The sequence below is a fragment of the Phoxinus phoxinus genome (assembly GCF_949152265.1).
Source record: "Phoxinus phoxinus genome assembly, chromosome: 1".
Taxonomy (NCBI): domain Eukaryota; kingdom Metazoa; phylum Chordata; class Actinopteri; order Cypriniformes; family Leuciscidae; genus Phoxinus; species Phoxinus phoxinus.
The window spans coordinates 24,218,347-24,356,631 of NC_136876.1; the positions used below are offsets into that span (position 1 = coordinate 24,218,347).

At 38.3% G+C, this 138,285-nt stretch overlaps 4 protein-coding genes and 1 long non-coding RNA gene across 13 annotated transcripts in view; 4 read left to right on the forward strand and 1 right to left on the reverse strand.

Annotated features, from left to right (window-relative positions):
- Positions 1 to 340: 340 nt before the first annotated feature.
- On the forward strand, positions 341 to 16,611 carry rab5c (RAB5C, member RAS oncogene family). The gene is made up of 6 exons (XM_079604772.1): positions 341 to 496; positions 9,308 to 9,733; positions 12,934 to 13,085; positions 14,705 to 14,827; positions 14,906 to 14,999; positions 15,196 to 16,611. The coding sequence occupies exons 2-6, from the start codon at positions 9,565 to 9,567 to the stop codon at positions 15,321 to 15,323; spliced, it is 666 nt and encodes a 221-aa protein (XP_079460898.1). The 5' UTR covers positions 341 to 496; positions 9,308 to 9,564; the 3' UTR covers positions 15,324 to 16,611.
- A 1,424-nt stretch (positions 16,612 to 18,035) lies between these two features.
- kat2a (K(lysine) acetyltransferase 2A) lies at positions 18,036 to 42,856 on the forward strand. Its single transcript, XM_079617878.1, has 18 exons — positions 18,036 to 18,361; positions 18,857 to 18,980; positions 30,547 to 30,692; positions 30,850 to 30,939; positions 31,097 to 31,278; positions 34,044 to 34,235; positions 34,327 to 34,433; positions 35,025 to 35,129; positions 36,120 to 36,256; positions 36,374 to 36,582; positions 36,714 to 36,840; positions 38,746 to 38,856; positions 38,955 to 39,098; positions 39,311 to 39,425; positions 39,525 to 39,561; positions 40,958 to 41,021; positions 41,121 to 41,205; positions 41,375 to 42,856. Exons 1-18 carry the CDS (start codon positions 18,143 to 18,145, stop codon positions 41,563 to 41,565), a joined length of 2,385 nt encoding a protein of 794 aa, XP_079474004.1. The 5' UTR covers positions 18,036 to 18,142; the 3' UTR covers positions 41,566 to 42,856.
- A 1,022-nt stretch (positions 42,857 to 43,878) lies between these two features.
- Positions 43,879 to 53,251, forward strand: dhx58 (DEXH (Asp-Glu-X-His) box polypeptide 58). Of its 2 annotated transcripts, XM_079609359.1 has the most exons (13): positions 43,879 to 43,985; positions 44,575 to 44,748; positions 44,851 to 45,055; positions 45,705 to 45,895; positions 46,620 to 46,733; positions 46,849 to 46,981; positions 47,084 to 47,269; positions 47,990 to 48,237; positions 48,415 to 48,726; positions 48,826 to 49,016; positions 49,511 to 49,604; positions 49,806 to 49,931; positions 53,102 to 53,251. In XM_079609359.1, exons 2-13 carry the CDS (start codon positions 44,575 to 44,577, stop codon positions 53,192 to 53,194), a joined length of 2,067 nt encoding a protein of 688 aa, XP_079465485.1. In that variant the 5' UTR covers positions 43,879 to 43,985; the 3' UTR covers positions 53,195 to 53,251. The 2 variants fall into 2 exon arrangements, with proteins under 2 accessions (XP_079465485.1, XP_079465486.1); XM_079609360.1 differs by lacking the exon at positions 53,102 to 53,251 and having other exon boundaries at positions 49,806 to 50,985.
- A 14,496-nt stretch (positions 53,252 to 67,747) lies between these two features.
- LOC307005049 lies at positions 67,748 to 68,908 on the reverse strand. Its single transcript, XR_013799208.1, has 3 exons — positions 68,770 to 68,908; positions 67,941 to 68,112; positions 67,748 to 67,851 (listed from the first exon to the last, which is right to left on the reverse strand). It is a non-coding gene; the product is annotated as an uncharacterized lncRNA (long non-coding RNA).
- Positions 68,909 to 79,599: 10,691 nt separating this feature from the next.
- znf385c (zinc finger protein 385C) overlaps positions 79,600 to 138,285 on the forward strand; it is a 114,155-nt gene continuing 55,469 nt past the window's right edge. For 3 of the 8 annotated variants that reach the window (XM_079623601.1, XM_079623600.1, XM_079623604.1), the window contains exons 1-2: positions 79,744 to 79,887; positions 107,494 to 107,763. In XM_079623601.1, coding sequence (XP_079479727.1) covers positions 79,839 to 79,887; positions 107,494 to 107,763 — 319 coding nt within the window. In that variant the 5' untranslated portion in view covers positions 79,744 to 79,838. Of the gene's footprint in view, positions 79,888 to 107,493; positions 107,764 to 122,040; positions 122,294 to 138,285 lie in introns of those variants that run through there. The other 5 variants (XM_079623605.1, XM_079623603.1, XM_079623602.1 and 2 more) reach the window with 5 other exon arrangements.

Genomic DNA, 138,285 nt, shown 5'->3' on the forward strand with positions numbered 1-138,285 from the left:
AAAATCCAGTATGAAGGGAAAAAGACTTGCTCTCAAAACATGTAACAAATAATTTCTCTCTAAAAGTTTTAAGGGAAAGCATAATTTGAAATGTAACCTTTCAACAAATAAAATGAGAAAAGTAGAGGCAAATATATATATCGTGGTAACATTTCTCACCAACAACAAGGCTATAATATATTCATATATATATATATATATATATATATATTATAGTTTATAATTATAATTATATTATAGATTTATATATGAATCTATTATAGTCTTGTTGTTGGTGAGAAATGTTACCGCGATTTCATTGGCCACCACCACGTATATCAAAACAAGCCCCTCCTCCGCGGAAGAAGGTGGATTACGGAAGTTCGTCCCTTAAAGCGGAAGTGAAGGCCAAAGCCCGTCAACAGGAGACGCTTGAGGCGGCTGGAGGGGAATTTTCTCTCAGTCTGACAGCCAGGGATTTGACAGAAAGAGGAAAGCGCCGTACTCGTATCTCAAGGTAACCTCTCTCTGGTTTTGTGTTAATATGTTTGTTGGAAGGTTATTGTTAGCTGTTCGTGGTTTACTGATATAGAGGAACTGTCAACTGTTAGCCGATGCTCATGACGCTCCTGAGCCGCTCCTCTGGATCTTTCCCTCAGCGACATAAAAAAGGAATAATAATCTATATATCTATCTGTCATGCTCCGAATATCAATCTTACGGCAAACGTCAGTTTAATAGAGAAGGCTTGTATGGCTGTGTGTGTACACATGTAAATATGCGTGTTTGATCAGATCCCCGATCAGCAGCTCTGAAGTTTCACCATCTAACGTTACAGCAGGGCTTCCTTGTCTTATCATTTGACCGTTGTGTTGCAGCCGAACACGCATCTCTGGGGTGTCGCTAAACGCCGATTGTATTGCGATTAGTAAAGGTGATACTTCTCCAAACGTCTACATGTCTTCCATATTAACGTGTGTTTTTATCTCGTTCAAAAACTTTTCTTTAGCTCTGCCCGTTTTTTCTATTTTTTATTATCAGTGTAGCAGGTTCGCCGCCGTTGAGTTGAATGTTTGTGGTCAGAGCTCGTGGGAGGAGCAGATCAGAAGTGAAAGACACCGGACTTCATGAGGAAGTCAATAATGTGGCCTGAGGAGGCTTGATTGACAGGTCAGCTAGATGAGTCATCAGCACTTAAGATCGCACATGCATTGATATGAGCTTAGAGCTGTTTGATTGCAATGACAATATGCTTTTATGATAGCAGTCCACCTCTTTAGACAGGTGATATTGTGATTTATTGAAATATAAATGTGTTTAAATGAATCATATCACACATGTCCAGACGTGTGTGTATATATATATATTTCACCTTTGATACTGAGAGGATTTCTTGTAAAACACACATTCACTGTCCTGTTGCACATAGTGACCTTTTGTTCAGCAGAAGCACTTGATGCACACATGACTTGTGAAACCTGCTGTCTTTAGTGCTGTTTTACAGTCTCGTCCTGTCATTGTCCTTGAGATATAGAATAGTATAGGGTTGTGTCTTATTTGTGGTTTGATTGCTTCTCGTGTGAGAGAAGGATCTACTTATTGCTTAACATAACGTGATGCAAATTAAAATAAAAAGAGACTTCATCATTACGATGCAGATGTATCTGTTACTGTGTGTCGCTTTCTTGTTTTGGCTGTCACTGAAGGTGAGTAAACAGGAACAGAATATTACTTTCATCTCCTAGTTCTGCTCTGGAGATCATAGTGGCTTTTCCCAGCATGCTTTGTAACTGCTTGGGGCATTTTTTTGTCATCAAGAAGGCTGTTTGTGTTTGTGTTTCTTCCATTAAAACAATCAAGTTAAAATTTCTTTCCTCATTAGATTTAAATGGCCATTATTTTGTTGTTCCTTTAACGGATTACTTTTTATGTTGTTGTTATTGAGGGCTTTGTGAGAAACCAGGGTGTGATCAAGGTTATTTTTTACCGTTGAGTTTATTTTCTCTTTCAATTTATGATTATGACTATGCCTATTATATTGTTTTACACGGGGTTCACTGGAAGCTGACATAGTGTTCAATCACTAAAAAACAAACTAAAACAGGGTTCACGTTTCACAAAATGAATAGGGACTTTTAAAATTGTGATTTACAGGAATAGTCATAGAGATAATGTTGTAATGACTATCATTTTTATTTGTGTTATCTTAAACTAAAGTATTTTATCAAGTGGAAATTGATCTTTGTGTGTGCAATGCAATCTCTAAAGAACAATTGGTTAAAATCCTTATCCCAGTATTCATGATGACCGGAAAAAAGTGTCTAAAGGAATTCGTTCATTCTTTTTTTTGTTAACTGAAATAAAGCTGAAATAGAATAAACTATTAGAAGACTTAGCCTAACTAACTGAAATTACGTTTAAGTTGGAGTACTAAAATGACTAAAACTGAAATAAAATAAATAGGAATACAAAACCCAATAGCATAAAAACGAATTCAGTAGCACTGGTCTGCTTGCCAACAACCTTGTAGGGCCCGTTTACACGACAGTTTTCAACTGAAAACAGAAACGTTTGTATGCATTTTTAGCCGAAGAAGACAGAAGATAGCAGGAAAAATGAGCCGTGGTAGCACATGGGGAGAGGAGGAGACAAGGTTTTTAATTGAAATATGGTCTGAAATATGGTCTGACAATATAATAAGAAGGGAAAAAAAACGCTTTCGGTCTTTTCCTTTCCTGCCGGCGGTGATTAAATCATCGCACAACGAGGACATTCATTTGGAGAATTTTAACTAGGCTAGCCTCGCGTATAGTTGGTAATGCTGTAATAATACAGTATAGTGGCAACAATATGCGTCTGTTCATTCATTCTTTTCGAAGTTACCCGCTGAATTGACAACACGCTGACGTCACGCACACGTCCGTTTTACAAACCAACAATGTCAAGATGCAACCCACATAGATGATGACGACAGGACGCAAGTCTGTCATGTAAAGTTCTTTAGTGCGCTCGCATAATTACAATGTGAAACCAAACCAAAACTTACCGAATGTATGAAATGTATCAAAACATGAACTTTGGTTCGGACCTTGGTGCGGACTTTCAGGTGTGAAAACGGCCTTAAAAAACGGTGACATCATGCACGTGTAGTGTTTATTTACGAAGTGACATCGCCAACTACTGGCCTGGCATGAATAATACAGCGTTTTTAGTCGTTGTCGTCGTCTGTACTCGAAAAACGCAAGCGTTTTTAGTTCATCGTTGTCATGGTGTAAACATAGCCTAGTATTTAGGTCATGGTGAAAACCGGACACATACAGGAATGTTTATCACCACCAGGATGTGTAGAAGCATGTTTATTTAAAGTACAACTCAAATGTGTCTGAATAACCCAGATCTGCTGAACTGAAGATGAAATGTTTGTACTGATCTTGAAGCAACTCCAATGAACAGGAACAATTGGAGCACAAAGTAGATTGCATGCCTGCACAAACAGACAGAGAGATGGAAAAAAGTCATTGTCTGATGGAGCAGGCAAGATGCACATAATAGCATCTGTTAAGTTGTATTATTAATGAATGCATCTGTTGAGTGCGTCAGTTTGCCCTTCCAGGCGTTGAGGAGGGTGTGGATGCGTTGTTGTTATCTGTGTGTTTGCCCTGCAAAATTGCAACAACTTCTTAGATAGATAGAGCGACAGACCGTACTTTCTAACACACCCTCTCAGACATTTGTTTAATGATCAGGCCGGCTTGTGCTCCCATGTTGGTGATGCATGCCATTTCCTTCCAGCTGGTCAGTTTCCTGGAGAGCATTTCCTATTTCCACACTGTTGTTGCGATCCCTCCCTCCCAGTGAACTGTTTGATGGGGGATGGACGGTATTATTGCACTCCTTTAAGGGTCTCACCACAGAACTGTATATTCAGCATGCGATTTTGCATAGAAGGGAAATGAGCCATAGTGATCGGAATGCTGGTGCCAGCGATTCGGGCTGACATGTACGCACAGGTTTCAACACGGTGGCCTTCCCGATAGATGACAGGAAGTGAATCAGGTGTCTTTAGATTACAGCACTTCTCTGTGGAATTTCATCGTTGTCGTTGCCTGGTATTTGGTCACTCGGTTTCAGAACAGAGTGGCATTACGGTAAAAACCATCCTTCCGTGGTGGGTGTCTGATGTCATGAATGACATTATAATCTCTATTATTAAGACTGCTGCAAGTTTTCATTACAATGACTGTCCATCTGCTAATAAGATGCTTCAGTCCGTTGGCAAAAATATGAAAATCACATCAATATTTCATAAACATGCTCTCTATTTCTCCAGTCCCTCTTTGGTGCAATTATTCCCATATTCTGATCCTTCTTCTACAGAGATTTTTCTCTGTAGTGTGATTTACAGAGTGATATATTCCAGGTAATTTTGCTGATGATTATAAAATTAAGGTTTTTATTTTGTTTAGCATTTATTTGGACATTAAGTTTCCTAAAGAAGTCATTACACTGGCATTAAGCAAGCATTTTGATAATATCTTGGATTTAACATAAAAACTGTAAGGAAAACAAACAGTACAATAGTTGGTGTTTTGCCTCTGTCTTCTGTCCAACAAATCAATTTAAAGATTCATTTGTGATTCATCACATAGATATGTTCCTGGATGTCCCTGTGTTTTTTTTTGTTTTTTTTTTCCATATATTAAAATGTTCTTGTATTTATATTGTGTAAATATAATTGGTTATACCGGTGGAATATAAAAGGGTTTACTTTAGTGACAACATGTTACAATTACAATGTTTACATGATAATATTACTTTACTGTTGGCTACTGTTTTTTTTTATTGCTTGTCTGTCACAAATTTCACGATTTCAATTGAATTCTTTTGATTTAATTCTGATCTTGATTCAATGTCGATTTATTTTAGATATAAATTAGTAGGGATGCACCGATACCAGTATTGGGTATCGACTCGATACTGAGCTCATGTACTTGTACTCGTACTCGTAAAAATGCCCCGATACCAACAACCGATACCAGGCAGCGTGTGTACAGTGTTTGTGTCCAGACAAAGAAACACTGACAACAAAAAATTATAATGGGGATAAAAAAAGGCTGTTTATGAAGTAAATATATCTTATTATTGAAATATTAAAAAGAATAGGGCTGTAAACGATTAATCGCGATTAATCGAAATCCAAAATAAAAGTTTGTTTACATTATATATGTGTGTTTATTGTGTATAATTATTTTGTATATATAAATACACACACATGCATGTATACATTTAATAAAAATGTGTTATTTATTTATATAAATAGTTATATTTATATTAGGGCTGTCAAAGTTAACGCGTTAATTAGGCGTTAACGCAACATCATATTAACGGCACTATTTTTTTTAACGCGCGATTAACGCAGCGCATATTTTCAGTTTGACCCGTGGCCCAACCCTAGTTGGAGAAATGGAGATACACAGTGTTGCCAACTTAGCGACATTGCAGACCCCTTTAGCGATTTTTATTTATTTTTTCTCTTCAATAAAGCGCACAAACCTTTAGTTTCTGAGAATCGCCGGTACCAATGTAAACAGTTTTATTGAGAATTTAGCTTCATCAAAATGGGCACAGAGCGAGACAAACTAATGTAATAATAAATGTACATTTAGCATTTTCAGAACAGCTGGCCTGTCATGCAAACATCTAAACATGTTTGTTTTAGTAAATTGCTCAGTGCAAAGAAAGAGAAGTAATGGGAACCTGGTATTTCTTTATTCTTTCTTCATGTGTCTAATAGACATGAACAAGTTCTTTGAAAAACATCTATGACCTTTGAAACATGTCTCGTCTTCATGCTCTGTTGACTATGGTTTCAATAATAAACATACATTTGCATAAAGCATCCATATTTATCCATGCCCATAATGATTAGAGTATTATACAAACTTGAAAAGTATTAATTTAAGGTACATTTAGAACAAATAAAAAATGTGTGATTAATCGCGAGTTAACTCATGGCAAGCATGCGATTAATCGCGATTAAATTTTTTAATCGATTGACAGCCCTAATTTATATATAATATATATCATATAAAAATAAATATGCAGTATATAAATGCAAATATTTCTCAAATATATACATGCATGTGTGTGTATTTATATATACAAAATAATTATACACAATACACACACATATATTATGTAAACACAAACTTTTATTTTGGATTTCGATTAATCGCGATTAATCGTTTACAGCCCTAAAACAGAATATAGTAACGGCTATATAGCTGTGGCGCGCAAGCTGATAAGAGAAAAACGCGCAGTGGATTGAGCGCGCCCCGGCACAGTGCGAGCTGGTCGAGCGCATCAGACGTCAGTGGAAAGTTAGTAGTTCAGTCCGATGTCAATGGCAAAGAAAGTAAAACGAGGCATGTAGCTTATTATTATTAACATTAACTGACCATAGAGAGAGAGAGAGCGCACTTCTGTTGAATGCTCTTGATTGCTGATCGTTCACTCAGCACGTGTTATTTGGATTAAAACTAAATCGTATATTTAAGTAAAACATGAACTGTTACCTTATTTATGTTTAACGAGTGGTTGCCTGCATTATTAGAGGACATTTGCAGGTCAAGAAGTTACATGAACTTCAAACATCCAAAGCGCGCGCCCCAAAACCAGCGTCTCAGCGCGCGAATACTGAATTGAAGTCTTTCAAAAAAAATTAAAATACAGGTATCGGTTACAGTATCGGTATCGGCGACGAGTACCAAAAATGAAAGTATCGGTATCGGACTCGGTCTGGAAAAGTGGAATCGGTGCATCCCTATAAATTCGGTATATGGTAGATGCATGTTAATTTTTCTCAAGAAAAAAATGTAATCTAATTCTAAACATAGCAAGCCTTTTCAGCTGGTATTATTAAAGGATAAAAATAACTCAAATGTTTTTTTTAAATATAATAACAACGTTATAATATTTTAATGATATAAGTACAAATATAATAAATATGTAATATTGTGCACATATTTAGCTAAATACTCCTCTTGTATAGCTAATTTTTCTGGCCATCTAACATTCATGGCTTTCCTGAGGTAGCCTAAATTTAGTTATGTGACATTGTTCTCCAGCTGTTTTATGGACATCTCCACTGTTGAAAAACACTGATTGATCGATATTATGTATGAGATACATTTTGGTAAGTTGTGCTGTATCTTTCAACATTGTTAATTGCCGTTTATTTACTATTAACTAGTAGAGATGATAGGTTTACGTGCCGCTTGAACTGAGGCGCTACAGCGATCTGTCACATTTACAAGTGCCAAAACGGTGTTGTTTGAATTTCGTAATAAATTTGAGTTGACAGAATCTTGTCTGCCGGTGTCAGTGTCCTCTTTGGTCCGCAAATGTTTTTTTTTTTCTGCCTGAGAAAATGGATGTGTGGCGTCGTGAGCGTGTGAAAAGAGTCAATTGCGTGAGAGTTGGCAGCCCTGCAATAACACATAATAGTACACGCACAATATTGGATTTGGATCGGTCTCGTCTGGCCGATACCCGATCCGGCAAAGAATGGCAGTATCGGATCGGTGCATCCCTAGTTTTTAGCTGCATTTAATATGGGATTTGGGTCTGTTAAGTAGTCTATTTCAAATGGATCGCATACAGACTGTCTCCGAAGGTCGACTAGTCGGATAAAAAAAAAATCCATTTAGGACTAATCGTTAATGAAATTATTAGTTACGCACATCCCTAGACTCTATTGTAAGTTGCTGTTTGAACGGGACATTTCGAGACCCACACCAGTAAGTAAATGTGGTTGTCAATCCCAAAAACTGACAATGTGAACGTTGCTAATATGTAAAACAAGACTTAAAAATCTTTACCTAGATTTTTGCTGTATCTTGTACTGAATTAAACGTTAAACATTTTGAATCTAAGTGGCTACAATAGATGTTTGGAAAAAGAAACAAATATTTGAGCGAGATGATGAATCATATTCAGACTATTTCCTATTTCTTCTTTTTTAGCTGTATAGTCAAGCCCACCCTTTGTGCCATACTGTTTCTATTTATGTTCCACTTTCTGTGCAAAGCCTGTTGAATGGCATTAGAAGATGTGGTTTGCAGAAATTTGTGTGTGAGTGATTCTAAACCTCCGTCACATGCTCTGGATTAGACTGAACCTCAAGACCTGACGCTGGCAGTGACATCTCGCTCCCCATAATCACTTTTTTGATTGCCCTCTACTTACCACTTCCATTGGCCTTTTCTTGCAGTTATTAACAGGGGAGACAGGCCTTAAACCTTTAATTTAATGCTGCTTACATGAAAATGTTTTTTTTTTTGTGATAGCCCTGGCCTCAATACCTGAATATTCTCCTACAGAGGATGGAGGTCCGTCCATCCATTTATTGATATCCATCTTCTCTTCTCTCATCTTTTGCTGCCAATTACTGTGTCTGCTGCAGCAGAAAGAATATCTGAATCTATCTTTAACAAGCTGAAATAATGACCTTTAGACTGAGTTGCTGTTATTTCTTTTTTCTGTGTCTCTCTGTCTTGATGTAATAATCACATTCATTTTCTCTCACCTTTTATTTGCTCAGTTGTTTTAGTGATTTAGCTCTGCTGACTGTGTTTGGCTACAGAGAATAAATTGAACTTATTTTAATGAACAGAAGGTAACACTACCCAGTTAGGACAAAAATAAAGGTTTCAGAAGTTCAATATGAGTTTTTCCCCTGTAGCCGTTTTATTTATCAATCTGAAAGTATAAAGAAAATGTTACGCCACAGTCCACAATTCATTTGGCCCCAAGCTGAGCTGAATGTTTGTCTGTGTGGCGCTTCGAATAACAAAATATAGGCTACACAAAAAAAACAGCAGTCCTGACCTGTTTTCAGCACCTTTTTCGTCGAAACGGTGCAGATAATTTCGGATCACTGATAAGTGTAGGTTATTTAAATTGGGGAACTATTTTAGTGTATGTGTGACATGACACTGATTTTTACCTAGCGTGTTTTTGTATGGATGCTTTTAACTGTAATTGCGGCACAGTGTGGGTGGAATCTGTAAAGGGGATTGTTTTGTTGTAGTTAGTTTTATTGGAGCATTATGGGGAGGCTGGTTAATGGTTAGTGCACTGGAATGGTGGGATAGCTGTTAACGACCTGTATGAGTCTGTCCTTTCCTTTCACTCAACTTGGGAGCGTCACAGTCAAGTGTTTTGTAATATGGCCAATTATAATTGTTCATATAATTGTTCATATAATTGTGATAACTGTTCATTATTGTGTTTTGTTAATCAACTTCCTTTCTCCCTTTTCCTCTAGGTTTATTCATCCAATTGGAGCCATCTCCATCTTTCTCACTTTCTTTACCGATTTTCTATCTCTCTTTCTCTCTCTCTCTCTCTCTCTCTCTCTCTCTCTCTCTCTCTCTCTCTCTCTCTCTCTCTCTCTCTCTCTCTCTCTCGACCCTGTCCTCCCCGGAGCTCCGTTGATCCTGGTTTAGGACCCCTGTCATATCCAGTGAGGACCCCTCTTAGATCCAGTCAGCCCTCTCCTCTCCTGTTGTCCGGCCTGTTGGCATGGCGGGGCGAGGTGGACCAGCGCGGACCAACGGTGCCGCCCCCGTCGGGAACAAAATCTGCCAGTTTAAACTGGTCTTGCTGGGAGAGTCTGCCGTGGGCAAGTCCAGCCTGGTGCTCCGTTTCGTCAAAGGCCAGTTCCACGAGTACCAGGAGAGCACTATTGGAGGTGAGCCAGAGCGTGTTTATGTCCAAGCTTATTCTTTCTAAAGATGGAGGATTTTCCTCACATTTTTGAATGTGAACTCTTCATTACAAGAATGCACACAGACCCGAAACTCCTCACTAGTTACTATATTCAGCTATGACATGAACAGAGGTCGCGTTAAACTTCCGCATTGTCCGCCATTTTGACAGACAGGGTCGTAAAAAGGTTTCATCATGAATGTTTGTCCAATAAATCTTTACTTGTGATATGAAACAAAGTCTCAGCTTTAAAATTCTGTCCATTTTATCACAAAACTCAAGAGATCACTGTAGCGCCTCAGTTTAAGTGTAGCGGAGCGTGAGTGAACGCAATCATCCCTTCATCTTTTACTGTTACAGAATGAAATAAACATGAATGAACTTCAGAAAATATGTTGAAAGATACAGTCCAACTTAGGAATCCATATCATGACACAGTATCTCTGTGTAATCGCTCAATCAGTGTTTCAACCGCAGAAAGATGACAATAAAACAACTGTAAACAATGTCACATAACTCAGAAAAGCCATTCATTCGTTGACCATTAACTTTATAGTCAGGAAGAGTGCACTATAAGCGCACAGAAGTCAACAGCATTCATGCACATATTTCAAAATAAAAGTCTTGCTTCAGAAGAAACATTTAGAACTAGGGATGCACCAATACTGAGCTCATGTACTCGTAAAAATGCCCCGATACCAGGCAGTGTGTGTAGTGTACAGTGTTTGTGTCCAGACAAAGAAACACTGACAACAGAAATTATAATGGGGATAAAAAAAAAGGCTGTCTATGAAGTAAATGTATCTTATCAGTGGAATATTAAACAGAATATAGTAAAGCCTATATAGCTGTGGTGCGCGAGCTGATAAGAGAAAAACGCGCAGTGGATTGAGCGTGCAACGGCACAGATGCGCACGAGCTGGTCGAGCGCATCCCTTTTTCACAGACGTCAGTGGAAAGTTTGTAGTTCAGTCGGATGTCAATGGCAAAGAAAGTAAAACGAGGCATGTAGCTTATTATTATTAACGTTAACTGACCAGAGAGAGCGAGAGAGCGCACTTCTGTTGAATGCTCTTGATTGCTGATCGTTCACTCAGCACGTGTTATTTGGATTAAAACTAAATTGTCTATGTAAGTAAAACATGAACTGTTACCTTATTTATGTTTAACGAGTGGTCCCCTACATTATTACAGGTCAAGAAGTTCCATGAGCTTCAAACATCCAAAGCCCTGAAAAGCCCTGAAAACCAGCTTCTCAGACAGCGCGCGAATACTGAATGGTAGTCATTCACGTCTTGCGCTTGTATGGACGAATTCACACAAAACTATGTAAAAACACCTGTCTTGGCGAGTATCCTAGTAAACAAAGTCTGTTATATCTCAAGTGAACGTAGACGGTATAATTCAAATGGTGCGTTCGGTCTTAAACTGGCAGCAGTTTAATAAATCTGCTGCTGTGTTTTAATGTTAATAAAACAAAGGACAAATAAATTGACTAAATAGGCTACCTTTTTCAACTTTACAAAAAGATCCATCTATATTTAATTTATACAGTAATGAATATGCAGTGCATGAAATATATATTTGATAAACAACTAATATGATTTATATTATTTTGGTTTCTCTACTAATATATTTAAAAATGACAAATGCATGAACTAAAAATCAGGTATCAGGTATCTGGATCGGCGAGTACCAAAAATGAAAGTATCGGTATTGGACTCGGTCTGGAAAAAGTGGTATCGGTGCATCCTTATTTAGAATTTTTTGTTGTTGTTGTTGTTTGACTACACACCAGTTGAGAAACACTGGTCTAGATCATTTTAAAGGGAAACTTCTAAAATAAATGTGTGCAAGAAAATTGATTTAACATGAATGACTTCAGGGGGAATATGCTGTCAAACTGTTGAATGTGTCTCCTGTAAAAGATTAGCTACGGGATAATATTTTATAATACAACATACTAGTAGTGAGATTGTGTTTGAACGCTCTGCGTATATGAGGTTGTGTGGCTTGTGGTGAGAGGGCTGGGCTTGGTCTGAAGCAGACAAGCTGGTTCTTACTAGCTAATCACATGACTACCACATGAGTTATACTGGAGTATTAAACAGACACGCAGTTATGCATGTGCACATATCTGATCTCCTAACCAAACACATGTGTATGCTGTATACAGCTTGAAATGGTATTCATTTCAAAGATACATTTATGTTATGAATTACATGGACAGAGAAAAGGAGTTAGAGAAACGACCAGAAGGAAAGGGAAACGGTCAACAATGGGATTTCCTGAGTGTGTGTGCTATTGTGTCCCTCCAAGTTATCAGTGTTTTAAGGGAACTTAAAGCTAAATTTGATCATGGACATTCGTGGATTTGTTCCATTTAAGACTCAGTCTTGTATTTAGCAAGACATTCTAGAATAAATTCAGACACGAGGAAAGAAAAGTGCTGGGAGTGACGTTTGGTACGGGCAGGATACCACAAGCTTGCACAAGGCTGACAATAAGGAAATTCTCAGCACTTTTTTTTGTCCTTCTACATGTTTTCCTTCAGTGCCATCATCCTGTCGTCAATGAGCAGGTCAAAGATCACAGCACTCGCAGTGCTTTGGGAAAATTAATGTGAGCTGCAAACATGTGACCATTGCACCTGAATCAGCACAAAGTTTGAAGTGAAAGGGATTAGAAATATGGATGGTCACTTTTGCACAGTTTCTGTGTATGCGTCATTTTATGTGTATTGTAAAATTAAAAACATTCTGAAAATGTTTTGAATGCTTGCCTGTGCAAATGTCACGTTCTTTTGATTCTTTGAATAGAAAGTTCAAAAGAACAGCATTTATTTGAAATAGAAATCTTTTGTAGATTTCTCGAACTCGAACCTGTACTCGAACTCTGGACATGACTATCGGCTCCAGCAACACCAACGTTTTTGTCCTAAGCATCTATGATGAGAGGCAGAACATTTATTCAAATCCTGCTTCACATAACTCAACATAAAATGTCAAATACCTTTGAATGGCCTGATCAGGATGACGCATGTTTCTCATTCTTCCTCTCTACAAATGTCCAGCCCTTAAATATCTAAGCAGAAAGGAAGTGCTAAAAGTATCATTTTCATTCCACAAACTGATACACATTACCATCATGTCACAAACATTTCTGTTTTTCTTTCCCTTCAAGCTGCTTTCCTCACACAGACAGTCTGCCTGGATGATACAACAGTAAAGTTTGAGATTTGGGACACGGCCGGACAGGAGCGATATCACAGTCTGGCCCCTATGTATTACAGAGGAGCCCAGGCGGCCATCGTCGTCTACGATATTACTAACACAGTGAGTGCCTGCGATTTATGAAAGCAAGACCTTTTAGTCAGAGTTGCATCAGACAGGTGTCTTGTACAGCCAGTCGTTCCCCCTCTGAGGTTGCGTGGCACCTCAGCTGCAATGTGACTTTGTTAGTTGTGCTTTGGCTCTAATAAAGGCTGACATCACAGCGTTGTGCTCAGCAGAAGGGTAAGGTCTGAATAATAAGGTTTCACCTGACTGACTGCCGGGTTTAATTATTATTCTGTAGGATACAGTCAGACCTTTGCTCAAAGTCAAGTAACAATCACAATGGCGATACAATTCCTGTTGGCAACCTTAAAGTCCCCCTGTGTTGAAAATCAAGCTTTTAATGTTGCTTATATCTCTATGTGGTGTTTTTAATATGCTTTAAGACAAACCATGTGTAAATTCATAAGTCATCACCATTGCTGAGGATTTTCTCCTTAAAACTGCTGTGAACCAAATACTGTCTCAAAAATGCAGTTTGAAATCGTTGGCGTTTCTGACATCAAAAATTACCTTGTAACCAATCAGGTCAACGAGTGATCGTCAATGAGTGGATCTCTGAGCTGGAGTGAGTGAGTGGAGGCAGGGCTAATTTACATATTCATAGAACCGTGTATACTAAATGAGGCAAGGGTGTAGTTACATTCAAGCTATTTAAACGGTTTATCCTTGAAAAAATATTCAGGCGTTCACCTGAGACGCATCTCTCTGTAGGCAATGGCGTGATTAGTTGGTACCCTCTTACGTCACAGTAACTTCCAATAGGAAAATTCAACTGCAGTAGCCACCGTTCAACCTGAAGAGGGCAGACGTTTTTACACCATATATTGTAGAATTAAAACACTTTATACTCAAATGTCCAAAAATTTACTTGAATCAATGAACAGCATTAATAAAGCCCCAGTCTTACAGATCATTAACCAAAAAAAGTTGTTTTAGGGTTTAGTTACCCTTTAAGGGATAAAATGATTGGCTACAGGGGGACTTTAAGCTAATGTACGTAGTATATGTATGGCTTTTGTTGTTAATGAAACATAAAATACAGCCTTTTTTATTTATTTGTAATATGTAAAATACTGTATTTTCTTTAAAAAAAACAGGAATATGCATGTTTTAATAAATAGGATATCAGTTCATTATAAATACATGGCAAAGCTGAATTTTCAGCATCATTACTCCAGTCTTCAGTGTCACATGATCATTCTAATATGCTGATTTGCTGCTAAAGAAACAATTCTTATCAATGTTAAAGTCTAAATTGAATCTATTAAAGGTATTCTGCTTAATATTTTTGTCCGTCTTACTTTTTTCAGGATTCTATGATGAATAGAATGTTCAAAAGAACAGAATTTATTTGAAATGGGAAACCTTTGTAACATTATACACTTGCATCCTTGCTGAATAAAAGTATATATAGTATAAGTATATATATATATATATAAGTCACTCATGATTCTGTAAGTGCTCAAATCCAATCGAACAAGTTCAAGAACCATAGCAGTTCATTTTAGTGGCTTCTCAATTTACACTATGACTGGTCCTTAACTTTTTATTAGTTTTTTTTTTTCTTTGGTTAACAGTTGCTCTGTTTTGTTTTTTGTTTTGTTTTTCTGTTTTAGGACACATTCACTAGAGCAAAGAACTGGGTGAAGGAGTTGCAGCGTCAGGCGAGTCCAAATATCGTCATTGCTCTGGCTGGCAACAAGGCAGACCTGGCCAACAAGAGAGCCGTTGACTTTCAGGTAAGTTTACACAAACGGAAAACAACCTCTGTAAATCTGCTTCCAAATGTTTTTAACTCATCTGCATGCTTTCTTTAGGAGGCGCAGGCGTACGCAGACGACAACAGCCTACTCTTCATGGAAACGTCTGCGAAGACCGCTATGAACGTGAACGAGATCTTCATGGCTATTGGTACGATCTCATCTCAGTTGTTGATTCTCTTCAAGTACAGAGCAAAACACAGCAACACGACACCAGTTTCACCTGTCGCAAAGACGCTCCTCTAGACACCACACCTAATCATTCAAATACTGAAGTTGGTTAAATTCAGATCAAAGCAACCTAGTGTGTTTATGAAGAAATGTTTTCCTTCTCAAAAATTCTGTAGCCAAGAAGCTTCCGAAGAACGAACCGCAGGGTGGGGCGGGCAGCGGCGGACGGGCCAGAGGAGGGGTCGACTTACAGGAGACAGCACCTCAGGGCAGAAGCGGCCAGTGCTGTGGAGGTGGCAACTAACCATTGGACCAATCAGCTGGCAGATGCACACAAGGACTGATACAGACACACAACACAGTATGAATCCATAGTGTGAGATCCATTTACTTATGACCCAGCTCTATACTATGGCCAGTTAGAGCTTCAGAACTGGAAACAGGCCATTGATACCTTTGTAAATCAACACATTAATGTTTCGACCATTTATCCCTCCCAAGAACACGATATGCAGACATTCAGATACACACACAGAAGCTATGACATGTCTCTGCCACCTATGAGTTATTTGATTTGTCTTATATAGTTTTGACAAAACAAAAAGAAAAAAGAGACACGTGATCCGATCTAACCAATCGCACTTAAAACAAAAGAAATCCCAGACTGCTGCTGGTGGAAAAACAAGTTGTCTCTCCCTTGTATTTCCTTATGCTCTCATTTGCTCATTTGTATGAAAAATCTAGTGGTGACGTCACTATTTAATTGCGCTCTCCCTTTTGGTGGATGCATACTGCCAGTATTGAGTTACATCTCATCTTTCTCCTGCTCTCCTTGATCACATCCCTCCTTTGTTGGAGAGAGGAAAGATTGGAGAATGAGAAAAGAGGCTATTTTCCATCTATGTCAGGCTGTTCTGTAGATCCTCTATTATTTCTATTGTATTAGTCTCTCAGGCGTCCACTACTCCAGCACAAATGAAACCAGTATATGATTTGATAGGCTAGACTTTTTTCTAATCACTTACATATATCTACTTGTATATCTAAATGCATTAACAGGTGGTATAACTCCAACAATGTGTTTTTCTTTTTTTTCTTTCTTTGCATTAATGAAATGTTTTTGAAATCATTCAGACAAATGAGAAAATACATATGAATTATACAAGGCAAAATCAGCCTCCTCTGACCAAAATCCCAAATATTTACGAGGGGGGGAAAAAAGATAATGTTGCTGTTCCTGTACTTTTTTTTTTTGAAAATGTCCCTAATCATTAGCCATTTCAATTCAGCACCTTTGTGAGAATTTAATTGTTTTTGTACTTAAGGTCTCTTAAGAGTGCACTGGGTATTTCTTTGTCCTCTGACAACGTCATTTTTTGTCAATATTGTTCCCTCCTGTTTTATGTCGAAGGACGTCTATTTCGACCGGCATTTTCAGCATCACTTGTGACATAGCACAACACATGTGAACAGTGACCCAGAAGTCTCAAGCAGGGTCTGAGGAACGTGGGACGCAATGGACAAAGGCAAATAAATGGAAAAACACAAACCTAGTAGAACTTGTAATTTTACCAATAAAGGAGGGGAAGGTATACATTCTGTCTGTTGTGTTGTTATTTCTAAACGTAGGTGATAATTTGAAGGTGTTTTCTTATTCTTTCCCCAAAATAAGGTTGGGAACAGAGAACTGGTCCTTAATTATTCACCATTTCAAAATTAATTTAAAAGGTGCTCTGTTTCGTTAACGATTCTCGAATATGCAATTTGTTTGTATGCTGCTGTGAAGGGAGCATCATGGGTAGAGGTTTACTCCGTGTGTTTGTTTTGCTGGTAGTCTTTTTGAACTTGACACCAAATGCAGAATGTTTGAGCCACCTCTGCTATTGTAGAAAGTCACTATTCACAATCAATCCTGATTAAGTTAAGAGATTAGGCAAATAGTATTTGACTGGTCATGTGATCTTCACACGAGAGGACCCTCTCCATGTACAATAAAACCGCTTTTATAAGGTTGCAGATGTGACTGAAGTCTCATCTGAGTGTTTCGATTTTATATGTCAGTTTCAAAATGACTGCTTTTATTTGGGTGTGCAGCTTTTCAAATCGGAGAAAAGAAATACTGCACATATAAGGCTCATCATGAGACTTAAATCTGACTGGTAGTTAAAAATACACGTTTTCTTTTTATCAATGATATTTGATCTAAAAAAATAATAATGAAAGAACTCAATTTTTGTTTGTAAGGCCTAGAGCAGTAAATTACTGAACCGGAATCATCCCAAATGTACATTTATTAACCTTTTGTTATTTTTCTATAAATAAAAAAAATCAGTAATCTAATGTATTAAGATGACTAGTTTGGAAAAATATTAAAATGCATTTTGCTACAAAAATAGTTTATACAACTATCCCCCAGTTTAACAAACCAGTCTCAAGATAGTCTCAGACTAAAGTGCATGTTAGAGCTGTTTGAACTGAAAGCAACTTGCACTGGTGCATCTTAAAATATTTTGTCTCAAGATGCACACCAATTATGTTTTTTTTGTTGTTGTTGTTGTTTCTAAGCCACGTTTATAAAACCCTAATTAAATGTCCCAATTGAACTAGGGCCTAATCTCAGCTTAATATAAACCCTGTCTGTAAAACCAGACCTGTGGCCGGTTACACAAACTAGTAAGTCTAGTCTTACAATTTAGTCATCTATTTTTTTTCTTTAAGATGGGCCAGTTATATAAAAAGGTCGAATTGTCTATTGAAATTGTCTAATGTAAATCTGAAAATTAAGACTGATTAGCTAATAACTAACTAATTTATAGTTGTTTAGTTCTTAAGGCCAAGTCTTAACTTAATGGCTATGTTTAAAATAAGCTTTTTTTTCCACTTTTAAAGTGATATAGTACAATAATAAGTAGCTCAAATGTTTAATGCCCCCCAGTGGAAAGCATCGTATCGTTTCATTCTGTAGTATTGATTGTAATACTACATCTCCCAGCATTCCCCCATGTTGCGCACGCGCAGTGCAGTGGTCAGACGGTGTATCGAAAACTATCACAAAACTTTATTGAGATTGCACAGGGTGGAAGTGTGCGCGGCGATTCTAGGAGGGGAAGTGAGGCTGCTGATATGGCGGACCCGGCGGCACAGACCTCCGCGCAGCCCCGGCTTCAGCAAGCTCAGTCCAGCGGCACGGCAGGGTCCAACCCAAACCCCGGAGCCGGGAGCAGCGACCCGGCCCGACCAGGCCTGAGTCAGCAGCAATGGTCCAGCCAGAAGAAAGCCCAAGTCCGCTCGTTTCCGCGGGCTAAAAAGCTGGAGAAACTCGGAGTGTTTTCCTCCTGCAAGGTAACCGAGAGCTTGGCTCATAACAATAGAGCGAGTGCCCGGGCCTTTCATGTGTCAATGCTTCTCTAACAGTCGGCAAATTAGTCACACATGTTCCCTGGTAAGAATGCAAAAAATAAAGGACTACAGACGATTTAAGGCTAGAAAATACGAAACACAAGACTTTGAAAACCTCCTTCATGTGAACTAAAGAGTGGAAAATGACTGTCACATTTCTACCTATGCAGAATTAGTGCAGAAATGCTGTCAAAATATGGTGGTTAATTGAATGCATTCATTTATTATGTTTGTTTTCATAACATGCCCCATATACATTAGTGTGCTTTAGTATATCACATTTTGTTATGTGTTACCATGTTATCACTGTTGTTACCACTGCAATTATGAATATTTTGACAATATTCACCTGATCAACATCTAACTGAACCTGATGTTTACTGTCCTTGTTGACAGTTTTTTTTTTTTTTTAATCACAGTTGTGTTCTCTAATCACAGGCGAATGATGCTTGTAAATGTAATGGGTGGAAAAACCCCAATCCACCAACAGCTGCTCGTATGGAGCTCCAGCAGCAGGCAGCCAGTCTGACAGAGGCCTGCCGAAGCTGTGGACACTCTTTGGGTAAGATCAATGCCTCTATGGCGGTTCTATTGCATTGCATTGCAATATCAGACCCATCATCCAAATAGGCTTGTGCATAATAGTGTGCAACATTGCCCGCCCGCTTTTTCAGTGGATCCGTAAGCATTTTTCGAATAGGGATTTCTTAAAAAGTTTTAGTTAAATAGCTTTAAGCCATGAACCGAAACAAACCAACCAGCTGCAAAATTTATCACATAACAAAACTTTGATTTAAAGAAAATCTATATACTATATACACATAGTTTACACACAGCAGTGCTGGGTAGATTACTCACAAATCGTAGTCTGTTACTGATTCTAAATGACATGACAAAAATTGTAGTTGGTAATGTTATCCAATACATTAAACATTTTAGGTAATATAACTTGACTACTTTTTGATTACTTTTGACCGAACCGGTTTATCACATTGATTTTGTATAGAATAATATTGTACCATATTGATATAAAAATACAAAGAGAAAGAAAATGTATTCAATTATTTAATGTCAACAACATGAGGTGCGTTAAATTTCAGCTGCATTACGTCAGGGTTTGACAAACTGGGGTTTTTGAAGGAACTGCAGGTGGCAATTAAATAATAAAAAAATAATATTAAAATGAATTATAGTTAAAAAAAAATGTGTTTGAAAGACAAAGGCCTTCCAAAGACAAAGCAATACAATGTTAAAGGACTCTGAGTGTTCATCAGGAGTTGATTCGATATGCAATGTTGAGAAAACACTCCTTAAATTGAAATGAGTTCTGTAAGTTCAGTGGTCAAATGTTTTGTGACCGCTCAATTTTCCATGTAATTAATGCCACGTGACTAGTGACTGACCTAGAAGACTTTCTGAATTTATAGGAAGAATAGAAAGGAACATTTTAAGCATGAATAAGAAGAATTAGGGTGAATCAAATTCTGAATGATTTACTGTTATTGTGTGAATATATCCGAACTCTTAAGCTTATATTCTCCTCAGAGATCACTTAGATCATCTTCTAAGTTACTATTAATTGTCCCAAAAACCCGCCTTAAAACAAAGGGAGATAGATCTTTCTCGGTTAATGCTCCAAAATTATGGAATACTCTTCCAATATCTATCAGAGTTTCCCCTACATTAAAAATGTTTTAAACATTGCTTAAAACGTACCTTTTTGCACAAGCATACTAAAATGCATCTTAATGCTATATGTATTTCTGTAAAGATCATGCGAGTTGTCTATTTTATTGTTGTTACTAGGTTTTATATATATATATAATCTTTTTTTTATGTTTCTTGGTTTGAATTTTTTTTTTATGTTAAGCTATCTGTATGTGCAGCTGTATTTAGATTGTGAAGCGCTTTGGTCAACACTCGTGTTGTTTTAAGGTGCTATAGAAATGAATTTGACTTTGACTTTGAATAATATATGTAATCATTAAGAAAGTAACTGTAGTCTGATTACGAGTATTTTAAAAAGTAATATAATCTGGTGTATATCCAAAATGGTCAATGTTTCTGATAATGTCTTTTATTTATTAAGTTGGCTTGGAAAAGCCAACTTACTGATATTGTACTTAAACTTAATTAATGGTGCTTGCCTATAGGCAAAGCAACATTAGTGTTCTCTTGCATACTTATTTTTAATGGTGCTTGCCTATAGGCAAAGCAACATTAGTGTTATTGCTCATACTTATTATTATTCTTCTGATTATTCTTTTTATTCTGGACAAAGTTTGGCGCGAAACTCGCCCCGCACCGTTTGTCACAGACCCCTGAGTGAGGTGTCATATCGACCGGCCCATTGAGGAGAGGTGTGCTATATCTTTTCTAAGCGATCGGGTGTACGATGTTCGCACAGCGGACGAAAAAGCGGCCAAAAAAGTCCCATTGACTTAACATTGCGGAATTTTCAGAAATTCAAATCCCAACTGTCATTTTTCACACACACAGACACAAAGGGCCTGACACCCCTGCATGTCTCCCCCTCTCTCTCCCTCAGAGGATTTATATTATCCAGCAGCCAATAAGTAATGGCCTAAAATCTTCATAGCCACACCATAGCAACCAGTTACAGCACCCTAGCAACCATAGGCTATAGGCACGAGGCCGCAGGCCTCGTGCACTCATTATAATGCACTCGTTTAATAGAGATTTTAAATACTCTATAAAAACTCACTCGTAGGCACGAGGCCGCAGGCCTCGTGACTAACCTTAGCCCTAACCCCATAGTAACCATCTTTGAAAACTACCAACCACCTAGTAACACCATAGCAACCAGTTACAGCACCCTAGCAACCATAGGCTATAGGCACGAGGCCACAGGCCTCGTGCACTCATTATAATGCACTCGTTTAATAACACAACCACTCAAAATACCTTAGAACTCCCTAGCAACACCCTAGCAACCACCCAAAATACCTTAGAACTCCCTAGCAACACCATAGCAACCACCCAAAACACCTTAAAACACCCTAGGAACCACCCATAACACCCTAGCAACCACCCAAAATACCTTAGAACTCCCTAGTAACACCATAGCAACCACCCAAAATACCTCATAACTCCCTAGCAACCACCCAAAATACCTCAGAACTCCCTAGTAACACCATAGCAACCACCCAAAATACCTTAGAACTCCCTAGCAACACCCTAGCAACCACCCAAAATACCTCAGAACTCCCTAGCAACCACCCAGAACACCCTAGCAACTGCCTAGCAACCACCTGGAACACCCTAGCAACCGCCTAGCAACCACCCAGAACACCCTAGCAACTGCCTAGTAACCACCTAGAACACCCTAGCAACTGCCTAGCAACCACCCAAAACACCATAGTAACCACCCAGAACACCCTAGCAACCAACCCAAAACATGAATAAGCCATATCTCAGCAGCAGAACATCGTACAGACATGGTTGTTGGCTCGTATGCAATCATGTACCACACTCTAGCAACCGAGTGGTGAGTTTTGCCACTGCAAGCACCATTCACATTTTCTTCTGGAAATGTACGTTCTAGTTAATGGTGCTTGCCTATAGGCAAAGCAACATTAGTGTTCTCTTGCATACTTATTTTTCTTCTTATTATTATTCCACACAAAAGTTTGGCGCGAAACTCGCCCCGCACCGTTTGTCACAGACCCCTGAGTGAGGTGTCAAATCGACCGGCTCATTGAGGAGAGGTGTGCTATATCTTTTCTAAGCGATCGGGTGTACGATGTTCGCACAGCGGACGAAAAAGCGGCCAAAAAAGTCCCATTGACTTAACATTGCGGAATTTTCAGAAATTCAAATCCCAACTGTCATTTTTCACACACACAGACACAAAGGGCCTGACACCCCTGCATGTCTCCCCCTCTCTCTCCCTCAGAGGATTTATATTATCATGCAGCCAATAAATAATGGCCTAAAATCCTCATAGCCACACCATAGCAACCAGTTACAGCACCCTAGCAACCATAAGCTATAGGCACGAGGCCGCAGGCCTCGTGCACTCATTATAATGCACTCGTTTAATAGAGATTTTAAATACTCTATAAAAACTCACTCATAGGCACGAGGCCGCAGGCCTCGTGCACTCATTATAAGGCACTCGTTTAATAGAGATTTTAAATACCGGCCTCATGCCTAACCTTAACCCTAACCCCATACTAAAGGTTTTAATAACTTCATATTGTGTGTGTGTGTGTGTGTGAGCAAGTTTGTGTGTGTTAGAACACCCTAGCAACACCATAGCAACCACCCATAACACCCTAGAAACTGCCTAAAATACCTTAGAACTCCCTAGCAACACCATAGCAACCACCCATGACACCCTAGCAACCACACAAAATACCTTATAACACCCTAGCAACACCATAGCAACCACCCATAACACCCTAGCAACCACCCAAAATACCCTAGAAATCCCTAACAACCACCCAAAATACCTCAGAATTCCCTAGCAACACCATAGCAACCACTCAAAATACCTTAGAACTCCCTAGCAACCACCCAAAATACCTAAGAACTCCCTAGCAACACCATAGCAACCACCCAAAATACCCTAGCAACCACCCAGAACACCATAGCAACCACCCAGAACACCCTAGCAACCGCCTAGCAACCACCCAGAACACCCTAGCAACCGCCTAGCAACCACCCAGAACACCCTAGCAACTGCCTAGCAACCACCCAGAACACCCTAGTAACCACCCAGAAGACCCTAGCAACCAACCGAACAACATGAATAAGCCATATCTCAGCAGCAGAACATCGTACAGACATGGTTGTTGGCTCGTATGCAATCATGTACCACACTCTAGCAACCGAGTGGTGAGTTTTGCCACTGCAAGCACCATTCACATTTTCTTCTGGAAATGTACGTTCTAGTTAATGGTGCTTGCCTATAGGCAAAGCAACATTAGTGTTATTGCTCATACTTATTATTTTTTTTTTTATTATTATTATTCTTCCACACAAAGTTCGGCGCGTAACTCGCCCCGCACCGTTTGTCACAGACCCCTGAGTGAGGTGTCAAAACGACCGGCTCATTGAGGAGAGGTGTGCTATATCTTTTCTAAGCGATCGGGTGTACGATGTTTGCACAGCGGACGAAAAAGCGGCCAAAAAAGTCCCATTGACTTAACATTGCGGAATTTTCAGAAATTCAAATCCCAACTGTCATTTTTCACACACACAGACACAAAGGGCCTGACACCCCTGCATGTCTCCCCCTCTCTCTCCCTCAGAGGATTTATATTATCCAGCAGCCAATAAGTAATGGCCTAAAATCTTCATAGCCACACCATAGCAACCAGTTACAGCACCCTAGCAACCATAGGCTATAGGCACGAGGCCGCAGGCCTCGTGCACTCATTATAATGCACTCGTTTAATAGAGATTTTAAATACTCTATAAAAACTCACTCATAGGCACGAGGCCGCAGGCCTCGTGCACTCATTATAATGCACTCGTTTAATAGAGATTTTAAACACCCATAACACCCTAGCAACCACCCAAAATACCTCAGAACTCCCTAGCAACACCATAGCAACCACTCAAAATACATTAGAACTCCCTAGCAACACCCTAGCAACCACCCAAAATACCTTAGAACTCCCTAGCAACACCATAGCAACCACCCAAAACACCTTAGAACACCCTAGGAACCACACATAACACCCTAGCAACCACCCAAAATACCTTAGAACTCCCTAGCAACACCATAGCAACCACCCAAAATACCTAAGAACTCCCTAGCAACACCATAGCAACCATCCATAAAACCCTAGCAACCACCCAGAACACCATAGTAACCACCCAGAACACCCTAGCAACCGCCTAGCAACACCCTAGCAACCACCCAGAACACCCTAGCAACCACCTGAACAACATGAATAAGCCATATCTCAGCAGCAGAACATCGTACAGACATGGTTGTTTGCTCGTATGCAATCATGTACCACACTCTAGCAACCGGGTCGTGTTTTTTGCCACTGCAAGCACCATTCACATTTTCTTCTGGAAATGTACGTTCTAGTTCTTCTTATTATTATTCCACACAAAAGTTTGGCGCGAAACTCGCCCCGCACCGTTTGTCACAGACCCCTGAGTGAGGTGTCAAATCGACCGGCTCATTGAGGAGAGGTGTGCTATATCTTTTCTAAGCGATCGGGTGTACGATGTTCGCACAGCGGACGAAAAAGCGGCCAAAAAAGTCCCATTGACTTAACATTGCGGAATTTTCAGAAATTCAAATCCCAACTGTCATTTTTCACACACACAGACACAAAGGGCCTGACACCCCTGCATGTCTCCCCCTCTCTCTCCCTCAGAGGATTTATATTATCATGCAGCCAATAAATAATGGCCTAAAATCCTCATAGCCACACCATAGCAACCAGTTACAGCACCCTAGCAACCATAAGCTATAGGCACGAGGCCGCAGGCCTCGTGCACTCATTATAATGCACTCGTTTAATAGAGATTTTAAATACTCTATAAAAACTCACTCATAGGCACGAGGCCGCAGGCCTCGTGCACTCATTATAAGGCACTCGTTTAATAGAGATTTTAAATACCGGCCTCATGCCTAACCTTAACCCTAACCCCATACTAAAGGTTTTAATAACTTCATATTGTGTGTGTGTGTGTGTGTGAGCAAGTTTGTGTGTGTTAGAACACCCTAGCAACACCATAGCAACCACCCATAACACCCTAGAAACTGCCTAAAATACCTTAGAACTCCCTAGCAACACCATAGCAACCACCCATGACACCCTAGCAACCACACAAAATACCTTATAACACCCTAGCAACACCATAGCAACCACCCATAACACCCTAGCAACCACCCAAAATACCCTAGAAATCCCTAACAACCACCCAAAATACCTCAGAATTCCCTAGCAACACCATAGCAACCACTCAAAATACCTTAGAACTCCCTAGCAACCACCCAAAATACCTAAGAACTCCCTAGCAACACCATAGCAACCACCCAAAATACCCTAGCAACCACCCAGAACACCATAGCAACCACCCAGAACACCCTAGCAACCGCCTAGCAACCACCCAGAACACCCTAGCAACCGCCTAGCAACCACCCAGAACACCCTAGCAACTGCCTAGCAACCACCCAGAACACCCTAGCAACTGCCTAGCAACCACCCAGAACACCCTAGTAACCACCCAGAAGACCCTAGCAACCAACCGAACAACATGAATAAGCCATATCTCAGCAGCAGAACATCGTACAGACATGGTTGTTGGCTCGTATGCAATCATGTACCACACTCTAGCAACCGAGTGGTGAGTTTTGCCACTGCAAGCACCATTCACATTTTCTTCTGGAAATGTACGTTCAGAACACCCTAGCAACTGCCTAGCAACCACCCAGAACAACCTAGCAACCACCTAGCAACCGCCTAGCAACCACCTAGAACACCCTAGCAACCGCCTAGCAACCACCCAATACACCCTAGCAACCACCCAGAACACCTTAGCATCTTCATAGCAAACTCCAAGAACACCCTAGCAACCGGGTCGTGTTTTTTGCCACTGCAAGCACCATTCACATTTTCTTCTGGAAATGTACGTTCTAGTTAATGGTGCTTGCCTATAGGCAAAGCAACATTAGTGTTCTCTTGCATACTTATTTTTCTTCTTATTATTATTCCACACAAAAGTTTGGCGCGAAACTCGCCCCGCACCGTTTGTCACAGACCCCTGAGTGAGGTGTCAAAACGACCGGCTCATTGAGGAGAGGTGTGCTATATCTTTTCTAAGCGATCGGGTGTACGATGTTCGCACAGCGGACGAAAAAGCGGCCAAAAAAGTCCCATTGACTTAACATTGCGGAATTTTCAGAAATTCAAATCCCAACTGTCATTTTTCACACACACAGACACAAAGGGCCTGACACCCCTGCATGTCTCCCCCTCTCTCTCCCTCAGAGGATTTATATTATCCAGCAGCCAATAAGTAATGGCCTAAAATCTTCATAGCCACACCATAGCAACCAGTTACAGCACCCTAGCAACCATAAGCTATAGGCACGAGGCCGCAGGCCTCGTGCACTCATTATAATGCACTCGTTTAATAGAGATTTTAAATACTCTATAAAAACTCACTCGTAGGCACGAGGCCGCAGGCCTCGTGCCTAACCTTAGCCCTAACCCCATAGTAACCATCTGTGAAAACTACCAACCACCTAGTAACACCATAGCAACCAGTTACAGCACCCAAGCAACCATAGGCTATAGGCACGAGGCCGCAGGCCTCGTGCACTCATTATAATGCACTCGTTTAATAACACAACCACTCAAAATACCTTAGAACTCCCTAGCAACACCCTAGCAACTACCCAAAATACCTTAGAACTCCCTAGCAACACCATAGCAACCACCCAAAACACCTTAAAACACCCTAGGAACCACCCATAACACCCTAGCAACCACCCAAAATACCTTAGAACTCCCTAGCAACACCATAGCAACCACCCAAAATACCTCATAACTCCCTAGCAACCACCCAAAATACCTCAGAACTCCCTAGTAACACCGTAGCAACCACCCAAAATACCTTAGAACTCCCTAGCAACACCCTAGCAACCACCCAAAATACCTCAGAACTCCCTAGCAACCACCCAGAACACCCTAGCAACTGCCTAGCAACCACCCAGAACACCCTAGCAACCGCCTAGCAACCACCCAGAACACCTTAGCAACTGCCTAGTAACCACCTAGAACACCCTAGCAACTGCCTAGCAACCACCCAAAACACCCTAGTAACCACCCAGAACACCCTAGCAACCAACCCAAAACATGAATAAGCCATATCTCAGCAGCAGAACATCGTACAGACATGGTTGTTGGCTCGTATGCAATCATGTACCACACTCTAGCAACCGAGTGGTGAGTTTTGCCACTGCAAGCACCATTCACATTTTCTTCTGGAAATGTACGTTCTAGTATTATTATTATTCTTCTTACTAAAAACTGTTGACTCTATCTCGTCCTAGAGCTTTAACTCTACATACTCCAAACTCGGCTCAAATACTCAAACTGTTCTGAAGTTAGTTGCTATATCTTTTCAGACTGATCGGACTTACGGTTTTCCTATAAATGACGATCAAACTTGGAAAAACTCCCATTCACTTAACATGGTGGAATGTTCAGATTTTCAAACTCCCCAACTGCCAAAAATTCAAATCAAAATCCCTTGAAAGCCTAGACTAAATCAAACTGCCATTCTATACACTATATGAGCCATTGAGACTCATTTAAACTCATTAAACTCATCTATCTATCCACCTCAAACTATTTTAAACTTCAAACTAATTTAAACTTCAAACTAATTTAAACTTTTTATGAATAAAAACTACAAAAACTGGCTCGTGCCTTGTGCCTCACCTTAGCCCTAACTCCAGGATGCTAATATACACTAAACTCTGAACTCTTAGACTCATGTAAACTCATAAACTCATCTATCTATCCACTTCAAACTAATTTAAACTTTTAACTAATTTAAACTTCAAACTACAACTCACTCGTAGGCACGAGGCCGCAGGCCGAGTGCCTATCCTCAGCCCTAACCGATGCTAATATACATTAAACTCTGAACTCTTAAACTCATATAAACTTATAAACTACTTTAAACTCATGCATTCACTAAACTCTAAACTCAAAAACTCTTTAATGTGTGTGTGTGTGTGTGTGTTAGAACACCCTAGCAACACCATAGCAACCACCCATAACACCCTAGAAACTGCCTAAAATACCTTAGAACTCCCTAGCAACACCATAGTAACCACCCATAACACCCTAGCAACCACCCAAAATACCTCAGAACTCCCTAGCAACACCCTAGCAACCACCCACAATACCTCAGAACTACCCAGCAACATCCTAGCAACCACCCAAAATACCTTAGAACTCCCTAGCAACACCCTAGCAACCACCCAAAATACCTTAGAACTCCCTAGCAACACCATAGTAACCACCCATAACACCCTAGCAACCACCCAAAATACCTCAGAACTCCCTAGCAACACCCTAGCAACCACCCAAAATACCTTAGAACTCCCTAGCAACACCCTAGCAACCACCCAAAACACCTTAGAGCACCCTAGCAACACCCTAGCAACCACCCAAAATACCTTAGAACTCCCTAGCAACACCATAGCAACCACCCAAAATACCTTAGAACTCCCTAGCAACACCCTAGCAACCACCCAAAATACCTCAGAACTCCCTAGCAACACCCTAGCAACCACCCAAAATACCTTAGAACTCCCTAGCAACACCCTAGCAACCACCCAAAATACCTTAGAACTCCCTAGCAACACCCTAGCAACCACCCAAAATACCTCAGAACTCCCTAGCAACTCCATAGCAACCATCAATAACACCCTAGCAACCACCCAAAATTCCCTAGCAACCGCCTAGCAACCACTCAGAACACCCTAGCAACCACCCAAAATACCCTAGCAACCGCCTAGCAACCACTCAGAACACCTTAGCAACCCTCTAGAAACACCCTAGTAACTTTAAACTACTTCAAACTATACTTTAAACTATTTTAAACTTCAAACTAATTTAAACTTCAAACTATTTTAAACTTTAAACTACTTCAAACTTCAAATCACTTTAATTTAAACTTCAAACTATACTTTAAACTATTTTAAACTTTAAACTAATTCAAACTTCAAATCACTTTAATTTAAACTTCAAACTAATTTAAACTATTTTAAACTGTAAACTACCTTAAACTTTAATCTACTTTAAACTATTTAAAACTCTAAACTACTTTAAACTTTAAACTTATTTAAACTTCAAACTACTTTAAACTTCAAACTACTTTAAACTTCTTCAAACTTTCTGGTCCAAACTTTCACAAGCCAACTTAAAGTTTGTCTCAAACTTTTTTTTCTAGTTTTAATTATTATTATTTTTCTTTTATTGATTTCTTTAATAATTTATGTATATTCTACTTTATGCTCTATGTTTGATTATTTCCAGTTGTAAGATCTTTGGTGTCTCTTCTGTGCTGAAGATTGAGTGGGTGTATATTCCATCAGAATTGATTACGTGATGTACCTTTGTATCAAAATGTGTTTGTTTCCATTTCTGCAGACATGAGATAATGAAGATCTGCAGTATATTCTTAATGGTCTTAAAGGTGTCAACACCTATATCTATTTTCCTCTATCTTTGACATTTGAACAGTCACTCTGACCTAGCCGTCACACCAACTATGACATAAGTGATAAGTCTGTTTGACCTTTTTTATATTAGACCTTTATATATAGTTTAAGAGGGTGTAAGTTTCCTCCAGATATATTCATTGCTCTTCTTTTGCTCTTCTTCACTGTTGCGCCTCCTTCTGCTTCGTCTCTTCTACCTCTCCTTTAATTCTGCAAAGATCTTACTTCTTTTGTCCTTCTTTTACTCTGATCTTTACAATCTTCATCTGTCAGATACAATACTTTGTATTTATTTGATCAATTTGTTTATCTCAATCATTTTACATTTTTACTTAATAAATGTGTTATTCCTTATTCACATCTGATCTTTGACATAATCAATGATTGTCTGCCTGGATCCTATTGAATCATTATCTAATTACAAGTACCTAATGTTTGGAATCTGATTACGTAATCCAGATTACAGGTAATCAGTTACTACCCAGCACCATATATTTATTATTCTGAAACTAATATACCATTGATTAACATTAAAATAGGTCTGTTTTTAAAGGTTTGTTAGTTTTTATTTCTGGAACCCGATTGCTGCATTCTATAGCTTACATAGACTGCTATCTAAAAGTTTCAAACGCTGCAAGGTGTAATCCATGGACAAGGTCTGTTTAATAAATACGCAAAAACCCCAAAAATAACATTAAAAAGTGGCTCTGAAATGTACAGTAGCAAGTATCCACCTACATGGATTTATGAAGTATATGCCATGCAAACCAGAGATAAGCGGCCTTTGTGGTTATACAGGCCAGTATATGTTAACTGTGTAGTTTACATCATATAACGCATGGTTATTATTATTGCTTCAGGTAGTGTTCACATTCTCTTATGTGTTGATCTTTAGCAGAACATGTGTCTCACCTGGAGAATGTGTCTGAGGAGGAGATTAACCGGTTGTTAGGGATGGTGGTGGATGTGGAGAATCTCTTCATGTCTGTTCATAAAGAAGAAGACACGGACACCAAGCAAGTCTACTTTTATTTGTTCAAGGTAAATTGGCAATTGAGATCTGCTTCCTTCATTTTTTAAAAGTGCAGGCATGCTCCAGATGAGTTACTAACATGTTAAGAAGTCTATTTTTATTTTTTTCAGGTGAATATTTAACATTTTTGACTGTTGTTTGTTGGCTGTTTGATTCTTTTCTTAGTTGCTGAGGAAGTGTATTCTGCAGATGGGGAAGCCAGTGGTGGAAGGCTCTCTCGGTAGCCCTCCCTTTGAAAAACCCAACATAGAACAAGTATGTATGTTGTGTATAAGAAAGTGTGTCACAAGCAAAGCTTTCTGTCAGTCACATTCCATGTAAAAATGCCCTTAAGTGTTTAGGAAGTGATGGGCAGACTGTGTTTGTGATTTTATGCAGAGTTCTGCACTCAAGATCTCTCTCTCTGTCTCAGGGGGTGTTGAACTTTGTTCAGTATAAGTTCAGTCATTTGGCGCCTAAGGAGAGGCAGACCATGTATGAGCTCAGTAAGATGTTTCTGCTCTGTCTGAACTACTGGAAGCTGGAGACTCCGACACAGTTCCGTCAGAGGGCTCAGAAAGAGGATGCAGCCGCATACAAAGTTGATTATACTAGGTGAGTGTGAGTGTGAGTTAACACGTGTAAATGAGTGTTTGTTTCTAGGTTATATCAGCAGATCATCTCTAATGTCACCCGAATCCGCTGCTAAAAAATAAATCATCCACACGCCACCCACCCAAACCTATAATTTTCTCTGATTTAGATATCCGCACCCGATCGTCACATTACAATTATTCAAATTCTCGCGTGATATTATAACATATTACACTGAAATAGGCTGCTTTTAAATGAACATTTGTTTAAAGTAGCCTACATGTTCTTCTTTTGCTAAATTGCATTTTCCTAAACACAGGCTTTACTCCCTTCAAACTTAAATTGAAATTTCACTGTTTCCGTCACTGCAACTTCCCGAACAAGAAATTAGATGTGTTCAGCCCAAGCAAAGGCTGGATATAGGCTTTATGACTTTGTCATATACAGCGCTTCACAGCCGTTACATATCACATACTCAACACTTGATTCGTCCTGGTTAACTATTTAGTAAAACTCTGCCATTAGGCATATGTTTTCCTTTATTGGTTTTCCCTGAAGTGAGAGGCTATATACATTGTTGAAAACAAAAGGAAAAAGAGTGACGCTCGTTCGTTGCGTTTTACTGAGTGAGTGTTCAGTGTCTTCATTAAAATTAATACATTAATGATTTATCTCTTATCCACCCAGAACCCACCAACTATTAATTGCAATGTTATTTATGTACGGTAACTTGGCCCATCTGACCCGCAGATTATCTGCATCGTTTGCAGATATAACTAAGTCACACATCATCACTAATACATATAGATGATGTTACTGGTGCTAATAGTTGAAAAGTAAAGAGGAAAAGGTGATCGATTCACTTACTTGAAATAAGGCATGCTCTGTTACACAATCAAATGTCAAAATGACATTTATTTTGTAATAAAATGTACATAATTTTTATAAAAACAAATAACATTAAAGCTGCAAGCAGCATTTATCGGTGTTCAAGCAGTTAAGGCCTTTAAGCACATTAACGTTAAAAGACATTAAGATTTATTTAGCAAGCATTTAACCACTGACATCATAGATGGAAAAACACCATTTACAGCCAACACAGGCAATTTACCATAGGAAATATATGTTTTAAAAGCTTTTTAACAGTTATAGCGCCACCTGTTGTCTAATCTCCATAAAATTTCGCATGCTTGTTAATGATGTTATTGCACATATGCTCACCAATTTTTATGAAATTCTGAGTTTTTATTTAGGATTTATAGGCTTTTGAGTGTATTTTGACACACCCCTTTTCTAAACGAGCCAATTATAGCCATGCGCAAAATGCAAAAGTTCAACTTTTTTTTTAATAATTATTGATCTAGAGAGTCCAGAGAATTGTCCTAGACTGGTCTGGTTCCGATCGGGCGAAAAACCAGGGACTAGTTCGCAAAAGTAGGTTTTTAACGTAATTGCAAATATTGAATGAACGATTCGATTGACAGCATTAGTTCTAGAGGAAAAGTTGTTCAGAATGAGGAGATCTATCAAATGATATGCATATTGTGGGGATGTGTGCAACACCACGTGATTAAAGAGCCGTAAAACTCGTTAGCGCCAACTAGTGGCCGATTTCTTTCAAAACTCTTACAGACCTCTTTGGCCACGAGTTGAACATGCCCGACGAGTTTTGTTCCGATTGGCCTCCGTTAACCTTGTCTAATAGGTGCTTAAACTTCATTGGCCAATGGCGGCAAATTTTTTTTTAGATACGCCAATATCCTTCTAGACATACATGGGGCCTTGGGCCAAGACACTGCATACCAAATTTCAAGTCAATCGGACAAACGGTCAGGTGTGTATTTGTTTTTTCTTGATTATAGCGCCACCATGTGGCCAATCGACGCGGGTTTTTTATCGTGACCTCAAATTTACCTCCTACATATGTGTACCAAGTTTGGTGAAGAAATCTCCGTTACTTCTTGAGTTATAGACATTTTAGTAAAATAGGCTCCTCCCACAACGTTCATTTAGCGCCCCCTAGCGAACGTGAATCAATTATTCAACTTTTTTTCGATAATTATTGATCGTCAGACTCCAGAGAACATTTCTGCACTGGTTTGGTTCCGATCGGGCAAAAAACCAGGGACTAGTAGGTTTTTGACAAAATTCAAAATGGCGGAAAATCTATCATGACGGAAATTAAATCGGAGATATAAGTTTTTTTCTTCAGGTGACCAGCTTTCCAATGATATACTTGAACTCCACTTGAGTCTGCGACATACGGTCTTGGAGTTATGACCAGTTTCGCGCTTTTGGTTGCTATATGGCACCTATGGGCCAATCGGGCTCATACTTTGATAACCTCTCCTCGATTTTTGTACTACCATCTGGCAAAGTTTCAAGTCTCTAGCACTTACGGTTTGGGCTGCACAACGCGTTTTACGGCAGAAGAAAAATAATAATAAAAATCAGTACAATTACAATAGGTTTTCAGCACTTCGTGCTTGAACACCTAATAATAGTAAAAAAAGTCATTATATACCGGTCAAAGGTTTGGGGTCAGTGTGTTTTGTTTTTAAGAAATGAATACTTTTATTTAGAAAGGATGCATTAAAATTCACTGTTTTACTGTAAATTAATTATGTAATTAAATTCTCGTTTTTTACTGTATTTTTGATCATACAAAATGCAGCCTTGGTAAGATTTCTTTTAAAACATGAAAATATAATAATGAATTTTAACCAAATGTGTATAAACCAATGCAATTACAGTTTTGTGAATCAGTTTTTGTGTGTGTGTTTCAGGTGGCTGTGTTACTGTCACGTTCCTCAGAGCAATGACAGCTTGCCACGGTACGAGACGTGTCAGGTGTTCGGCCGCAGTCTGCTGAAGTCCATCTTCACCGTCACCCGCAGACAGTTACTGGAGAAGTTCAGAGTGGAGAAAGACAAGCTCCCACCAGAGAAACGCACTCTGATCCTCACACACTTCCCCAAGTAAGACCTTCGTATCAATACGTGCTATTAAACCATCACTCTCAGATAGTCAAGTTGATTATATGTTTGTGTGTGTGTGTGCGCTTGTTAGGTTTCTTTCCATGTTGGAAGAAGAAATATATGGAGAAAACTCCCCCATTTGGGAGGCAGACTTCACCATGCCAGCCTCAGAGGGGACACAACTGGGGCACCAAACAGGTGTGTGTTTAGGTGGTTATTAGGGATGAGCATTTATGTAACAACAGCTTTCTTACATTTAAATTGATGTTAAAAATACAATCATGACATGTACTTTTATTCACAAATATTAGGGTACATCACCCTTATAATGGTTTCAAATTAAGCCAACTTCAACAACCTATGCTTTTAGTTATTTGAACTAAATTAATTACTAAAAACATACAAATTTACAAACAAATGAAGATCTAAAATTTCAAGTAGACTGCCACCATAATGCATTCTATGTCAATAAAGGCTAAAATAAATTGTTTTTTTTATCTTTTTAAATGTTCTTGTTAAAAAAAAGCATTGCCTCAGATTAATGTGGCATCCATTGTCTGACAATTTGTAGTTTGATTCTCCAAAAATCCAGACAATATTTGTGTCCCAGCTCAGCGTCTTTTGAATGATCTGTTTTAATATTACATTTGGTATGTCATAAAGCAATTCTCACAGCACAAAATAATAATAAAATGTATGCTTTTGCTGGTGCATTAGCCAACATAGAGACTTGGCTTGACATGCTTCTTTTCAGACTGTTGCTTCAAACCCCTTCTCTTACTGTCTTAGTACTGAGTCCAGTCTCGGTGTCTGGCTCTCCTCTCAGTAAGGGCAGCAGCGGTTCAGCTCTGGGTGTTACGGGTTTGGACATTGCTTCCTCTGAACCAATAACCGGTAAGAAGATCAAGTTGCATATTTATTTACTTTGCGCTGTGAACTCTGTACATTGGTATTACAATTTTAACTATACATTACATGCATATATATGGGATAGACTAGGGTTCTCAACTCTGGCACTCGAGGTCCATTTTCCTGCAGAGTTCAGTTCCAACTCTAATCAAACGTATGAATGAACAAGCTAATCAAGGTTGGAGGTAAACTCTGGAGGAAAGTGCATCTTAAAGGGGACCTATTATGTCCCTGTTCACAAGATGTAAAATAAGTCTCTGATGTCCCCAGAGTGTGTATGTGAAGGTTTAGCTCACAATACCCCACAGATAATTTTTTACAGCACGTTTAAATTGACACTTTTTTTTCCGGGGCTGAGAAAAACGCACCATTTTAGCGTTTGCCCTTTAAATGCAAATGAGATGCTGCTCCACGGCACAGGGGACGGAGCCTCACAAAATACAAGCCTGCTGTAGCGGACCCCGTCCGAATGATGGCCAAAAATATACTGATGAGTTTAATAAAGTTTATTGTATATCACACAAAAGATGAAGCGTCAGTTTTACCTCAGAAAATCACCGTGAGAGCAACACCTACAATGCTTAGGAGACATTCTCATCAGTGCAGCAATAGCGGGTGTGTACAACTCGCTGTGAACTCGATCAGGGCGATTCTATGTTAAGACGGCAGTGTCTGTCAACATTCGTGGGCGGGGCCTGTGGCTGTTGTGATGTCACACCAGCCCCATGGCTGAAAACAGGTCGTTGGGAGACAACTTTTTTTTATCACTGTAGGGTGGTTGTGTATACACACTGCCAACACACATTTATGTCCACACACTGCCAACACACATTTATGTCTAAACACCATGCAAATGTGAATTTTGCATAATAGGTCCCCTTTAAGAGTTGAGAACACCTGCGGTTGACTTAAGAATGATGACAATGATCATGTCAGTCTGTTGTGTGTAACAGTGTGTAATGCATTGTCTCTCAGGAGAGAAACGTAAGCTTCCTGAGGCACTGACTCTGGAGGATGCCAAGCGGATCCGAGTGATGGGCGACATCCCAATGGAACTGGTCAATGAAGTCATGAAAACCATCACAGACCCTGCTGCCATGCTGGGGCCAGAGGTCAGAGTTTATCACACCCTTATGATAGCCTTAATAATGTAGCGTGAAGATTTTCTGTTTTGCATTTACAGTTGAATATTAAAATGTAATCTTCTAGTCTGTTTTCTGGTTTCCCAGACTAGTCTGTTGTCGGCAAACGCGGCCCGTGATGAGACGGCTCGTCTGGAGGAGAGGAGAGGCATCATTGAGTTCCATGTGATTGGTAACTCTCTCTCTCAGAAGTCCAATAAGAAGATTCTAATGTGGCTCGTGGGCCTGCAAAATGTTTTCTCCCATCAACTTCCCCGCATGCCCAAAGAGTACATCACACGTCTTGTGTTTGACCCGTAAGTTCGCAGTGACCCCTTCCTTTTCCCAAAGAGCCCACTACTTACCTCAATCTTTAGCTGTTGTCAGGTTTTGTGTCTCGCTAGCTTCCTCAGCCTCTTTTGACTCGGCTCCCTCTGTTTGACCACAGGAAGCACAAGACCTTGGCTCTGATTAAAGATGGCCGTGTGATTGGAGGGATCTGCTTCAGGATGTTCCCCACTCAGGGATTCACAGAGATCGTCTTCTGTGCGGTCACCTCCAATGAGCAGGTCAAGGTACGGAGACGCACTCAATGGAGGCTCAATGAGTCTTAAGCCAGTGGCTCTCAACCAAGGGGACAGGAAGACTTATAAGTATTTAAATTAAATTATTGAACTCGAAGTTAAAATGCAAAAAAAAAAAAACTCTAATTAATATTACCTTTTTTTTTAAATTGAAGAACATGCAGTTCTCGCAAAATTAATCTTGGTTAATTATCTAACAATACTCTTAATAAAAAAAGTCTAAATATTTAGAGATTAAAGTCGAAACATTACAATAATAAAGTCGTAATAATTTGAGAATAGTCAAAATTACAAGAATGTCTTCTGTAGAAGTTATTTGTGTGTGTGCTTGCCATTGTTTCATATTCATAATTGCCACTGTGTGTGTGTGTGTGTCTTTTTACTTTTATCTGGGCTTTCAACAAAAGCAAATTCTACAGGTGCTAATTTAACAACATGGCATTACCATTTGTTTTAGGACGTTACAAAATATATACTGCGCCGGAATAGACTTTACAGGCGAAACACTTTTCAGACTGGATGGAGGAAGTCAGCTTTATATCTGAGGAAATCACAGGATCCGGCCAAATTATTGGATACAGAATGATGCCCTTAAAACGTATCCAGAAAGTATTTACGGTGAAGAGGGAGACAGAATGGTTACTGTTAAGTGTTCTCAGCCCAGATGGCGTTGCCTATAGACGAGCACGAAGACATATTGGCTTCGAGTCAACGTGCCACATAAAGTTTGGACCAGGATTGTGGTACCTGCTCTTCGTGCTCGTCTATAGGCAACGCCTTGGTAATGCCATGTTGGTAGATTAGCACCTGTAGAATTTCCTTTTGTTGAAAGCCCAGATAAAAGTAAAAAGCTACTGTTTTGTTTAGATCCATGTCTGAGGCATTTCTTTACACACACAAAAAAAATAAAGGAACAATCATTAGTCAGACAATACTCAAGAACCTTGTTGCATGGATTTTGCTTCATATAAGTTGTCCTTTCCTCTACAAAGTGACTCTAAACTAAGGATAATGTATCAATCAATAATAATAATAATAATGGTTTAAAAGTGTATATATAAATGAAAAAGCTATTAAAAGAAAAAATAGGTAAAAATAAAAGGTAATAATAATAAAAACACACAAAATGGTAATACCATTAACAAAATGCTGGTAAAAGTGACTGCATAAAGTCACATACCTACAGAAAAGCACATACATTCATATTCATCTCTACTGACATACACATTATGGATACTGATACATTTCACTTTGAACAATAAAACACAAGGGAACAATGACCGTTCTCTATAGGTTGTCCTATAGGCTCTCCTCCGGAAGGAGGGATCAAACACCCCAGTGTTTAACCAATGCACAAAAAGTGCTCTATAAACGTAGACCATAGGTTTTGGAAGTTCTGAACATTACCCCTACGCACAGTAGCATTCTCATTAAAGGGACAAAGCAAAAACTTTACCTTTCCACAAGCAGCAATTTATCCAACAATTCGTAACCTGATGTCCAGTGTCTGTCTCTCTGCTTGCGTTTTGGAAGGAAGGCCCAAAAGAAAAAGACCCGGATCCTTTATTAGTTTTATCTGAAGAATTCTGATTTCTGAAGCAATAGAATTCCAAAATTTGGAAATGTACTTGTTCTACTTATTCTTGTTGCCTTATAAACCCAGCATTATATATTATGAGTATTGTTGGCACTTTGACAAATTGCTTTTGTTCCTCTTTTCTAAGTTGCTTTGGATAAATATAATAGTGTCTGCTAAAAGCTTAAATTTCAGAATCTTCATTTTTGGGTGAACTATCCCTTTAATATGTTATAAGCTAAATAAATAGCATTTTTGCTACGAGTTGAATTGATGTCTTTTACTTTATTAATTAATAATATTTTTGTGTTCATGTTTAGGGCTATGGCACACACCTGATGAATCATCTTAAGGAGTACCACATCAAGCACGGCATTCTGTACTTTCTCACTTATGCTGACGAATACGCAATCGGCTACTTTAAGAAACAGGTACAGCTCCAGAAAGTACAGACTCCACCAGCCTCACTTGTAATTTCCTGTTTTTCCACTGCACAACTATATCTGTTGACCCCTCTTTTTGCCGGTAGGGCTTCTCCAAAGACATCAAAGTACCGAAGAGCCGCTACCTTGGTTACATCAAAGACTACGAGGGAGCCACGCTGATGGAGTGCGAGCTCAATCCCAGAATACCCTACACCGAACTCTCACACATCATAAAGAGACAGAAAGAGGTGAGAGTGCACACATTTCCCCCTTCTGCTGGAGGGAAATCTTATAGTATTACATTTGTGTATTTGGGTTTTGGAGGAGGATTTTTGCCACTTTTTTTACATCTCAAAATATTTGAAATTGGCTGGACATATTAACCTTTTGTCAATTTCAGCCAGTCCTTGTTACAGAATAATGACTTCCAGTAATATGGGTTTGTTGTCGTCTGCTCTAGATAATCAAGAAACTGATTGAAAGGAAACAGAATCAGATCAGGAAAGTGTATCCTGGTCTCACCTGCTTTAAAGAGGGTGTGCGGCAGATTCCTGTGGAGAGCATACCAGGCATCAGTAAGTGTGTGCTCGTCTCACAGTAGTGGCTATAATGCACCCACAAAATCCTTCCATTCACTCACAACACACTCTCTCCCTCCTTTTTGTCTTCTTAAGGAGAGACTGGTTGGAAACCTAGTGCCAAGGAGAAAAGGTCAGGAGAATTTATGCATATTTATTCTGAAATCTGAGACCATCTGTGTGTCTGTATTAAAACATCTCACTGATGGTTTTACAGTGATATCATGTCGTGTACACTTCCGTTTGGGGTCTGTAAGATTTTATTTAAGGAATTGATTCTTCTATTCAACAAGGATGACAGTAAAGAAGACATTCATAATGTTACAAAAGATTTATTTTTAAAATATAATTTCTATTCATCAAAGAATCCTGAAAAAAATGTTTCACTGTTTCCACAAAAATATTAAGCAATATATTAAACTATTTTTAACATTGATAATAATAATAATAATAATAAATGTTTCTTGAGCAGCAAATCGTCTTGTTAGAATGATTTCTGAAGGATCATGTGACACTAAAGACTGGAGTAATGATTCTGAAAATTCAGCGTTGCCATCACAGGAATTAATTACATTATAAAATATATTCAAATAGAAAACACTTTATTTGATATTTTACAATATCACTGAAATTTACTGTATTTTTGAACAAATAAATGCAGCCTTGGTAAGCATAAGAAACTTCTTTCAAAAACATTTAAAAAACTAACTTTTTAATGGTGGTGTATGTTTGTGAAATTATATACCTTGTGTATTATGTATGAGATGAGCCAGTCTCGTTACAGTTCCTAGGAAAGTTACCAACCACCAGCGAGTAACTAAAGCCCCTTTCACACAGAGATTCCGGAAAATACACGGATAAAGTGACCCGGGATTTGACCCGGGTTCGTTTGAAAATGGTTCATTCACACTGCCAGTGATTTGCCGGAATCAGAGAGCGCGTTCACACACAACCCGGGTATGTCCCGGATAGACGCGTGACGTTATGATGTGACGTATAAGGTACGCACGCTCGATCATTTTTTTTCGGATTCGGTCGTACACTAACGCATCACGTACCGTTCCACAAAGCTGGCGAACGATCTCAGCTTCGGCACGGATTGCAAGGAGCTCTCGGGTCTCTGCTTCAGTCCAGTTTGCAGACATCTTTTCGTTCTTTCTTGTATCGATGACGAACACAAACTTTCTTCTAACAGAGTAACAGAGTCGCACGATAACTACGTCATTGCGAAGGCTCGTGCATCATCACTACGACACACCCCTTACGGCATTTGTCCTGGCTTTTGTTCACACAGCGCGCGTTCCGGGTCTGAACACGGCAATGTTACTAGGTCCCCAACCCGGCATCGATCCCGGCATTAAACCCGGGTCGTGTTTGCGTTCACACAGAAGGCGTTCCGGCAATTTGCCGGCAATTTGCCGGGTTCAAAGTGCTGTGTGAATGGGGCTTATGACTCTGGTCAAAAGCAAGTAATGTTACAAGTTTTGTTCCCTGCGTGTTTCCATCATTCTCTCTTATTTTATCTGCAGTAAAGAGCTGAAAGATCCGGATCTGCTTTACAACATGTTAAAGAATCTTCTCGCACAGATTAAAGTAAGAGGCCTGTTGTCACACTCACACGCACCTTCATCTAAACACAATAACGACACAATATTCTGTGATATTCTCACCATCTCATTTGTGTGTTAACAGACACATCCAGACTCCTGGCCTTTCATGGAGCCAGTGAAGAAATCTGAAGCTCCTGACTATTATGAGGTCATCCGCTTCCCCATTGGTGGGTACTGATGTGATCTGCATATACAGTAATGAGATTTCAACCATTCTGAAGAGCCACTATTGAATTAGTCAGACTAGCTGGATAGCCAATATTAATCAGTTAACATATATACAGTTTTAACAACATCAAATTGCATCCAAATGAATAAACCTCTCTTCCTACTTAGACTTGAAAACCATGACAGAGCGTCTGAAGAACCGGTATTATGTGACTAAAAAGCTGTTTATCGCTGACCTGCAGCGAGTGATCACGAACTGCAGAGAGTACAACCCTCCAGACAGCGAGTACTGCAAGTGTGCCAACACACTGGAGAAGTTTTTCTACTTCAAACTGAAAGAGGCCGGGCATCTAGCCTAGGACAAGGGACCAGTTCGAAAATATAGAGAGTGTGATCACATACACACACACACGTTTCATTTGGATGAACAACATCCAACCCTGTCAAAAGTTGCTGCTTTCTGTTACTTTTCTTCCCTTATACAATATAGTTATAAAACTCGAGGTTATATTCATGTGTATGACTCTGCCATGCCAGTGCATTAAGGCAAAATGAAAACTGAAAGTGTGTTTGATGTGGGCGTTAGCTTAGACACAAATCACCATTAGCAGTTCAGTTCTTCTTTCCCATCCTCCGTCATAAAACGAATGACTCATGCACACTGCAAGCTGTTGCTCTACATACACAAACGTTCAGTTGTGTAACAAAGTCTTATCCTGCGAAACTCCTCTGACCTGAGATGCTGCAGCCAAAGATGGACAATATTCGGCCTCTAGTGATGTCACTTTGGTGTCACCCTTCTTGGCCAAAGTTGTTTGAAACAGCTGGTCAGTCATATACTGGATGTGCCTATTTAGTATAAATCTGACAATATGAGGGAAATTATACTTTTTTTAAAAATAAGTTCCGTCAATAGCTTTTATTGGAAAAAAAATGCCTCATTCCATGACAGATCACTTCAAGCAACAATAATCAAATATTTTTTTTCACCTAAGAAATTACTCATGTTCACTTTGCTTTGTCGGTGCCGTTGTGAAGTGTTTATCTTTGTTCACGAACCAATATTTGCGGTCTCTGGAAGCTTTCAGTGTGTCATGACCCCAGACGTAAGCATTCACAGTTTTTGCAACCTGCTATTTACACCCATTTGGGACCATGAACAACTATTTCCATTTCAATCGTAGCTGCAAAACACTTTGTCTTCTACTACCTAAAATACTCCGAATGGACTACTGCACAAACCTCTATATCCAAACACGTATGTGATTTCTGTGACACCGCATGTTCTCTGCTAGTTGAACGCTCACACACATGGGACAGGACAGCTGGTTTATTTTTCAGTCTTGTGATGGGCATTTACTTGAATCATGACTTTGACAAACTGCTGCAATGTCGATGTATTATTATCAGGGTTCTTTATTTTTGGATATACTGTGGGTCACTGATGACCCCTTTCATGAACAGGACATATGGGTGTGATAGAAAGCGTTTGGATATGGTTAAATTTGGATGATGCATGTAAATTGCAACAGTTCTGTGTACTATAATTCTGTTTTTTTGAAAATAAACGAAAAAAATGTATCTAAGTTTGCCTTGCTGAGAAGTGATGCTTATTTGAGCGTTTCACATTTTGAATTGTGCAAATGGAGTTTATAGAATCGTATAATTGAACCGAAAACAATAACCGAGTCTGGTTAGCTTTTATATATAGTTTATATAGGGAGGTTTTTATTTTGGGGGAAAATATATACTTTTTCGTTCAGGATGGACACATTAAATTTATCAAAAGGGAGAGTAAATGCATTTGTTACAAAAGACAAAACATTTTTTTAAAATAAATGCTGTTCTTTTAAATAAAGAATGTGTTGTTTGAAAATGTATCAGTTTTCACAAAAATATTGAGCAGTGCAACTGTTTCCATCATCGATAATAATCAGAAATGTTTTTTGAGCAGTAAATCAGCATTAGAATTATTTCTGAAGGATCATGTGACACTGGAGTAATGATGCTGAAAATTAATCATCCTTGAGTTTGCAAACTGTAATATTTTGAAATACAATCATTAGATCAATTTTTATGAAGTTTGACAATGTATATTTATTTACTTTATTTTAAAATATTTTTTAAGCTTAATTAGAAAAAAAAGTAGAATTTTTTTTAACGATATTGAGAAATAAGATTTTTGGGTAAATGTGCTTAAAGCTAAATTAAAGGGGTTCAACCTTTACAATACAGTATCTAATAATACCATGAGTATCTTTACAATGAGTATCTAGAACCTCCTCCACACAGTATTGTTTCAGTTTCCATAATGTATTTGTTTGGATCTGAGCATGACTAAGAGGCAAATGACAATTTCTTCAGTTTTCATTTCCTAACATCACTGACTGCAAAATAGGGCCCCATCAAGGTCTCTCCATTACTTTCTCAGTGCAGCGTCTGCCTGTGTTTCTCTTCACATTTACAAATCAAATTCTGTTTTAGATGTCCACATTACTGGTGTCCAAGAGACAATCAAAGAACAGAAGCACCCTATTGCTTATTAAAAAGTTTCTTTCATTTCTTATACTTAATTTCTCAGCTTACAGACACCTGCTGTCATTGAATGTAGCCCTCTTTTGTTGTATGTCATTCATCTCCTCCTCCTGGGCCCTTTCTCTGTTTTTGGTTTCGTTTTCTGCTCAGCAGGCTCATAAAGGGACGTTTTAAAGAGCAAAGAAGGTTTACCCTCTCCAAAGTAACACAGAGACCTCTCGCCACCACAGTGATAGCAGCACCGGTGAGTGAATCTACTGACAAGTTCAGAAATTTCTTTGATCTAATTTGTAGTCTCGTACAAAACCATAAGCAGAGTAGTAGCTTTGATATTTTTAACATGGAAATATTAATTGTTAGCTTAATGATTAGACCACAAGTAGTTAACAGAGCACAAAAACATTACAGGTAAAGCTAGTAACATTTCACCTTTAAATGCTTGCTTATAATAATGTTATGAAAGTTGCCAAAAGGTCTAAAACTTTCTTTCGTTTTTTTTTTTTTTTTTTTTTACATGTATCTTCCTGTAATATTAACTGCAATCCAGATATAATTTTTTACCAGAAAGTAACAGGGAAACTCTTACTTGGTAAACTCTACAGCACGTTACTAGATACATTTTTGTGCCCAAATCAGCAGGAACTGTGACAGTCATTGTATAACAAAATGTTATGAATTAAACAGCTCCTAAACAAAGAGTTCTTTATTGAATTGAGTCAAGAACCCTAGGGTTCTATATATAACCCCTATTGAAGAGTGTACATAAACACTAACCATTTTTGATTAAAAGTAAATGGCTTCCACTGTGTTTTGGTGACTGTGTGTGAATGTAGATGGAGATCACTCTTAGATCATACCAGGAGGAAGTGGTGCAGACGGCTCTAAAGGGGGAGAACAGCATCATCTGGCTGCCCACTGGTGGAGGAAAAACCCGTGCTGCTGTTTATGTTGCCAAGAAACACCTGGAGACTACTGCCAATGCCAAAGTGGCAGTGCTCGTCAACAAGGTGAAGCCAGATCACTGCTCAGTTACACTGGGTCTGTGCATAATGTTGTTATATCTTTTTCTTTAGATTTTCATGCTGAGTTTATATTTTCATTGTTCTCAGGTGCACCTGGTAGACCAGCACTTTGACAAAGAATTCAACCCTTATCTTGGGAAGCCATACAGGATAAAGGCCTTCAGTGGGGACAGCAATGACAAGGAGTTATTTGGGTTACTGGTCAAGGACTCAGACCTGGTCATCTGCACGGCACAGATCTTGGAGAACGCCCTGAACAGCACGGAGGAGGAAAAACGCGTGGATCTCACAGGTAACAGATTATTTTCTAAGACACACCACAACATGATTTATGTGCTATTTTTAGCACATAAATATAAAAAGTGTCTCTTTACATGAATACTGTCACATACTATTATCCAATAGAACAGTAAACAACCCCCATTGTACAGGTCTTGTCTTGACTGGATCAAAAAAAAATCTTTGTAGGTTTCATTGTTTTGACTTAGTCATATTTCTAACATGCAGTCAAACTTGACACTCAACAAACCCAGCCAGTTCAGATATTTCATGTGTTCTAGCTTAAGCACACCTGGTGTAACTAATAAATCCCTTGATTAGTTGCATCAGGTGTGCTTGAGACAGCACCTGTTTTGCAGATTTGTGCTGTTGTGAGGGATTCTATTCAGGGGGTTGAATAATTTTGAGACTGCAGAAGTCATTAAAAGTTGCATTTTCAGTTGAATTTGGGGAAACCACTTGAAACATTTGTTGTGTTGAGTTATTTCAATTACTTTGGTTTTATTTGTTCATTGCAAACAGCTGAAAATCTGTCAATTTTGCCAATAAACCTGATTTGCAATGGGGGTTGAATAATTTCGATTACAACTGTAAATGTTTTGTCTCCTTTGTCTTCCTGTTACTTACAAACAGACAAACTCTAAAAAATTGTCTCTATTTAGACTTCACCCTGCTGATCATAGATGAATGTCACCACACGCAAAAGGAAAGTGTCTATAACAAGATTATGGGCAGCTATGTGGAGAAGAAAGTGAGAAAAGAAGGGAAGCTGCCCCAGATTTTGGGCCTCACAGCATCACCTGGTACAGGAGGAAATAAGTCACTGGATAAAGCTGTGGAACATGTCTTGCAGGTTTGTGTGTGTGTGTGTGTGTGTGTGTGTGTGTGTGTGTGTGTGTGTGTGTGTGTGTGTGTGTGTGTGTGTGTGTGTGTGTGTGTGTGTGTGTGTGTGTGTGTGTGTGTGTGTGTGTGTGTGTGTGTGTGTGTGTGTGTGTAGATTAGGAACGACACAGCTCAAACGATACAGCTAAAATGATTATCTTATGATGATTTTCAACATGGATAATTATGTATTTGCTCTGAAATGGCTTAAAAAGATGGATTTTTTTTTTCAGCATTAATTTTTGACTGCCAATGTTGGCAAAAATGTCGATAAATAAATTGCTAGTAAAGTCATAGCGAATATTTCGTAAATATTCGATTAGGTGGTGGTACAGCCCTGGTACAGGGCTCTAATTTTGTTAATACAAAAACCAACAGAAGTTTTTTGCTTTATGAATTAATAGTAACACTTTACAATAAGGTTTCAATTGTTCTTCCACAGCATTTATTAATCTTAAATAATGATAATCTCAACATGTACTAATATATTTTAGGATCAAAATTTGCATCTGTTAACATTAATACATTTTTAGAAACTAAATAACATTAACAAAGGTTAATAAAAATGTTGTAAAAGTATATATTGCTCATTGTTCATGTTATTTAATGCATTAACTAATATAAACAAATGAGACCTTATTGTAAAATGTTACCAAATTAATAAAATAATTCTTACTCTTTCTTCTCATTTTCAGATCTGTGCCAATCTGGATTCAGTAATTGTGTCCACCAAGGATTATACACCAGCGCTCAAGAAAGTCGTCCCTAGACCCAAAAAGCAATATGACATTGTTGAAAAAAGACCCCTGGTACTGTCCTCCGTATGCTTCCAGACTGCACCTGTAGTCATAATGCCATTCTCCACTGCACAACTGCTTGAACGTTCAGTGACCAAAATATGTGTATATGTGTTTGTGTCAACAGGATCCATTTGGCGACCACTTGAAGTCAATGATGTCAATGATTCATGAGTTCATGCCTCCAACGGTGAGCCGTAGCCTGCGGGAGATGGGCACACAGGAATATGAAGCTGATGTGGTGGAACTAGAGAAAGCAGGTTAGATGTCATTGCAACTACAACTTTTGAGTTGTACATTCCAAATCCCCTACAAAAAAAAAAAAAAAAATGACTTGACTTGACTGTGTGTTTTTGGATCAGGCGTAATAGAAGAGAACAGACTGATCGCTCAGTGTGCGCTGCATCTGCGGGAATACAACGATGCTCTTCTCATTAACGACACCGTTCGCATGGTGGACGCGTTCAATGTTCTGGATGAGTTCTACAATTCAAGGAAAAACAAATTGCTGGATGGAACAGACTTCTTTCTCCAGGGACTTTTTGATGGTGTGGATTTTTTACTATGCTGTTGAACATTGTCATTTACTTTATTCACCAAACCTGTATAGGCTACCTTGTATCTTCCCTTCTGTGAAATCCAAAAATATTTTTTCACACAATGAAAGCATTTAATTGTGGGACTGTTCAATTTCAAAAAGGACAAAAATATATCAGTACCATATCGTTATGGGCCAGCGTTATACTTTTTGTATTACATTAGTCAGTATTGGATGTATATCTGCTGATATTGTATATATTTACTTGTGCCTATTTCCCCTATTTTTACACTGACTTAAAGTTATTCTTTAAAAAATACTAAAAATGTAACACTATTAAATGTAATCTTTAGCAAGTCTCATAGTGAATAACTAGTTTTATATTGTACGTTATAATGTTGTGATGTTCAAATTCACAAGTAGCATTTAAAAACCATTGTTTTTATTCTTTTGTTTCATTTTTTATTTATTTAGATAAAATAGCATCACATTTTTATACATTTTATGGGTAATTGCCATAAGATGGATATAATTATTGGCCAAAAAAAGCACCATAAATGCAGTCCACATGATTTGTGCACCATATTCCAAGTCGAAATTAAAGTTCACTGATCATATTGCTTTCTGCTTAAATCTCAGTTACGTTTGTGCATATTCAAACTGTCCCTTTATTTGTATTAATCATTTGTCTGTTAACTCCAAAACTGATTTTTCTGCTCTTACTACTCAGAGAACCATGTGGAGCTAAAACAACTGGCATCGGATGTCCGCTACGAAAACCCCAAACTGGCCAGGTTGCAACTCACGCTGCTGGAAGAGTTTAGAGAGAAAACGTCTCGCGGTATAATCTTCTCGAAGACGCGCAGGGGCACACATTGTCTGTATGACTGGGTGAACACCAACCGTGAGCTGCTGAAGGTCAATATTACTGCTGCCATTCTCACTGGAACGGGTAGTGGTGCCGACCACATGAACCAGGTACAGCAAGAAAACATCTCAAATGGTTTCCCTCTTATAAAGCATTTGTTGGTCGTGTTTAGTTGAGAAACATCTAGTATCTACAGAAGGGAATACAGACTAATTCTGAATCTGCTAATAACTTTCTCTACTTGTTATAATATACAGTATTTGTCTGTTTTTTGTATTGGTTCTTAGGGTGTACAGAAGAGGACCATCAAAAATTTTAGAGATGGATTCCACAACCTCCTCATCTCTACCAGTGTGGCTGAGGAAGGACTCGATATTCCAGAATGCAACTTAGTTGTACGTTACGGGCTGTTGACCAATGAGATCGCTCAGCAGCAGGCCAGTGGGCGGGCTCGAGCTGAGAACAGCGTCTACTCAGTGGTGGCTGAAGAAGGTGGGCGTGAACTGCGCAGGGAGTTTACCAATGAGTATCTAGAAGGTCTGACCTCAAAAGCTATTGACCAAGTACAGAGAATGAGTCCAAGAGAGTTCAGAATCAAGGTTTGCAATTTAAATCTGGCTTCTACATTTCATATGATAGAAAAAGTCTAAGTATTCCAATTTCATTGCCTAAAAAACATTTCTCTTTCTGCTTGTCAGATATCTGAGCTCCAACAAATGTCTGTTTTGATTCGGATCCAAGCCGAGGGGAAAAGGGATGAGAGGAAGCAGCGCTACAGTCCTGCTCAGGTTCAGCTTCAATGCAGAGGATGTTTCCTTCACGTCTGCAGTGCAGAAGATATAAGAAAGATAGAGAATTCACACCATGTCAATATCAACCCTGAGTTTAAGTGAGTTAGTCCTCAGTACATCACAGTCAATATCACAGACCAAATAATTCTGGAAAATGTAGAACAGTGATGAATTTACCGTACACAATCTTGCAAAGAAGTCTCATACTCACCAAAGCGCCATTTACTTGATCAGAAATTCAGCATAAATAGTCATATTGGAACATATTAAATACAGTTTAAAGTAACGTACTCAGCATCATTACTCAATTCTTTAGTGTCACATGATCCTTCAGAAATTATTATAATATAGTGATTTGATGCTCAAGAAACATTTATTATTGTTATCGATGTTCAGAAATGTTCAGTGTTCATGTTTATCAATGTTCAGTTGTGCTGCTTTAATATTTTTGTGGAAACCGTAATTTTTTGTGAAAACCGTAACCGTACAATTTTTCAGGATTCTTTGATAAAAAGAAAGGTCAAAAGAACATAATTTACATCATTCCTACTATGATTATAAACAAACATGTTTGTGTTTGTCTATTTCATAGAAGGCATTATAAAACTGGTGGGCAAGTGTTTCTGGAGAGGACTTTTGAAGATTGGGAGCCTGGACGGGTTATCAGCTGCAGTAACTGTGAAAAGGTTAAAGAAAGAAAGAAACAAGAATAGATCACATTGTAATATCCAAATGAACATAGGAAGAACTCCTTAAGAATAGTGAGTGACCAAATTTTCTTTATCTCTCTTTCTCTTTCTTTCTTTCTTTCTTTCTTTCTTTCTTTCTTTCTTTCTTTCTTTCTTTCTTTCTTTCTTTCTTTCTTTCTTTCTTTCTCTCTCTCTCAGGACTGGGGATTGGAGATTAAATTCAAGATGGTGGCAATACTCCCCTGTTTGAAAATAAAGAACTTTTTCTTGAAAACTCCTGGAGGCAAAGTCCCTGGCAAGAACTGGAAGGATGTTGAGTTCCAGGTGACAGATTTTGACTTTATTGACTACATGAGCAGCGGTTTCCCTGACCTGGACTTAGACGACTGACACAACTACACTCAGTCAGAAACCTGTAACCCTCACTGTGCCAGATTTTCTGTCTGCAGTGGGTATTTCTCTACAGTGGCTTTCATCTTGTAAACTATTGATTACTGTTTATCCTAAAAGCTGTTTAAATGAGCTTTCCTGTAGCTCGAACAGTAGAGCGTTGGCGCTTGTAAAGCAAAGGTCATGGGTTCGATTCCCAGGGAAAGCAAGACCTGATAAGAATGTAAAATTCAATGTAAGTCGCTTTGGATAAACACATCTGCTAAATGTTAAATGAAACTATTTATCAGCATAATTTAAAAATGAAATTATCCTTTCTGATGTCATCATGATTATTCATGTATGTTGGGGGCCATTGTAGCTTTTGTGATTGATTGTGATAGTCAAAATACAGTTGGGAACCTCTGTTCAATATAGCTGTTTGTAAACTTTAAATGTTTGTACCTCAAATTCTATTTACTTAGTAGTTTTTGTCATTTATGGGTTTTGTTTTATTTTCTTTTGTCTGAGAAAGGTGTGTGCATGTGTGTGTTAAATGCTTTGAGAGTATATTTATCTTTAACATATTTTCATTCATTTTTGTTGTTGTACCTCTCAGGGATCAGGACTGTGCTGCTCTATGATTATTAGTTATTGTCTACATTACTGTGCAATATGTCTATAAATGCACTCCAAGCTCTTAATGACCCTCATTGCGCTCAGACCGTCACTTTCAGATTGCTCAAACATTTACATATATTCATTTAATAGATGCTTTTAACCTAAGTAACTTACAACTGAGGAGAAATATGAACACACTAAGAAATCTCCGAGCCTTCATTTATAGACTGGGTTTAGGTTTGTTTATAGTATAGGCTACTTAAAACTGTTTCTCAAAAAAAGTGAAATGTAGGCTATGTCTTAAATATTCTTTCCTTTTTAAATTTCTGCATAACATTTACACATGAGATTCTGTATATTGCATCTGTAGCTAATATATACATTTTTTTTTATAAATAAAACAATTATGCTCTGCATGTGATGTGATGTGTTTTTTTAACTGCATGTCATGTGTCCTTATGTATGCTTCACAAGTGTTATGAACTGTTATGAACTGTTATGAACCTGTGTGTGAGGAAAGACTACAGTTATAGATTTGCGTGAGAAGACAACAAAAGCAAAAGTTAAAGATAAGCTCTTATTTCACGATGCTGAGTTTCTCAGATTGATAGATTTTCAAACGAATTTTGTGTCAGCCACTAGATGGCGCCACGCAATTTTGCTTCCTTTCTGTTAATTGTGAGTTTCCCCTTAGTTAATACTGTATGCACCTGTGATTTGCCTTGAACACTCTTGGGTTTGTTCAACGCTTTGGTTCTTTGACTGTGAGTCAAACCTATAGACATGTGACGTCATTGTAAAAGTCAATAGCCACCCTATAGTCTGCACATGGGTTCAAAATACCTGGATATTTTGGAGGTCAATTTTGCTCAGTTCGTTTTTTTATATATTTTTTTATTCCCAAAAATGATTTATTTTTTTTATGTTTTTATTTCATTACATTATTTAACAGAGATATCAGTAGCAGTATCTGGGCTTAGTTAGTAAAATGATGCCATTAAACAAATATTTAAAATATTTGGTTATTTATTTACAAATATTTACTTAATATCTTTAGCTGCATTACCTTGGCTTAGAGAATCAAATGGAATTGTAAAATTGTATGTTAGGTACGATTAATTACTGAAAATTGGGTGATTAGTTGGTTTATCTATCTATCTATCTATCTATCTATCTATCTATCTATCTATCTATCTATCTATCTATCTATCTATCTATCTATCTATCTATCTATCTATCTATCTATCTATCTATATTATATTCTTGTGTTCATGTTTTATTCAGTGTAATCAAAGCAAAAGAGAGCCAGAGCCATTAGGCCTGGGGTTGGCATAAAGGGCAGTGTTGTGCCAGTGTGGTTTTGCATGGATCAGTGCTTCAGCGACGCCCACAGCTCACATTTAAACACACACGCACACACAATGCCCGCAGAATAAATCACGCATCCACATACACGTGCTGCTCATTTACACGGACTCTAGCAAGGACATTAAAAGTCAAAGTTAAAATTCTGTCACAGAATTTCTGTCTCGTTTTTCTGCTAACACTATGACTTCCTTTATAGCATATTGTATAATACACAGTTTAGTGTCAATGTACTATAACATTTGGCCACTGAATGCCGCAACTGACCAATCAGAATCAAGTGTTCAGAGAGCCAACTGGTTCGAACCCCCTCACTGCCAAAGGTTTATCACTGCCAAATTTAAGTCGTTTTTTTTCATGTGATTATTGTCATCATCATTGTTTTAATCAATGCTTGTGACAAATATTCTCGGTTGCTGTTTCAAATTAATATGATTATAGCTGGACGTGTGTATGATTGGGGGGGGGGGGGGGGGGGGGGTATATATTTATTATATATATATATTTTTTTTTAAAAGGATTTCTATATTTTATCCACTCAATAGTCTACAATATAATTAATAGCCATATAAACGTAGCGTAATTATAATAATAAAACATAGTGGGATATTCAGTGATATCGGCTGTGCAACATCGACTTTTGTGATTGGCCAATACCGTGCTCGTTAAGATACCAGCAGACAAGCTAATCCAGCACAAATTAGTGCATAAAAGGTCACCAAAATGAAGTATTTGAACCTCATAAATAAATTCAAACGGAGGAGAAAAACTGCAAAAAGGCTCAACCACAGATTTTAGGGGGGTTAAGGTGAAAGACCCTAAAAAGAGTCTAGCAACAGCTATGGGTCAGAAATATAGACAGAGCTACAGCATGCACATAAGCAGGCATGGCGCAGATGTTGTTGGTGTGTGCGCTCCAGTCTGACGTTATCAGACAGGATTAATCATGTCAGCAGGGTTCATAGGTGTGTTTGGGTCTGTTTGTGTAAGTCTCTCTCTAGCTCTTAATTTGTTAGTGTGTGTGTGTGTGTGTGTGTGTGTGTGTGTGTGTGTGTGTGTGTGTGTGTGTGTGTGTGTGTGTGTGTGTGTGTGTGTGTGTGTGTGTGTGTGTGTGTGTGTGTGTGTGTGTGTGTCCATAGAAACCCAGGTGCAAAAGAGATGGCGAAGGAATGGAGATGGATGAATGGACTCCAAGAGGACAAAACCAAATATTTCTCCTGCCGTCACTTTAAAATGACTCGGCACACATAGAGACTGAGAGACATTCCTCGCTCTTAGTCCAACAAAGAGTCTGTAATCAAAACCAAATGTTAAAAAAATGTCTACCCAATGGTTGTGGTCAGTTCAAAAGGATTGTAAAACAAAATTACATCTAAATACGGACAAGTCTCGTAAAGCAAATCTATATTTCCGAAATTGCTTTCCACCTTCTATCGTAGCTAAACATGGTTTTTAATTACTGATGCTCACATGCAAAAGCAAACCTATTCAGAGACATATGCTTGGCTTTTTGTGTACAGCTTGTAAACCCAGTTCTTTCAGTCCATATATAACCATCACACCACACTAACATGTTGAGACTGTATATAGTTTGTATAAAAAAAAAATAGGTATAAAAGAAAGTGATTGTAGTGGAGTGATTAAAGGAATAGTTGGATGAAGGAATGAAAATTGTCACTTACCCTCATGTTGCTCCAAACCCATATTCTGCCTTTATTTCATGGTGCAAAAAAGGATTTTAAAGAATGCAACAAGTCTTTTCCTGACCAAAGTGATCTTTGAAGAACCCAAACATGAGAATCATGTGCCATATCCCAAGTCTTTTAAATTAAACCTTTTCTTCCAATGAGTTGTTGACCCGAGAACCGCTGTAACCGGATCGTCACTCTTAAAACAAATGGTCTTAATTGGCATCCATGATTCCATGAACAACCTTTAATATCCACAGAACCTTTTGAATGCAAGGTTCTTCAGATGTTCTTCACACTGAGAAAAAAAAAGTTTCCTCTAAGACTTGGCAGTTGCATAAATAGTCTTACAAGTTAGTCATCAATTCGTTTTTTAAGTCAGTTACACAAAAACATACATTGGACTGACTGCCCCTTGACTAGTCATACTAGATCTTAAAGGAGAACTCCGGCGCAAAATGAACCTTTGGTCTAATTACACATTGTTACCTAGTCAATCATTATCTGAGATTTGTTTTCATGATTATCGAATGTAAATAGTTTTATCTCTAAAAACAGTTTAGCCTATAACGCTAGTATAACGCTAGTATATAGGGCATAGAGTAGTGACAAATAAAAATAGCTTGTTAATACCACTAACAAGGCTCAAAATAGCCCCACACTAACACGGTAGCATAATGAGGGTCCCTACCTTCAAACCGAAGCATTGAGAACTTTGTCATTGTCCAGACAGTTTAATAAGAAGATATTTTATACATACAGTCAACTTGACAGAAGCCATCTTTGAAAAACAGTCAAAGGCAGTTGATCTACGAACGCCGATCCAACTGGTGAGATGTGAACGAGACCATATGAGATTCTATATGCGTTCGTAGATCGACTGATAGAGACTGTTTTTCAAAGATGGCTTCTGCCTGTATACGTGAAGTTGACTGTATGTATAAAATATCTTCTTATTAAACTGTCTGGACAATGACAAAGTTCTCAATGCTTCGGTTTGAAGGTAGGGACCCTCATTATGCTACCGTGTTAGTGTGGGGCTATTTTGAGCCTTGTTAGTGGTATTAACAAGCTATTTTTATTTGTCATTACTCTATGCCCCATATACTAGCGTTATACTAGCGTTATAGGCTAAACTGTTTTTAGAGATAAAACTATTTACATTCAATAATCATGAAAACAAATCTCAGATAACGGTTGACTAGGTAACAATGTGTAATTAGACCAAAGGTTCATTTTGCGCTGGAGTTCTCCTTTAAGACTGTCTTAACATAATGGCTAAGTGTATGCAACTGACCCCTGCTCACTGAAAGGATCTTTGGAAAATCAACTGGTTTATTGGAAAAGATAAAGAAATTACTCAAAAGAATTGTTTGGATTATAAACAAATAATACTATGCTTTATCTATATTCCGCCTTTTCAAAACTCTTGCTTTACAGAGGGCAAAAAATAAATGTGAACATTCTTCTTGAGTTCCACTCACTGACTGTTTTTAACAGCTCAACCGACTATCCTTGAGTAATGACCTACATTTTAGTCTGTTCCTCAAATAAAGTCATTGTATGACTTTGATAAATAATATCAGAATTTGTTTTTTAGGCTGACTATTCCTTTAAGAATGGCAGAAACAAACTTTTCTTCAACGTGCTGCTGTGTCTGTCATTATCGGCACAGTCACACTGTCTACCCATTTTTCCTTCAGTCTTTCTTTCTCTCCTGCTGTCTTTGACTCTCCCTCCCCTCCTCCTCCTTTTGTCCATCTCTCTCAGGCTTCTATGAAAAACACACTGTCAATCTTGTTTTCTTTTATTCTCCCAAATTTATAGTTAATAGGCTCCTATTTTCTCTGCTAAGAAGCTGTGTATTAATGATCAGGTGGACTGGGCTGTTTTTTTTATTTACAATGCTGAACGAGACAAAGAGAGAAAAAGAGAGAGAGAGAGAGAACAGTGTGCATAGACTGTGTATTCGTGTGTGTGTGTGCAAAAGAGAGACTGAATGGATGTGTTGACTCTCTTCAGATAGCCAGTAACAGCCAGTAAAAGACAAGGAAATTGGCCCAAATGGGGTATGGGTAATTTCACATCTGCTGTGTTCAATCAACCTCTATCTGGCGTTTGTGCAGGCCAGCTCTTGACAAACAGGCAGGTGTGTGTTAGCTTGTGTGTTTTTGACTGTGTGTGTGAGTGAGAGAGAGAGAGAGAGAGAGAGAGGGAGGGAGAGATTGCTAAGCACAATACAATGTGTAATACTGGAAAACAAAGCACACCGTTCTTTAGTTTGTTTGGACAATTATGCAAACTACACAAACACATTCAAACAGTACCTTGGTTGAACATATACTGAACATTAAATTCCTTCGCAACTCAAAAATACAGGACACGACTTAATTTTATGCATCCGGGGTTGATTGGATGGCGAAAAGTTATATACCAGAATATGGCCCAGTGGATAAAACAGGATGTATTTTGTGGTATCTGCCAAAAAAATAAACTTGTTTCAGAGCAAGTTATTAAAGTTTGATGAACAATTACAAAGATAATCAAATATTGACTTTAAATTAACAAGCACTTATTAATTCAACTTATTAGTCCACAACGAGACCAAAGTTGTACATTAACAAAATGTATGGGTCTGTAAGAAATTAATACTTTTATTCAGATGAATGCATTAAATCCATCAAAATCGACAAACATAAAGACATTTATAAAGCTACAATTTTGTTTTGTATTTTAAACGTATGGCATTCCATTTGTGCCATAAAAAGTGTTGACTGTGTATAATACATTTGTGTCTACTCTTATGCCTTTGTTTTATTTGTGTTGTCCTTATCTAATCAAGGAAAAGGCAACTCAACGTTTTCAACATTGATAATAGAAAGAAATGTTTGTTGAGCACCAAATCAGCATATTAAACTGATTTCTGAAGGGTCATGTGACACTGAAGACTGGAGCAATGAAAACAGGAATAAATTACATTTTAAAATATATAGAAAAGTTATTGAAAATTGTAGTTATTTTTCACAATATTACTTTTTACTATATTTTGACCCAAGTTTTGAATGGTAGAGTAGCCCTATGCTACTTTATAGTCCACATGATGATGACGCACAAATAAACAGTCAAACAGTAAGTTGCTATCCCAATAAAATATCTGTAATCAAGCACAAACAATACTTGTCACAATTATTAGAGCTTTTGTTTTCCTGAGATGCAATGTGTCTCTTACCTCATGTTTTCATTCATTTCCTTGCTTTGACATTATTACTGTAATATGAGCCACTGTTGAGTAAAAACCATAGAATCATGTCCCCTGCCTCAATCTAATAGAAAGTATGGTTATTTTGATTTAGCTTTTTCTAGGTAATCAAAAGAACTTTTCTTAACCAATTAGCACTATACTAACATAGGCTAAGCTTGCTAACTGAAGGATAACGGAAAACAAACAAAGGGAATTTTTTATTTTGACAGATTTTAGCATCAGTTTACCTGTTTTAATAAATAAAAATTAATACTCAGTAAAGAAAATTTATATCACTTCAGTCAGCCCCCGAATAGAGTATTCTGCAGAGGGAATAGATTGTGCGGGACATTTTTCAGCATTACACACAACAGCTCTAAGTCCTCTGCCTTCTTCTAAATTCCTACTTTGCCTCTCAGATCTATTTTTTTTAATCTCTCTAATTATGTATAGTCGTGCATTAAGTTGTGATAGTGTACATTTGATTTTACTGTTTGTGTATAAATGGATTAAAGGGGCTGTCATTCATGTATCACAATAATCACAGAAAGACTTGGGGAATGATAATGAATTATAATAACTTTCTTTTCTGTAGCAATCAGTCGTGTGTGTGTGTGTGTGTGTCTGTGTGTGTGTGTGTGTGTGTGTGTGTGTGTGTGTGTGTGTGTGTGTGTGTGTGTGTGTGTGTGTGTGTGTGTGTGTGTGTGTGTGTGTGTGTGTGTGCCTGCTGGGACTCGTGTGTAAGGTGGGTGTTGGGAAAGTGGGTTTGCTCTGGCGGGAAATGGCTATTTATGTAGCTGCAAATGGAGTGACACACACACACACATGCTTTTTCTCTGTTTCACACACACAGACAAGTAACGCACATCGCCCTGCAGGTATAGGCAACCTTCACTAGCCAATGTAAGCCATTGAAAGGACAGGAAAGAAGTGAGAAACAAGCGGGGAAGGAAGGTGTGCTGTTGTACAGAGTCATGAGAAGGAGGTTGATGAGAAGATGGATGGATAGATAAAAATTTCGGTCAAAAAACTGTCAAGAGAAAAAAGAAGTGGTTGTTTTGAAATGCAAGAGCATTTTAACTCACCACACTTGTATTAAACAAGTAGCACACTGTTTCTCTCAGTAGCTTCTGGCTCAAAGCTGCATACTTCCACCCCACCTCTACTCCACACTGAGTAAAGGTGTCAACCCACACCTCCACAGAACTCAACAGTCCAACTTCAGCTTCCATAAGCAAATCTAATATGTCCTCTCGGGGTTGCACTTTATTTTACCGTACGTGCACTTTCAATGTAATTACCCACTAAAATACTGAGTAAGGGTTAGTACCTTACCCAGTTAGTGTCATTACTACATGTATGTACATGCAAAACAGGACTGTAAAATAAAGTGCTATCCTTCTCGGCCAGGAAAACATTTGCACATTTTTGTGATACATGTGGACTAGGGACGCCACACTTTTTATTGTAACTTCTGTCATCTTCAGTTGCATGATCCTTCAGAATATGCTGATTTGGTGTAGGCTATACAGCTTCTTTTTTTTTTTCAACGAAAGATCAGAGGAACTTAGTCCTGGAGTGACAACAGAATATAAGAATGTAGAAAGTATCCTTCTTCGAAAATTTTAAATTAAATTCTAAATTAAATTTTAATTATGGATGCCCCTGAAATTGCCCATAGCCTAGCAGTAATGGGTAAAAAATAAATCTAGTTTAAGGATGTGCATTTATTGCATGGTTAAACATGACATGTCTAAAATGTCATGACAAACACCATTAACTTGAATGAATGAAAGGCAATAATCAGCAATATGCGATCACATATGGTTTATTATGGCATACTATAAAACTTTTAAGATGTTAGAAATACGTTCTAGTGACGTCATTACTCGATGACGCAAATTAACAGCTTAATTTTTTTTAAAATATACAGGTTCATTGAAACGAACTGTCCGAAAGAACCTTTTGTGAAAGAGCGAGAGACAATTTGAAGTTAATAATTAACTCTGTTGAACTGAAAAGCGCTCTTAAAGAGGAGTCGATTCCAAACGGCTTGGAAATGTTGAAAACAGTTGCACTGCTTAAAGGGTAAGTTCGGTATTTTACACTTAAAGCCCTGTTTACAGATCGTATCTGATGAAATAGAACGGTTAAGATAAAAATTTGGACACATGCTGCTGTCCCGAGAATTTTAGGTTTATTTTGACACTTAACGTTACCGCAGTTCTGTTTTTTCTTTTCCACTTCATCTTGCTTTTTTTCCGCTTCTGGCTTCCAGATGGATATGTCCTCTTCATGTTTAATACATGAATTCATGCATTTCTGGCTATGATTCGAAAATAGCTATAGAAACCTGATAGAAACGCGAGTAAGCAGCGTCAGTTAGAAAAAGCGCCAAAGGCTGCATTAGTATAAACAGCATTAAGAGAGGGGGCCCCACTAAGGGGTATGCGGAGGTGTGGCGGCGTCACTGCTTGTGCGTGCTATATTAATAGGAACATTTTTAATTGTTTAAATGATCGATCCTCGGGGGCCCCCTCAAAATGCGGGGCCCCAGGCAATTGCCTGCCTTGCCTGTCCTATTGCAGCGCCTCTGCCTACTGGTTACAGAGTGGATGGAGAATCTAAACGTCTCCGTTGACGAAACCGAGGTCTCGCCGACTTGTCACATATCGTGATGTTCGGGATTTGCTCAGGACACCTGTTATCGAGACATTCTTCTACGTCCCGAAACATAATTGTAAAAAGCGTCCTAGGCCAGAGGGGTTGAATGGCCAGTTATCAGATCGGTAAGTAATCTTAGAGTAATTGGCTACTTCATGATCGGTAAATCTGTTATCGAGAGTAACTTAGCCTAGCCCACTTTTGATGGTAACCTCGTCATACACATTATTAGAGTGTCTATTATTCAAGCTCTCAACGGAAGAATCACGTGTGTGACGCGTTTGGCAAAATAGGTCCACAAAAGCTAAATAAACCTAAAATTCTCGGGACAGGAGAATGTGTCCAAATTTTTTTCTTAACCGTTCTATTTCATCAGATACGATCTGTAAACAGGGCTTTAAGTGTAAAATACCGAACTTGTCCTTTAATGTTTTTCTGGAAACCGTAAAACATTTTTTTCATGATTCTTTGAATAAAAAGTTGAAATGAACAGCATTTTGAAATAGAAATCTTTTGTAAGAATTGTTTTTACTGTGACATTTTTTATTAATTTAATGCATCCTTGCTGAATACCTAAGCCTATTAATAATTTCTTAGAAAATAATTCTCCAAGTTTTGAAACAGAAATTATTTATTTTTGTTTGTTTGTTTTATATTTTTTAAATTAATACTTCCTCCACCTCATTTGACCAGCGTTTTAAGTGTGACCCAGAGCAACTTCTTGTGAACAAACCGTTAATGTGCCTCCGATGCTTTTCAATCAGCTGAGCGGTGGAGGATTACCGTTTTTCTGGGGCGTTTGGATTGGGAAAAAAAGAAATCCACCGAATGAGAGAGAGAGAGAGAGAGAGAGAGAGAGAGAGAGAGAGAGAGAGAGAGAGAGAGAGAGAGAGAGAGAGAGAGATTAAGGGATGAAATATGGTTTGGATGACTAGTTCGTGGGTGCATTAGTATTGCATCTAGTCCTGCTCCATTACTGTGGGTCAATAATTAGAAAGGATATGCATGCTATGTGCTAAACGTATCTTTGGCAACAGATTTTAATGGGTTAAATGTGTTGCAGGTGCAGATCAGGACGTTTCGTTGTTTAACTGTGAGTTAGGTAATGACAGCCCCTCACACTGGCACACTTCCTAATGGGTTGGCAATCGGGTGCTTGGAGGATCCAACCCTGATATTATTCCACGATTTCCTATAGCCGCGAGGAGTGGCCACAGTGATTGGAGCAATGTGAAAGGAAGTGGTTTTCCCTGGTCCACTGATCATATCAGTTAGGTCCCAGCTCATTTCCTTTGAATGCTTTTTTGTGTTTTGGAAGAATTTGGAAGTGTATGAGTGTATGAGCTCACTGTTTCTGCCTTGAATTACATTGTCTAATAAATTTCTGTCACCTCTAATAATAACAGATCACTCTAAATTGTAAGACACTGTAAAGCTGCTATTTTCTGTAAAGCTGCTTTGAAACAATATGTATCGACAACACAGTAGTCGATTGTCGAGTTCACGCGCATATGTTTAGTTACCTATGATCACGCGCGTGAACTCGACAATCGACTACTGTGGACTTCGACCGAAAACAGGAACTAAATACAGGTCTGTGCGCTTGTTGAATTAACATCATTTTTATGAATATCTTTCACATCTAATGCAGTCAGATTCACCGTGTTCACTCTGAAGGAATCACTCAACATGGCTGGGCACTTGTAATGACACATCAAGGATGATAAGAGAAATAAAAGCAGGTTTAAAATTTGCCCCATTCAAGTCAATAGGGTGCAGATTTTAAAAATAGGATAACACGGTGTAGGCAACAAAGATAGGGTGAATTTATATTTCATGCTGACTTTAAAACTTTTCTAATGCTTGCCATTGAGTGCAAAGGTAACAAAAGAGTTGGCTATAAGTTATATTATAAGTATTGTGAGAAATAGGCCTACGGTTTGTATTCTTTGTCTGTTATGTAGCATCTTAAATGCATTGGTATTCAATTAACTTCGTTTAGGTATTCAGATCACTTAAATCATTCAGCTGCCTTTACATGATTAATCAATGAGAAAAAATATTTGTGTTTGTTGATGCAACTGTGAGTGCATGTATTTTAAGTGAAATGTAAATGGGTTTGTGCATGTATGTCCATTATATGTAAACAGTGTGAATATCTGTGTGCATGTAAGTGTCCGTTTGTTTTCTGTTGATGTGCTGTAAAGTTCAAATGTGCTTTTGTGTGGGCGGATTAGGTAAAGCCACTCAGCTGCGCCTCTAGTCAAGGACTCTTATCATTTGAGTATCTCGCTAAAGGCGAATCATCCCTGGGTGACATTCAGCCTCTCTCCACTGGTCTGGGTCATTTTAAGAGCCTCTCTCCATCATCACATCTTTCAGAAGCTTCACTTATAATCACCCTAAAGAGATGTAAGTATCAACATCCAGTACTACATCAGTTTTGTGTTATAACCTAGGGCTGGGCCATTAATTCAATTTGATTTTCAGTTACAATTTTGGGTTACTTTAACTATGTTCTAACATTTAAAAGAATAATTAGTTAAAATGTACTTATTGTGTACTTGCATGTTTTTATATTGTACTATATATTTTTAAATACCTGTATGTAATTACATCTGTTATTCATTTCTGTAATTTATAATTACACTATTTACCCGTACCCTAACCTTACCCATATCCCACCTCAATAGCAGAGAAAGTGTTTATCCATACATTATGAGCACAAGTACATTGTACTTATTTATTGATGTAAGTACATGGTTAAAGACACCTAATATAAAGTGTGACCCAATTTTGAGCTCCAACGATTACATAAACAAGATAATCGAGATTATTTTTGTGGCATATTCTGTTATATTAGTTTGTTAAAGTGTACTCAATCTTTTATTTTTATAAAAAAAAAAAAAAAAATTATATTAATTAAGGGTATATATAAAAATGTCATTTTTACATTCATTCTTTACGCAGATGAATAATCTCTAAAGGAAATCCATTGTTAAAGGAGAACTCTAATTACAAATGTCCAGACAGTTTAATAAGAAGATATTTTATACATACAGTCAACTTCGCGTATACAGGCAGAAGCCATCTTTGAAAAACAGTCACTACCAGTCGATCTACGAATGCCGATCCAAGTGCGCTGAACTGTGTAGAATCTCATATGGTCCGTTGTTTCCGGAAGGATATGTACACGTATGTACACGTAGCCTACTGTTCGTGCTCACCTTATCACAACTTATAGCTCGTTCACATCTCACCAGCGCACTTGGATCGGCATTCGTAGATCGATTGCCTTTGACTGTTTTTCAAAGATGGCTTCTGCCTGTATACGCGAAGTTGACTGTATGTATAAAATATCTTATTATTAAACTGTCTGGACACTGACAAAGTTCTCAATGCTTCGGTTTGAAGGTAGGGACCCTCATTATGCTACCGTGTTAGTGTGGGGCTATTGAGCCTTGTTAGTGGTATTAACAAGCGATTTTTATTTGTCATTACTCTATGCCCCATATACTAGCGTTATAGGCTAAACTGTTTTTAGAGATAAAACTATTTACATTCGATAATCATGAAAACAAATCTCAGATAACGGTTGACTAGGTAACAATGTGTAATTAGACCAAAGGTTCATTTTGCGCCGGAGTTCTCCTTTAAAAAAGCAAGTTTAAAAAAATGCATAATGATTCTAAATGATGAATTCTAAAGACTCATATCAAGGCAGACCACCTGAATGAATTTGAGCAACAGTGATTATAAAGCTTGAGAAAGAATGTAATATGTAATTGGTGTGTGTGTGTGTGTGTGTTTAAATTGTTCTTTCTACTCACTCCTACACTCATATCAGCACTCAACAATGACTCACTCCTTCACAGTTCATGCTGGTATAACACTGAGTATAGCAAACTAAAGGGGTTTACTTTGCTCTACAATTTATATTCAGTTTATGTTGATGTGTGTGTGGATGTTTTGGTAGCATTGTAAGGAACAAAAAGCATGTATTATTATGCAATTGTGGAGTGAATTAATGAATCAGTATATAGACTATTTAAAATGGCCAAAGTGATCACAGAGGGTCCTTGGAAATGAGGATGGGTGACCTTTGTTCTATTAGTTACCAGAATGATTAATCAGTTGTGAAATATAGTTCATTACTTGGAATAAAAATACATGAGAGAGTGAGCAATTACATTGTGTTTTTAAAAAACACTGATGCCATTATCAAAATTTTGATGCATTTTCATACCGTTTTGACACGCATTGCATCCCATATATTGCTGATCAAAGAAATGATGCAATTGTTGAAAGCGATAACTGCGGCTGAACAGGACCTGTATATTCATTCATGAGATGTTCATTGGGGTGTGAAGGTGACCAGGGTCTTTCGATTACACCCTGTACACCTTAATGGTTTATTGATTAAATACAACATAATTAAGAGCCACACAGTCAGTGAAATGAATGGACTGGAGTCTATTGGCTTCAGGACAGCTCCCTAGAACAAATTACAAACCAAATGCTCTTCATCTACTTTATTAAGAGTCAGATGTGTTTGAAGTTTTTACTGCATACAGTCTCTCACACCAGGGAAATGGATAAGGTTACATTTTCAAAGAAGCTTCATTGACACAATAAACATGGGTTTATTTACGATGCTAGATCATATTAACACATGACGCATTGTAACCTACTGTGTTGTAAGGATGCATTCGACACAGGTTACCTTGAACAAATATATTTAATTGAGAGGAAAACGCAAAAAGAAAACAGAATGGCGCAGCATATATCAGCCTCTGTCCAACTCTGCGTGACTTCTGGGCTCCGGGGGAAACCCCAAAACATGGATCTTAAAGGACCATACCTCCTAGACCATTATAGCATGTATACCTATTTTTTTTTACAGTCTATGGTATATACACACATACAACATCTGTAGTGGAATCAAATCTTGAAATATATATTAAGAGTTTGGTTTGAGGCACTGATTGATGAGTCAACTTCTTTGTTTTCTGAGTTTTCCTGCACTTTCTGTACAACTGTGTATAGACCTTATTCACAGCAGTCCCGTCTTTGATTTTTAACGGGAATGAAAGCGAGGCTGTGAGGGATAATGGACACTGCAGCACCATTATATCTTCTTTTTTTTCACGCAGATTTATTACACGAGTATGGAAGCTTTTGCTCCATGGAATAAAAAAAAGTATGAATTGTGAGATAAAACATCACAAAATGTTTTAAAAAAAAATAATAATTCCATGGCGGAAATAAGCTTTCATACATGGGTCTTTGGAATACTTGATTCTGATTGGTCATTCATGCCATTTATCCTGGTAATGAAGAGTGCCATCTAGCAGCATCTAACTGGTTCCTCTCAGTTATAGATTGTATTGAAAATGACCTCAAAGGTGAATCAAATCAAATCAAATTTTATTTATAAAGCACATTTAAAATCAACTTTGGCCAAAGTGCTGTACAGTAAAGTAAGAGAAAAAAAAAAACTAAACAAGACAAGAAAAACATAAAAACATAAAAGTTAAGGTACGTTTGAACGCACTAGAGAAAACGTGTTTTCAGCAAAGATTTGAATTCAGCTAATGTGGAAGCTGATTTAATATATAGCCAGCAGCCAGCAAGGTGTTCCACAACTTAGGGCCGACTACTGCAAAAGCTCGATCACCTCTGCGTTTTAGGCGAGATTGTGGAACAACCAAGAGATGTTGATCTCTTGATCTGAGTGATCTGGATGGATTATGAGTGATAATTAAAGCAGCACCAGGTAACTTTTCAACCTTAATAATATATTTCCAAGTCTCTTGTGATGGTACATCGACTTACAATAGGTTGAATGACACGTCTGCCATAGCCTGACGGGGTCTGTAGCGTTTTTAATCGTACTTTTAAACTTCGGGTTTCGGGTAGTAACCGGCGAACAAAGAGAACTACAAAATTCGACTGCTTTACGGCATATACGTCACTTCCACCACCACCCCCACTTCCTTAAAATCGGACGTGCGAGCCAAACTAGCGTTTGTTTGCCAAATGTTATAGTCATAGCCGAAGCAGCACAGAAAAGCAAGAAAGCAAAGGTTTTGTCGGAGGAAAGCAACAAGAGGAAACGAGAAAGTGATCGTATTAAAGGCAGAACGAGGATCAACATTGGGCCAGCGTTTCCTCGCTGGCGTGAGCTGAAGGAGGAGGAGGGGTGCCCGATGTTTTCCAGGGATTTTTTTTTTTTTTAGCGACAGTCCCAGAAAATTCAATTTCAAATTCACACGAATTGTCCCGTTTTTTTGTGAAAATATACTTCTAAAGTAGAATTTCCTGTTTTCAAATTAAACCGTTTCCGTCTACCGCTACTGTGTTTTCTTCATAGTTGTGTACAGTACATCCAATCCTGTGTCCGTAAACGGGTAAAAACCATGGTAAAAACGGGTAAAACAGTGGATTGGCCAATGCCAGGCGTTTACTTTTATTTGATTAGAAGCTCAACTTATCGCCTAGCAACTGCCTGTGCTGTCGGTCGGTCGCGCGCGCGCATCAACACACATCCAAGATGATACAGTGTGAGTTTAGTTGCTAGCTAGCTTTTTAAAAACTGTCTATTTACATCTATTGTGTGAAATGGGGAGAGAGACGGACGAGGAGGATAACCACTGTCTATGAGGATAACACAACAAAGTCGGATGAGCCACCAGTGTCAAAGAAAATACTATTTACAACCTACAACTCAGACTCCCAAAAATAATAATAATCTGAATGTCCTGGTTTTTCACAAATCAAAGGTGGCAACCGTTTATATACTGTCTATAGAGAGCCTAAGTCCCGCCCCTCCGCTTCCGGCTCATGGGACCTTATTTCGGAAAAAATATGTATGGAAGTCAATGGCGAGAGATAACTTATCTTTTTATTCCGTCTGAACTGTCCCCTGAACTACACATATGATGTTTGTCAATTTAAAAGGTAAATATGAAAGTCAAGAAAGTCGCAGTTTGTCATAAAACAGAAGAGTAACGTTTAGTTGTATGTGAAAATCGCTCGATGAACTACATCTCTCGTCTCGCACTATGTAGCCTACGTCACAAGATCCGTTGCTCGTATGTGTGTATTCTGGCTCAAAACACGAGTCAGGCATGACGGCGTAACGTTAGGATTATAATGTAAGACTATAGAAAAAATGACAGACGTTAGCTTCAGTAAAGTTAGCTTCATTCATTGAGAGAAAAGGTATGACGTCGCATGTGCGCCTTCTGGGTTTGTAGTCTTTGTAATTACGTATTTTCACAGTCTTATACCTCAACAGTTTTACATCAAACTGCGACTTTCTTGACTTTAAAATGTATCTTTTAAATTGACAAACATCATATGTGTAATTCAGGGCACAATTCAAACGAGATCAAAATATTTGTTGTCTCTCGCCATTGACTACCATACAATATTTTTCCGAAATAAGGTCCCATGGTGGTCGACCGGAAGGGGAGGGACTTAGGCTCTCTATGGTGGCAACCCTATGCAACATTATCAAGCTGCAGACTCGGAGCCTGCTGCATCTACAGTCCCGCACCCAGAGTCCCGCATTCTCAGTCCCCTCGTTTTTCGAGACAGCGCCTCCTGCTGTTCGGAAGATCGTATAACACCCTTATCCAAATGCCATTGAAAACATTGGAATGCAAGATTACGGTCTCTTTTTATTTAAAGTTATCCAAATAAATATTTGCGTTCCCTGCTTGATGCATGTACCAAAAAAAAAAAAAAATCATTGTGTTCTCAAACTAACTAATTACCCAGTATTTATTTTTTGAGCGTGGGTGTAATTGAAAGGAAATTACTGATGTAACAGATACAAATACAGATTTAACTATCATCTGAAAAATATGATGTGATATTATATTGCTACAATGTTTTAGTTTGTTTTTGTACGTACAATGTTTCAAATTCCATTTTTTCTTTCAGTTCAACATATAATGATCTAATTAACATTACCATGCTAACATTACAAAACCTGTTTTTTGATATTTTGCATGTGAAGCAAAACTCAAATAATAGACAAAACACCAATAATAAACAATTCTGTACTTTATTTAATGATCACCTTAATCACTGTCATCTTGCTGTAAACAGGACAAAGCAAAAAAAAAAGGAAAAAAGAATTGTGTTAGTGACTTTATTTGTGTCTTAAATTGCATTCAAAAAACCTCCATTTATAAATCTGGCTTTCTTAAAATTGTGGACTGGCAATACAAGCAATGGTAATGTTGCTGGGTTCGGCAGGGGCGACCGCATCGATGTACGGTGTACCCTGGAATACAACAGCACACAATTGCACTGTCACACACAGTCTTATGATCTTTCAAAAAGCAAAAAAAAAAAGATGTTTGCTAATGTTACCTTCATGTTGCACTGCTCTGTTGAAGTGTCCCTTAACATGTTTCTGAACTTTGGACAACTTTGTCGGATTGAAATATATCGGGGCACAGAATGGGCAGTGAAAATCACTGCAGCATTTAATACATTTCTGTATTTCTGGAAGTGAATTCCCCGTTTGAATTGTTATATCCATCTTCAAAAAAAAAGAGAGAGTCAAACTCATTAAAAATGTAAGACCACCCCACAGAGCCCATACAGTCAAATTTCAGTAAATACAAATTAAAACAAGGAACCCTCAAAAAAAGACCAAATGACACATTCTAACTCACATGTTAATACCATAGACTGGTTAATACATAGTGAAGGCATAGCAAATTTGATTATTAGGCAACTGTAACCTATGAGTTGTGAATGGCTGGCAACAACTTCATATCACAGTAAAATTAATATTGATCCATTTTAATACTTTACGTTTTATAAGAACTAATTTAAGTAGTCTACATAAATTATATAAAGTAAAATAACTACTCCGGCATTAATTAATTCAATAGTTTTAGGAGAAAAGTTCCGATAATTAAAAAAAGGTAAATCTGATTAAATAATTAATGATGACATTCTTTGATATTAACACATATAATGTATTTAATTGGTCAACTTTAATGTCAACTAATTTTTTACAATGGCTTGTCTACAATAAGTCCATGGTTAAAGGCTAACGTTACAAACTAATTTTGTTACAAACTATCATTACAAATATTAAATAGACTGTTCATATATTGGTGTATCGATGAGCTATAAAGTATAGTTTGATTAAAAAAAGAAATCATTGAATAAAATTGACGATACTCACGTTTCGGTTCTTCACGTGTTTATGTGTTTATCCGATCCAATTTGATAGGTGGCGCTGTCTCGAAAAACGAGGGGACTGAGAATGCGGGACTCTGGGTGCGGGGACTGTAGATGCGGCAGGCTCCGAGTCTGCAGCTTCATACTACTCACCCTATGCTCGACCGATGCGGACTTTCAAATATCAAATGAAAGCCTATATGTCTAAACGGCGTGTACAAGTTTGATAGGGGCTACATTCTTGCAAGTAAATATATAAGATGTACAAAATAATATTTTAGGATACCTAACATGTCTGTGATATTTGTTTATTTGTAAACAAATAAACAAGCTATAATGCAAATCGATTTGTAAAATTTGCAGATTCATCTACTATGGTAACTTAGCTTGATATTATCATATTGACGATATATGGTTATTATCTACCACTCAAACATTGCATTGAAGTATCATATAGATTCAGTAAAACGGTAACGAATAGACTATAGAGCTGGTAAGTCCCGCCCCTCCGTAAAACCCCGCTGGACCTCAAAGTTGAAAAAGCGTCAATGCAAGTGAATGGGAGAAAATAATTATTTTCTGGTCCCGTTTGAATTGTGCCATGAATGTGAACATATGTTGTCTGTGAATTTTTAATATAATCTTTCATGTTACAAGTTTGACAGTATATGGTATGATTCGTCGGCTAGCAGTTGTGGAAAAGACATAACGAGAAAGACTACATGTCGCCTATGTGACGTCACCCCATAAAGTTGACTTACCCGTGGTTTTCGCCAACCTCAACGATTTTTTCCTCTCCCTGAAAGAAGGCGGTGAAGTGCACCAAAGACACAGCCATGTCTAGCGGGATCCGTGAGCTAGAGCCGTGAGCTAGTGGTGTTGACGTTTCAAACGCGTCGAAAGCAGCGAAGAGTTGTAGTCCACAAAGTGCTCTCACACAAAGTCTACCCGTATCAAACTTCTACCCGCTAAATTGTAGCATTCTTCACACGAAAGATTATATAAAAAATTCACAGACAACATATGTTTACATTCATGGCACAATTCAAACGGGACCAGAAAATAATTATTTTCTCCCATTCACTTGCATTGACGTTTTTTCAACTTTGAGGTCCAGCGGGGTTTTCGGAAGGGGCGGGACTTACCAGCTCTATAGGCTACTATAATGACGCTGGCTTGTAAACGTGAGCATCGCGATCATTTGTCGTTTGAAAAAAAAATAAAACCCATGAAATTATATTCATATCATGACATGCTGAAATATATGCCACTGTACCTGGATGAAGACACTTCACACGCGACGCAAGCAGAACACCTGCATGTGAACTCCTACAGTGTTCAGGGCTATCATGGTTGTCAACAAATGCACGTGCATGTATGACAGAGTTTACGACAGTAGTAGAGGACAATACTGTTTCCCAACTCTAGGGGGACCCCGAGAGCAAAAAAAAGAAAAGTAACCTAGTGCTGTTTTAAGTCAGAAAGGTATTTGAAAGGTTAATGACCAAAAAACTGTTGCACTGTTACCCCCAATTTCCACCAGATGCGGAACGGCTGCGTTACAGCTCCGGCACGGCGGCGGAGTCAATCGGTTTCCATTAAAGTCAATGTGTGTATTTCCACTGAATGCAGAACAGCTGCGTTCCGACTCCGGCGATCCGCAGCCCTCCGGAGCTGATACGCAGAGCTTCTATTTTTGCCGGATGCCGGAGAGCTCCGCAGCACTACAGGGCAGAGTGCGCAGGACAGGAAGTCGAGCAAAAAACAGAACAAACCAAAACAAAATAAAATATCCGTTTAATTTTCAAAATAAAATACACCGTGATCATGGCGGATCATATTTGGCGGAAAATATGATGATCATTGCGGAAAACTGTTCCTGGTTTGGTGGTTCTGTTTATCGAAACTACATATCGCGCGATCATACGTGAATTAGCGAGATCTCGTTGGTCCTCGGCCGCAGCCGTTCTGCAACAAATCCGGACCTGGTGGGTATTGACGGACGACGGAACACGGAGCTGTCACGCAGCTGAGCCGTTCCGCAGCCGTTCCGCATCTGGTGGAAATTGGGGGTGAGTCATGTTGCAAGGTACGAGAGAGAGAGAGAGAGAGAGAGAGAGAGAGAGAGAGAGAGAGAGAGAGAGAGAGAGAGAGAGAGAGAGAGAGTCTTGGCGGACTGCTACACTGTTGCCTCTGTTGATTATTGCAACAAACAATGAATCAGACTTTAAATTTTGAACAAGCAATCTCATTGGCTGCAGGATCAGCAGAGGCCAATCAGCTTGTGTCATGCAGTAATGATGTGATTCCTTAAAGATTGCCTGTAAAGGACCTATAAGCCTGCATCTAGAGTTTCAGGACTGAACTAGATTGCTTTTTGCACCTGCTACTTGTTCCATTTGTTTAAGCCTTTAGTTTAGTTCTACTCGTTATCAGTATTATCTTTGCTTTGGTAAAGCTGTTCTGTTGGTTATCTCCTGTGGACTGTTTTCAAGTTGGTTTGCCTTTGTTTTTGTTAATAAAGTTACAACGACTGTTATTTATCCACCTCACCTCTGCCTTGCCTGCACGTGACTGTATATATAGGCTACATATGTATAAATTTAGCCCAGTAATAATAAAAGTAATTTTTCCATTACATGAAAAAACCCACCCCAAGACAAAAAACAAGAAAAACAAACAAACTGTGATTTGTTAGCCAGACGGTTGCTTCCTGCCTAAGTGGGTGATTATTATCATGTGTGTTGCTAAAGGAAAGTCTTTGTCGTGGTTTGCAAAGTGGAAGTGAAAGAGTCTCTAATGTGTGTGTAATTATAGGTCATAATGCCAATAAGTGTAGTTCTCTTTTAAGGCAAGACACTGGCAAACCTTTTTTTTCTTTCACTTCACTGCAGATTTTGGGCTATATTTCTGTCATATCTTCTATTAATCAATTAATCAAAATGTATTTGTTGAGCACATTTAAAAACAACACAAGTTGACCAAAGTGCTTTTTAAAAATTACTCAATAAACACTCAACAACAACACTGAGCAGTGTTTGGGTAGCGTGTGTCCACACATGCACAGGTCCTATAGGGCTCGATGTTTGCAACGGTGGATGTGCCCCCCCCCGGCTGCGCCTCTAGCATATTTTAATGCTGGTTTTGTCTCATTTAAAATATTTTTGGCCCCCTCGTAAGTTAGTTGAGTCCCCCTAGTGGGCCCCGGGACCCTGGTTGACAACAGCTGCTTATGAAGCAGTGGTGATTTCATGATCAGATGCAGTTCAACTCAACCTAACTCAAGTGTCTAAGTAGTTGTCCACATAATCATGGAACATGGTGGAGGCCTGAGTGTTCAAGTGTTTACAAGGATCTGGTCTGCTGGAACAAACAGTTAGTTGTGTGTGTGCCTACAGTATGTGCTCAAACTGGGGACAGTGATTCTTGGCAGTGACTTTAAGCATGAGGAAAATGAATCATCTCCCTCCCTCTCTCTCTCTCTCTCTCTCTCTCTCTCTCTCTCTAAACACTCTCTTTCTAAGAGATGTAATGGAGGGTGTATTTCATCAGTTTGCTCTCTCGTTGATTACACCTCTCTGAAAAGGAAGCTGAGAAATGACATGGGAGCGAAGGAGAGTGAAGACTTCTAGAAAATTGGAAGGAAAGGATTAAGGAATGCCATAGAGATGCATACTTTTTCTGTGGTCTCAACAAATTGTATTTTATTTATCTTACAAGCATTCACAACCAACAGTGGATGTATTGCTAACTACATAAATATCAGGGATTCAATTTCAATAATTATTTTTTTTATTTACCAGTGTAAGTTGATTTTGGATTTAATTGTGCATATTATATAATATTGTCCTTCCCCTTTTTTATTTCCCTATATATTTGGATTATTGACTTCGTCAAAAGTTAATCTTTAATACATTTCTTATTCAAAAACTTATTATATTCCTATTATACTCTTAAATGTAATCTTAGCAAATCTCAAAATGAATCATACAATTTTGTAATGTACATTTTTGATGTTGTGATGCTTAAATTCACTTAAAGCATTTTTTTGCTTTTCATTTATTTAAACAAAAGCATATAATTTGAATATGATCCATTCATTAGTTGTCAGCCATTACATTCACAATAACACATTTTTCAAGTCAAACTTTTAATGTTGGTCAATGCTGTCTTTTTTTCTATAAGCTTATTTTATTACAGCATAGAATATATTTTATATATTGTGTGACAGTATATAACGTTTAATTTACAAAGGAGAATAAAGATGTAACAGAAAAATTTAAGTCATAAGGGGTTTATGGGCAGATAACTATCCTTTTATTTCCAACAATTTTCAGAAAGCATAGAAAAACACATTCAGATGTGTAGAAGAGAACTGCTTTTCCTCCCAACCATAGAGCTTTTATAATATAACACCTTGTTCAACCCAGACAGCGTTGGACTTCAGCTTCTATTGTCTTTGTCTTTGTCTTGGTCTTTCACTTTTCCTTCAATCCATTAATTTTAATCTCTTCACAGTCCATCAAAAGGCTCCATTCAACTCTAAATTTGAAAGTCCACACTGTTTGAAAGCATGATGTGCACTTTACTGTCAGTTACCATAGAAACCAGGTGATTCAAATGGAAACTGTGGATTGGGTTTGAAAGCCAATGCTGATTGGATATGTTTTGATTTTGCTGACATTGTGCAGTTAAATTGGGTGTGGTATTCTGTTTCGTCCTGCTCCACGGTGCGACTGTAGTTTTTTTTTTTGGTTGGCTGCTTGTTGTTGGTTGATCAGAGCGTCAAAGTAGAGAAAAGTGAAGCTCTAAGTGTGTTTATAAGAGCATAAAGTGCTGAAAGCAATAAATGATCAAACAAAAAAACAGCTACGATATTCTACCACGATCCAAAAGCATTCAAATATTTATCCTCAAAAGATACCTGAGGCAAGACCAAAAGCAGTATGAAAAAATGTTGTTAATATAAATAGAGCTTTAGATTGGCCCGATTTTGATTTGTCCAGTTTTAGAAACACAATATAAAGTAAACCACAACCTCTTTGTTGTTTAATCTACATTTTAACATGGACATCTGAAGTAATTTTTATACTACTCTGATTTTAAAGGGCTTTTTCTGCAAAGGCAAGAATAAATCTTTTCCACGTCTCAGAAAGTTCTTGATGAGCTCTGATAAGGTTGATAGCCATCAATAACAATTTCACAATGCATTGTTTAAGAGTAGGCCCACCCACAATATTAAGATTACAAATTAATCACGGTATAGGCAGACCTCAGCAAACTGATCAGATTCTGATTAATGACAACGTTGACAGCATGGTGATTATAGCAGTTGTGACAAATATCATTTTCAGCAACACAACTGTCGTCACTGTGGTCATTAAACACAGACAAAGCAGCGGCACACATGCAGCAGTTGGGCAGGGGGAGCCCTTTATGGATGTGTTGGGATAGTCTTTGTAATCGACACACTCTTCAGCTTATCTTGCTGTCCTTGAGGTGGGAGTTTTGGGGAAACCCTACCATACCGACTGCAGGCGCATTAGGGTGTGTTGATAGGGCTAACATTGAATGCATAGTTTAATTTATGACCACCAACAGGTCAACATGTGGAAAGTTTGGCACAGACCACTCAGCTCAGGAGGAGCCGGAGGTGTCATTCTGCGTTACTGACTGACACATTTGATGGGTCGGGAATATCTTGGCCTATTTATTTATTTGGCTCATTTAAACTCATCTTTAACAGTTAAATTTAAGTTAAAATTGAAATGAAATTGACTAACTGTGCTTACAATATGTGTGTCTACCTTTTTTGTATGTATTATATTTTGTCTGCAGTGGCATTGGCATTTCCTAAGGAGGCCATGAAGGCACACACACACACACACACACACACACACACACACACACACACACACACACACACACACACACACACACACACACACACACACACACAGGTGAACGTAAAGGGAAACAAACTGGCACACACTAGGGCTCCATAATCGCCCTGTGTGGCGAGCAGGACGAGGGCCGTGAGCGAACGACGCGAGGCCGGTGGCGTGATATGAGCGACACCTGCGCGACGCACCGGTCTCGTATCCCTCACAGAGGAACGGAAGCATAAAAGGAGAAGTGACGATCGTGAAGAGGGAGAGAGGAACAGGTCTGATTTTATGTTGTGTTTTGTTTTTTTGTTTTGTTTGGCCAGCAGCCGTGCGAGGGGCTGCTGGCTTATACTTTCGTTTTTGTATTTGTTTATTTATTTATTAAAACCTGTTGATTTTTCGCCGGTTCCCGTCTCCTCCTTCCCATAACAATGAACCTTGCTACACCCTCAAACCTTTAAATTTGTGTATTATTTTAGTGGACAGCCAATTGTAGTGGAGTCCAAAACCATAGTGGACATTACAGTGCACTCATTCTATCCCACATTACACCACAATAACGAGTGTACAGCCGTTGTACACTCAACGGCTGTCCGAATTCGCTAACTCGTTTTCATTCACTCCTTCAAGTGAACTGCATTAGTGGACTAACGTAACAATTTCGGATGCAAGCGAAGTGCAGGAAACCAGGGGAGGAAGTGCAGGATGACAGAGGGAGTGACCAGGGTGGGAATGACGATGGGAGACATAGCGACGTCTGATCAAGGCAGAGCCGTAGGGACGAGGGGAACTCGGTGGAGCCGACAGGTCAGAAAATCTGAGCTGAAGTGCAGAGTGATATCAACAAAATTATTAACCCATATTGACGCAAGTGAGAGACTGTAAGATTTGAATGCTTATATCCCCTAAATGCGAATTGTGTCATTGTTTTGGAGCACACTACAGTAAGGCAAACATTTTCATTCCAAAAGCCAAAAAACTTAACTTTTGATTTCATGGGTACTTTAATAGTCAATTAATAGTAATAGTTAATTCATTTATAGCAGTGGTGGGCCGTCAGGGCCAGCAAGGCCTTCTCTGCTGGCCTAAACATTATCAGAATCACTGACTTGAACTTTAATATATATATTTTATGAATGAGTATTACATGATTCCCAATAGTCCATTCTCGTAATGTCATAGTTTTTCTCTTGGTTGCGCAACTTGCGCTGCTTCCAGTAGTGTATGTTTATTTTAGCGCTTTTATCCAATCATATTTCAGTCATCATGTGTTGCCAGGTCAAATATATCTGCCTCGAGGCCTTCAGAATCGATAGTGCGGGCGCCTGTAGCTTAAAATGAATGGCAATGAAACTGTTGCTTTAACCAATCAGATAATCAGTCAGATTTAATAAGCCAATCAGATTTCGAGTTGAATGCACCGGGGCCATCTAGCAGGCATACAATAACGTAAGCATTTTCACGCCCTTTGATTGGATGGTCAGAGCGTGTACTATTATTACTGGTAGTCAGAGATAGCTAACCGCATCTGTAGCGAACTGTGTAAACTAAAATATATTCCTGTAGATTTAATAGTTTTTCAACCCACAAATGAATGTTTCTTTCCTTCCTCGACCACCAGCAGGTTTAAACCTACCGGAAAAAATCCCTTATTCCGCTTTATTCAGTTTACGCAGAGTCACCGATCTCTATCGATCTGTCCGGGTAAAAACAGAACTGACTGCAATGTAACGTTATGACAGGGCTGATTTTGAAGGGAAATGTCCCGCTGATCTTATTGATATCGTTCAAAAATCTGTGTGAGAGCTTGTGTCGGCTGTAACGTTACACATCGTCATGTTTTGCGGTGTTTTCCCGGTTTACTGCTTCTGTCGAGCAGACACTCGCAGCACTAAAGCCAATTAAAACTTATGCCAGAAATACGACGGGACAGACTCGACTTTCAGCACTTTATAGCCTCGATGGCAATATAAAAGGTTGTTGGGACTGAAACGCACAGACAACCTGTACATCCAAGTAATTTAAGTCTTTTTGAGGAAAGAAATTAGAATGGATTTTGTATTAAAAAAAATAGGCAGTAGTTTTGGTGAGTATAATGCATTTTTTGCCCCCGTTTTTATCCGTGCATAATATTTCTTCCTAATTTTTCTTGTAAATGTATGATCGAAACAACTTCTTTTTTCAAACATTAATACTATTGTAACCATTGAAGGACAAGACAAGGGAGTTTCCTTTTCTGAATTTATAATCAGAACGCAAGAACCACTGTAGCCAGCCGAACGCACTCGCTCGTTTCTCTCTACCCAGCCTTTCCCGAACTCACCGCATTAACCCTATAACTGTCGGTGCAAAATAAAAACAGGAATTTCACTGTTTTTCGTTATTAATTCAGGTTGGACATCACTGAAGGCCTAGGTGTGAAATGCACGGCCCGCCACTGATTTATAGGTATATAATATAAACATATTTTTTATTATTCATTAGGTAGCCAACATAATGTGTATTTTGTATATGTGTATTATTTTTTATTTGAAAGTAAAGTAAAATATGTTATATTATAATCTGCGCGAACCCGTCGTTGCCTTTCTTTGATGACGTTGCAGGGCATTTCAAATAAATGATTACTGTTAGCAAAGTCAACTTGGATACCCAATGGTCAGGGAGTAGGGAGCAGTGAACACTGCATAGGGACCCTTTCAATTGGAACGCACCTTAGGTCATCTTACAATGACACGGAACACAGGCAAACAGGAACACGACAAACAGAACCAAAACACAATGAAACTAAACAGACATTGAAATACATGTTACATTGTCAGGGTAGCACTATGTTTCATTTTTGACCAGAATGAAAACAAGGCTGTAAGGGATAGAAGAACAATCAATGGATTGTAGCCTATATGTTGTTTAAAAACATGCCAACATTTCAAATGACAAAACATCTTCCCAAAACACTATCAACAGACAAAAAATAATTTTGAGTTGTTAGTTACAGGTAAAGTTAGTAAAATTATTACGTTATTTTTATACAATGCATGCCATTGTAAAGACTGTAAGTCTACACCTCACCGCCTTATTTTCGTCTGTGTAAAATTCAATATGGCATCTATCCGGACTAATTTCTTTTTTTAATTGAAAAAGATGTCATTTAAATTTCAATCAGCTTTCTCAACATTCTAACAGGAAGTAATATTAAAAAAGGGAAAAGGCTATAAAAATAAAATACAAATAAATATCTGCACAGACTCAAAATGATAAATAATATCACAAAGATATATTGTATTTTGCATTGTAAAAATACATTGTATTTGAACATTGGATATTGAACTAAATAATTCTTAAAGACTATAAAATACTTTTTTTTAAGATTCTACATTTGTGGATAAAAAGCTTAGTCACTTGGATATGACAATTTTTGGTCAAACCTAAATTGAAATTGACTTGATAGGCTACTACTTCCTTGTTTTGGTGACCACTATAGCCCATATTACCTGTGACAAGTAGGTAGGCCTAAACCTTCGAGCTCACTAAATTATTATAGCCTACCAGTTGCTGCATTGGAGGTTGCAAAACATTTTACAGGCTGTGGTTGCACATGATTGATCTGTCAAATCGGTAATAGGCCATTGAGGACAGTGAATAGCTACATGATGTGGATGTGGGTGGGGGGAGACTCTGTCGCTATACAATGGTAGGGGAGACCAGGGACAGTTGTAACACTTTTAGCAATTTTTAGCAATACATCAAAAACCATACTGGAATAACCAATTTATTATATTATAAACTTCAATATGTCAACTGCTGAAACAATGTATTTAAGTGGTTTTATGAAATATGTACAGGTTGCAAAATTGATTTTAATACAGTCTCTCCACTGTTACAACCGTCCCAGTGTACAGGGACGGTTGTAACATGTCTAAAATATACATAATGAATCAATCATTTACGCAAAATGGAAAATATTATTTATCAATCATGTTATTGTGACTATTAATTTCATGTTTTTAAGTAATGATTACCTTTTTTTCATACTACATGACAAAAAAAAGAGGTGCAACCGTCAAATTATAATGCAAGAAAATGATTTAATGGGTAGAACACCTCAAAAAAGTTTACATTTAAACTTTTACATTTAATTTGCAATGCACAGTGCTCATTTTACTTTTAATTAGCAAATTAACGGGATTTTTTTTTGTTGTTGCTTGATTAGTTTTTAAAATATAGGCCTAAATGACACTTGGTTGGTGATACTGGGACAGTTGTAACCTTCCCAGTAACACCAACCATGTTTTCATCTCATGTAAGCTAGCTCGACTGCAAGTTTGACACTTGTTAGCCATTTTTATTTTTAGCTTACAAAACAGTGATTCTAAATAATACTTGTTTGAATTCATAGACATTTGATCTTATAACAGTATCCAAAAAAGTACATCAGAAAGAAAAGTATTTTTTTTACTCAAAAACAACCTTTTGTAGATAACTCCGTCAGGAAGTTTCAAATGTGGCTCCCTTTTCGGCAAGAATGGAGGGAAACTAACTAAGCATGAGCACAGTGAGTGTCATCACTCTAGGTTGTTTCTGATGGGAGGAATTCAAGGTGTTACAACCGTCCCCCCTGTTAACTGTCCCTGGTCTCCCTACCCGTCCCCGACCACATAACGTTAAGCGAGGAGGAGAGGCACCATTATTGGTCCAAAGGGGTAGGTCAGGTGATTAATAATAAAAGTCGAACACTTGTTTAAAGTTTGAGATTTCGATATAACCAGCTTTTACTTTATAGTAGCCTACCTTAATCTAAGTTTTGCTTGTTGTATAATTATAAAAGTCTTTAATCCAGATTCCAGAAACATCGCGGGGATCTGGCTGGAAAAAATTTAACTGGACAAAAACGGGGAAAGGGGAGTTCTGCCTCATTTCAAAAGACCACCACCACTAGGCTACTCTGTAGCTACAATATTGTGTGATAGTCTTTAAAGAAGAGAAGTCTGGAAAGTTCCCCTGAAGAAGAAGAAGAAGAGAGCTTTCAAGCGCGCTGCCGTTAGTGTGAATGACACGCGCTTTCCTGGAGAGCCGTTTGTTGGTGACGCACGGGTGAGACCGTTGAGCTGCGCGTGCCGCGAGGTGCTCAGTATCGGTTCAGCTCAGCTCGGGAACACCGGAGAGCGAGACGTAGCCTACGGTAGTAATGTTGGGCTCAGAGGACCACGGAGAGACTCGCAAACGCAACGGTACGGGTAAGCACCTCTTTCATTCATTCGCTATACTTTCATTATGCCTCTCAGTTTAAATTGAACCGGCAGGTGTGGGACCAAACAAGGAGGATAAGTTTGGATGTGCGAGTGACATGCTGCCTGACGAACTCATCAATCATATCATATTAATGTTATCAAATACAGCCTGTGATGAACTTATATCGAAAGAATGTAGAAACAATGTATAAAAAGTATAACCTAGAAGGAATTATTTTAGGAACAAATCGATTTTTTTGTCGTTCCTTCGCCGAGCTCTGTAAAGAATTGCCATGTTTACTCTGCTGTCAAAACAGGCAATATTCCTCTGGCATCCTGCAAATGGATGAAACTTCGAGTGAATGCTCACACAATCTCATTGCTTCAGACAAGCAGTATTACCCCGTCATGATGAATGTGCCTTGACATTTATCATATTTTTCAGTTCGTTGATTTTAGTACAAGCACGTTAAGGGGAAAGGGTCTTGCTTTCCCCATAATAACTTATAGGATAATTTAAGAAAAAATATAAACTGTATTTTAATATATTGTTTCATACTTTAGTTTAAATCAAATTTGAACTCTGCTATGAGCTACCTTTTGTGTTTGTATTGTGATGTTTATGGGAAGGACAGTTAACACATTAATTTCCAGTAATTTGGCATATTGATTTGGTTAAATCTGATGGACCTGCTCAAGATGACCCACCTGTGGTTTAAACTCTTATCTAAAAAAATACAACATATCGCATTTTATCAGGCAGAAAACAAAGCTGGGCACTGCCAGTAAATGTGCTGAAAATGGTTGTTGCACAACTTGTCCTGGATGTGCTACCACCACCATAGTTGTGAGACGGGACTAACCCACAACCCAAAACATGACAAGGATATGTATAGTGCGGGTTGGTCATCATGAGATAAGTCAGATTCACTGATGTGGTCTGACTCTCATTGCTTGCATGTTTTCTTTCTTTACTTGGGATGAATCGTCTAGGAGCAAAAACATTCAGTCGGACTCGGAAGGATTTAAATGCGATCACCTTTTTCTGATTTGCTTATGTCCACTTTGAATGTGTATTTGGTTGGTGTGCTTTCTCAGTCTTCACTTTTGATTATAATTAGCTTGGATTAGATGTTCATTTCTATGGAGATGCTGATGTCTTAATGCATCCCCTTTACATTTCAAATAATTTATTCACTTATTATCTTTAATCATAATTTGAAATAGCTGAACACCCATTTTCCACATTTCACAGCGGGAGAGTGAAAGCATGTGCGGATCAGAGATGCTCATCTGTCTCTTGAGGCAATATGAGAGATGATGCATATAATCAGCCAGTTAAGTTTATTTGTCCACTCTGAAGTCCTTTTTAAAATGTTTGCAATACCTTACTTATTTAACATTGCTATTTCACTCTTTAATTATGCATGAAATGTGTTTTGCAGTGTCTTTCACGGACATATTGAACATAAAAAGCTGCGTTAGCCTACTTATCAGGAAGTAAACTGCTCACGATTTAAAGCAGTGCTTGCTTTTTCAAGCACAGACATTTTGAAGAACACAATAACTCTAAATAACAAAATACACCTCTTCTCCTCGAGCTGCGTGACTCCTAGTGAATGCCACATTTTGATCGAAGAGAGGAAGTGCTTCATTCTAGGCTCAAGGCTTTTGCTTCAGGGTGAACACTAAGAAGATGATTTAAGGATCTTAAAGTGGTCATGAACTGCATTGTTTTATAATGTTTCCTGTGGTGCATTTATGACGTAATTATGATTTTTACATCAAAAATGGTCATAAATTAGACATTTTTCCTAGCCTGATTTTATCCTCTGATTTGAATGCTTGAGAGAGACTTCAGTTCAGTGTAAACACCCACTGCTGTGATTGGCTGATATCTTTGCATATGAAACAAGTATTACAAGTGGAACCCTCTCGAAAACTTTTAGCACGCTTTTATTACAGCTCTCAAGGTTAAACTAAGTGAGTAAAGTGTTGATTTATGTGAATTAAAGGCACACCGTGGAACTTTTGGCTACTGGGGGCGCTAGACCTGTAACTTTCACGTCTAGCGCCCCTAGAGGCCACAAGCGCCGCAGCACTGTCACTGTCGCAAAAGTCAAGAAGACATCCACGATCCCTCTCACGCTTTCTCTTTTTTGCCTCCTCAGAAGCAGTTTTAAACTTTTTCCCTGCCTCAGCCATGGCCAGGAGTAGAGCAGGCGGAAAAATATTAGCAAAAGCGTTAGCTCCTTGAGTATATCAGAGCTTGTGGTCACGTGACGGTTGTTACTACTGGCTCTCAAAATAGTAACAAATAAGGCAGGAGAAGGTTCGGCAAACAAATGTCCAAGGATTTATTTGTTTGCTCCAAAGTTTACATAACCACGGATCAACAATTCAAACACAAAACAAAGCTGGTCTCTCCCGCTTCCTCACGCCACACCCAAGTCCTCTTTATGCCATCAGCTGGGACACGCCTCGCGCGCCGGCACACCCCATCAATTAAGCACAGGAACTGACCTAGGATAACAACAAGACACGAAAATATAGAACAGAAGAAACACAGGAGAACTACAGACAATCGCTGGATGTAACACCCCCCCCCCCCCCCCCCCCCCCTTAAAAAACGGGTCTTGGAGGCATTGCTACACCACAACCACAATGTGAATAACACTACAGGAAACGTAGTACCCTGGTGTTAGTAGTGAACATTTAGTGCAGAAAAATGTGCAACACATTCAAAAGATGTATACAAAAACACACGATACTATATACAAATTTTGTAACCCCTTTATTCAGACTCAACTCACAACTGTCCAACTTCTGTTATTCCGGGCCCTGGAATGACAGAAGAGACAGAAAAGACATAGGGTAACAACAGCTAAACATTAAGCAGCGGGAGCACGAGATAAGGCATCTGCAATCACATTATCTGTGCCTTTAATGTGACGAATGTCCAAATGGTATGGTTGCAGAAAAAGAGCCCATCTCATTAGGCGCTGATTTGGATTCTGAAGTGAGTGCAAGAACGTTAACGGATTATGGTCACAGAAGACCACCAGAGAAAAGGCACCAGCTACATATACATCTAAAAATGTTGAAGCGCCTAGATTAACGCCAAAGCCTCTTTCTCAATGACAGAATAATTTGCCTGATAAGAAAGAAACTTTCGAGAAAAAAACGAAACCGGACGATCAACACCGTGTTCATCTTCCTGGAGCAAAACAGCTCCAACTCCTACCTGACTAGCGTCCACTTGCAGCTTGAACACCTGCGGTGCTGCAAGGACAGGAGAAGAGGTTAAGAGAGCTTTAACGGCCTCAAATGAAGACTGGCAAACAGGTGTCCAGCTATACTTAACACCGGACTTAAGTAGATCAGTTAGCGGAGCGACAACCGAAGAGAAATTTGGGCAGAAACAACGATAAAACCCTGCCATACTTAACCTCATCAACTCCTTTTTATTTGTAGGTGACGGATACTGATCTATTGCTAAAATCTTAGCACGAATGGGACACACTTGTCCTTGGCCCACCACCTTTCCCAAGTAAGTTACCGTCGCCCTCGCAAACTCACACTTTGCGAGATTGATAGTTAAGTTAGCCTGGGCAAGGCGTTGGAACAGAGCTCTAATAGAGTCCAAGTGTTCACCCCAACTGTTACTAAAGACCACCACATCGTCCAAGTACACAGCACAACCCTCTAGACCAGCGACCACGGTGTTCATCAGTCGCTGGAAGGTGGCAGGAGCATTTCGCAACCCAAAGCTCATTACCCTATACGAGAACAACCCTTGCGAAGTGATAAAACTGGACACCTCTCTTGCCCGGTCAGTCTAGGGCACCTGCCAGTAGCCCTTAAGGAGGTCAAATTTACTCACAAATGTCGCGGCACCAACCTGGTCTACACAATCCTCTATACGAGGTAAGGGAAAACTATCTGGCTTTGTGACTGCATTAAGTTTCCGATAATCGGTGCAAAAAATGTGTTTAGACGAGCCCCCACTTTGTTACTACTGGCTCTCAAAATAGTAACAAATAAGGCAGGAGAAGTTTCGGCAAACAAATGTCCAAGGATTTATTTGTTTGCTCCATTCGTTCTCCAGGTCACATGACCTGGTCAAAGACGGTGCGTCTTCTCCAAACTTACATAGGCGGTATTTCAGGAGGGCAGCCCCGCTTGGAGCATTGATAGTGTCAAGCCCTGTATATTGGCCTGAGGAATCATTTAAAATAACTCATATGCTTCAACTCTTTAGGTCACAAAGTCCACCACGGTGTGCCTTTAAGTGTTGAAAGTGTTGAAGTGTTGATCTATGACATTATATTTATATCGTGGCATGAAAGGTTGTTGCAGTGATGAGCATTGTAATGAATGTGATCTCGTCATTGCAACTTGATTTCTGCACACTAGCAAATGCTTTCATCATTCAAAACTATAGTGCACTGCAAACACAATGTAAATAAGAGGTTCGTTGATTATTACGGGAGTTTTGACGTTAGTCCAGAACTCAGTCACTGATAAACACGCACTGTTTGATTGACAGCTCCGGCGATTACGAAGGGAGCGTTCTATATCTAATTTAATCGCAGTTTAAATAACAGATTATTTTTTCATCTTACTAAGAGAAACAATGTGAAGACCGTTCACATTAGACCGTTAAGTCACTCACTGGTTTGATTTACTGGCACATAAACAAAGATAATCTGACTGTACATGAATCATTACATATCAGAAATCACTGGTCACAGATCAGGCATTAGAATAACTAGAACAGTTACTTACATGTCATGTTGTGGCATTATTGTCGAGTCTATATCGTAAAAGTCTGTTTGCAGAGCCTGTGCGAAAATTGTGACTGTTTTACCAAAGAATCCACAGTGAAATGTACCGCATACAAATGAATACTGCTCAACCGAGACATTCACATTGTTGAAAATAAATAAAATAACCACATTCCTAGTACTTTATTACATCATAAAGAGGCACATTCCAGGACGAGCCGTTCGCTGGGCTTGGTAACAAAAGAAGTTGTTTTTGGACCAACAAGGAAGTTTTCAGTTCTGAAACTTACAGGATATAATTACAGTACAATTACCCCTTATATGTAAAAAGCAGATTTCTCAGTTCATGACCCCTTTAAATTGGAGCACATAAACTAAAACAATCATTGTGCAGTTTACTCTGAGGTTTCATTATATCGATTCTTTAAGTTTTATTTAACAAACCACTTTCCTACTCCAAGGCGAGCTATGATGGTCTTGGCGTTTACTGGATGTTGATAAACTTCTTGTGTTCTGATCAGCCGTTGTGGCTGGCGGCGCAAACAAATATATCACACCGGGAAGAAATGCGCTCAGCTGGGGCAAGATGATGTTTATGCACTGCCCTTTCTGCAGCGATTGTGAGTGTGACTATATGCTATATTACTTACTCCTCTTAGATTCAGTCCTGCAACTGGTCTCAGTTATAAAATACGAACAGAACTGATTTATGAATACAAATATGCTTTTTGATTTGTTGGCAAGGGGTTGTAAAAGTCCAGTTTCAAGTATACAGACCACACAAGTGAGTATGCCAGCTATCAGGATATAGCGTGAAGAGGCAGCATTTGATTCTGTTGGCAGTATGGCTTGTGGAAAGGCTGTATTTTCTCACATTCTCCTCCAATCAGTGTTGGAGATCTGATAACAGACTCCTATATTTTGGCAATATATCAGTGATATGCTTATTTTATGTTTTTTGACATTCTGCCTGGGTCTCTTTTTTAAGGATTTAGATGCGGTACATCTGTCTCATCTTTTTTCAAGTAAAACTGAAGGGTGCTGTGTATCAAGAAATATTACAGTCTGAACTGATCGTTCTCTTACTTGCCGGGACAGTAATTCACCACACATTTCCGTGGCCTCCACATCTACAACAGCTGTTTGGTTGATTGTTTAGAGAAAACATCAATTCAAAAAACAAATCAAATTCTGCACATTTAATAGAAAAATGAAACCAGTGCCATACAGTACTTAATGCTTGACATTGTTTTATTTTATTATACAGAGAATTGCTTTAATGGGGCAGTAAGCGATTTCTGAAAAACACTGTTGATATTTGAAATCAACCCAAAAAAACACACCCCTTCTTCATTGCTCCACCCCCCAAATGAACGAACATAGGCAAAAGTTGCATGTCTTTTTATCTGAGCTGAAATAAAGCAAAATGACAGGAATGCGTCCTTACTGTGAATTTAAGCGGATCCAGAAAGAGCGAGTGTTTTGCAGTAAGGGTGGAGGAAATGTATTGCAAGAAAAATTTCCAAAAAATTATAAGAGTGCTCATCACGTGCAGCGGAAGAAGTGGTACAGTCAAAATGCTGCATCTGTAACTGCATGAGAGGATAATATGGCTCAGTGGTTCATGTAGGTTGTCCACAAACCGGAAGGTTGGAGTGAATGAATGAGTGAATGTGAGGCAATATGTAAAGCACTTTGGTGGCCATGGGTCTGTTAAAGCGCTATATAAATCCAGTTCATTTATGTTGCCATACTCTTCTTCGGTTTCAATGCTTTATATAACATCATCACAACTGACATTACATAAATTATCATTTCGAAATATTGAGTTACAGTAAACTTGTAAACCCAAACAACATGTTATTTCAATAAGATTATTTTTGTGAGTTATCCGTGTACTGGTGTGTAAACATGCTCAATGACACTCAATACGGGCCTGCTACTATACAACAACAGCATATCTTGGTTCTGTGAAACATAGCAACATCTGTGTTTCTCATGCATGACGCAGAAACAATGCAACCGTACGTTTAACATATAGGCCTAAGTATTTAAAAAAAAACTATTTTTATTAGCCTTTTCTGATTGAGCAAAGACTAATAAACAGGTTTACACCAGTTATTTGAGCCCAACATCTACTCTGGGAAAGTTGCTAGTATAACTGCATGCAGTATTACCTTCTCAGTAGGTACAAAAATGGTGTTGAATGTGATTTCTATCAATGAACTGCTCTTTCTGAACCCATTCAACTTCTGATTACAGTGCAGTTCCTTTGTCAGGTGTTGTTTTCGGCAAATGTGGGAAAAACAGTTTTGACGTGTAAATAAACAAAAGACGTCTAGATTTATTTATCTATTTTTTAATATGTTAATAAGATAAATTAATAAACCGTCCAAAATGCAAAGAGCTTCAAGAGCTTAGTGTAATGATGTGGTTTGATATAATATTTCACATTATATTTATTTGTCTTTAACATTAATCCGATAACATTCATGATTCTTCTGAAAAGGTCAATTTAAATAGTTATATTCTACAAACAGGACTCGTGTTGATCGAGAGTGAATGCAAAAAAATTTGCCAAGTTACATTAGAATAGTAGAATTTCTGGTATAGAATTAATTTCTGGTTGAATTAACACTTAAGCTTCCATTTCTACTTGCATGCATGAGAGACTGATAAGAACTTTAATCATAGACAGAAAGTAGTAGCCTATGTATGTGTGTGTGTGTGTGTGTGTGTGTGTGTGTGTGTTTAGTTGTGTGGATCTGTTCCTAAGCTTTGAAGGGCATGAGGGTGATGACACCTGTCGGGTAATAGCTGCACTGGAATGTAAACTGTTGGGCTGAATGCTTTGCTTTTAAATATAGGATTTTCTCTCTGTGTCATTTCACTCTTCTCAGCTCATCACTCTCTCTTAATCATTCATGACCTCTTCAATCATTCTATTTCCATGGCAGTGAGTGAGCTGGTGATGGAGAGAGATGAAAGGTGAGAAACAAAGAGAGAAAATGAATTATTCGCTATACAAATTTAGGTTTAGAGTAGTACACGATAGCAACACACACATTACATTTGTACATTTACTTGTATGTGTAGTCATTTAGCAGATGCAACTAACAAATTAAGAATAACGCAACAATATTTGCAGTAGCCTACACAATACCAAATTCCAGTAGGACACAAGCTTGAGCAGAGTTTTATTTGTTTAACCATTGATCCACCTTGTGAAATATGGAAAACAAAAATGTTTAGAACTTTTTGGGAGTTAGAGTTTCAGTGCACTATGCAGCCATACTTTAACATATTAAACAATTGTGTTCAATAGCCAGAACAGGCTTTTTAATTCTAAAGGCCAGAAAGAGGGTTCAAAATGGTCTGGTTTCTAGGAGGAAAAAATAGAACATGGACCCTTTAAAACCTTTTGATAAAAATGTCCCATTGCGTCAATCAAACTTTGCGAATTTTTTCTTCTTTATATTTTACAATTACTATCTCTGCTTTCCTACAACATTTCAAATAGCATCAATAAATCATCTCAGCTGTTTGACCAGCTAAACTGAGAAATGTAAGCAGGCAGTTTATTGGACATTCCTTTTTTAAACGAGCTGACAGACATGTGACAATCAGACATGACATGATAAAACAAAAGCGTTGAAAGTTATCCCTCTTCCATGTACTTTGTTTTGTCCTAACCAGCCGCAACAAGCTGTTGGTTTTATGTTTTTTTTAGCTCTGTTCTGTCTGTTCAGTAGCTCTCCCCACATGCTTTCACATCTCATTAAAAATCCCACTCCAGATAACTGAATATTAAATGTAGGTTAAAAATAGGTCATTGTGCCACTTCACACAGCATATCCTCTTTCAGTGTAGACAGACAAATTGCTTGTCACTGGAACGTGGTTTGGACACAGTGTAGTATGTGCACACGTGTAATATCTACACCCTGTCCTGGTGGCTTTCATCACTTCAGCAGACAGAGCGGTCAAGTGGGACAACCCCTGTCAACTCTCTTTCCCCTTTCCCTGTAGCCCCAGCTCTGTTCTTCTCACCCTCTGCTGCACTTTCCCCCTGTGTATAAGTGTGTGTCCTTGTACATGTGCTTCTGTAGCGTGTATACTATGGTGTATGACAGCTGTCTAGGCCCCAAGGGCACACAGCCTGCCCTTTTCTGAAGCGAGCCTCCAGCACCCCCTCATCACGCTGTCTGTGCTCCCCGCCGGTGAGTGTTCGACTCTAGGCTGCGGTCAGCGGGAACTGGCCTGTTCGCAGCGGGGGCGAGAGGTCTGGTGGGTTAATGTTTCAGCCCTGTGACCTCTCTCATTTCTCATCACCTGACAGCCGGTGGCTACTGCTGCCTGCTTTCTCTTTTCTCTACTGTACAGGACACGCATGCACACGGAGACACAAATCAAGCAGCCTGTATTAAAGTGTTCGATGTCTGCACATACAGATTACAGATGTATGATGAGTTTCAGGAACTGTTTAAATCAGGGGTTCTCAAAGTCTACATTCAAAGGTCCAAATCTGGTCCGGAAATAATTGGTTATTACAAAACTTGTTTTTAATAAACACGCATAACAAATCAACACAAAATTGTTTTAAATAAAGTGCCTTTTGCATTTAAAAATACATTAATAACAAGTGCCAAAGTGGCAAAACACTTAGTTTAAGCGTCAGCTTTTTTTTTTTTTTCAAAATCAAAGACCGCAATAAGAGAGCCCTGGTAAGATAATTTCGGTTCTCTACTTTTAATGAAGATGATTGTGTGTTAAGCGTCTGTGACTTACTTTCACTTTGATTTGCGCTAGTTTGTACGTTGGCTTGATGAATAGAGGCTCATTGCTCAGCTGCGGCGATGCGTGTTGCAGTAGTGTGACGTCTGGCTATAACATGACATATAGCCTTTAACACGCTCTCACACGTTTATTATTTAGCATTTTTGTGGGATGTAAAATTTACATATGTGGTTTCAACAACCAGATGCATTTACATTTGTTCAGTTTCGTCTGGAAAGCGGCCCAGACCTCCTCCTGATGTGGTTTGAGCGATCGGATTTAAATCCGTCTCGAATGCGTTTCGAAGGGCAGTTAGGTCTTTTCAAGATTGGATAGATCCGATCACAGAAAACGCATGAAGTGGCCAGGTGTAAACAGCCCCATAGTGGCGTTTGACATTTCTCTTCACAACTCACTGTCTCGTTACAAATCAAACAGAACGGCTTTGTGCTGGATCTCTGTCCACTCCAATCATATGTGAAAACTCTTTTCTTCGTCAACTTTTTCCCCCCTAAAACTGACATTTAAAAAAAAACTGAAACAAATGATTTTAACAAGCGTTTATCAAAGTAGGAAATCCACACTTTTAATCCCTTACACACAATTAGTGCTTTTGAAATACGAAATGGAGGCAGGTCCGGATTGAATTCTCTCCCGGATCCGGACCGGAGTCCGGACTTTAAGTGCTGGTTTAGATCCTACAAGGGGTCAAACAAATACATGCACTCACAAATTCTAGTTACTCTTGTTTTTAGTGTTCTACTGGATCAGGACAGTGATTCTGATTCTCAGTGGTTGGTTGTGACCCAAAAATGGGTTTGTTCTGGTAGGAAACTGGTGTCTGGGTACCAGGTGCTATCTGCTACTTGATCTGGAGTGGATGGGTATATATATTTTTTTAATAAGATTATTTTTTTATATGTATTAAATATTCAATAAAATATGGAATATATATATTATTTAAATGTACACAAATATTATAAAATAAATGGTAACATTTGGAAATGAGTGCCTCACAAGGGTTTCATAATATTTGAGGATGGTTGGCATGAAAAAGTTTGAAAACCCCTACTATATACTGTATCATAGTATATAAGGCATAGTTAGGATTTACACATGTTGTTTTTCATTTACAGAACTGTTAGTATTCGTGTGTTGTGAATATGTTTTGTGAATTGTTGGGTCTTTGCCGATTATAATAATTTTAATGTTCAATTTACCTTTTTATTTACATTACATTTTATTTACATTACTGTGATAAACAGTAATAGTTTTGGTAATATGTTATGTCACTCCTGCAATTAGGGTTGCCACCTTCAGTGTGGCAAAATAAGGGACACCCATTCACCCCCCCCAATGCTCAACTTTGACAAAGTCATTTTTATTGTTATAATTGTGATTTCATAATATGTAGATATGAATCCAACTAAAAGCTATTGAAAATATGTATTTTAGTCAAATCATAAATGGTGTAGCTCTGCAGCCATCTACTAAAGTGATCATTTCTTTACTTTTAAAACAGCATTTTCCAAAAGATGTGCAAAAATCTTACACTAAACCATGTCAAATTATCTATATCCATGAACGTTAGAAATGTGGGTCTTTTATAAAGTGAATTTTACTTTTTTTTTTTTTTTTTTTTTTTTTTGAAAAAATATTTATTTATATAGCCTAAAGTAAAAAAATATATAATAAATCCTCCTAAAACTATAAATCCTAAAAAAAAAAAAACTATTATGTTTCAAAATGACATTTTGTTTTTCCCCCCACACTAACATAAAAAACAGATATTATTCAGATTTATTTAATTTTTTTTGTAGATGTAGAAAGTGTTGTCAACCGTGCAAAGTCTCACATCATTTGGACAAATATAATGTTTTATTTATTTCAGCAAACGTCATTTGGGGTCAAAGACCCGAACAGCGCACGAGGGGTTAAAAACGTGCAGGTTTACAGCGCATGTTCACGAGACTCAGTCGCTATAGAAACAAAGACGCTAAAATGCAATCACGCAATGAGCTTCTCTACTACGAAATTGATTTTTTTTATATTTACTATTAGTATTATCCATACTGCAAAATCCTTATGTTTTTATTCAACTATATGTGGGCCTAATGTAAAATACGGGACAAATCGCGTCCCTTATTGATTTGATACGGGACGCATCATCTTACTTGTAAATACGGGACGATTCCGTATTTTAAGGGACGGGTGGCAACCCTACCTGCAATGAAACCATTTGAGAATCACTGGCCTGCTTTTTGCACTGGCTGACACTGAAGGAGCCAACAAACACTCTGTGTGTGAACAGAGATGGAGGAGTGTGTATAGGAACAGGTTGGCATTTTTCTTCCCAGGCACCTTCAAGCCCGTCTTAACATAAATGAGGCCACTGTTTGCCTTTTAGCAAGCAGAGTGTTTTTATATCAGTATATGTGTGTGTGTATGTGTGTATGTGTGAGTACCAGCAGCTTTTTCTTCTTTCAGAATGAGTGGAGTGTTAAGCAGCCACTCCTTCTCATTAAGGTGTGTGTGTGTGTGTGTGTGTGTGTGTGTGTGTGTGTGTGTGTGTGTGTGTGTGTGTGTGTGTGTGTGTGTGCGTGTGTGTGTGCGTGTGTGTATAAATGCGTGTGTGTGTGTGTGTGTGTATAAATGCGTGTGTGTGTGTGTGTGTAAATGCGTGTGTGTGTAAATGCCAAGCAGCAAGTAGATATATCTGGAGAAAAGGGGTTCACCCTTGAGAGATTTCACATCTGAGTTAAATTTCAGAAATGAAAAAGTTGACTCTTTTAACGATTCTCAAGCTGTACTATGCACTTCCCATTTACCCAAATTTTGTAGTTGACATATATTTACCGGTACTAGTCGGAAATATTTTAAAAAAGAACAGCTTAACATTAAACTTTGTTTTGTTGGTTGTTGCACGTCTGCGTTCTAATTTGGTCTTTGTAAGCTTAATAGTTTTGAAATAATATAAAACTGAAGTTATGGGAAAGTCTCTATTGACTTCCATTGTTAGTCTATTCACCTTCAGAATTGGCATCATTGTAATATTTGCATACTGAGTTGCAATTGGTTTTCTTTCTTAAATTTACTTGTCTATTGAATTGGTATTGGTGTTTTATTCGTTGCATCTATTTTATGGCCATAGTAGTGTTTAGGTGGTAGAGAAGCTGCGTTTATGTGTTGCTGTGCATGTGCCACTGAAGTGTCAAGACACATTTATTTGTCAGTTTAAATCAGTTTCAAAATCTTAAATGTGTTTGTGACTACTGATGATTTGGTATAATTTTATCCCCAACTGCTGTGCAGAAGTAAGTGTAATCATTAGATGATTATTAATGAGCTATATTGTTGTTTTGAAAAAAAAAGTGGAGCTGAAAGGCAAGCCTTCATTTGAATCTCCGTCTCTTAGTAGAATGAGGTTTAGAACAACGTGTGTGTGTGTGTGTGTGTGTGTGTGTGTGTGTGTGTGTGTGTGAGTGAGACAAATAGACGGAGAGAATGCATCGAGGTAGGCTAAATGAAACTGGCATGAATACCCAGCATCCCTGTGGATTGAGAGAAATTATAGGTGTTAGTCAAGTGCATCAGGCTATAGGATTTTTTTTTTTTTTTATCACACACATACAGTCATTTGGAAGTATTGATCCAATTCGCTTCTGCCATGGTAAAGAGGCTCTCAAATAAACTTCAGAATCAGCTGTATTAGCATGTCGAAGCACTCTCTGATGTGTGTTAGAGGGGGAGAGACGGACAGAAACCAGAGACTGATTGTAGTAGAGGGGATTTAGCTGTGTCATGATCAAAGAGCTTCTTGAACCTTCCAATTTGTTGTAGTTTTGTTGCTTCCTTCCATCTTCAGGTCCTCCTGTATGAACCTCCAGACTAACCTCTCTGCCTCTGTAATGGCTTATAGCGAGCGCTGCTCTGATTAAAGCTGAGATTATGGGAGTGATTGTTCTGCACTCACACTAATCCCTTCCCATGCTTTCTCTGAGTGTTCCTCACGCATATGCACTCTTCTGTACATCTGTTTTCACCTGCAAATGGATTTTGTATGCATTTTTAGATATGTGACTATATCAATATATGTAAATATTGATGGTTGGTCAGATGGATGGATACATTGTTACATATTCTGACAAGCACTTAGTTCAGGTTTACCTGTGCAATTGTACGTTGTAATGCGTTTATGTTGCTATGGCTGATAACAAGTAGGCTATTCCTGTTTAAAGGTTTGGGGTCTGTAAAATAGTTTTTTCACCAAGGCTGCATTTATTTGATCAAAAATACAGTAAAAACAGTAAATGCTCTTACAATTTAAAATCTTTTTTTTTCTATTTGAATATAGCCCTATTTTAAAATGTATTTTATTATTCCTGTGATGCAAAGCTGAATTTTTAGCATCATTACTCCAGTCTTCAGTGTCACATGACATGATCCTTCAGAAATGATTCTGCTGTGCTGCTTAATATTTTTTGTAACTTTATAAATGTCTTCTTAACTGTAACTTTTGACAAGAGTAAATAGTGGTAGATACTGTTTGCACCAAGGACTGCATTAATGGCAATTAATACTGTAGCTTGTTGTTTACTTGGTGCAAATATGAATAGATACTATTCACACATATAGTGTAAATAGAAGTGATACTGTTTTTGCTATTTGTACTAAGGGCAAATTGTCTGAGCAGTAGTGGGCGGAGTTAGTGAAAATAGCCTCTGCCAGCATGCTTGACTAGCCTATGTGCCCTAGTAGTGTCAATGGACACTGCCTATCTTTTTCTCATCATATACAAAAATGTATTATTATAATAATTATTGGAATCTTGAAATAACTTTATTTCATCATGCCTTGTCTTCGTTAATTGACAAAATCAAAAGTGCCGCATCATTGGAAACAACAGAGGCAAAGATCACCTCAAGACCTTGATGTGTTTGCTGTTTACTTGCGGAGGTGCTGCAGTGGGGAACATTAATGAGGCTCTCAAGGACAAAACACACCCCTGCTCCTCCAGGTCTCCCCGCGTGACTCCCGGCCCACTCCCATCTCCACCTCAGGCGGCATGCCTGTGAAGCGGGCTCTGGAGGAGATGGTGACGTCTGGACCGGCTGACTCACACTGAGGAGGCAGACTCTTGACTTTATATCCCCTTATCTCTCCTTTTCTCTTCCTCTATCCATCTATTTTTACTTTCCTCCGTGTCTCCATATCTCCTGATCTTTTTTCCTGATGACTTATAGCAGGAGAGCACGCAGAGCCGTATTTGGGTTTCTTGAGAAGGTTTCTATAATTTTTTGTATTTCTATTTTTTGCAGGGGTTTAGTGATGTTACATAGTCATGAAGAATCCACAGTGGGTGATAAAAGATTGAGCTGCAACACTGAGTGATTCATACTCTGAGCAGGAGAGCCGCTTTGAATGTTCATATCAGCTCCTGAGAGGAGTGGATGAATAGGTACTTGTGTGTGTGTGTATGTTTCTGCTTTTTTGGGATGTTACTGGGTGTGTGTGTGTGTTTGGTCAGTGAATGAACTTTCCTTTTACCTGATGATTAAATATTCCCTTTGCCCATGTAGCACACACATAGAGCCAACACTTAGAACAAGACCACTCTGTGTGTGTGTTCCTGTATGTGTGTGTTTGTGTTAGATGGCGATCTGGGTTTGGTGCGGAGGAGGTATGGGTGCAGGGGACGAGAGGGTGGAATACAGTGGAGCTCTGTACCTACACACACACACACACACACACACACACACACACACACACACACACACACACACACACACACACACACTCAGTACATATGCTAAATGAGGACTTACCATAGATTTTTGTTGGTTTTGTAAAAAGCAAAGTTAAAACAAAAACTTTCTAGTTTAAAAGTTACAAAATAAATAATTAATTAATAATAAATAAAAAAACATTATTCTAAAATGATAAAATTTTTGTAATATTAGAATAAAAATATATTATTAATTAATTATTTTTTATCTTTCTTTCAAACATCAATGGCAGTTGAATTGGAAAAGTATATAAAATAGTTTTAAAAAAACTAATAATAAAATTAAAATTTCTTTTTGGTGGGGATGTACGATGTTTTGGTTATCTGGTGATTTTTTTAAAATATATTTTTATTAGTATTTTGTGGATATACATTGGCCAATTTGGGATTTATTTTGTTCATGCTCTTTCTCTTTATTTTTACATTTAGATTACTTTGCCGTCATCTATATTTGTGCTCAGTTAGTTAAACACAATAATAAATGAATAACAATTGTAAATGTATTCTTTTATAAATCTCAAAATTAATAGGCCTATATATTTCTCCTACTGTAGTTTATAATGTTGTGATGTGTATGTGATTGATTTAGTTTGTGCACGTCACTTACATAATCATGGGTTGGATGATCATTATTTCTACAAGTTGACTTAAATCATGTAATAAGGTTACAGACCTCTTTACTGGCATTTTTGTTTTTTAACCCTGGGAGGTTTTATTAGATTTAGCTTACTTCAAGGGACAGCTCTTTCCTTAAAGATCTACAGAAACACACACACATCTTATGTTTGTTAGTCTTTCTTAGTTGTGTTCCTCTAGTGTTCCGGTGTGTCCCAAAATGCACTGCTCGTGACACATTTGAATCTTTTCTACTTTCTCTCTCCATCCTTTTCTTTCTCTCTCTCTCATTCTTTCCGTCAGTGTATAAATAGCATCAGAATGGCCTATTAAATGCTCTTTTAATTATTCTTTCTGCCTGTCTTTGACCTTGGCACACATTATCTCCTTCAGTTAATTGTGACGTGTGATTCACTCCAAACATAGCTGATGGAAAGATGGCACAAAGTCTCAGCTCTGGCCTCCATTATGTTGTAAACTGCGGATGACACAGCACACTACGGTGTTATAATCTGCACAAAGTGAAACGGCTATTGCCAGATTGCTACTTTTGTCAGTTTGACAGCGAGGATGGTGTAGAATAGCTGTAAACCTCCAGAGACTCCTCCAGCCCTCCATCCTATGCTTTGACTGTCTATCTGTGTGCTTGTCTCCTTTGTCCTCTCTCTCTCTTTTTAAATGTTCTCTTTAACCTGGCCAAGTGAGACACTTTCGCTTTTTACCCCCCACCGATTTCCCTGAAGGGGAATATCTCACAGACGGGTGCATACACACACACACACACACACACACACACACACACACACACACACACACACACACACACACACACACACACACACACACACACACAGAGAGAGAGAGAGAGAGCTCCTGTACCATTTCTCATTACTGACATTGTTGCTGCAGGTTTAAAACCATGCCAGGCATAGCTGTGACCTGTACACACGTATATAGTGGAAGTACCTGCAAAGTGTCCTCTTGGGCAGGAGGAAGTGTGTGTGATTATAAGTGTTCATCGCTTTGTATGGGTTTGCTTTCAACCATCACACATGCAGTCTGTCTATCTGTCTGTCAGCCTGTCTGAAAATCTATCTATCTATCCGCTTGTCTGTCTGAAAATCTGCATAATATAGTATATTTCTCTCCTCACAGTTTTATCTGTAGTGCAATTTTGTTTCCTCTGCAGTACCACATTGCCAGCATCGCCTCTCTCTGTGTAATGCATTTGTGTGTGTTGTGTGTCTGTGTAAATTGCACTGATGAATATGTAATGTGTGAAAGAGCATGTAAACACATGCTGAGAGGATGCCTGCATGTGAAACGGACAAAAATTATTCAGGGTTATAAGGATTCACCCTATGTGTGTGTGTGTGTGTGTGTGTGTGTGTGTGTGTGTGTGTGTGTGTGTGTGTGTGTGTCACAAATATAGGTTCATTAAAATATTTTGAGGTGCTCAGTGTTGCGGAAAATGCAAGCAGGTGGGCAGACGTGACAAGTATGTGTTGTTTTGTATGTGTGTGTCAGGGTGACTTGTGTGTCAGGGTGTCTCCTCATCGAGCACATGTCTCATCCTGACACCTGTTTGCTCCTAAACTGTTTTGGGTTGCCACGGCTCCTCTGGGGAGTCTGCTCGCTACCAAAGCGGTTAACCGCCACAGGAATGTGGAGAACCCTGTCCCTCTGTTACAATTATTTACCCCTCTTTTTCCTCATGTTTCCTCTAATTAATTTAGTTCACTTTTACCCTTTCTTGTAATGTGGAAAGTGTACAACACGATGTGTGTGTGTGTGTGTGTGTGTGTGTGTGTGTGTGTGTGTGTGTGTGTGTGTGTGTGTGTGTGTGTGTGTGTGTGTGTGTGTGTGTGTGTGTGTGTGTGTGTGTGTGTGTGTGTGTGTGTGTGTGTGTAGCGGATGGTTAGAGTGTGTAACGGCAATTACTTTTGCCCTCTGGGTCCAATTAACACCCCGCAGTTTGACCCAGACTTTATCCCATATGTATCAAAAGACAGACGTGCATGTGCACACACACACACACACACACACACATTCTCAGCTGTAAAGTGAGGTGACTCATGACTCTGTACAACATGACTTTGCATAATAAACAGGATGGATGGATGGACTGATAGATGGATTGATGCACAACTGAATGAATGGATAGATAGATAGATAGATAGATAGATAGATAGATAGATAGATAGATAGATAGATAGATAGATAGATAGATAGATAGATAGATACCGTAAAACTTCAAATAATAGCCCAGGCTTTTATTTTCCCAAATCGCCGAACTGCACCGGCTTGTATTGGAGACAGGCGTCTATATGAGACAGGCCTTTAGTGTTGAGACTTCACCCTGTGCTGCAATATACATTTAGTTTTACATTCATTTACAGAAATCAGCTGGTTGAATGAAAATTGATGATGCTATCGGATTTTCAGATGATATTCTCAATTCAGTTAACGGACGCTCTGAGATAAAGTGAATTCAGACTGCAGTGCAGACTAAGCAACGATTGTATTTAATTGTACAGTACAATCATAACATAGACATGATCGTAATTCCATAATTGTCTTAAACATAACAATATTGGTGTGCGATACCTCGAGTTGTCAGACGTGGCGCGGCGCTTCTCATCTGTTGTGCGATAACGCGAGTTGTCATAGACGCGAAGACGCGACGGTATGTTCACACGGGGCGTCAGCGTCAACGCTTCCCATTGACTTTGAATGGGTGACGTCAAGCGTTGCCGAAAAGAATTGTGGATCCGTCGGCGGCGCTTCACTGGCGTTGCTCGCGGCAGAAGTTGAGAATTTTTCAACTTCTGCCGGGAGCAACGCCAGTGAATCGCCGCAGACGGAAGCGTCAACCAATCAGGATCGCTCTATGCAAATACAGTAGCCAGGTGGCAGCCAATCACGTTCATCACGTTCATCCTGTCATTCCTGTCTAATTTCATTGGCTGACGCTGCTATGACCATGGCGTCGTGCCAAACTTCAGCCACGCCTTCCGTCAAGCGTTGACGCTGACGCCCCGTGTGAACGTACTCTCTGCCTGCCTTGCTTGCGCTAACACTAAAGCCTTTTTTATGCTTCTGCGTCAACTCCACGCCGTAGCTACGCCGTTACTCCTACGGCGTCGTGGCCGTTTTATGGTTCTGCGTCGGGTTGTGTTGCATCGCGGTGCATTTCACCGCGAGAACGCTAGGGGGGCGGTATCACAGCCCGTATGGTCTGCGTCGCCTCGACGCGTAGTTACAATTTTTTGGAGGTGCACGTCGAGCTACGGCGGAGGGGGCGGAGAGGGGTTCGCATCGACACAGAAGGGTCTGCGGGGGTACGCCGTCGATTCGACGCAGAAGCATAAAAAGGCCTTAACAGCTCCCGCCCAAATGCGCAGGGCTCTCTTGCGTGCGCAATCTACACCATAGAACTGGCTTAAACAGGCGATCTGACGGTTTTTAGAAAATTAAATACAACCCGAAACTAAAAAACAGACCCGGCCTCTATAGCCTATTTGAGACCGGCCTTTATTTATCCAAACCTGTATCCACACCAGGCGTGTAAAAGAGACAGGCGTCTATTTGGGACTCGGCTATTATTTGAAGTTTTACGATAGATGGACTGATAGTTGATAGATACATGACTGGATGGATGGATAGATGGCATGATGAAGCTGTACTGAAGTAAAGAGAGAGCTCCCCATATTCAGCCTGTCAGCTGGTGAGCTTAACACAGAACAAGCCAGGTTTATACCCTATAACCCCTTCAGAACACACACACACACACACACACACACACACACACTTCAGTGGGTGTTGTTAGTGATGCATGTTTGCGCAAGTAATTTTTTCAGAATGAACTCCTGGTGTATACCGCTCACAATCACATCTCTGTATTTGAGTGAGTTCTGTGTATTTATTATTTCTGCATTGCACAGGCTGTGGCTTATGTGACTCAACCCCCCAGAATAACAGTCAACGTTCAAATCGACACCTTTAAATGTTTCTAAGTTGACATGAGAATGCGCTCTGTGACACCTAATGTCATCTAAAGATCTGTATGTTGGCATGCAGTGTTTGTTTAATAAGTCTTAAACGCACATAAAATAAACAGGCTATTTAAGAGATGACAGGGGTTCACGACGGCGTGCGATGATCAAATGGCACTGCGGTTAACCCGTGCCTAGAAATGTGGTCGTCATTCCTGGAATGTGTGTTTGGTCTCTGAGCTTTAAGCCACGCTGCATCCATAAAGGCTTTAAATAAAGTTTATTCGAAATATGCCATACAGGATAACTGCAAACAGGAAGATCAACAACCATGTCTTTATCGCTTCCTTTTATACATCCAAAGCCTACAGTGTATGTTTGTGTCATTTATTAAATAAAATGATATAGTCAAGCTTGATCTATTAAGTGCATGGCAGTATGCTTCTATCATTTGATCAGTTTGAGTGTGCGTGTGTCGTAACGTGGCAGGTGTATTTTCGTTGTGATTGACAGGGTAATCAGGATGGATTAGGGCTAAAGTGAGTACAAATGTGATGGAAAACGTTTTTAGTTACACACTAAGCCCTCTGTTGTTTAATCTAGTCCTCCTGCCCTACACACACACACACACACACCGATCTACAGATGGAAGGAGTGAGAGGGGTTATTCAAAAGGCCGGTTCAGTTTGCCCTTAGTATTAGTGACATCGAATCAACTTACTTGTTTGCTTTGGAAGGGCTTTGCTGTGTGTGTGTGTGTGTGTGTGTGTGTGTGTGTGTGTGTGTGTGTGTGTGTCTGCAAATAGCCCACCTCACTATCCAAGCAACACACACACTGCCAACATGTGGAAACCTTTTTAAAAAAGCATTGCTTGAGCTCACGGATTCAACTGATGGTAAAGGTTTCAGACCATCTGAGAATGGTGCTGCTGAGTAGGTGTAGTACAGTGTTTGATGATTATATTACGAAACTAGTCTGCTTGTGCTGGAATGGAGGTGGCCTGCTACCAAATCCATTCAAATCCCTGCACTTAATGTAGACGGAGCATCATTTTCTCTCCCCCTCCATCCCTCCCTCCTCCTCAGTGTTTCTCCTTTTCTCTTTTACACAGTCACACACACATTTCATTTTTAGTCATGGTGGGGATTTTCTGTTGTTTTTGTACTAAGCTAATGGTATTTTTATCCACCAACCCAACCCTAAACCATGATACTTATGGATACTTTTATGCATTTTTACGTTTTCATTTAGACAGTATTTAGTCTGTTTATTAAGCTGTTTTTTGAATGGGAACTAGTTTCTACATTTTATTTATTAGAATAAATAATACTTTATATTTTGATTTATCCTATTATATTTATTTGTTCTCTTCATTCTGTCTATTTGTTTTATACTTTATGTAGGCTTTTATGTGGTGCAAGTCTATGAAGTCCAGTTCACTCATATTAACATTTCTTTTGATTGTTGACTTCGGTATTTTGACAAATTGGAACCTAAATAAGTTTAAAATGCTGTCATCATTAAAGGATTAGTTCACTTAAAAAAAAATGTGCTGATAACTTACTCACACCGATGTCATCCAAGATATCCATGAAAAGAAATTAAGGTTTTTGAGGAAAACATTCCAGGATTTTTCGAGACAGAATTGACTTCAATGACAACCATCTATCCCAATGTTCAAAGAAGGTTCAAATGTCCGTCTCAATGCAGCTTCAAAATCTCGACACGATCCCAGTCGAGAAATAGGCTAAGGGTCTTAGCGAAACGATCGGTCATTTTCGGAAAAAAAAAAAAATATATATACACTTTTCAACCACAAATGCCCGCCTTGTACATCGCCACATATTACGTCATCACGTTGGAAAGGTCACAAATGTTTTTTATTTTTATAATGATAATAAATTAAAACAAAGATGTCGGACGATTTTGAATTTGGAGAAAATGAGATGGAGTTTTTCGCACTTCCCTACCTTTTTGAACCGGAGTACACAGACAAATAACTTAGATAGATGACGTGACCCGTGACCTTTCCAACGTGATGACGTAATACGTGCCGCATACTTGCCGATGTACAAGACGGGCATTTGTGGTTAAAAAGTATATATATATATATATATATATATATTTTATTTATTTATTTTTTTTAGAAAATGAATTATCGTTTCGCTGGATAAGACCCTTATTTCTCGACTGGGATCGTGTCGAGATTTTGAAGCTGCATTGAGACGGACATTTGAACCTTCTTTGAACATTGGGATAGATGGTTGCCATTGAAGTCCATTCTGTGTCAAAAAATCCTGGAATGTTTTCTTCAAAAACCTTAATTTATTTTCGACTGAAGAAAGAAAGACATGGATATCTTGGTGTGTGTGTGTGTTTAGCTCTGTATTCAATGTCCATCATGACTGCAGCTAGCCTGACGTCATGCATCAGTTTCAAAACAACGCTGTTCTTTTTGCTCCTCACAGCTCAGAAAGTAATAATTTGTTAATGGCTGTGTAATGATGGGTTTTCTTTTTTTTCTTTTTTTTTTCTGTTAATGACCTGCTTTCAAAATGTCTGCAATGTGCATGATTGTGGATGGGTGCACTGCATGAATAAGAGAATATTGTCATATCTCATTCTCCTCCTCCATCTGAATTTTCTTCATGCATTTGGTAAAACAGCCTGCTGAATGTGAGTCTTTGTTCCTCATATATTTTGACTGGAGCTCACTTATTTGATGATGCAGTACATCAACCTCGGGTGTCAGAGAGCTGATTGACCTGCTGTGTGTGTGTGTGTGTGTGTGTGTGTGTGTGTGTTTGTGTGTGTGTGTGTGTGTGTGTGTGTGTGTGTGTGTGTGTGTGTGTGTGGCATTAGGTGATTGTGTGTGGGTGTTTGAAAGAGTGCCAGAATCACATAAAGCATTGTGCCTTTTAGCAGCCTTTGTAACAAAAGAAATGTGCACTCGACTTGGTAACAGAAAATTCATTATAGCATAAAATATATCATAAAAACTTCATTCCTGCAACTTAGTTTTATGTCTGCACCAGTAAATATTGATGGTTTTACACTTAGTGGACAGAGCAAAGCAACTTAAGTGGTCATTCAAGAGAATCGATTCATGCCTGTCGTTTTTGTATTGTTATGGTTGAGTACGATACTAAAGACACCGTAACAGATTTCCACAGACACTCATATTCCTGCTTTGTAGGTTTTAAGATTACTTCAGAGTCATTATCAGTAAAAAGAGGCCTCATTGATACCAGTTCACTAGCATTGTGCCTTCCGCCGCATTCTCTTGAGATGAATAACCGTTTTTCTACCCTAGTTTATTTCTTGCAGGTTAATTGACCTCTCTACTGAGTTTTCTGGATCATTTCCCCCAGTGATCTGTTGTTCATAATGCTCACATTTGATTCAGCATTCCCCAGACGTCCTCTCCCTGATCTCACGGACACTCACTTATCACTGAGACACACAAAGCACAGCCCAATCTCTTCCCCCACTGGAAAATATGGCACTGTCAGCGAGCAAAAGAGAGAGAGAGATAAGAGGCTGTGCAGGTTGATGTTTAGTTATGCTAATGCATACCATCAGCCGACCGCCTCGTTCACTGTGAGTTTGCTATCCGCTATTCACTTGCATAATTCTGAATTTATAATGATGTTCTGTGGTGTTGTACAGCTCAAAGACAGGAGACCTGGACAGATCGTGCTCTTCGCGAACCTCCATAGTCTATACAGCATCTGTTAGCATAATCAGAACTGGCTGTGTCACTGGATCATGCCCGCTCTTTAAAATGTAATAACTGTTTATCAATACAAAATTAAATTGAATTAGTTACATTATCTGCTTAATAATGAAATACATTTTAAATAATTGCACATGTGCCAATGACAAGACACCCGTTTTGTATTAATGTAACATACATACAGCAGTGACTAGATCTTGACTGTTTTTTTTTTCACTTTTTCAGTAATATTTTATGTTTTTGAAAGTTAAAAAGAATAGCATTTATTTTAAATCGAAATGTTTTGTAATATTATAAATGTCTTTAGTGTCCCTTTTGATCAATTTAATGCATCCTTGATAAATAAATAAAAATAACCAAAAATGACAACAAAAAAATTAAACCTCTCTTGAAAATAGTTAGGGTTTTTAAAAGATTTGTCCTTTTCTTAAGCGTGGCCACTCTTATGTAATTGACCCTTATTTCAGTATGAGATGAGAAAAGCCCCCTAATAAGGATAATTCAGAGGCTGTATACACAGCAATACACACACACACCTCATATGATACAGAAAGTAATTTAACATGGATTAAACTGACGTTATGAAACAGACAGCAGATGTTACAAAGCTATGAAATTTCTTCTTGTCCCAACTGAGTTGAACACACACACATTACACGCGCACACATAGCATGGCCTGAACAAACACACCCAGCTCCACTGGTAATGCCAGCGGCCCTCAGCAAACTTATTAGGGAGAGAGCATGCAGTCAGCCGTTCACACAACTCATCGTGTTCCACAGGGCTGTGTCTCCAAACCAGGCAGCATCACTTTAGTGGAAAAACAACAGAAGAGTCATCACTCCAGCTCAGCCAGCCTGTTACAGATTCATCTGAACATACAACGCCAGTGGCTAATAATGTTATGCACACAACTACCGTAGCTTCCATTTGCTAGATTGAGTTTAAAACCGTTGGCAGACGTTGTATTTTTACTGGCACATCTTTATTGTGTCTGATAGTAAATATTACTGTGGCATTCCAGAGCTGATTTTATCTTCACTTTCACCACTTATGACCACTTATCTCTGATTTGGCTGGAATGAAAGTGTTTACTGCCGATATCAGACGAACCTTTTAGAGTTTGGAGTGACACATGGAATCAGAATAGCAAATTCAAGTGTGTGTGTGTGTGAATTTTAATCCATTTACTCTGACTGATCCGATCAGTAACTGAAGGACTGCTATATTTACTTGACCTGTGGAGGGCGCTCTGTTCAGAAGTTGACCACGTCATGTTGCAGTTGAGTATTTTTGGAGCTCTGAACAATCTGCCCTTATGTTTGTGCATTTGTTTGTTTGCGTGTGTGAGCAAGAGTGACAGAAATACACATATGTCCCTATACGAGTGACTTTCAGCAGGATATCTGTGCACTGATTGATGCAGTCTCATGGGGAGACGTGGATAGAAGACGTGAAACAAGACACCCGCAGCACAGCACAGAAGGTCGCTAACATCGCTAACAGCCCTGTCCTTGATCCACTGCCACTCCTTCAGCTGTGTGTCGAGACGACAGGGTGACCTCAGGGCTCTTTTCAGATGTTTAACTAAGACAAATAGGAGCTCAATGAATCTCAACTGTTCCATGATGTCAACATGACCAACAGTGACAGGGCTCAACAATAATGATTTTGTCCTGCTGGTTTGCACGGGCCTGTATTATTATTTTTTTTTTTCTTTCCCTGCCAACAGTTTAGCTAAACCTCCACAAAAATTATACATTTTTATTTTTAACCCTATATGAGTAAAAATAAACTCTCTCACACTGGCCCCTGCCATCCTTATTGTGGAGCCCTGCAGTAAAGAGATTAAAGGTACAATATGTAAGAATTTTGTATCAAAATATCCAAAAACCACTTGCACAGTGTTATATATTTATTTCTATTATGTACTTACATTATCCTAGATGTTTCTAAGAATTAAATTCACAATTTTAAATAGTCACTTGTCGCCTGTCAATGACGTACAGTAATATCCGCGTAATCCCTGGTTTCCGTTTGTACCGCTATACTGTAGTAACCATGGCGACAGATGTGGACAACTGTAATGTTTAGCGGACACTATTGTTGTTGTTGTTTCATTCCAACATTATGGATCATGGCAAGCAGACTTTGGGACAAAAGGAGAAATAAAACGAGGATCAATATCGGTGTGGCGTTTTCGAGATGCCGAGAGCTTCGCGGCAAACTTGGACTTGACAGAGCTCTTGCATGCTCTTTATTAGACAGGTTAGCAAATGTACATAAAACAAATCAATGTTATATAGCTCAACATGATAAAATAGAATATGATCAGTGTTATTCTAATATTGATCTAGCTTACTGCTCGTCTCATACATTTTAACTTTCAACTCACTCAAATGCTGTTTAGTGTGATCGTGTGTAGACCGAGTGAAACCGCGCTGCGTTACCTCACAAGTTTAATTTGTCAAATAAACTGACCTGTGTGAGAAGTAATACAACATCAATCTACGCCTTTGTTATTGCAAGAGGTTAGCGACCCCTTGCGGCGAAAAAAAAAAAGCATATTGTAGCATATAATATCAATGGTATACCGTCATTAATGGGACAGCAGTTTCTGAGGAATATCATTATGATACTGCCTGGTTACAGTTTATCACCCTGTTTTGAAAACAAAATCCTTGTAGAATCATTCTGAACTAGTATGTTGATTAAATAGTGTTTTGTTTGACTATTTAACTTATTTTTGCATTCTGTTTAGCTTGCCATGTTTGACCATTCATAGTTGGAGTGTTGTGAGTTGGGAGGGGTGGGTTTACAGTGTGTTTGGGCAGCAAAGACAGATGTGTGTTTGTGCTCTGTGGTCAGGGAGTGGTGTTTAGAGAAGGAGAAGCGGGATCAATGGGGCCTGTGTGTGTGTGGTTCAGGTATACCCTACGTTATGGGAACAAAATGTCCCTACAAAGATGGCAATATCCGAAATCCTTGTCCTTGTTGGGACATTTTTGGTCCCCGTCATGAGAAAAAAAGGTTATAAATCATACTAAGTGAAAATATAAAAATGCAGAAAGTTTTATGTGATGTTTAGGGGTAGGGTTTGGGTTAGGGGATAAAATATATATAGTGTGTACCGTATAAAACCCAACGTGTGTGTCTGTGTGTGTGTGTGTGTGTGTGTGTGTGTGTGTGTGTGTGTGTGTGAGACAAGTCCAGAGATGGAGTTTGCTATAGTAGGCTAGTTGTGCACAAAATTGAATGAATGAATGAAAGTTTCATATAAAATATATGACTGTTTTTAACTGTAACAAATGTACAGGATTTCCAAACTTTCTGGACATTGTTGATGAATATCTCCCCCTAGTGGAGGTCAGTAACACTGCTTTAATCCCCAGAGGTTGTCAATAATGTGAAAAGAATATGTTGTAAATAATATATATATACATTATCATTCAAGAATTCTCTTGAGAGAAATTAATACTTTTATCCAGCAATGAAGCATTAAACTGATCAAAATGGACAGTTAAGACATGTAAAATGCTACAATAAATGAATAAATGCTGTTTTTTTTTACTTTCTATTCATCAAATAATCCTGAAAAAGTTGTGCCATGGTTTCCAAAAAACTATTAAGCTACTCAATTTATTTCACTATTTGTAATGTTTCACTACATCAGTTTATAATACTCCTTCGATGTGACAAAAACAATTGTTCAAAGTGCCAATTTTTCATGTCGTCTATCAATCGAGTCATAAAGTTTGAATATTAATATACAATTGGAAAAATGTGATTTAAAATAGTTTCAGATGGAGTGTTGCTGCATGTCACACTGCAGAACACTTCTGCCACTGCTTGACTTGGCCATTCAGATGTCTTAAATATTTCAGATGAAAGAACTTTAAACTTTTATTCTGTCTTTAGGAATGAAGCGTCCATTTAGTCCTGTTGAAGACGAATCGAACAGACTGACTGAACAGACTGGGCTTGAGTGTGTATCATCTGATGGGGTGGAGTTTACCAGACAGGACGCCCCACCTATAAACCCTCGTCCGAAGCGGGAGCGCAAACACAGGTCGTACACACTCTGTGAAGTGTGCAACATTCAGCTGAACTCCGCAGCACAAGCACAGATACACTACAATGGCAAAACACACCAGAAAAGACTCAAACACATAAACAACAGCAACACAGGTATGATATGTGTGTCTTTCTCTGGTGTTCCTGTCATAATCGGAGCTCAAAGACTGGAGCTTCTAGCTTAACATTATCCACCCAAGTAGGGCATGTTCTTGGATCAACATCCTTTATTAGTCCTGGAAATGCTTACTGTACTTTGAAACCAATCCGTGCCCTCTGATTTTGAGGATAGTACTGATTGGTTTTTCAGATGATGTTTATCTGGGAACATGTCCTGCTGGGGTGAATCCCGTTGTGTATGTTCTTGTGTATGATTTATTCAAGTAGGACAACATTCCTATCAACAATCAGATTTTAGTGTTCATACTTGGTCATAACTTTTTGACTCCACAGTCTCCAAATGTGATAATTAACTAAAATATAAAAGGGATAACGGATATGATAGGGATAGCAATGTTGCTTCAGGTCAGGACCAACACAATATGTTGATCCAGGAACATGTCCAACTTGGCTCAATCATGTAATGCTATTCATGTCCAAAAATTAACACACAATATTATATTAATGCTGTGTGTTGATTTTTTTGGCAACCTAACATTATCTTCCTAATATTAGTAATAAATGTGTAGAAATTCTTCGCCAGTGCTATAGACCTTATGCCCGCCGCCCCTTTTCAGCGCTGTGCTCGTTGTCTTTTGTCTTCCGGTCTGTATTTTCACAGCGATCTTGCGTATTTATGAATGAATGGTTTTTAAAATCTTCCTGGTCGACTGACATTTGTTAAGACACATTATAATCCTCATGATAACTTTCGTTAACTTAACATTAAGTAAATTTACTTCAAAAGCGAATTACTCCTGGACAGCAATCCCATAGAAATACACAGAGCGACCGCAAAAACGGAAGTTCTAAGACAATATTCTAAAGATGGTTGCGCCCTTGTTTCTCTGGTACATAAGGTCTATAAGATGCATCAAATTGGTGTTACTGACAAATTCATATATACATGACATGCAAATGGCTTTTAAAACATAATCAACCACCTTCATGTTGTCAGCTGAGGTCTGACAGGCATCTTCATGTAATTCATACCCTTAGACCTCATTGTGTCCATCTGCAGTTAAAATGTGATTTTGACTCTACTGGCTTTTATGTTTCCATGGTGATGCAGCTTTAAAGCCCAGCTGATAGGTCAGGAAGGAGCATTTCAAAGGTCCGTGAGATGCTGATTGTTGTAGTTACGGTGGTAAAGACGGGGCTGTACGTCTACATGTCGGCCTAGAGATAATTGCAGGAGAGAAAGCGAGGCAGCTGATGGCAGCTTTGTGTCGTTCAGCCTTATTTCCACAGAAATGGGCGGAGTCAGACAGAATCTTATGATTAGAGGTGGAATTTGTCGATTTATTTGAACAACAGTGGAATAATCCACTAGCACAATTCATTCGTCCTGGCACACAAAAAACTGAGCTATGCACAACCGTGCGCAGATAGCAAGCACATGCAAATGCCACACTCCAAATCCAGGCCTGCAAACACAATTTTCCTTCTCTTGTAATGCAAATGTGAAATTAAAGCTAACTTCCATGCTGTTGATTCTTACACATAAAAAGACACGCATGCACGGCCAATCATATGAGCAGCAGTCAGACCCACTTCAGGTGCAGGCTCTCATACAAATAGATCATAATTACATAGCAACCAAACATGTTCACCATGGAAATGCTCGATGTGGCGACGCCCCCTTCAGCAACGGGGTACAGGCACTCACAGTCTAGGAGCCAGCTAGATTGAATGCAGTGTGTGTGTGTGTGTGTGTGTGTGTGTGTGTGTGTGTGTGTGTGTGTGTGTGTGTGTGTGTGTGTGTGTGTGTGTGTGTGTGTGTGTGTGTGTGTGTGTGTGTGTGTGTGTGTGTGCGTGTGCGTGCGTGTGTCAGGGTTTTAGCATGATTCTAAATGACATAGCTCTATGCCGATCCCATTTGTGCAAGGCGTTTATGGAGAACCTTTGAGATGCACAGTGTGAGTGTGCGTGTTTGCATTCAAGCGCAAATATATAAAGGCTCATTGATTAGCCATTCTGCTAGTGTCCGACAGCATAATAGAAGTCAAATTAAACGGGACAACCTTTCCCATGAGCATACAACAATGCCTGAAGCCTAACCACACACACATACTGTATCACACATCTGCTTGCATACACATCCCCACATGCACAAAACAGTGACTGACTGATTCAGTACTGTATGTGTTTTTCATTTTAAGTGGAGAACAACACTGTACAACGGGGTTCAGTGGCAATCACACAATAGCAAGTTAAGCATTTAATTAAGCAATAGTTTACATTTTAGGCACAATATCGCAAATTACATTGTCTATTTTTGTTCCGCAGATAAAAAAAATCTCCAAACAAAGGCAAAGCATTATAAGACGCTGCATGTCTTGGAGCAAAACAAAGTAGTAGTGTTTCATTCCTGAAAAAAATTGGTTTAAGCTAATTATTTGATTTAAATGATTCAATGATTAAAGGAGATCTTGGCAACTTTTTTAACTTAATAAAACTGTCTAGAAATCATTTGGAACAACAACCTGTTCTGGTGATATTGGTGACTTTCCCCGCTCCCCCCAGCGTTCAGGCGGAAAACCAACCTTGCAACTTGGGGACTACCGTCCCGGCAAGATAGAAATTGGAAGTCTCGTGAGAAGCGAGAACGCCTGAGAAACACGAACTGCTTTATGGTTGATAACGGAATACAAAATGTACATGTCAATGCTCTATGATAATGTGTATGATGTATTACCCACCTCGGTAGACATAGTTCCACACGATAAAGTTGCTTTAATTCATAAAGACAATCAATTGGGCCGCGGCTGAATATGGGAAAAATGGACGCCGCGCGCGTCGCATGGTCTAAAAAAGTTGTCTATATTCTCTCATTGAGTAATGGGTGTGTTTTGTGTGAAATAAACCGGCCAGAGTATCATCTCCCATTCCCTTTAAAAGTCAGTTGCGTTTGCGCCATGGCGGATTCGCTATTTACTTGATGGAATTTGCAAGTGGGGAGACTGAACACTTCTCTAGAGAGGAAACTGATCTGCTCGTGCTCCTGCGGGAGGTTAAAGCGCGCAAGCAGACCATCTACGGGACAAGCCGGGTTCCACCATATCTTTATGTACACAATATTAATATTTTACATTGTAATCGTTTTATTTTAAATATTTGGCATGTTTGTGTGCTGCTGCGCATCCCTGTGTGTGTAATAAGCAGATTGTACTGTGCACCCGCCTATAGGCGCACATTACTAATGCGCTCTTTAAATAACAAAAAATAAAAATAGGCGCAAATGCATTTGCTATTTAAACAACGTGGCGCAGGACGTGAAAATGATAACTGCGTCGGACTGAAACTAGCAAAAAAAAAAACTTGCGCCACGCTTGGTGCTGCATTGCACCAGGTGTATGATAGGGCCCATAATCTTGAATGCCCAAAAATAGCTGCCCGGAGGCGTTGTAGATATGGGCACCGAGTAAAAGTCCTTAAAAGGGACTTTAATAATATACAAAGTTTGAAGAATTAAATTAAGACAACATTTTAGACAATATTTTAATGTAATTTAAACTTAATTGGGTACAATAAATAAAAAGTGTAAATGTGTATTGTAGTATACTAACCCCCGGTTTCACAGACATAGCTTAAGCTAGGCACAAAATAAAGTGCATGTTTGAGCTGTTTTAACTGAAAGAAACTTGCACTGACAGATATTAAAATATGTCAGTGCCATTGTTTTGCCTCAAGATGCACACCAATAATGTTTTTTCCCTAAGGGACGGTTATAAAAGCTTCTTAAATGTCCTAACTGAAGTAAGGCTTAAATCCTGGCTTAATCTAAACCCTGTCTGTGAAACCAGACCTATAAATTATATACGTTTTAGGATTGTAGCGTTCTATAGTTCACTATAGCGTACTTTTAATTTTAGAAATCATTCCACGACTTGTCAGCGATTAAAACTAAATTCTAGATTGCCTATGGTAAGACTGGAAATCAATTTTAGAAGAATTAAAGGCATTTGTGTTGGTACATGTTTGTGTGTGTGTGTGTGTGTGTGTGTGTTTATTTCACTTTCATGTCAGTAGGGAAAGGCAAAAGCCTGGAAACTTGATTTACGGACACACGCGCACACACACACACACACACACACTCACACACACACACACACACACACACACACACACACACACACACACACACACACACACACACACACACACACACACACACACACACAAAGTTACAGTCTTATCACTGCTCACCTTCTGTTGATTCCTCCAGGCCCCTGTACTGAAACCCACATAATCAGCATGAGTGCACACACACACACACACACAGGATATATGCATGCAGAGGGCATCACGTCTATCTTTTATTTTGTGCCAAAATTAACTTGGCTTTTCATTTTTTAATTTTTTTTATGTGTTTGGATTGTATGAATATATAAACATTTGCTAATAAGACTCTGTAGCCTACTGTATAAATCCCTCAGAGCATCTGCTTTTGTCCACACTGTTAACGGTCCACTCTAGCTGACAGACCTTTTTACCTCACCCCATCTATTTTAAAACATATTTCCCCTTACCCATTTCTCTTTATTTTCAAACTCTTCCCTCTCATTCTTCATTTCACCTCATTCTTATCTGTCCTTCCCCTTATCTCAACACCCCCACCATCCTAATCCCCAGACAGGTGCATCATGGGTATGCTAGGTAATATGACTGCTGAGATTAGCAGTCTTCTCTCAAGCTGGCCCTGGACACATGCGCTAAATATTGGTATATAGTAGTTCTGCTGTGCATGCGTGAGCAAAGATCAGTCTGCTAACACAATTTCAGCTTCGATCCTAACTAAGAGCTGAAAAATGTCTGACATCAAAATCTACCATTCGCCATTGTGAGTAGTGAGAATTATATATTTTGGCCAGACTGATTAATCGACCAATATTTGGCCAGAAATTTGGCAATGAAGTGTGAATCGTTTTTTGCAATTTGTACATATCTGACATTAATTAATAAATTACCTATTTAATTAAAAGATAAATCTGAAACTATAAATATAAATATGCACTGCAGATACTAATATTAGTAGGCTGTAGGCATAATGGCAGATATAATTATATTATATTATTACACATTATATTATTACTTAATGCAATTTAACTATACATTTGGGGTCAGAATTACTGGCACCCTTGGTAAATATGATCAAAGATGACTGTACAAATAAGCCTGCATTGTTTATCCTTTTGATCTTTCAATCTTTTTCATTGAAAGATCAACCTTTCACTTCAACCTTTCATTGAAGTAAAATAATTGAGGAGGGGAGGGGGAGTAAATCACATTTTGAAATAAATGATTTTGGCCAAAACACGTTGGCCACAATAATCCCCACCCTTTTATTCAATACTTTCTGCAACCTCCTTTTGCCAAGAGAACAGCTCTGAGTCTTCTCCTATAATGCCTGATGAGTTTGGAGAACAGCTGACAAGAGATCAGAGACCATTCCTTCATACAGAATCTCTCCAGATCCTTCAGATTTCCAGCTCTATGTTGGTCCTTCTTCTCTTCTATATATATATATATATATATATAAATATATAATTTTTTTCTGACCCTATCTGTGATCCTTGGAGAGTTTTTGGCCACTCAAACAACCCTGTGCATTAAGACAACACACTTGTCCTCTTCCAGGCAGATTTGTAACATCTTTGGTTGATTTCAACTTTTGAATTATTGCCCTGATTGTGGAAATGGCCATTTTCAATATTTAGCTATTTTCTTACAGCCACTTTCTATTTTGTGAAGCTCAACAATCTTTTGCTGCACATCAGAACTATATATTCTTTGGTTTTACTCATTGTGATGGATGATTAAGGGAATTTGGCCTATATGTGTTTCCTCATATTTTTACTCCTGTGAAACAAGAAGTCATATCTAGACAATTTCGTGTTCCTAGTCACCCTGGTGTGTGTGTATACTTCAGATATTTTACTCATAAGAAATTATAGGTGTGCTAATGTTTTGTAGAAAAACATTTATTTCATAATGTGATTTTCTTCCCCCACTTTCAATTCTTTTACTTCAATGAAAGGTTCGATTTTTTGCGGAAAAACAATTAAAAAAATTATTTTTACTGCCATCTTTGATCATATTTACCAGGGGTGCCAATAATTCTGACCACAACTGTATGTATTGTATTATTAACTATATACAATTTAAATTACTACATTTCAACATTGAAAAATATGTATCTATTAAATATTTAAATAATTAAAAAATAATGTATTTTAAATGTCATGGCCATATTGGCCATAATGTCACCAGCCATGATCTCTTGATATTGGTATTTGCATTGGTTGTTAAAAAAACAAATGACTAATGGTGACCTTTAACAAGTACCCTTAACCTGAAGAATCTTCAAGGTATAGAATTGTGTTGTATTGTGAAGATCTTTGAATAAAAGACCTCTGCTAAATAGTATAGTATAGTGTGCGTGCGTGCGTGTCATTTATACCAATGTTTTAGTTAACGCATGCTGGTATTTTTTGGTACAGTGCTTCATCTGTGTGTGTTGTGGATTTGTGTTTTGCATGTTTATGCTGGTCTTGCGTTTGTCTTTCTCTGTCTTTCATGCTGTCCATCTCTGGTCTCCTCTAATGCAGCATGAGGTATTAGATTATAGTGACTGTGTGTGTGTGATTTATTAAAGTCTGAAATTTTCTGCATGAGTGTGTCTGCACAGCTGCGTTTTTTCTGCCATTCCAATGTACACCCTCTCTCTCTCTCTCTCTCTCTCTCTCTCTCTCTCTCTCTCTCTCTCTCTCTCTCTCTCTCTCTCTCTCTCTCACGACTTTCCTCTTTTATCACCATTTTTCGTTCGATTATTCACAGCTTCTCTCTTTCATCATTTCACCCTATTACTCTTCACTTGGTCTTTTGTCAGTTCTCTGAGAGCAAGATGGAACAGTTTACTAGTCTGTTTTTCTCTGGCCAACAGTTTTTTTTCTTTAAAGATGATGTGATTTGTGTGCCACTATAATAATGCCAAAAAAATAATTATTTAATTTTGATTAAATTCAATAATAATAACTTATACTTTTTCTTATTCTTATTCTAGAACTATTTCGTTTTATTTATCTTTTATTTGCACCATCAAACAGAATTTCTACATTGACATTCTCAAGCATTCCTACTACCCCCTATCTGTGATTGGTCAGTCATACAGGTAGCCCCGCCCCAAACTCACACCATTGGTTGATCCAGTTGCTGCTGGGTTGGGCCAATGCCAACAAACAGCAAAGCTTCAGGAATTCAACAATAGCTTACTGTGCACAAAAAGTACAGTAATTTAACGGCACAAAAATATCACACGTCTGCTTTAATGCAGTGTCATATACAATTGTGGATTATTAAGATGTAAAACTAGAGGTCGGACAAATGAGGCACAACGCGCACACACAAAGTATATGGATTCAACCTTGGAGCACATTCAAGCATGAGGATATTTTACAGCGTAACATTTTACCAAAGGAACGTCACATTTGGTTCAGAGAGAGACACCGGGTCTTTCATTGTTATTCATGTATTAATTTATGCACGGGTAGTGAGCGAATAGGGCTGTAATATGCAGATGAGTTAGTGTTTCATGATGGAAATTTTCCGGTTGGCTGCTCCGGGTGGCTGCAGTTAATGATAAAGTATGGCAGAACGACAGGAACAGAGGGTGAAAGAGACAGAGAGAGGGGGAAGTAGTATTTATTACTAAAAAAATAAATCACTGTGGCATTATCAACATCAACAATCATGGCTGTTGTCATCAGTCTCCTCATCACCGTCATCATCGTCATGTGTGTTTTAAATCACAGGGGCATAATGTGTCCTGTCAGCAACTCAGCCAATGATTCCCTAAACCGACAGTGAACAAATCACAAATGCCTTTCTCACTCCACTCTATTACACATTACCGTTCATCAGTGCGCATGCAGTGGAGTTTGTGTGCGAGTGTCTTTCTTGACATTGAATTATTTTCCCAATTATACATGGCTGTCCTCATGTTGTAGCTGCGCAGCAACTCTTTTCATGCAGATGAAGAGGAAGGACAGAGAGCGGAATGTCGAGAAGGCTAAAGGTTCTGAGCGCGTGTTTTATTGGGCAGCGCTTGACTGAGCGAGACTTTGCTTGGGGTGATGTCTGTAGCGTGTAATTAGGATTTCATCATTTCTCTCATTCAGGCGAAAAATGGCACAATCTGGATTTAGACTCACACAGTATGAGAAGAAACATTACAGTCTTGTGTACAGCTCGATTCTTCCTCTCTGTTTCTGATGCCGTCTATCACACACACTCAACTCACACTGTTATTCTCAGTGTGGTTAAACCCCATTGGCTGGTCAGGGGAATGGATGTCCTAATCCCTTTATCAGACCAAACAGATGCTGCCCCAGAACAAAGAGGGGTCCAGTACGAGTGTGTGTGCTTGTGTGTGACATTGAGCGCAGGTCACTGGAGTGTATGTGTTTGACTCAGGCTAATATGCTGCTGTGAAATATTCAGGTTTTACATTCTCAGCAAATCACTTCAGATTCATTGTGACACTCGTATTATGGGGAGTTCATTTGAATGTTGCAGAAAGGATTTGAATTCCCATAGACGCTCTGAATACACAATTCGTCATGTTTTATTGTGTAACATTATTTAAATCATTTTGTATCATTATAATAATTTTTATGTTTATTTGTTTTTTTATATTATTTTTACAATATTGTGTATATCTTTTTACTGCATCATAAAAAAGACTTCTATTACAAAATACTTATATTTATTTTATCTATTTATTTAATATTATTTTATTTTTTATGTTTTTAAAAGACGTCTCTCTTATGCTCACCAAGGCTACATTTATTTGGTCAAAAATTTATTTTATTTAAAAAAAAAAATATTTCCATTTATTTTGGTGTGAAATATTTTATATAAAAATCGTTTTTATATTTGAATATATTTTCAAATGAAATGTATTCCTGTGATGTCAACGTTTACGTTAAAAAAAATTGTTGTGCTACTTAATATTTTTGTGAAATACAGACATACATTATCTTCAGGACTCTGTGATGAATAGAAAGTTGAAAAGAACAGCATTCATTTGAAATAGAAATCTTCATATATTATATTTTTATATATATATATATATGTTTTAAATTGATCTAATATACATATGTAATGTTGTTTAATTTTTAAAAAATATTTTTATTGACATCTCTACACTAATCAAAATATTACCCTCTAGTAGATGTTGCTTAGTGTCATAATATCGTCATTTTTCTTTTTCTTGACATATGTTTGTGTATGCGGTTTGTGTTGGGTTTTGAATATGTTGTTGTAGTGCGAGTTAGGGTCTGTGCTGTGTGTTGTTGTTTATGTGTGTGTTGGTGTCAGGGAGTGTTTGTGTTGTGTGTGTGTTTTTCCTCTGTCAGCTCTTGTCAGTGTCAAATCTCTTCAGTGCTCTGATGGGCAGTGACAGGCCAGCACAGGAAATGATGTGCAGGAAGCAACCTCAAGCTCCATATGACACTATGTTGGCAGACAGCCTATCTATGTGTGTGCTTCTGTGTGTTGCATATATCTCAGCATCTTATCAAAGTAGGGTAATGTTGCGCGTGACTGTGATAAATCTCTCTCTCTCACACACACACACACACACACACACACACACACACACACACACACACACACACACACACACACACACACACACACACACACACACACACACACACACATAGTCTTTTTCAGAAGTTAAAGGAATAGTTCACTGAAAAATGAAAATGGCGTCATCATTTACTCACCTTCATGCCGTGCCAAACATGTATGACCTACTCTTTCTTTCTTAAACACGAGAAATTCTCAAAAACGAATGGCTTATAGCACGATTGCAAGTCATTCCTTTGCTCGACCTTTACTCTCATTTTTTCCTCTGCTTTATGGACTTCTTTTTACTGGTTTTCCAGTCTCTCTTTCTCTCTCTCCCTCTCTTTCCCAGGTGCTTAAGGCTCAAACTCCATTCTTTCCATTCTCTTTTCCATTCTCTCCCTAAATACACATATGTATTCGCTCTCTTTGTCCTCCCCCCAGCCCCTGTCATTATTCCATAGTGTCATGCAGCGGTAGCGCCAACAGTTGTGGGATGTTGTTTGCTTTAGGTTGTAAGCCTTTTTGTACTTCAATTTTCCAGGTTAAGTGTGTGAAAACTCTTTCTCTCACGCATACTCATATTGCCAGTGGCATTAAATCTCTTAGTTTGTTTTGTTCAAAATGTACATTCACTTAATTACAGCAAATGTTTTGCATTCATTGGCTGCTAATTCAAATAGCCTACACAAATCGCTTCATGTGTTTCCCACAATAATATCAAAATCTTGCAAAGAAAGGAAATAATCTGCATTTAATTCTTTATATATTAAAGTCCCTCTGTGGTGAAAATCAAGCTTTTAATGTTGTTTATATCTCTATGTGTTTTTTTTAATTAGCTTTTAAGGAAAACGTACAAATTCATAAGTCAACACCATTGCTGAGGATTTTCTCCTTAAAGCTGTAGTGATCCAAATACTGTCTCAAAAACACGGTTTGAAATCGTTGGCGTTTCTGACGTCACAAACTACCTTGTAACCAATCAGGTCAACGAGTGATCGTCAACGAGTGGGTCTCTGAGCTGGTGCGAGTGAGTGGAGGTGGGGCTAATTTGCATATTCATGGGACGGCGTATACCAAATGAGGCAAGGGTGTAGAGTTACATTCAAGCTATTTTAAGGCAAGAATTTTCTTTCAAGGAAAATTTGTTTAAATGTGTAATTTTGGTGAGTTTTGACTAGAGGGATTTTAAGATATTTTTAATGTACTGCTCTAAATAGGCACTTGTTATAATGATAGTAAATTTGTCTCATATTTTATATAAAAAACATAAATAGATCTATTCAACAACAAAAAATCCATGCAAACAGATGCATTAATTTTCAGACGCTTCAACTTGAACTGGGGAACGGCAGTAAAAAAATAAAATAAAAATGAGTCCGGCTTTATCATTCCCTAGGCAAAAGGGGATCTTATCATCCTCGAAAATCTCAAGCTGCCAGTTTCTCTCTCTTGACTTAATCAGCAGTTTTTCAGTTTGACAGTCCGTGTTATCAGTCAGATTCGCTTGGACTTGTGCAAGTGTTGAGGAGGCAGATGGAGGAGGCTAGCATGACCAGGCAGTGAGACGCTACCATGTGCTCGTAGCAGCCATTTGGAATAAAGGTGCAAGTAAATTATGAAAGGAAACAAGATAACAAAGACTAGCTCACAGCAGTAGGAAGCTTTGAAATGAAATGCTCACTGTATTTTAAGTATTGGCAAAAGTGTATGGCGTTTGTATGTTTTCCAGTGGTTCTGAAAGATGGGATTGATTGGCAGGCTGCTTTATGTACATCAGCTATGTTTTCAGCTGAAAGGATTTTCACTGAGCGCTACACTAAGGTCATGATACTGCTCTGAGTGTCTGTCTGCAGCTGTAATAGACTCTTAACGCTACTGGAGGAGTAAATCACTTCCTCCTCCACCTGCCCATCACCTCTTGTAATACGCCCTACTGCACTCTGGGAAACTGAAGGCTTGAAGACTAATTGCTGAATTATTCAAATGATTCAGGAACAGTTTTGACTTTTGAGAACTTTTGACAAGTACTCAATGTTCTCTACATTTTGCTCATGCAATTGTGTGGCTAGGTCTTGAGACGTGTTTTTTTGAATGTGGTTTTAGTTTAAAGGCATAGTTTGTAATTATTTGATTACCCTCGTGTCGTTCCAAATCTGAATGCTTTCATTTTTTTTCTGTGAAACACAAAAGCTAATATCTAAAGAATATTTCCATATTTACAATGGAACTAAAACACCTGATATTCTATATTCTGATTCTTCTGAAGTCATGCACGTCCGCATCAGCTCACAAAGTATTTGCGTATATTCCATGGACAAAAATAACCGTACATTTTTTAAACAACTTGAGGGTGAGTAAATAAGGACGAACTGTTCTTTTATCTAAACTGAGAGATGCTTATTTGATGCTTTTAAAGAGGCCAAATCATTTATTTGATTGTATTAGATTGTTCTCTTGAGCACAACACATTGACAAACACTAATCTGTGTGTGTGTCTGTGTGTGGATGGATGGATGGATGGCGGAAGTATTTTGGCAGGAAGAGGGCACAGCTGTCTCTGCTGTCACCGCTAATGTCTCAGAGCTTCAGAGCTTCAGGCTGAGCAAACTGAAACACAGACACATATGCACACAGAACCGGCATACATCGGATCACTGTTTGTGCTATATCTTAACAATATTACGTAATATGTTGAGCGAGAGGAGTCATGGTCACAGTACATACCTGGAAGCAAAGATGATGCAGGAAGTTAATTTCAGGGATTTAACTATATGTTAAAGAGAAAGAAGGAATTGAAAAATCTGTACAAAGATGAAGAGCACCTCTTCTGTTTCTAGTCATTCGTCAAATACAGCCCAGTCCCCTCTCCAGTACAGACACAAAGACCTCCAGGGGAAACTAGCTGGGAGAGGTGTTTATGGTGCCAGTAGGGGGTCCAAATGCCCCTGAGCACTGATGGAGATACCATGCTGTAATAATACCAGCCATCAGATTTATTGAAAAAACTAAAGCCATATTTTGTAATGTGAATATGGTCTCAAATATTTCCAGAAACATTTCCTGTTCGGTTTCTGTTCTCTCTCAATCATTCACTCAGACTACACTGGTTAATTTTTTTCTGATCAGGCAGGTGGCTGACGGTTCACTGTTTGTCTCAGTTCACTTGTTTGTGCTCACAACGTTCTATATCAAAGTGTGTCAGTTCTGCAGAACAGGGAGTGAAATGTTCCTGAAAGACGAAGTTTGAGTTTTCTTAGTTCTGTGGAGAGCAGTTGATTTGAGATGTGATAATGTCTAAATATGCCTATTTCCCTATAGGTGAAAAGATGTGACATGTGTTGTATGACCGAATTTGCAGTATTTATATAACACAGGCGAAGGGTTTCTGTACAGTGCATTTTCGACCAGGGGGTCGAATGAGTCCAGGGAGAGTTTTAAATGCTGGCGAAGCAGACTGTCATTGTAGGTCACATGATAGTGGCAACATGTTGAATGTACAATCTCCTGATTGTTTTCATTCTACACATATGCATACTTAACCTATTTCTTAATGATTGCAAAGTAAGTTATTAAATGTAGCCTATACCTGCACCTGTTTATTTATGGGATTTGTGAATCTCTGCCGCTCCACTCACATACTGTGCTATGATGTTCCAGACTGGCTTTTAGCTTGATACTTTGGCTTCTTTTGGAACTTTCTTTTCAGAGTGAATTTTTTTTTCCAGCTGATGACAGATTGACAGCCAATCAGAATCCACCCGACTTTAAAGAGATGTTTCATTTAAAGTGTATACGATTTACAATAAGGTTCTTTAGTGAACTACCTTATTAACATGAACTAAGAATGAACAATACGTGTACAGCATTTATTAGTTAATATTAATTTCAACATTTAATGCATTATTAAAATCAAGTTTGCATTTGTTAACATTAGTTAATGATTGATATTGAACTAACAATGAGCTGGATTTGTATTCACTAACATTAACAAAGATTAATAAGTAGGCCTACTGTATAAATGTATTTCTCATTGTTCATGTTAGTTAATACATTAACTATTGTAACTAATAAACCTTATTTGGAAAGTGTTACCATTTAAAGTGACAGACTGCTTATAATAAAAATAACGTTATCGTGCGTTTGTGTGGACGCTTATTGTAGTGATCTTTATAGTTATCGTTCTTGGTGTGAACAGGCCTTAACTGTCCGGTTTTTGTCTGAAACAATTACCTGATTGTTATATAAATGCAATATCCCACTTGATATAATACTAAACAAACATAATTTTTGATTCATAACTGGCTATGGTTTACTTCTAATCCCAGTAAATGTATCATTGAGAGTATATGTCTGCTAAATTATCTAGAATCATTGGAGGTAGAAAAATACCACCCCCCTTCACAGACGCACACAGAATTATTTAGCCGAAATCAAGGACCATGAAAGGAGAAAATAGCACCAGCTAATTTTCCCATCTGTGCCGTTCGTTCAGGTTAAGCGGCAGGCGGCAAAAAGAGCGAGAGAGAGAAGGTGGTGGGGGGAGTAGATGGGGGTAAGAGACTGTCGATCATACTCCCTCCCTCCCTCCTCCTCCCCGTCGAGTGCGCGCAGATCAGCGGAGCAGTGCGCGCGTGTGTAACGTTCCTTCTGATACATCAACTCTAGGACCAGAAACAAGCGTGAGACTCGTCGAAGAGTGAGAAATCTGAGGGGGAAAGTCACATATCGAACTGTCGGAGAATATTTATTAACCCTTCTGATTTTCCTGCGCTGATTTTTTTTTTTTTTTTGTCTTTTGGTTGGTTTCTTTTTGGAAACCAGGATATCTTTTCCCACAACATGCTTATCGGTAAGTCAGTTGCAATAGAGATATTATTGTATTTGTGTTCGTGGCATATTCTGTATAATAAGTCTTTAAATGTGGTAATAATGTCACGCTTGTTCTGCGTTGAAGATGCCTCTCGTGCCCAAAGTCCTTGCTCTATATGCGCACTGACCACCGGCACGCGCAACGCTTTTTAGTCGAGGTGTTGGCTCGTGTTGCTTAATCGATACGAAATTAGGCTGAAAACGAAAACTTCACAAGAAATATAAGGCAGACGATGTAGAATTTTCTAGAAACCGAGAAGCTCCAGAAGTAAGTGTGTGAGATCTGTGATTGTGTGTGCGTGTGGCAGTTTTGGTTGCACGAGACGCTGGCAGATGCGCGTGCGACTGTCATACGCATGCCATCAAACGGCCTTCAGTGTGTCAGTTAGCCGCTTAACTAGAGTGACATTTGGTCCAGTAAACACCTATAAAGCCCCGGTCTTTTAACAACTCAAATATTTTTTTGAATCGCCATTTCGGTTTAAATTGTAGAAGGTGCCATGGTCCTCAAAACACACGTTTCCCTCCACAGTTGACCTCTGTAGTGCGAGAGACCGACGCACAGAGAAAAAACAAATATGAGCAACGAGAGATGATAAAGATAATCCTGTGTACGTTTTGTTCATCTCTCGTGACACGGCCGAGCGCACTGGAATGACATTAAAAAAACTTTCGTGCTCTCTCTCCTTCTCTCTCTCTCTACTCCCCCTTACAATGGTCCTGCAGCGATTAGCTACTACAGCAATGCAGATTGTTTATTTATTTTTTTCATTTACGCATCGTGAAAATATGTACGATTTTATTCTGCACATTTTATAAACAAACATGCGTTTAAAAAAAAAAAAAAAATGAAACCTGATAAGATGGCATTTATTCGCCGCCACTATTAAATTCTGTAAGCTACAAATCACAACTTATCTTATTTTAAGATGTTTTTCTTTTTAATTCATGCAACAACAAAAAAATATTTTCTGCTAAAAGAATTTATTCTTTAAAGTCCTTTAAAGGGCATTTTGAATCTCAAAGCACCTGGTATTCCTCACAAGAGCTCAAAGCAGCGGAGCGGAAAATTAAAAATGATAAAGGATTGATCCTGCACGCGCTGGAAATGCTTTATCAATAACGCAGCTCATTTAAGGAAATCGTTTGCGTTTTCTATTTTTCTTAGCTCATGAATTTCGTTGGGATCGAAGCCATTTGTTTTTGCATTTCATCACGGTGCCTTTTTATTTTTGGGTTTTCCATTTCGTTGTTTGCGATTTAATTGTTTTTAATCTAAAACGTTTAATATAAAAGCTTTATCTACATGTTAAAGACATATAAAAACACATATTTTATTTTTTATTGTCTTTTGTATGTTATTTTTGTTTTTATTTGTATAAAAAAAAGGAAAGGAAAAAAGGAAAAAAGGAGAGAAAGCTGCAGCATGAAATGGCACCAGCTTTCACTCACAGTTAGTCTGAAATCAGCACTTATATGATCAGCATCAAGCGGATGTGTCTGTATGTAAATAATCCATCACCTACTCTCAGGCGTGAATTATCTGTGAATGTAGCTCAGGTTATGGGGACAAAGGTCATGCCCTTGACATTCTTTAACAGTCTGGAGCAATATACATTTTATTTCAATTGCACATGCATTGTCTATACCTTGACCATCACTTCTTAGTGTTAGCATGACTGGTCAGTATTTTATTTCTGTGCTTTTTGGCATACGATTCTTTAAAGAAAAGAAAAGAAAAGAAAAGGTACACGTCAGAATGCTTTGCATAAATCAGCGGCTAATTAAAATCGTATCTGTCTGTTTCTGTCTCGAACATTCTCCTCTGTAATTATGGAGGTGTACGAATGCGAGTGTGTGCTTCTCTCTGGGCCGAAGTCACACCGTGGTCATTGGATTTTTTTTGGCTGTGTTTTCTCAACCCCCCTCTCACTGTCATGGTTTCAGTTGTCGTGGCAGCGCCCCAGCCCGTGTGTTTGTAAGTGTGGGGAATGCGGTAATACCATCCTTTAAGCGAATGCTCTTTGCCAACCGCATATTATACAGCACTCTCTAGGAAGGCCCTGCTGCAACAATGCAAACTCAATGTAATGACATTCTATTCACAAATATTGGTTTTATCAGAAAAATATTTGCAGTATGAAAATATAAAAAGGTTTGATAAAGAACCTGGTTATGAAAAAAGGTCTGGTTATGAGGAAAAATATGTTAAATAAACTGTCAAATAAATGTTTAATAATTGCTCTGATATTTTTTCTGCCATTATTTGTTTACAGTTGTTGATAGTTAGGTTGTTTACAGTGAAAATCTAATATCGAATGTGACGTCATGTCTTTGTATAGTAATTTTTAGTGACTTTGAACGTGGCTCATCCAATCAGAATTTGGAGTTTGAATTCTGCAGTTTTTTTGATAGAGATTTGATCCAGATTCTTGCACCATTCTTCAAAGACTTACTGCGTTTATATACATTTGCTGTTGCTTCCCTCATCAAAATCAGCACCTTGTAAATTCCGACACTGTCACCTTTTCATTTTCTGGTCTTTTTACTTTTTGGCTTTCAGCATGGCCTCCAAATATTTACCAGCCCGCAATTTATCAGTCGATGAACACACAATGTGGTGCACTGATGCGTCATGTTAAACTGACATCCAGAGCAAACGGTCTAAAAGCCGCGTTCCTTTCTTGGGTTCTGTGTTTTTCGTTTCTCGTTCGGTAATGGAGGTTATATTCAACTCATCTATTTAGTGACGCAGTGAGTGTGCGTCGGCTCCCTGTAGAACAGCGAATGAGTGACAGGGCAAGTCATTAAAATGAAATGACAGCATGGGCTTGATTGGCCTGTCAGTTCGTCTGATGTGCTTGTGTGTAAGTGTGTGTGCGTGTCACAATGACAAGAGGGTAAGGCATATGCTCTCAGCAGGGGTTACGAGACGAAAAATGACCGTCTATCAATGTATGTATGTGAATGTTTATCAAAACAGGCTGTGAGCGTGTATGTACAAACGATGCGCTGAGCTGTTGTTCTAAACACGGACTCATACGCCACTTGACTTCATGACCCGGAGAGAGAGACAGAGAGATGCAGGATGAAACGGGGATTTAACCCGAAATGGAAGAATTTCTCTCTCTCTCTCTCTCTCTCTCTCTCTCTCTCTCTCTCTCTCTCTCTCTCTCTCTCTCTCTCTCTCTCTCTCTCTCTCTCTCTCTCTCTCTCTCTCTCTCTCTCTCTCTCTCTCTCTCTCTTTCTCTCTCTCTCTGATTAGAGTGTGACAATCTTTGAAGCAGCTCAGTGCTGCTGCAACCCACCCATAATCTTTCTACCCACACAACTTGCCTTTTTCTTTAGCTTCAGTCTTTCTCTCACTCTCTCTCTCTGTCTGTCTCGCTGAGTAAATACCTTCTATTCCAGTTCTTTCTGAGGAAGCTGATGATAAGGAATGTCTTTCATCCACAGTAGATCGGCTTCTTCCATCCCAGCTTTAGTGTGTGTGTGTGTGTGTGTGTGTGTGTGTGTGTGTGTGTGTGTGTGTGTGTGTGTGTGTGTGTCTGTGTGTGTACGCCGATGTGCGATCAGATATTTTAGAATTACGTTTTTCCTGTACCACAACAATAGTGTCATGATTTTGTGTATGCTTTTGTGTGTTTGTCCGCTGCAGTAATGGGGTGGTTAGAGAATGACCATCACGTTTTAAGATGAAGTGGCTGAATGAAGTTAAACGTTGAATTAACCATTTAAAACGAAATGAAACTTCTGTAATGTGACGTATTTCCTAGTCCAACTAAATATATGGCGCAAAATAATGAAGGGAGGTACATGTTTAACTAGTTTGTTTTTACAGATTGAATTTAATTGGATTGCTGTTGTGGTAATATGTTATTGGTTAATTGTTCTTGTCTTGGCTACATCAGGAAAAAAAATAGCAGTTTTATAGGTCTTTTAGAATAATGTGATGAATCATGACATTTATTTATCTTTTACACTACTGTTGAAAGGTTTGGGGTTAATAATGTTTTTATAAGAAGTCTCTTATGCTCAACAAGGCTGCATTTATTTGATCAAAAATACAGTAAAAACAGTAATATTGTGAAATATTATTGGAATTTCAAATAACTGCTTTTTTATTTTAAAATATTTTAAAATGAGGTTTATTTCTGTGATGGCAAAGCTGAATTTTCAGCATAATTACTACAGTCTTCAGTGTCACATGATCCTTCAGAAATCATTCTAATATGATGATTTTCTGCTTCAAGAAACAGTTCTGATAATTATGATAAAAATTGTGTGTAAACTGTGATAAAAAAGATGATTCTTTGATGAATAGAAAGTTCAATAGAAAAGCATTTATTTGAAATATATTTGTTTGTAATATTATTATCAGTCTTTACTGTCTCTTTTGATCAGTTTAATGCATAAACTGCATAGTTAATCTCTGACCACAAACTTTAGCTAATATAATTTTTTTTAAACATTTTAATCACATTTAATTTAATGTTGTTTTAAGATATAAATTTAAAGTCAGCCCGAAATAGCATTTGCAATCTATTTTACTTCCAGAGTGCAATGTATTAAATTTGCGCATGATACTGAATATTCCGTTTTTTTTAAATGTAGGACGGGACGAGATTGGATTTTTTTTGTCCATCAGGAATTGATTGCACCCTGTAAAGTTGATGTTGCACACCAGAATAAAGACCTGAAACCTGAAAGCAGGTTTGCAGTCAATTGTGGAGAGGAAGAAATGTCCCAGGAATCTTATTTATTTGAGCCTCTAGTATATAGCTGCTGGGGCTCGAGATGGTGGATGGGACATGAAGGCTAAAGGTCAAGTTCTCCCTCGAGAGCATCTATAATTTGCTATTATTGCCGTGGCCTTTATTGCATTAATGCTAATCTAATAACCATTAAATTGCTGTTAACTATTGGCGAGATTTTTATAAAGGCTGCATTTCCCATTACAGCAGCCTAAAATTATGCTTATATATAGCTATTTTGCTATATTGGTGAACATTATTATTTTGATAATCTTTTCAGAAGTGAAAAAAGTTTTGTCTTAATTTTGATGAAACGTAATGAATACCAGTTTGTCCTTTAAAAAATGAAAAAAACATAAACTGGTAAATTAAGCCAAAAAAAGTGCCACAGTAAAAAATAAATAGGGCAATTTTATTTCATGCTGACTCTATATGATTTCAGCTGTGTGTGTTTTTTTTTTTTTTTTTTTTTTTTTTTTATAAATAAAAGCAAGCAGATGTTATGTGTTGGAATGTCATATTGTCATCCCAGTGGTAACATCGAACTGTTTACATTGATATTGACAAATTTAGAGACGTTGCTGCCAGTCTTTGTCACCTTGTCAGTTCTTTCTCCCTCACACATGCACAAACACAAGTGAGCAGCACCACGGCGCCAACTCATTTATCCTCTCGCATCGTCTCTGCAGTGGGAGCCATTTTGGTGCCACAGTTTCGCTGTAGTAACTGAGCCCAGAGGGGGCAAGTTACCGCAGGACCAGCTCGAGCCAGCATAGCAAAAAAAGTACCCTCCGTCCCCATCCTCTAGGCCAACTGGCCTTTTTGGTTCCTCCCGTCGCATGCGGGAAGGTGACTTTGACATCTGGCCACTGTTATCTATGCTTTGCCTTGACTTATAGTGGTCATGGAAATCATTAAGGGCAGGAAGAGGTCTAACTGCTCCCCTACTGGAGAAGACAGTGGTGCCAGTGTTCTCTAAAGACCTTTTACAGGGGTGTTGAGTCTGACTAATTCTCCTTGAGTGCTAATAGCCCGCGTATGCTCATTGCGCGCACACACATATGCGCGCACAGAAGGATCAAAAAGTGGAAGGGCAGGGTTGATTGGGGGTAATTTGGGGATTTTGGAAGGGCAGCTATTTCGACTACAAATGTCCCTAGAGAGAACGAGTGGAGGAGGGGGAGGGAACAACAGCGATAACGTTCGCACTCTGTCATGTGCACGCACACACACAGCATTGTTTTGTTGTGTTGGCCACATTGGTGCACTGTGGGATGCTGGAGGTGTGTGCGGTGTCCTAGAAAAAGCATCACACCCGTGGCTCCGGACTGGAGGGAGAGGGGGGGTCTGGAGAGGTAATTCTGTCTTTAGGCTCCTACAAAGAAGGTCAGTACTGCCCATGGGCCTCTCCTCTCCTCTCCTCTCCTCTCCTCTCCTCTCCTCTCCTCTCCTCTCCTCTCCTCTCCTCTCCTCTCTCAATCATTAGCTCAGCCTCATGTCGTTCTAAATCCATTTTGGGTTTCTTTTTTTCTGTGGAAAACAAAATTGGATGTTTTGAAGAATGTTTTGTCACGCTGCTCTTTTACCATATAATTCTGGGAATTTTACCACATAACTGGGAAAAAATGAGAAGTAAACTTTTCATGAATCTAAAACTAAGTTAAAATAAAATGTTTGACAATTTAATATTAGTTATTTTGATACATGGTATATTATAAAACTTAAAATATGAAAATGCCACTAGATGGCAATTTGTGCTGAGATTTAAAGCTGTGAAACATTTTTAAATGTAAACTATACACTACTGTTTAAATGTTTGGGTTTGTTTAAATGTTTTCAGATGCATTCAATTGATCAAAAGGGACAGTATAGACTTTGATCATGTTAAATATTTCTATTTAAAAAAAAATTCAATTGATAAAGGAATCTTGAAAAAAATGCATTATGGTTTCCAAAAATATTTGACAGAACAACTGTTTTCAAAATGTATGATATAAAAAGTAATCATATTGTGTCACACTGAATACTTGGGATTAATGGTGCTGAAAATTCAGCTTCGCCATCTCAGGAATAAATTACAATTTGAAATATATTAAAATAGACTTAAAATTAAAATAGACTTAAATTAAAACTTTATATTATTAAGAAAAATAGTTCACAGTATTACTGTTCTTTTTCTATAATTTTTCAGAAATAAATGCAGCCTTGGTGTACTTTTCTGTCTCTTTGGGGATTCATGGGCCATTTTATCTTTCATTGATTAAAGAAAGCAGTGGGAACATTCTTTAAAATGTCTCCTTTAATGTTTCACAGAGAAAAATCCTACTGAAAATGTGATTTCTGGTTGAACTAACCCTTAAAGGGTTAATTGGTTAGACTTTCTTTACAAAGGCTGTGCTCTTAAGAAGCATGACTAAAGCTTTAAGACAGAAAAGTAATTAGCCAGCTAGTCACTTAGGATGTAGTCTAGTTTAATGTCTGGTTTAAGTCAGCTAAGCCCATAAGCCTCTTAGTCTGGAGATGGCTTGATTGGCTTAGTTCTGGATCTGATACAACTGATAAAGATTGGCTAGTTTTGCAACCAAATATGATATTATCAGTGTTTGATGTGTTTAAATGCGAGAGAGAGAGAGAGAGAGAGAGAGAGAGAGAGAGAGAGAGAGAGAGAGAGAGAGAGAGAGAGAGAGAGAGAGAAGAGAAGAAGAATATGACCGCTTAGATCTGTCCGAGTCTCTGTTACAAGGAAGGTCATTTCACTTAACGTGCTGGGGAATATATTCCCTCTGAGATACAGCAAGGCTACAGAAGAATAGAGAGGGTGAAAAGGAAACTCTGATGTTGAGTGTGTGTGAGAAAGAGAGAGACAACATCTTCTATCACTAGTGAGCATTGTATTGGCTCTGATGCGCTCTGTCTGCCCAAATCTACTGCCTGAAGGTGAAGTCAATGCATCACCTTGACAGCGTGTGTGTGTGTGTGTGTGTGTGTGTGTGTGTGTGTGTGTGTGTTTCTGTACATGTACATGTTTAACCTTCATGTTCATGAGATTGGCATTTGCTGTTTTTGTATGTTCAAGGTCCCAGAGGTGATGTACATATAAAAATGAAAACATTTCAAAATTTCAGATCTTCATATTCCTCTGCTCTGCTGTATGTTCCTCTGTCCTAATCAAAACTTATTTGCCATATTATTAACTCTTTCCCCGCCATTGACACAATTTTCACAGTTATACTGTAGGGGGCGCTATTACGCATCTTCTGAAAGAGTACAGAATAGAGCTCGACCGATAAAGGATTTTTTTAGGCCGTTACCGATACAAATATTTGGTGATTTAAAAATCTGATACTGCTATATATCGGCTGATATATATATTTTTTTTTTTTAAAAATCCAGAAACGTGTAACAAAACAAACAAATTTCCCTGACATTTAGTTATTTGTAGTTATTTAGGAGACCTCAGCCTCACTAAAATAATATAGTGCAGTTTAAAAATAAACTTGTTTTGTTTTATTTTCCCAACAGAACAGAGGAACATCAAAATATACTTAAAGTCCTTTGAACAAAAACACAATAATAAAAGAAAGCACAAAGCCTTTCTTTAAAGTGAATTTCGTTTTGTATTGTATCTAAATGTTAATTAATGTTTCATCAACCAATTGCATGGATTTAATAAATAAGAAGTAAATAGATAATCACGACACGGAGGCGCCGGCGAGTGAACTGTAGCTCGTCTCATGAACCGAAACTCAGCGTATTCAAGGTAGTCTACTTGCCTCACAGATCTGAAACATATATCTATATTGAAATGTCTACTTTTAAACAGAACAATTCAAAACGGAAGAAAACAGACTGCTCTCTGCTTATGTAATCCGTATGAAATGTGCATTTCTCTCTGGCGCGTTCACTTCTGCGAAGATCTCGAGTCAGCATCGTCAACTTCATCTTTGCAGCCGACACTGACAGAAAACACTTGTTTATTCATAAACAATTAAAATGTCTCCTTGCTATATTTGACGTATTCATAATCATTACTTTTGCCAGTTCTTTGTGACTGCTTTTAGGTGCTTTATTGGCAGCGCCACCCTTACATGCTACTACACCACCGCATCACCACATTTATTTAAATATTAATTTATTGGCCATTATAAATGCCGATACCGATAGTTTGGAAAATGCCTATCGGCCCGCCGATATATCGGTCGGGCTCTAGGACAGAATCTCCAGATCAAAACACAGACGGAGAAGAAGCAGAAACAAGCAATAGAAGTATTGCTTACGCACATGTAAGCTAACGCAATCATCAAACATTAAACCGCATATAAATCAAAACTGAATGAAATGTCAGACCCATGAAGGGGTATAGGACGGTTTAGGGGTGTTGATGGATGGGATCTACTCCATGTTTTGATCATCATTCTGAATTCGTTCCCGACGTAATCTTTGACAAAAACTCAGTCGAAACATTTTCTCAGCTTTTTGTTCTAAATGTTTTTGTTTTTTTAATGAAACGTATCCACATTTAAGGGTTGATAAAAAAAAAAATAGATTGCATGTAGCTAGAATTAATTCCTTTTTTTTAAACTCTGTTGATTCTTTTTTATGGATATTCATACAACAAAATGTTCTGGGGGCCACGAAATTTGAGTGAATTTTTTTAATAAAAAATGGCTGGCAACTTTTTTTAAAATACTGGCGGGGAAAGAGTTAATATCTAGACAGAGTTGACTAACTTTTTCAGAAATGTGTCTGATTAATTTGAACCTAATTATTAAGGTTAAACACGAGTAACTGATGATCAGCACTATGATAAACAGATTACCCAAATACAAATACAATATAGTGGCAGCTGTACGTGAGTGTGTAAGTGCGTATTTGCCTCTCTCTCTGTATTTCTCTCTGCTGTGTTGTGTTGTCTAAAAACCACAGCACTGACAGGCCAGTCGGTGGATACATAAAATATGTGTGTTTGTGTGTATCATCATCACTAGGCCCGCGTGATTAAGCAGATATTTACATTGATTTTGCTGGTTATGTTTGTGTATATAAGCATCATTATAATGCACTTTAATGATTTTAAACAGTGAATTTGTTTTTAAACATTTCCGTGAATTTGTTCAAGTCAATAATTTGATTCATTTTGTTATCCCTCAAAAAGTTTTTTTTTTTTTTTTTTTTTTTTGGAATTATACAATGGAGTCCAAAGGCTCTGAAATCACATTGGAAATCTTAAAATTACCCTTTATGCCATTTTAGATGAAATGCGCATTGAGATATGTATTAAATGTCATAAAGACTGAAAAATATTGAAAAGCAATTTTTTTGTTATATCACCCAGCCCTGATCATACCACTGTAATTTTACTCATTTATGCTAAAAAGGCAATGGCTTTTTTACCATTCAGTACGTTCCCCCTGTACCAAAAGAGAGAGAGATTGTGACAGAGGAGAGAACAGAGAGATGGACAGATAAGAGCGAAATGAATGTCAGAAGTGTTAAGCTTTGTGCGGTTCCTCAGTTAAATCACCAAAAGGCTGTTTAATAAGTCGACATGTCTTCAGTTAGCAGAGGGACCGCGGGGACCGTTTATAGCGGCGCGCGGTTGATGTCACGAGGGGGAGGACGGTAAATGAAGTCTCACAGATGTGCTTGTGTAGATTAATGTCTTCATTGAGCTGCCATTATTTGGCATGACGCATGAGGCTTATTTAAAACAATTACAGACCACTGCTGCCAAATTCAGCTCCCAACTCATTAGCCAGGATCTCTGATAAAATGCGAAAGCAGACTAAAAAAGAAACACATTCACACGCACTCGCAGGAAATAGGGCGAGTGGGAAGGGACATTTCAATGACATTACGTCCTTCAAGAGAGGCTGCATCTATTTAACCGATAAATAGATATGCAAAAAGATAAAAACTGAACACCTGCTTACTAATGAACCACAATGCTGTTGGAGAGATAGATGGGGAGCGACGGGTACAGATACATAGTAATAACTATATGGTTAGCCCTCTCTCTGTGACGCATTTTCCACCATATTCGCCAAACATTTGCATTTATGTTCACGCTCTTAGATGGCACATCCTTAGCGAAGCACTGTACAGGTTGAATAATACGATTGTAAAAGCACTTTTCCTTATCACGCTGGTACAGTCTCCTTTCTGCATTAACATCAAGCACGTCTAATCTCTCTCGCTAAGTCTGGGGGTGGGTATATACGTTGTGCTTTTCCTCAGTAAGGTGTTTAATCATGTAATAAGTGATGTTTATTTTGAGGTCACAGCCCTTAAGTGGCTACTGATACAGGAAATGACTTAATTTAAACGGGAAATGAACTCCACTAAGCTTCTGTCACTCCACATCACTATATAAGTGGCTCTGACTGAACACTCATTTTCTATGTGTTGAGGTGTCTGTGTGTTAAAAGAGAGAGACAGAAAGAAAGAAAATGAAGGGGTCGAGGGAGTTTTTTTTCATGTATGTATATGAAATTTGAAGATGGCACTTGGTTTGCTATTTTTTATTTAATGCAGGGAAGTTATTATTTAGGTGTGGCTAAAGTTTCCAAGTTTGTCCAAATATATTGAGTTTCCTGAGTATAGTATATTTATTAAACCTGTATATTTTGAAAAAAGAAAAGAATTCTGAAATGTACATTGAAATGTTATGAATATTATTTATTTATGCTAATCATAATTTAATTGTAAAATGAATAATAATTGTAATAGTAAGACTAGGAATGCTTAATTTTAATTATATTATATTATAATACAATTATATTATCATCAAAACTATTTATGTGTGTGTGTGTGTGTGTATATATATTACACATACATACATGCATACAGTATTTGGACTTTAGTCACACTTAATGTATGAAATTAAATTTAAAAAATGAAAATAATAAGCTATTAATTTGAATGTAATTATTATTAAAATTGTGAATTGAAGTGTAATTGATAAAAATAATTACAAATATTATTTTCCATAATCAATAGTGCTTATTGATAATGATTGTATATTTGCTGTAATAAATTTACTCTATAGTACAAAAAGACTCAAAAAAAAAAAAATCTATTGTACAAAAAGAGCAAAAATCTTTTTAAAGAACTTTGTCTTATCAGTGTAACAAATGCACAGCCTTTGGCAAGATTGTTCTGTCGCAATCAGTCCCGCTCTCTCCCTGCACACACACACACACACGCGCGCGCGCGGTGTGATTGAGATAAGAAAACAGCATGCACTCTCCCTCTGCATATATTCACCCTGCAGTCATGACGCTCACAAATAAGAACACACTTCCTCGCTATTTCCATATCCATTTCCTTGTGTTTTTTGTCCTCATCTGCATGGCATTTTTTTTCCATGTGCCACTGTGGTTTACAGAAGTGTGACAGATACTTTAATTTTATATTTATGTCCTGCAATTCCTGCTCTTTATCAATTTGAAATGTGCAATCGTGTACCAAACCTCTCACCCTCCCTTCCTTCAGCCTGACTCTCTGGGGGGAAAAGAAAAAAGGAGTAATTTATCACTGTGCAGCCTCAGGGTGTTTAACACACACACACTAGTGCACGCACACACACACACACACACACACACACACACACACACAGAGAAGCCTTAGGCTTTATTGTTCCTTTGTGGCAGATGGGTTGCCCGCTTTGCACCATTGGTTTTGATGATGTTCTCCCTCTCAGTCACTCTCTCTGGAATGCACATGCTTACACACCTACTGAAGAGCCTTTATTTGACAGTATGGCACATAAAATGTGTTTTTTGGGGCCATATGGTCTGCAGTTATTGAATGGACAGTTAGGAAACTCCATATAAAGAGATATTTCCTCTGACATTTTTCCGTGAGTTATGGGTGTTTCAGGCTGATTTTTATTTTAATTAATAATTTTGTGTTGATTTTATTTTCAATTATAAGTGGTATTTATGATGTTAATAATGATCCAAAGACATTAAATGTTATTTTGACACGCGGCGCCCTGCACTTGAGGCTCCTAGTCACGCTCAAGAGCTTTGCCTTCTGATCTTATCATTTAATCACGTCGTTTATTGTCTCCTTCGGGCTCACTAACACTTTTTTTCCTATTCTGATTCAGTAGCAGCCTGTACAGGTTACATTAGCAGTGCCTTCACACCCCACGCAACACAAACAAACAATATACACCTGCCTTCTTTAATTCACAAACAAACTATCTCTGCAGAATTTTGACTGAACGCAGCTGAAGAGAAAGCATAACATTATGCTATCCAACTCTGTATTAAAGTTTAAGTTGCAGTGGTTACAAAGTTGAGATTGTTGGAGGCACTTTAACAGCATTTTGACAGTATATGTAGGCTATATATATATATATATATATATATATATATATATATATATATATATATATATATATATATATATATATATATATATATATATATGTATATATATACACGGATTGACATTAACACCTGCCAGTGTATTTCAGCAGTGGTCCTACTAGCCACTGTGACGTGTTGAATTTTATACATAATATATATTTTTCCATTATACTCTTTTAAAACAGCATTTGAAATAATAAACTAAGTGCAATGTAGTGTGGTCAAAAATATAGATTTTTCGATACATATCGATACTGAAATATCTGAAACGCTTCTAATACAAATTTTTGCGCAGAATATATACACGATGCCATCAGCGCTTTCTTGCTCTCTCATCTCTCTGACAGCGAGTTGACACACAAACCTGCCTCCCCTCACTCACTCACTCGTTTCATTTGCTCTGGATGAATATTGTTGGTGTAACAGGGCTTGAATTTGGCCATGGGATTGTGCATATTGTGCATAATCTTACTTATTCACGCAGATTTTGTGCTCACACCCAAAGTGCGCACAAATAAAGCCAGCTGTCAACGCTTAAAGAGTCAAATACACACAAAATAATGTTAAAATGGCGTGTATTCACGTAAACGCAATCAGTTATTTTGAGAAAGAAACCGTGTAACAGTATACTGGTCTTAATTTGGCTGCAGGTATTAGGGGGCTGCACTTTATGAGATAATATTAAAAATATCTATGCTGACTGGCTAGTAACTTAAGTATATATATATTAGAACAAAATATTACATAACATGTGTTTGCTAAATATACCCAGGCACATCAATTTAGTATGTCCAGTAAACTGCTTTTTAATGTGGCTGAGGCTGAACGACTCTGTGTCGGCCCCTTCTGGATCCAAGTAGAGAAGATAAGACGTTATTAAAAGAGGCTCTTATTTTGAATAGCGAATAGTCCATCTTAATGAACAGGAAAGACGCTCATTCAACATTTTTTTTGTCGTGCTTTGCACCTCTCTCTCTCTATTCATTTGGTAATTTATCAGCTAGATAGATAATGTGTAAAATATTACATATGTAGATTTTTCAGAGAATACATTACTGATATTCTATGTTGATTTGAACATAAATGTAGATCAGTCAAGGTCAGGTCCAAAAGACCCTAAAGGGGGCTCATTTATAATGTTACAAAAGATTGCTTTTTCAAATAAATGCTGCAAACATTCATCAAAAAACCTACATTTCCAACTAGTAATAATAAGAAGAAATGTTTCTTTACCTACAAATCATCATATTATAATGATTTTTTAAAGGATCATGTGAAACATTTTTTTATTATTATAATTTATCAGTGTTGAAAATAGTTGTGCTGCTTAATATTTTTGTGGAAAGCATGATATTTTTTTTACAGGATGCTTTGATGAATATACAGCTTAAAAGAACAGCATTCATATGAAATAGAAACCTTTTGTAATATTATAAATGTATTTAAGTTAATGCATTCTTGCTGAATAAAAATATTACTTTTAAAAAAATCTTACAGTGGGGCCCTGGTGAGATGCTTCTATTTTGCATTTTATTATAAATCAACATAACAATTGCAGAGAAAGGTTACATTGAAGAAGAAAAATAACATACCAGGAGGTATTTAGTTTGTCCTCTTTTGCTTTAATGACAGCAGCACTTGAGCTGCATGAACTCCACATGTGTGTGTCAAACCTGATTATCATGTTCTCTAGTATGATTTGAGATGATCCAAGGAGAATCTTTATTGGAACATCATAGGAATAAATATTTTTAAATGTATTCAAATAGAAAACAGTTATCAATTACAATACTATTTCACAATATTACGGTTTTTATTGTATTTCTGATCAAATAAATACAGCCTTGCTGAGCATACGAGATTTCTTTCAAAAATATAAAATGGTAGTGTGCATGACCTGGCACAACATAAATGATTTATGAGTGGCTATTTGGGGTGCATACATATTCAAACTATTATTCTGAGACCGGCACGTTTGTACGTTCACATACGCTCATAAACGCACTTCATTAAATTGAGATTTCTGGGTAGATTCAATTCGGCATGAGTGAACACATCATGATGTTTCATTAGCCATTATTCACTCCCATGTGAGTTTGGACACACACACACACACCGACACACGCACACAGCCAGAGACCCCTAATTACGTACTTGATTTCATGTAAGCTGGCTGGTGAACTGCAAAATGAACACAACACACAACAAAGGAGGAGAAAGATGGGGGACAGAATAGCACGGTTTTCACTCTCTGATCCTTAATTGATCAAATCTTTGCTCATTATGCTCATCGTGTTACGTTTGCATCATCAGCCAATCAGGTCTCCTGGTTTTAAAGGTCAGTGTTGTGTGACCTCAGTGTTCTGGAAGGGTCTTTCTGCTGCAGCTAATTAATTTGGCTTGTTTCTGTCCGTCTGACACGTGGCTTCAGTGGAGCTTACAATCCTTCCATCATTTCCTCTCTCATTATGTTCTTCATGCACTGTTACGTCTAATCAAAACTAGCATAGTCGTCCTTTAGCATTGTTCTCTTGAAGGGAACAGAGAGAAGACATGTCGTAGGGAAGGACAGAAAGAGAGAGACAAGCAGGTCAGAGAGAGATGGAAAGAAAGAGAGGGAGAGAGAATTGAAGAGATTTGGGAGTGAGTCCTGATTATCGTTCGTGAAGGGTTTTGACAATCTGGTGCAGAGTGAGGATTTGATTGAAATGTGTTTTTTGTGCTGCCTTCCAGAACGAGAGAGAGCACCTGACTGCAATTATTTATTTATTTATTTATTTTGATTTCTTTCAAAGAAGGAGGCATTGGACAGGCCTGAGAAATGGAAAGGCGCAGACCGA

What these genes read in the sequence shown, in the direction of transcription:
- rab5c (XM_079604772.1), top strand. Translation starts at nt 9,565, where the DNA reads ATGGCGGGGCGAGGTGGACCAGCGCGGACCAACGGTGCCGCCCCCGTC. An exon ending in CCAGGAGAGCACTATTGGAG is followed by an intron (nt 9,734 to 12,933) that starts GTGAGCCAGAGC and finishes TTTCCCTTCAAG; the next exon opens with CTGCTTTCCTCACACAGACA. An exon ending in CGAGATCTTCATGGCTATTG is followed by an intron (nt 15,000 to 15,195) that starts GTACGATCTCAT and finishes AAAATTCTGTAG; the next exon opens with CCAAGAAGCTTCCGAAGAAC.
- dhx58 (XM_079609359.1), top strand. Translation starts at nt 44,575, where the DNA reads ATGGAGATCACTCTTAGATCATACCAGGAGGAAGTGGTGCAGACGGCT. An exon ending in TTGTTGAAAAAAGACCCCTG is followed by an intron (nt 46,734 to 46,848) that starts GTACTGTCCTCC and finishes TTGTGTCAACAG; the next exon opens with GATCCATTTGGCGACCACTT. An exon ending in TCTCCAGGGACTTTTTGATG is followed by an intron (nt 47,270 to 47,989) that starts GTGTGGATTTTT and finishes CTTACTACTCAG; the next exon opens with AGAACCATGTGGAGCTAAAA.
- kat2a (XM_079617878.1), top strand. Translation starts at nt 18,143, where the DNA reads ATGGCGGACCCGGCGGCACAGACCTCCGCGCAGCCCCGGCTTCAGCAA. An exon ending in AAAAACCCAACATAGAACAA is followed by an intron (nt 30,940 to 31,096) that starts GTATGTATGTTG and finishes TCTCTGTCTCAG; the next exon opens with GGGGTGTTGAACTTTGTTCA. An exon ending in ATCCTCACACACTTCCCCAA is followed by an intron (nt 34,236 to 34,326) that starts GTAAGACCTTCG and finishes TGCGCTTGTTAG; the next exon opens with GTTTCTTTCCATGTTGGAAG.